This window comes from Colias croceus, chromosome 18, assembly GCF_905220415.1.
Source record: "Colias croceus chromosome 18, ilColCroc2.1".
NCBI lineage: Eukaryota > Metazoa > Arthropoda > Insecta > Lepidoptera > Pieridae > Colias > Colias croceus.
The window spans coordinates 5,587,234-5,731,412 of NC_059554.1; the positions used below are offsets into that span (position 1 = coordinate 5,587,234).

The 144,179-nt window shown below is 32.9% G+C and overlaps 1 protein-coding gene across 3 annotated transcripts; it reads left to right on the plus strand.

Annotated features, from left to right (window-relative positions):
• The first annotated feature begins 13,802 nt into the window (after nt 1-13,802).
• On the plus strand, nt 13,803-79,780 carry LOC123699460 (hemicentin-1-like). Of its 3 annotated transcripts, none has more exons than XM_045646398.1 (18): nt 13,803-14,023; nt 24,484-24,769; nt 31,036-31,177; nt 36,541-36,749; nt 43,727-43,837; nt 48,159-48,365; nt 49,468-49,613; nt 51,453-51,603; nt 55,858-55,988; nt 57,465-57,624; nt 61,968-62,129; nt 64,507-64,641; nt 67,909-68,091; nt 75,517-75,675; nt 77,613-77,861; nt 78,568-78,639; nt 78,714-78,790; nt 78,863-79,780. In XM_045646398.1, exons 2-18 carry the CDS (start codon nt 24,679-24,681, stop codon nt 79,169-79,171), a joined length of 2,694 nt encoding a protein of 897 aa, XP_045502354.1. In that variant the 5' UTR covers nt 13,803-14,023; nt 24,484-24,678; the 3' UTR covers nt 79,172-79,780. The 3 variants fall into 3 exon arrangements, with proteins under 3 accessions (XP_045502354.1, XP_045502355.1, XP_045502356.1); XM_045646399.1 differs by having other exon boundaries at nt 24,519-24,769; XM_045646400.1 differs by having other exon boundaries at nt 24,558-24,769.
• Nucleotides 79,781-144,179: the final 64,399 nt, after the last annotated feature.

Sequence of the window (144,179 nt, forward strand, 5' to 3'; positions counted from 1 at the left end):
AGGTACGCGAGAAGTCGATAGTTCAATGCACGTTCCATAATCTTACATAGTAAAGACGTGATTGAAATCGGACGGTAATTGCACGGATCAGCACGACATCCCTTCTTAGGCACTGGCTGTACGTTGGCAAGCTTCCAAGCCTTAGGCACAATTCCAGACGAAAGGGAAAGGCGAAATAGGCGCGTCAGAATAGGAGACAACTCGGGTGCACAGGTCTTCAAAACCACTGCAGGAATCCCGTCGGGCCCACTGGCTTTATTCACATCAAGATTTTGCATAATTTTTAATACTTCTTTGTTGGTAATACGAATTTTTGACATGTATGAGCCACGGTGGGGAATTATCGGTGGACTTAAATTGGTATCGTCGAGATGTGAATTATTAGCAAACAGTGAGGCCAGAACATCGGCCTTCTCTTTTGCTGTGTGAGCCAGGTTACCGTCGGGTTTCAAGAGTGGTGGAAGTGAAGACTGAGAGAAGTTAGACTCAATAGCTTTTGCTAGAGACCAAAAAGCTTTGCTACCGGGTGGATATTTTGCAAGCTTTTCACCTGTCCGTCGGATATGATCATATCGAGCTTTTTTCAAAACTTTTTTACATGACTTGGCCGCTCTATTGAAGGATCTCTTTTTTGCACCAACATCGGGTAATTTGCGAGTGCGAGCATCGACCCATGCTTTGAAGGCGTTCTGTTTAACATGATCAGCTTGCCTACATTCCTTGTTAAACCATGGTCTAGCTTTGTCAACCGCGAGAACGTCAGAGAATGGAATGTAATATTCCATTCCCTGACGGATAACGTCGGTAACATCATCTGCAACTTTCGATGGGTCGGTGGAAGAGAAACATACTTGCCGCCAGGGATATGATGCAAAAAAGTGACGCATCTCGTCCCAATCGGCTGACTTGTATCTCCATATTCTTTTTCTTCCTCTTATAGTGATGTCTGGAGGAGAATATGTCGACACTGACTTAACCAGACAGTGGTCGGATGATCCCAGTGGAGCGGAAACCGTAACCACATATCGGTCTGGTTCAGTTGTCATAAAAAGGTCAAGACAATTAGCTGTGTGGTCTTCAATATCCGGGACCCGAGTAGCTTCATTCACCAGCTGGTAAAGGTTGAAAGATGTGGCGAAGTTAAACGTCTCTTTTCCAGCATGGTCAGTCTTCTGGAATGGGTATAACCAGTCTGCATGACACGCATTAAAATCTCCCAAGAAGACAAGTTGGGCTGTAGGATATAGTTCCTGTGTGCGGTCTGCTGCTTCACTGAGGTAATTGAATAGACGAGTTGTCTCAGAATTTCCGCTATGCGATCGGTAAGCACATGCATACATAATTTTTTCACAGCCTGTATCGACGAGGGCCCATAGGACAGAGAAACTGGGTTCTTCAAGGTGACGGAGACGCAATAGGCAAATGTCATCGCGGACATAAACACATGTGCCTGCCTTGGGGTGAAAGTTGTATTCAAGAGCATAACCGGGGTACATGAGGTATGTCGCGTCAGCAGGACACTTGATCTGAGTCTCCGTGAGAAATAGTAAGTGAGGCTTTTCTGTCTCGAGATGGTGGTGGACAGCGGTGAGATTGGAGTGCAGACCTCGAATATTTGAGAGGTGCACTGTTAGAGAGAGGATGTGCAGCCGCTGAGGAAACTTACTACTTTTATGGACCTTTTTCATGTTTTTATTTGGAATGGACGAAGAATAGGCGGGGAGACAAATAGTAATTGGATTAGGCTTCACGAATAGTGCCTCCTAAGTAAGCAAAGATTTGTACACTTATGGGAGTCTAGATTGGAGACTGCGGGGACGCCCGAAACCCCCTGAATATCGCCAACGGGTCCTCTCGTCCGGTCGCCAACCGGCACGTTGGAGCCAACTCAGGATTATACACAGGCGGCGGGGCAGCCTTTCACGGGTGGCTAACCCGCTAATTGGGCCCCCTACAACCTGCGGTCGGCCAGCGGTTAACCGTTTCTTCGGATCCCGCTACCCTCCACATCTAGACACCCGGCGACGAAATACTATGCCACTGGATTCGACTCATAGACGTAAAGCAAATTATCCTATACATTTATCATCCCAATTGGTTTCACCAGACCTCACACCGGAACACGACAACGCTGCGAACATCATCGCTTGGCGGCATGGCGTCGTCAGGTGGGTGGTAACTAGCCACGACATAAAGTCTCCCACCAGAATAAGAATGCTCGTTTTGCACAACCCGGGGGGCACGTGTAGGGAATCAAGTGTTAACACCTACGGACGCGAGCATTAGCGCCCCCCAAAATACAAACAATATATAATAAACATTTATTAAAAATGGATTTTATAGAAAGGTTGGTGATAAATACGTTATATTTAATGGCATTAAATGTTTACCGGCTCGTATAACAATGTTTAAACTCAAAAAGCCTTGAAAACGTACCCAAAACGAAACCCAATATTCAAAGACATCAAAGTGAACGGCGTTCATTAAAATCGATACCAATTAAATTAGCTGTCACATTTCTAGTGAGGGCCAAATAACTAACTAGGTTATCGGACCAAATCCAAAGCTAATTTGTCAAAATCTCGTGGCAGTTAACGATACCCGTCGGGGTACAAATAACAAGATCGCTGTAAAATTCAACAGAGTGTAACGGTTCCGGAAGTCCTCATCGTCGGCCTGACTCAAAGACACTTTGATAACATTTGCCTTGGCCGACCCACAAACGCAATTTAAATAAATCAAATTTGACGCTATGTCTACAGTTAAAATGCCCATTGGAGCAAATATTTTGCATAATGACTAGGAGCTTCTCCGCCTTCAAATTTCTATTAGGTTGCTACGGCAACTGTTTCACTTCGCATCTCGGTTGAGGCAAATATTATAAATCATTTTCGAATTATACTAATGGAATGGTAGCATTTATACAATATGGAAACAATGTAAAGAAGAAAGAAAGATATAAATGGTTATTAAAAAGAAAAAAAATATATTATTACATTATTATACATTCAAATTTTATTGTCAAATTATAACTGTTAACAAAAAAAAATAACAGACAGGAAAAAAACATTTTTACCGCTTGTTTATATCTCGCCCATGTAATTTTATTTTCATTGTTATATTGTCCCCCTCAGTATATCTACAATTCCACGCAGTAAAAATAACGCGTCATCATGAACGATGATATGTATTTTCATTTTTTATTTTCAATAACGCGTCAACTTGTCAAAGATTTGTTGTAGCGAGTGTGTCGTTTGTAGCTTTTCATTGCCTCGAGGGCGAAGGGTGTAAGGGGACGAAAAGCTTGGGGTTATTTTCTAAATAGAACTTTAGGCATTATGGAAAAATGTATTTAAAAATCAATAATCAAAATATTTGATGGTTTTGGATGTGGTGATTGAAATTTAAATGTGATTTGAAATATGTTGTCTAAACGAATATTATAATGAATAACGAATTATCTCAAAAACTTGAATGATTAAAAATACATATAATACCATTCGAATGGTACATCTTTTCTGAGCCTGTAATTTACTAAGCGGCTGGTAAGCAATAAAATATATTATAGCCCACTAAGAAGGTGTAATACTTCACACATAAATTTGACCAATCTTAATTTACCTTTCCTCTGGCTCAGATCCAGAATTCCGATAATGTACGGCACTCCTTATCACATAGTTATAAGTAGGTATGTATGTTAGTGAAGACACCAAAAAGATACACCTTATGGAATTGATATAAAAACATTTAATAACAGGCTTTTAGATAAGAAACCTATATGAACAACTGCTGTATATAATTTAATTGTGAATGTTTTAAAAATGTTTTAATTGTATAATACAGTCAACATCAATCGTAAAATAAACGTAAAACAATCCGTGAATAGTATTTTCTTGTATTTGATTTTATGCGAGTTTATTAACCGTGTTTTGCGTGAATAATTGATTATAATAAAAAAAGTCTTATACTATCTAAAAACAAGACTGCATCACGTAAAATATTATTTTGTCAAACGTGTTTGCGCGATCCAGCAAAGTTAAAAGTGCACCTGCGAGTAGGGTAACCATGTATAAGCTTTTTGTTCGAAACTCAATACAAAACTACCCATAGAGCTATGAAGCAGTAGACGAAAAATGCTTTGTTTCATTGGCTTTATGAAAGTGAATCTATAGGAATGATATTTCGGTATCCTATGACAGTTGAAGTTTTGCTGACAAGCGTATTTATATTTCTAGTGCACGATTTTTATCACCAAATAACATACAATATTAATACCATGTTGTACCAAAAAACAATAGAGTGACGAAGGACTGACAATAATTAGTGTAACTTATATTTTACATAATGTATGATACATGATATCTGCAGTATACGTCTATATTATATAATATATAAATCTATCGACGTTTCCCCGAAACGAACTCAATCACAACAAGAAAAAAATTCACAAATTTTTGCAGTCACAAAATCGGTGATTTTTATTTTTTAGTACCATGTTTTTTGATTAAAAAAGCAATAGAAGGAAATCATCGACAAAGAAAAATTGGTCAACGTGTATTTTTTTATTCCTAATATTTTCTCTTTGATGGTTGTAATTGCAAAGCGGTATTTCCTGCAGCGCTAGCCACAGTCACGTTTGTAAAACCAATAAAACTGGTTGTAAAACTGTATATTGTTACTCAGTAATAAAAATATAAAATACCGTGATTTATTCCTGAAAATATAAGTGGTTTTGCACGTGTATGATTGATTGGGCAGAATTTAACTTTGTAATTTATTTCGTGTTATATAGCTTAGTTTAACTTTTACTGTAGCTTTCTACAAATAATTTTAAAACATTGATAAAATTATAGTTGAGTCTAAAATAGGAAGATAAATATTCATTCACCTCTGATCTTGATAGATCTCTTGACATATATGAAGGCTAATATACAAAATTACAAAGAAATAAACGAAGAAGCCCTACAGTTTACCTATTTTTATAATTTTACTATAAACAAATTCTCTGAATATAACATCGTGAAATCTCTAAAAATAAAACATCACACTGAAGCGCCCCAAATAATAGCTTCAATCGAAAGCAAAACCGTCATTTGCGAAATAGCTTCAAAGCGGAGTCATAAAATCGATCGTACAGGTGTTAAAAGTATTGACAACGCCAACCAACTTTACGGCGCGTAGGAAATACGGTAGCGAGAAAAAACACAAGTCTCTGATTGAATTGTACAGCTGTTGGTCGTCCTTGACGAAATTATTTCTATTGGAGCATTTTGTTCGGCGACAAAGTTAAATTGGATTTCTTATGGTGGAAGTGTCTTATGAAAGTGTCGGCGGGGCGGTGGCTTTATTCAGCCGCTCTGTTTTATATTATGACAATAGGCATTTTTACCACCGAACTCTGAGATTACAAGTTCCGTTTATTAACTTGTGTTATCTAAATTTTGCGTCTTTGTACCGTTTCTTTTATCTTAGACATTGTATTTTTAAGAATGTCCCGAATTACTACTGTCTACCGTGTGACCTTTGTTGTGACTGCATTGCCTTTTAGAACTTTTGTAGAGCATCATGTATTTCGATGTATTTATTACCGCAATGAATTTAATGAGTCTGTAAAAACGAAATACCTTAAGTTTAATAGCGGTACATTATTTAAAAAATATAATAAATCTTGGTCGCTTCTAAGTTTAAAACTTCTCACCGAATACAATTCCAGAAACAGACCGAAACAATTTTCTGAACAATTCCGTTTACACCCATGAATAAATGAAGAAATAATTAAAACTTTCACGGGCGTTTATTTAATTTCCTAAAACGTGAAACAATTATAAAGTTGCAGCATATGTAGAGTTGAAATGAAACGTAATGTTCGATAAATTGTTTCGCTCAAAGTTTCAACAAAGCGGCTCAATTTTCTGTTACTATTAGGTCTTCGTAAATACATCACGCGTAAAGTCATTTGTGAAATTCCCTTTCTGAAATTGTAATTAAATTACGAGAGAACCTGATACACTTAACTACACCTTCTACCCTTTATCTAAACTTAGAGTTATTTTGTACAATCTGAAGTATTTGGAAGAAAGTCAGCTATCCCGAATTAATGCCGAGACATGCTGCCAGCTTTATCGGATTATTTGGACGTTGATGAAGTTAAAACTTAGCAATTACGAAGTATTATTTCACTCCGTTGTTTAGTCCCGGAGAGAACAACCAGATATTCATTTCAAAATTTTTGATACAAATTAAATTGTTCCTGTTTTATATTATTGTACTAAGTTGTACAATTGTAAATACAACATCAAGTAATGAAAAACTAGAAATGATTAAATATTAGAATGAATATCATTTTTCTCTCTCTAAAATTAAATCATTATCTAAGATAAAAACAAAAATGGTATGTTCATTATTTATGGACCACCAACAAAATTTCAAAGTTTCTATATAAGCGTGTGATGTGCTCTCTGCAAAGTCATAAAAACGAGCCCTATCACTTTAAAACTTGCGATGAAAAATGTTTAAAGGAGATGGTACAACTAAATAGAAAAGTTCAACTAAAATATCTTCGAAGGATGTTGTTGTATACTTTTAAAGAAGTAAATACAGATAATAATCAATGTTTTTCGTATTTTCATACATTTTGTAAATAAACGTAATTTAACTCAAGTAAATAATATAGTTAAAGTGAGAAAGTTTGTTGTGTTGTGTATATATTTGAGTAATCTCTTGAACTTTACAACGGGTTCAAATCTGTTATTGTATTGTCGTGATAGTGGTTAGAGCTTTGCTTAAACTCGACAATATAATATTATTTCTATTGCGAGTATCTCTCTATGAATACTAATTTCAAACTTTAAGTTTAGAAGTAACATTGAAATCGTAAGTACTAGTGAAAAATGATAGAAAGAGTTTACGTTATACTTTACATTATACACAATTTAATTTTTATAAATGCTATACTTTTTTGGGGACAACATAAAAATTATGCATAGATGCCTTGATACTTTAAACTCTTTAAATCAATTTTTAATCATTAAACTTGATAATATAATGAAATATACGTACAAACATTTGTAAGACGTAATTGTGTATTTATATTTGTTAACGCTATAAATTAATTAAACTGTTTTATTTATGAATACAAACATATAGTTACGATTCTAGGGCTTCCTATCTAGGCCAAACCTGTATTATGAAAGTGAATCTATTCCCGGTGTCCTATTAACAGTAACAAAAGTATTTAATACTTTAATTAATTTACTCTGTGCGTATAATCCTTTCTAATATTACGAATGTGAAAATATATTTGTTTACTTCTCTTCCACATATTTTTTTAATAATAATGTTATCCTACAATGATAACAATAACGATGCAGATTATAAGCCCTCAAATTAAGTACAACAACATTTTGTGCGTCACTTTATATTTAATGTTTTTCATAAATAAAAACCCTCTACAAGTCATTCACCTCTCTATTTACAACTCTATAGTGCGTCCCAGATTGCACCTCGCACGATGAAGAGGCGGTTAATATGATACAGTTGATTTAGCTGAATCAAAGGCGTCTTGTCCAGTGTGCACGAGGGCCCTCCACTCCGGTACCAGCGCGATAAAGCACGACCCTCGCTCGCATACACTCAATAGTTGCACTCGAAGTGTCGTTAAATTTCATGTATATTTACGGCCGTTTATTCACGTATGGAAAGAATTAGCTTGTTCTTTTACTGATGTTGTCGTTTTTAAACTTAAAAAAATATATATTTATTAATAACAAGCTGTGCCCCGCGTTGAACTGTATTAGTCTTGGGGTGATGATATTATTTACAGTACATAGGCCAAAGTCTTCCTCGATAAATGAAATAATTTAATAAATCGAGCCCGTGGTTCCTGTTAATTAGCGCGTACAAGCAAGCAAACAAACTCTTCAGCTTTAATATTTGTATAAATTTTATGTGTTTGTGTGTTGTAGAGTCACAATTTTTCCATGCAAAATTCCATAACGAAGATCCCCTGACAAGGTCTTCAATATAATTCCGTTGTTTGTCATATAACGCTGTGTTGTTTGCTGATTTTATTTTTCATGTTCCCCATAAAATTATTGAATAATTTATTATCTATTATTCTTATGCAAAATAATATATAGTATTCACTTACGTTAAATACTGTTGCATTGTTTGGTATGCTTGTATAAATTGAAATAATATTATCTAACTTAAAATCTATTGTCCGGAATGCTTAGGTTATGTTATTAAAATTAATTATTCAAAAATAATTATAACTCAAGCATCAGATTAAATTACTTAGCCAAAATCTCACAAAGGATGAAACATGAGTCCTAGTAGATGAGGCCTCTGAAACAGTGGCTCTATTGCGGTAAACATTAATGCTTATTTTAGCAACTCCGACAGAATTACTTTATACAATACTAACATAAATTAAACATTGTGTACTGTATTATTGTGGCTTGCTTCATGTTTCATGTCTGTTAAGTTTATTACGTTTAAAACTGTTTGATACTATATGATTTTAATTAAAATTGAAAGTTGATTAATAATAAGTTAAAACGATTGTTTTTGTTTTAGCTGATAGCAGTAGCTGGGTTTATAAACAACTCTGTTTTATCAAAAGAGATTTGCTCATGAGAGCAAACTTACCTTACGCGTTTTAAAATTTGAACATTTCCTTAAAAGTTAAAAGTTATTTTTTTATTATAATTAATAATCTGTGCTATTTCATATCTATAGAAGTTCTTTAGTAGTCGAAATTCTACTTTCTGGTTATAACCCTCACCTTCATTCTAGTGCACGTACCTACTGCAAAAAATACATTCTCGAATTCCAAATTGCAAGACTAGAAAAATAATATAAATACGTCAAATTTATATTTAACGATGATTAACTTCATTATTATTTTTTTATAAAAAACTTACGACTACGCATGGAATAGACAAAAATATTAGTCATTTCCCTATTGTCAATAGGTTGTCTACGTGCACAAAAAGCAAGTGAATACTTTCAGAACAAATGCAAAACCCTGTGGCAAAACCTAAAAGCAACTACATGCACATCTGAAAGCTATAAGCGAATTAAAGAGCGTTTTTTACAAAACTGTATCGCGCAGTTTTTCTGATTGAGAGCGCTAGGGTTAATTCTAAAAGAAAACGGATAGCGGTAAAAATAGGTTGAGAGCGACATTCGAACAATTTAAATTCAAGAATGTCCTTTGTATTGATTCGCTGCACATTTCGCTCCGAACTTTTTTATCAGACGTTTAGTAAATTACCTCTATTTTTCTTGTAAAATAGAGAGAGATATGTTTTTTAAATTTTGTACCCAGTCTTTTGAAAGATTTTATCCAATTTTATATTTTTCTTTCCATGTTGATTCTAGAATATAAATAAGGTCTTTAAAATAAAATAATTAAAGATGAACAAGACATATAAACTGGCTTTATAGTTTAAACCACAAAACAGCTTTAATATTGTAAAAGCTACAACATGAACATAAATCAAAGTCTGAGCAAAAACAGATCATACGAAGGGCTGAACATTATCTCCTGTTGGATAAACAGAAACGCGTCCCTGGGGAAAAATCGGGCCCCGTAGTTCTAACTCGAGGGAACGATATTTCACCCAGTGGTAGCACGTGGGAAAAATTAGGCGTAGCCATAAACGATGTAAACACGCTACGCTGCGTAGCGCTGTGCTACGAGCTCTGTATGTTGATTTTTGAAACACTGCGTTAGTGATTTCATTGATTCAATAATGTGTTAAGCATTTTTAATAATATGTGATGTGATTTCGAATGAGTATATGAAATTAAATACTTTTAACGCGACACTATGCTGTATATTTCGATGTTTTAGGTAAAGCTAACGTGGTCACAGGTAGAGTATTTTCAAATACTATTCAATAATAATGCTTTAATTATTGTTTAGTATTATTTTCACTATACTTTTAGAGATGATAATCACATCGTAATTTTTTCTATTACTTATCACAAAAGCTCTATCATAAAAGGTTGGGATAAAATTATGTAGAAACTAGGCGTACAATAGTCCGTACAATAGAGATGCAACTGCAAACGAAACAAGGCTGTCAGTCAGATTGATATTCCCATTTAACAATATCTGCCCCTTTGACGTAGTGCTTGTTGTTGTATAGAGAACGATGATCTTGGTTCAATCCCAGGTGAATATAAAGTATATAAGCTTCTAGAGAGAACACAAGTGATAACTGCGTTAAAAACAACCGACTTCAAACTTGCACTTGCAACATTTACAAATACAGACAAAAATGCTCATAAAATAAAAACTATTGGACCTATCCGAATAAAATTTTTATAAGACCAATTCGACACTATCCCGCGTCGAAAAAAAAAGAATCATGTAAATCGGTTCTGAAACCTCGGAGCAATCGGAGTTAATACATAAAAAAAAACATACCGGCCGAATTGATAACCTCCTCCTTTTTTTGAAGTCGGTTAAAAAGATATTTTGTAATCACGTGTGAAATACTCCAGAACCCAACCAACCCAATGTTTTATTTATTAAATATAAATTTGTTACATAAATAAAAGACTATTTTTAACACACATTACACATAGTTAGTAGTGTAATAAAAATATTTCTAATAAACAAAAAGCAATCATAAATTCGATAAAATTAAGTGGAAATGACGCAACATTCAGCTACCACGTTACACTTTCATATTACGTAACCTACAAACATAAACAAACGTTTTTCCTTAATATTAATTAACATTTAAAAACTGTCCATCTGACATTGAGATAGGTCTATGATTTGAGTACTGCTGAAGGACGTTAACTGGCTCGCCCGGGCGTGCCTTATCTCTTCAAGCTACGCAAAGCTGTTTCTCTGCCTAATATTATATCTCATAATTTATTACTGTTACAAATTCGTTAAACTCACTTTTCATGATATCTGCTTGTAACCGGCATTAATCTTCGCGAATAATTGTCATTGTTTATGCGAAAGACAAAGAGAATAGAGCTAATTTTTAACTTAAAACTTCTTTTGTTGGTTACTATAATATAACAATTTAAGCATATTGGCGTATTGATTTAATTATATCATGGTTTACTATATTTGCAGCACGTACCTTTGTGATTTATTTTATACATTTATCTGTGAATTAAAGTTATCTATTGTTGAAGTTTTGAATTAAATAATAAATAGTATACTCAATAAATCGTAATGAAATCCTATCGGATGATTGATTTTGTAAATTAAATGTTCATTTTGTATTTCTTTGAAATATTCTCTATCCGACCGAAACCGTTTCTTAAAACAAAAAGTGGTAAAAAATAAAAAAAATTGAAGATCGACTTTATCCTACTAATTTTTTAAATGCGAAAGTTTGTATGGATGTTTGTTACTTTTTCACGTAAAAACTACTGAACCGATTACAATGAAATTTAGCACACATATAGAGGGTAACTTGGATTAACACAAAGGATAGTTTTTATCCCGGAAATCCCACGGGAACGGGAGCTATGCGGGTTTCCTTTGCAAACGCGGGCGAAGCCGCGGGCGGAAATCTAGTTCAAAATAATATTATCTATCAAAGACTAGACTTCGCCAATAGATATTCATAAGCTTAGTCAGTATTGAAACAATGAGCATGCAAATTATAACCTAAACCAACACGGCCATTCCACACCGTTTGCGAAGCTTAATAACATTTCAAAAATCATTTTCTGGATGTTTTCGTGCTCATAGTTTAAATTATAAAACTGTGTACCATGACTTGCTAGTGTTGGCTTAACGCCGTGTTGTTTATGTTGTATAACCCTTCGCAAACAAACAAATTTAATTACTCGCTAAACCCCTTGCCAAGATAATGTATGTATTGGCTGTTTGACTGGCACGTTCCTATCTTACGATCAAAAGCTCACTAAACAAACTATTTTGCATGTATAACCTGCTCTGTGCTGGTAAAGAAATTACTCGTTTTATTTCACTCGAATTCTAGCGAATTAAATTCAGTGTTAGCAGAGAATACATAATAATGATACATAATAATTGACTAATATTAAGAAAAAATAATTTATATTATTTGTAAAGAAACGAAATTACTTAAAGTAAAAATTGTTCTAAATTCTACGTATACTACTCACTAATTATTATTAATATATTAGTAACAATTTGATACATCCGTGTAGTTTCAATAATTGGAATTGGAATATTGAAATTTGTGGTTTGAAAATATAGCTCTATAGAATATGGATTATGACATGATTTAAACTCTATCATATCAAATTTCTTGGCAATTAAATAACAATAATTTGAGAGAAAAAATAGTAACGACTAACAATAATTATTGTTTGTTTGAATATTCCGAAAGCATGTTTTATAAAAAAAGTGTTTAACAAATACCAATCACTACGGTATATTTTTTTTTTTTTGAATATGCATTCTTATATGAAATCCTATAAAGGTAATGCAAGTAAACCCGAAAGTAAAAAACAGAAGTAAAAGAAGACGAACATTGCAGTGTGGCACGATCACGTGGTAGTGTAACTTCTGAAATATCTACAAGTTTTGTGAGACTGTGCTCATAGAAGATGTAATGAATAACAAAGTGCTACTTTGTTGTGCTTTTGGTGAGGATTAAAGCTTTTACCTTTGTTGTATGGTATTTCTAGAAATCCTAAACTATCTAGGTTTTTATTGGGTTTAGATTTATCTATTACTAGCTGCGCTCTGCGGTATCACCCGCGTGGCACCGCTCCTGTTGGTCTTAGCGTGATGATATAATTATAGCCTTCCTCGATGAATGGGCTATCTAACCAGGAAATAATTTTTCAAATCGGACCAGTAGTTCCTGAGATTAGCGCGTTCAAACAAACAAATTCTTCAGCTTTATAATATTAGTATAAATTACATTAATTTTTATTTCTTATATTATTTTAGAAGTGACGAACTGACGAGAATGACGAAATCTTACTATTTTCAAAATTTCATAACCATCGATCTAGGTAATTTTAGAACTTCATTAACTAGACACTACATACAACTGACAGTCAAACTACAATAATACGCATAGCATTGCACTATGAACTTAAGTCAAAAACAGTTCTATTTCCGACAAACTGTTTTGTTGGAATATGAAATGAGTTGAATGCTAGAGCGTGTTAAACGAACTGTACATTATTGTTTTCTGTTCGTTTTTTCTCTGAATAAATCTGTACTGTTTACCTCAGTGAATCTTACGTCTCCGACAGACGACGGTCTAAGCTATGATTTGAAAGGAATTTACATAGAAGAAACCAAAATTGTACGCAAAAATAACATAAAAATATATTGTTTGATCTGCATGTTTTAGAAAATTCAAACCATAATTAATTATGCTGTAAAATTAATAACCACATAATGAAGCAACTGTCTGATATACATAAGTATGAAAAATGTGTTAAGGATGTCTTAAATCGTACTAAAAACACAACTTTATAAATAAATAGTATCACAATAAAATACATAACAAGCAATAATTTATTTCCCGTATTGAAACCAATTCATTTCCATATGCTTTCTTACTTTTATTACTTTACTACCTATTTACTGTATTATATTTCTTTCAGGCTGTGTCGATTTCCTTTCAATATATTAAGTAAAGCTTTTCAATAAGAAATGTTCTTATTCGTGAAATATGAAATTCTTTCCTTACAATCGAATCGAGATGAGTGAAACTCGAAAGTAGCCGATGAATGCCGAGAGCGGGCGAAATCCTCACCTTTGGAAAACGTCGTCCAATGCCGTTTCAGTATTGCTTCGCGGGTCGGCGCGGATACATGCGGGAGCTTGTCAAAGCTTTCAGCACGCGAGTCTCGTCTCATTTAAAATAAAATTAGCAAGCACATTACAATAATTACCTGTGAATTGTGACATGTTATTAATAAAGCTCTGTACTGACCTGTTGATTAGATATGAGTTGAAAACAAAATGAAACGTACATTGCTGAAGTTTGTTTGATTTTTGTTTGTAAATCGTAATTGTGGAAACTATTTTGTAAGTAAATATTAGTGTGCTGCCAACTGAATGTTTAATTTTTAAAATATGGGTTGGTTTCTATAGCAGTAATTAATAAAAATTTATACAGATACAGTTTTATGTGTACGCGTGTTATAAAAATAATATTGACTACCTAAATTAAACTAAAATACATTAAAATATAAATGAAGCAATATATGAGCAATAATTATAGCTTCATCTAATATATTCAGTAGGACAAACACTAAGACAATATTGTGTATCGCCCGCATACAGTACAAACCGTAACATATAACCATCTGATAATTCTACGTTATATAAATTTGCATATTATTTAAATTTGCTATTCTTTCCGTATAAAACTGACCCAGTTACAGTTTATAATACCGGCGCAATTTTGTGACTTAGATCGTCATATTTTTAATATTTTTATTCATATAAGTAATAACACCTACTTGCTCCGCAGGTTTGATCGTAGGAGCTTTCTTTTTTCAATACGATAATTATATTCACTTAAATTACTACTGTATAAATATTCAGAACTCCTATAGAGTTAGGATAAGCCAGAAATTGTTACTCCTAACGTTAAATTTATTCAAATATAGTACCGTTTTATTGTCTAAATATTATTGACTCTGTCGCTTTATACCTATGCTGAAATAAGTGGTACATACGAGCAAACTGTATGAATAAGGTCTTAAATCCACTATAAAGCTATTTTAATTGAAGGACTCGACATAATGAGAGGAAAGGTTTCTCACATTCGCAATATACGCTACTTTTATTTTAATACAATTTGCACGCATTTATTAACTTTTCAAAAAAATTTCAAGAAAATTATATGAAAGGTCAAATGATAAGTTTAATTTAAGTTCTCGGAAAGCCAAGAATAAAAGCTTTATTCCTATCTTCAGCTTTATAATATTATCTTCAATGTCCCAAATAAAAGTAGAGTCTGCTGCGTCTTATATTTCTGGACTAAATTATCCATTTTATATTATGTCTCATTATGTCGAGTCCTTCAATTAAAATAGCTTTATAGTGGATTTAAGACCTTATTCATACAGTTTGCTCGTATGTACCACTTATTTCAGCATAGGTATAAAGCGACAGAGTCAATAATATTTAGACAATAAAACGATACTATATTTGAATAAATTTAACGTTAGGAGTAACAATTTCTGGCTTATCCTAACTCTGTAGGAGTTCTGAATTATTATTAAGCATCAATGCAATGACCTATTATACTAGTAGACGCGGCATACGCCAACATCATTGCACTAAAAAACAGCGTAATTAATATTTAATACATACCTACTTACTAACGCATTATCACCAATACAGTTGTTCTCTCTTTCACTCTCACGCACGAGACATAATACATGTCTCACTCATGTACTTCGTAATAACAACTGCCGATTAAAATACAAAAAGAACGTCCAGCCACGACGCTGAATGGTGCGTGACTAAGTGAAACTCGGGCACTTACCTGAGTTTTTTCTTGCCAAAATAGAGAGCGGGTAACGTATCTAGCTCTTTTATATATCATAGCATCAATGTACCTACAATAAGTTACAGTTTTTAGATACGGTATTTTAATACGCGAATGATGAAAATATATAAATCGAGGGATATATCTTTGATTTACATTTTATAATTTACTAGCTTACCGCCCGCGGCTTCGCCCGCTTTCTCTAAAACGATTTGATATTTAAACTATCCTATCTCTCAAGTTGGATCGAACTGGACATGGTGTGCGAATTTTATTATAATCGGTTAAGTGGTTTAGGAGTCCATTGAAGACAAACATTGTGACACGATATTTATATATATTAAAAAGATATGAAAGTCACATAAATGTTAAACTTAATATAAGTATGTTAAATCTTTAAAAAAATATTTGCGTGATATTACTTATACCCATATAATATCTCAAACTTGTTTAATTGTATAAATAGTTGTTTTTAAATCTTATAAATGTTGCCCACAGCCCGCAAGGTCAATGTTCCCATGGATGTGACATGTTGATGGATGTGATACAGATGTTAAACGCGGTAAAAAGTACAATAAGTCACTCTCTTGCCCCCTAAATATCATCAGACACAAAACTTATATCATGCAATTGCTCCATTGCAACGTGAATTATAGACAAACATACACACTTTCGTATTTAAAGTACGAACATACAAGTATGGATGTAGGTACACATTCAAATTAATTTTAATTAAATATCAATAACATTATTTTGTGAATTTTCATCATACGTTTTAATAATATTGTTTGTTACCGCTGACAACGTGTCAATCATAGAAAAAAAGAGCGTGTGTGCCGAGCACTCGACGTGTCAGAAGTGAAACTTCTTTGGCAAGATTCAAAGATACAAAAAACATTGCCTTAATCCTGCCTGCCTTACGCCTGACGTGACTCTATGACGCGACCGTGAAATATTACGCCCAACGTACCTAAAGAAGTTTAACTTCAAAAATATAAAGATTAAAAGGCGTAAAAACAAATATAAGTTTTGACCAAACGATAATATTATATTTTATTATGAAACAAAATACCTACATACACGAACAATTCGCATGTGTCCTCAATCATGTCACGCAGAAACAATTGTTGTTTGCATAAACTAATAAAATAACTAATTATATTACTTGTCGATACGCTAGCACGCATGTGAATCAAACGTAGTTTTTCGTATGTTATAATTTTAAGTAGGTATATTGAGCTATCAGCTAGTAAAGGTTCCCATTAATCTATCGTTTTGTAGTTCAACATCAGTATAATATGCCTGGCGAGGATCTAAATACACCAAGCCAGATCGTTCATTGCAGATGTCATATTTTACTGACACTTGCAAAAGATCCCTCGAGCCGTCTTTACAAACTCCACGAAGACTATGAATGATAGAGACCACAGATAAGGAAGGCATTTGCGTGGGTTTAGTTTTACCATTTCCATGCGTTGTTCAAGACGAAACGTACAAACGAATCCAAACTGACATCATTTATTCAAACCATTTTGATCCTTATGTCGATACAAATTAATTAATGGCCTGGCCATTTTTAACAAAAATTCTTACTCCAGAAACACGTGCTTATTATTTTTACCTATCTCGTTCAATTTTTCCATTATACACCCGATACTTGTACACGTGGACAAGGTTTTCCTCAAGACTAAAGTCAAATAAAATGTACTGTGATAAAAATAGCCAATACATTCCACAAAGCTATCGTTTTTAGAAGTAGAACGTTCGAAATAGGCTCAAATGTTTCATAGATTATTTACCCCCGAGATACAAACTAAACAAATTTGCCTTTTTCTAATAGTAGTCGGTACGAATAATTTATTACGAATGAAATTACTATGATGTCCGCCTCGGCAAAAAGCGTAGGTTTTGTTTTTAGTTCTTATAATTATACTGTTCATTCATTTGATACATTTTTCTATCGTGTAGGTCTTCTGTTTGTTTCACAATAAAAGTATAAAAATATCATGATTGTTTGCCAGTAAACGTATTATAGACTATTCACTATAGTTATAGCTTTATATATTTTAGTAATGAATTTAATATCTACACTAATATTTTAAAGAGGAAAACTTTGTTTGTTTGTTAGTTTGATTGTTTGATTGTAAAAAATAGGCTCATAAACTACTGGACCGATTTTAAAAATTCTTTCACCATTCGAAAGCTACATTATCCACGAGTAACATAGGCTAGGTTTTATCCCGGAAATCCCACGGGAACGGGAACTATGCGGGTTTTTCTTTGAAAACGCGGGCGAAGCCGCAGGCAGAAAGCTAGTCTATAATAAAAAAATCAAAACCTACATGTAATCACAGTGTGATTTGTAGATTCAAAGAAAATTTATTTGTGAAAGGCATGAAGAGAATCGACTTCAATCACTCATGGTTATACTAATGCCTTATACTCGTATATATACGTATATACAGAAGTATAGCCAACACACAAATGTAGCTAACATTTTCTCACAACAATCGCTCTTTGTTAGAAAATCAAATCGAACCGAAAGTAATGGACGCACGATAAACAATTACATGTCTCGGTGAGAGCTCTAAAGTGCACGCTAGTGTTCGTTTCAGAAAGCCTTCGTTAAGAGAATTTCTTTCTATTCCAATTTTCCGATACACTCTTCGTGACTTAAACGTCGACGTGTTAACTTTGCCTACAAACTTTGCGTAAAAACGAAAGAAAGTCCTCCGTAATTCAACGGCCTCGGCTCGGATAAAAAAGACGCAACGCTGAAATAATCGCCTCGAATAAAGGAATTATAAGATTAAATAGCTGCGTAATTAGAAGCTTATTTTCCGGCTATAAAGACGAATCTTTACGGACTCATAATCCTTTTAATTACGAAGAATGTAATTAATTCTTAACTAAACCGATAATTCAAATTTTATTAAAGCACAATCGTCACAGCAGTTTTAATAAGCCAAGACTTAAAACAAAATCCGGGAAGTTTTTCCTAAAATGAAATTAGTCGAAAAAGCTGGCGCCATTAAAATTACATTAGCATAAATAAGAGGAATGCTAATCTAAGGGAAATAAATCTTGGTGGAGAATAAAAATAATCCTCGCTGGCCTCTCAATGATTTGGTGACAGATTTACTCTACGACCTGTGCCCTGCCTGCTACTAAAAAAAAAGATAATAAATGTTCTTAACTTACGTATGGCTAAAAAATCAAGTCAATAGAATTTTTATATTGAAATGAAAAATGTATTATTGATATTATAGGCTCCAAAATAAACAATTCATCACTGAAACAAAAAAACTACTATAATTTTTATAAAACAAAATATGTTTATTTTGATAAGCACGTTAGGTTCACATTTATGTGATTTATTAAAATTTTTTGGCGTATCCATTGAACGAATGAGTTTTTGCCATCTTTATTAAACCCTAGGTGTTATATTAATAATACCTGGCATTGCGAAAGTTTTGTAAAGTTAAACTAGATTTTCTTTTTCATAATTGTAAACAGCAATGGCTCGGAGTGTGCATATCGTTTGGAATCGTTCCCAACAGTTATTTAAAAGTTTAACACTCTTTTATTCTAATTAGCCCTCTGGGATAAAACTTATACGAAACGATGGACTAACGCAAGGGACATTCGAGTTCTAAGGGTTGTGCAATTCTAATAATTTCGGACCGTTTTAATGTATGCAAATACTTATGTAGAATTAATTAGGCCATAAATCGAGCGCAAAATTATTCATCCCAAGTTTCAAGTATTATTGTCCCTCGATGTTCTGTTTGTGTAAATACAAATTTGATACGAGTACCTACAGAATGTTTTTAACTAAAGTTTAAATTGAATTCGTGGAAATAACACCTAATTACATTAGCCGGCTACTGTTTATGCATCAAATAAATATCTATGACTACATATTTTCATTATGAATAAAACTAACGAACGGTTAGCTAAAAATACTGAAAACTTGACCTTGAATATATAAGCAGCGAGAATAGTTAGAACTAAGGTTGCGAAAAATAATTTGTGGCTTAAATTCAGCCTCTTTCGGGCAATTTTCCCGCCTGAACGCCCTAACACAATGTTAGTATACTTGAAAAATGCCAACCATACCATATTTGAAAGAATTCCAACCATTTACAAAAGACGCTGCGACTGGAGTTAAACGTTAAACGAGCTGAAAAAATGTCTATAAGAAGACGTTCACGAGTAACCTCCGTTCAACCGTTGAAGTTGATTTAGAAAATATTCTTCCGCGCTTAATTTTCTGGAAATACTCAATTTACTTTTTAAATATTACAGTCGTGAAGATAAATGGTGATTTTCTAAATGAGCTTTATGTGCTGGTATTAAAGAACGTTACGAAGATAATAATTTTGATAAAAAAATTTTTTTTATATTTGTATGTATAAAAATGAATCTTTACAAAGATAAAGCAAGACGATGGTATTTTATAAATGTTGTACATAATAGTTAAGGTAATAACACTCACTTTTCGACCGTAAATATCTTAAGTATGTATTTCTAAATTAATTATAATTTATATACAATAAACAGTTAACTATATAATACGTTTATATAAGTAATATCTAACCAATAGTCTATTATTATGAATTGAAAATTAGTTAAATAAATTGTTATCCAATATAATAGTTTCAATACTGATAAATGTAAATAAACATCGTTAAAAGGCATTCACCTCGATCAGAAAAGTACACGCACAAAAAAAAAACTATTGAACAAGCCCCCCGAGATTCAATTTCCGAAATAAACCGTATAATACAAGTTTTCTGATGACACACAATACATCCATATTCGCCGCGTCAGCAATTGTCTTCCCCTACCGACACGTATTACGTCGATTTCAATTCAGCCCTAAAATATTCCACGTGCAGAAAAATAGTGGAATCGGCTTCCTCCTAAATCGATGGAATGAAGCGAAAGGACCCTGGGAAATATGGCGTAATATCACAACAGATGTCTACGACGGTTATGTCAACTGGCCATCCATTCACAAAGCTAATAAAAGATTCAGGATCGTCGTTCACCCAAAAGAGGGTCCTTCCAAGGCATTGCCATCCTAAACGTGTATGAGAATTTTGAGGTCGTCAAATCCTCGGCCGACATTATCGGGCTACATTTTATTAAGTGAATATGAATAATTTATATTATTTACACTAATTTTTATAAAATTCTGCATGTAAATATGAAACATGTAAGACAGTTTAAACTATCCTATTTCGTGTAATTTAACTGAACCAATAAATAAAACTCATCAAATCAATTTCTCTCGCAAGAGAAATCCAAATTTTATAAAAATGCATTCTATTGTCGACACCAGTGAAAGAGGTAAATATTTAGCATAATATAAAAATCTTCTTTTAATACCACAAATATACTGTACAGCTTAGCAACTAAATAATTTATCCTCCATCAAAATAGAAATTCTAAGAAATATTAGAGTGAAAGTTACTGAATAACATATTACATCAAATAGCGATTGCCAATTCCGGATTGGAAAGGTTCGGCCTATAATGTACGTGAGGCGGTCAAAAACAAACTTGTGCAATAAATAAACCCATCCAATAAGAAAAAAAGGAACGCTCGCGTTGTATATTCAATAAAAGATAAGATAAACAAAGACTTATGACCTACAAACTGGATTTATTGCTAATGCGGAGTGTATGACCTATAATATCATCGTTCAATAAAACGCAACGTTTATCACAAGATCTATCGTATTATATATAACGTTTAGATACTTTTATTTTTATATCTATATCTATAGTTGTTGTCATCTGCTGGGAATATATCGTCCATTACAAAATATGAAGAGACTTTCAAACGTTTACTGAATAAACATTACATTAAAAAGTGATAACTTATTGTATTTAGGTACCTATAGGTATATTTTTAATACGATATTTATTTAATATATGCTTAATGTATATATGTATGTGTGTATGTATGTTTTTATTTATAATAATTTTTATGTACTTATGTATGTGTATGTTAATGTAGGTATATTGTTTTTTTTTTTTTTTGAATTTGTTTTTTAATTACCAATCTAATACAGCTTTACCACCACCCTCTGTCATGATTTTGGTTTTTTATCTTGTGTTTGGTTGCCTGGAAGAGATGGCTACTAAAGCCATAAGGCCGCCATTTGTGCATGTCTCTCTTCTGTATATGTATGTCTTTTCCTGTTTGTAATGGTGTACAATAAAGCGTTTTCATTCATTCATTCATTCATTCATTCATTCATTCATTCATTCATTCATGAAGTGTAGTGTACAAATTCTTGCATATTTTTCGATTATGAAAAAAACTCTAATAATAATCTATCGTTATTTAAATTAATTACTTACTACATCTTTATAGAGATAATCAAGTTACTCCAAGCAAATCTATTACCTGTTTAAAATTTATTGGAAAAATGAATTGAAACTGTAATAAGTTTCATATAATTCAGTCACGTATCCGATTTAAATTTACCGTCCAATCTAGCTAAGGAGCCTCGAACTAGCCCTCCACCCTTTCCATTTGACCGAATGTTATACAACATAATCGAAAAATACATTTTTCGTTACTGTTTCTAACCTCCCGCCAACTTTCTCCCGGGATAAGGGTCAGTCGTTTGTGTGGAGATTAAAAGACATTATTTAGGTACTCATGTATGCTAAACGTAACCGTGCGTCAAAGTTTTATATATTTTTGACAGGGGTATAATAATATATTATATTGTTCACAGAGTTGTATATCGTAATTTGATATGGAAATGTTATAAAGTGGCTAATACATAATGTAACAGTAAATTACTTATAACAGCCAGCTGCAACCTCGTTATGAGGCATCAATATTGTTTCGTGCATAGAAAACAAAACTTATTCTTTTTTTATTATTCTTCATTTAAAACATTAAGTATGCAGCAAGCACACTACAGTAATCCAAAATTAATAATGCGCATGCAAATCTTCGCTAATTGTCGTATTTCCGAAGACACTCGAATCATTGAATCGTAAGAGCCCTAAACAACGAACTTGCATTTTACACCTTGTTCAAAAGAAATATAAGTCAATTCACGATCATACACAATCAAAAACAAATCGGGCGGTAGGTGACGGTAGCCTGTCAGTCAAAAAACTCAAAAATCCGTCAGTTGTCTTTAAATATTGGTGGTGACTGCACGTGTTCTCTCTGTGTGGAATTATATAGAGCTGTTATTACGTACCCTTCTTGGTTTTGTTTTTAAAGGTGAATTGAATTAATCGATGAAATGATTTACACAGGTGAAGGCAGTAGGGAAAGTGAAAATGAAGAAGAGTTCCGATGTATCTAAAATGTCAGAAATAAAGATAATCCCTGATTTTGATTGTTTTTAATTTTTTTGTAATTGTCATAATATTGAAGAATGATCAATATGTAAATACTTTTGAACTGAGATTTTAATGATAAGATTTACATATATATGGTTTAAATATAAATCTGTGTTTGAAAACCATACTTTATACAATATAAATTTTGTGTTATTTTAACCTTCTTTTCTTCCATCATTACACCAGCTTCAGTAAGACACTTTAAAAGTACTATAAAATTTTCCAAGTAAATCAATCCAATAAAGATAATATATTCGCAATCGCAATAATTATACTCGCTATTTACTTACAAGGAATTATCGAAACAAAATCGTTACTTACCTACAAATACATATTAATCTCTTTTAGCACAAACCATATAATATGACTAAATTATGCATGAAGAAAATGCATTTAACCGCTCTATATAGATATCATCTTCATCTATTATGACAGTTGCCGAACAGTGACGAAGATTTCTATGCGCATTATTACTTTTGGATTACTGTATTTCCATTTGACGTCGTCCGTAAAATTATCATTATAAAAAATAGTGTTGTTAAAATTAATAATTAATATAAATTATAGGAATCGCCTTTGTGATGGGAATTTAAATATTAATAAAAATATATTTATTATAAAAGCTGACTCAAGTAATGACAGTCCCTTTCAAGTCAATCTGTCTGAACGGGTAACCTTATTTAATCTGTGACGCATGTTAAAATGTATTACAAACTGAAATAAATAAATTTTAATAAAATATAATGTTTCCATTATTCAGACACAATATTCGCTAACAGACTATTATAATTATTTTTTGATGTATTATTTGAATATTTTTTATCGTTTATTTTTATGCTAGTACAAAATAAAGAAAGAAAAAGATATCATTCCATTTTCAAAATTAGAAGCCGATTTGTCGCGCATTTTGTTGCTGCGTAGTTTTTAAATGTGGTTTTTATACATTTAAATTGAAATAATATTAGTACGTAGGAGACACCGCCTACATCACGTTCCGCTCAACATAGGTCAAATGGCGTCTTTGCACTCAGTCGCTTTAGCGCGATGGTCGCGTTCATGTCTTGTTTGTTATAAAGCAAAAAACCATGAAACTCATAAAATATCCGTTCGAGTGTGTTACGATATAGCACTAATAATTCAATTAATTCGGCAAAGTGCAAAGGAATAACTTTTCATCGGTAATTAACTAGATAATCATTTTTCGAGCAACATTTTTGGCGGGCGCAATTTTGCGTCATTTGTCATAGACTAAAAATGACTAAAATTGGGTATGAACTTATATCACTATGTAATATGAAAGATGTTTTGATAGTTAATATAACATGACGTAAATTTTTATAGCGGAAAATAATATTTTTACACATTTAGAAAAGATTGTAGTGTGGATATTATTTGACAAAAGGTTAAGTCATGAAAGATGAAAATCTATTACCTTCGTAGAGTCTGGCCAGCCCAAGCAACCCAGTGTTTTTGTAGCGGCCACACTATCTTGTGGGTATGTCATCATGGCGTTTATGCGTACAAAGAGAATACGAATACTTGTCTGTTCTTTACAAGATTAATTATATATTTTTTTGTTACATTGATTGTTTTTAATTGATAAGTAATAGGCAGAATATTTATAAAGTGTCGCCTTTAGAGGTGAGCCAATGACATCGCTTAATCTATGACTCACTAGCCGCTAAAACTCTATGTGATGCAATAATAAACATGCCAAGGAACAGTGTTATCGTGACGAGAATGAAACAGTACCCGTTTATAAAGCAATTCAAGTGTGTGTGAGTGTCCATAATGTAACAATGTGTACGGTTAAGTGGATACGGTTGTTTGTGATGCTGGCTGCTTGCTGGGCTCAGGAGGGGGAGTGGAGCGAAGATGCAGAGGATCTTGGTATGTACATTCTATATAATATATAATATATATTTTTTCTGTTTTTTATAATACTTTCGCCTACATTAATGTGTTGCATGTAGATTGTAAGTACATATTATAAATATAGTAATGTATTATGTACGAATGACCCCTTTATAGGGTTATCACAGATTTAACCTAGCATAGGGGTCATTGTTTAAACTCTGTATGTAAAAAAAATGTATGTACCTGCAAATAAGATCTGTATACACCTTGTGCTTTTGTTTTTTGAGTCAAATAAACTTTTTGAAGTGTAACTTCTATATCGGGGTTGGAAAAAAAATTTCGTTACTCGTGACATTTTTCCGTTACGCGCCAATTTTTTCTTATCCCTAATTTTAGCTACTATTATGTATTCTGGGTCCCTACCACGCGTGATTCGACGTATTTCTGTAAAGTTGTATATGTATAGTAAATTATTTTTTGAAAAATAGGGTTATAAAGAAGTTTCACTTCTTACGTGTGTACACGCACACATTTTTTTTTTATAATTTATTCTATAGGCTCAGCAGTTGTGTACATACTTTTACCTGTGCTTTTACGCATAAATAATATTTCATTTTCGTATTAATAGTATTAATGATTCTAATAAATGTGCTTTCTTGTCGACGTTGTACTGTGTGCGCTGTGATAGGTATAGACCTTTTTTAAAGGTTTTAAATTTGGTTAGAGCAAAGAAATAAAAATATATAGGCACGTGACGTTCTACTAAAATATCTTGTCAAGGCAATGCAAAAGTGTGTATCTTCGTTTTTTTTTTTGAAGTTATACTTCTTTTGGCGCGATGGAGAAAAATGATGAGAGTGAATTTTTACGATGCGCGCGCACACCAAACTTAAATTTAACAGCATGAAGTTAGTTCTAGGTGGTATGAAAATTGATAACTATGCTCAAGTTGTAAATTCTAGTATTTTTTCCATACGCCAAAGAAGTATAACTTCTAACGCGTGTACATAAGTACACACACTCTTTTTTTTATAACCTCTATATTATATAGTAACTTAAGTAAATCACATTTCTAACATAGACTAAGAAGAGCATCGGCATCGTTTCCAAATACCGTGTTATGTATTCAAAATAAACTTACGTACGTATTAACTATACTATAAAGTTACTGAACAAACACTAAAAAGTAGAAAAGCCAAAACTACAGACTGGAAAACCCCGTGGGAACCTTATTGCATAACTCAGCCCCTGAAGTTAAGCGGTTGTCAGGCATTTGTCTTAATTATTCTTAACTAGCGCCTCGTGACTCAGCTTCCTCTTTTCATTGTTTCAGTTATTTTCTTCGCCTTTTGCAAACTATTGTTTATTAACCCCATTATTAACCACAATTCATTAGAAGTTTCTATTTCTTTCGTTTAAAAATGAATTTATCTTTAGACGCTTACTTTCAATTTTGTTGTGTTTTTCTTAAAATCTGCAGATAATTTTGTTTTATTTATTCCTTCATAATGTTCGTGTGTTGCAATTGAGCTTTTATCTATCCTCCTTTCTTATGTAGGTAAAAGTATAAGAAGTTTTCAAGCAACAAAATTAATGAAGCTTTTGGAATCAAGGCTGTTAAAGATATAAATGATGGCGACAATGAGAATAATTATTATTATAATATACGTATATATGACTATGAACTAATTAGCAAACTTGCAACTTAGAACAACCTGCAAAGTGAACTAGCTCCGTTATTATATTACTCCGAGAAAGTTATCTCCATAGTAAGCTACTATGAAATTTTAGTTAAATTATAACATTTATTCCTAACTTAGGTCAGGGTAATGCTCTCGCTTGAATAGACGCTGACTGCAATAAAAATTGTAAAACCATTATTATGAAATTGTAAAAAAAGGATCTCTTCGTTTTTTCAATGAAATTGGATTTTAAATTACTGCTACATATTATATTCATCTAATATGTTGAAATATTTGATCAGCTTCCAATACCTTTGAGTGTATTTGACGTGCACAAAACTAATTCTTGACTAATAATTCCAAAACATACGCGAATGCTATCCATGCGCATGAAAAAATTAAATATTTCTATAATGCTTCAATCCATTCAAAACTTTAAAATTATACATCAATATAAGCTAAAAATACTTTTAACATTACTGTAATTACCTAACACAAATATATGCACAGAAATCCAAATAACTTTTATTGCTTTTATCCTACATTCCGGCACTGAATCGCCGACGCGATCAAATTAAACAAAATCGAACAAACTCAAGTGGGAATCGCGATCAACCCATTAAACGCGATTGCTTGTCGAAAATTAAAATGGGGATACATTTCCGTTTGTTCCATGCCTGTTATCCCATGCTTCTCTCTGATTTTTATTGTTAAACCCACCGGGAGTTCAGCTTATCCGCAACCAATTGCTCACTTTGACGAATTTTAACGTAACTTATACTACAGAGCATTGCTGAAATGCATTTTAAATTTGCACTCGTTAATATAAAATAACACAATCCCGTTAGTTGCCAGACTTCAACTTTCGAAGAATAGTTGTAAAAGTAAGCATTTTCCGAGTCAATTAATTATTTTAAAATCCCAACAGAACGTCTATTAAATGAACATATTATCGAGTTTGCTCATAAACAATATTGTTATAACTTATAACTCCAACAAACATTCGTCTGCACAAAAGTTGTATAAGGAGTAGAAACTTTTAACCACTTAGTTAGCGGCGTCTTGAAATCGCCTTCATACAAAAGAACAACTCACTGAAGTTTGATTTCTCGTTTCGCTGTCTGCAAAGAACAAAATGAACGATCCAATTAAAAGGTACTCATGCATAGGAAGCTCTATTCTACTTCAATTTTATTGGAACGATTAATTTTATTGCGAAAATTTCTGGACAGCGGAACGAATGGGAACCGAGACTCGACCGTAGCTTCACCGACCTTTTGTGGTTCGGCGATGGATGGGTTTGTTCAGTAAAAATCTAATCAAAGAGCAGACAGCCGAAAAAGTATTCGTTCGATTATTCCGATCGTGATGAATGAATTCAAATTTTAATGTAATTTGAAACCGTTAATGATCGAGCCAATTCAAAGCAGGTAATAATTAATATGGAATGAAGCGGCGAAATATCTTAATAGCATCGTATCGACTAATATCGGCTACCTGCTTCGTTGGCTCCCTTTTATTATTTGAGCGAATACGGAATAAGCATTCGATGTATTATTTCCCTTCGCGTAATTAAAGATGTCTCGATATAGATATACTTATGACTTATCGGAAAACTTCCTGACGCTAAGTGATTAATGATTTTTATTAGGAGTTGGAAGGTACATGGGAATACTCGGAATGCGAACCGCTGTAACTATTATCGTAAAAGTTTACATATTTATATGTTTGCGTAAAGTTTTCATTCAGACCTTACTTGTATAAGTGTATTTGTGAAAGTGATATCACACCTTTTATTTTTACTAACTACTACTGTTTATAATTACGATTTAATTTTTTTATTTAATAATTTTACTCAACCCTAAAAAAAATTAAACCATTTCTATCAAGCATTTGGTTTTTCTTTTAAGAAGACACAGCAGCAATAAATAGTTAAAAATAATCTACAAATTCCTTAACCTGGCACCAACCTGCAATGTATTACTAAAATATGCAAGGCATTATAACAATTTGCTATGTGCGACATCTAAGCATAGCGTAACAATGAAGTTTGCTCAATGACTAGCAGCACGTGTTGGACGGATAGGTCGTGCCTGAAGCCCGCAACGTGTCCCCACAATAATTTTATTAATATTACCCCGGAAGCCTGTCACGCTCTAGACCGCTCGTATATCACCAGACTCGGGAAAAAATATGATATATTGAGAGAACGAGAGACGTAAGAGCTTTTCTTAGCCGCTCTCACTGTGTTTAGTGTCTTTTTAGTGTGAAAACCTTTTGCTTATAACACTACATACTTGTGAAAACAATACATCAACGTAATAGTCTGTCGGATGGGTTATTTACTTAGTTTATTGTTTGATTCTCGAGATGTAACAATTGTATTACGTCCCACACCGACAACGATTATTATTGTAGACCCATCTTCCCTAAATAACAAAGTAGGTATACCTCTGTCTCAGTCTCTACCAAACAAATTATTACCATACCTAAACAATACTTAGGGTAACATTAAATTGTTGAATTAATAAAAATAAATAAAAATAAATTAATATTATAGGTCTTCTAATATTAAAGAATATTCTCCTATAATAAAGAATATTATACGTCTATTAGATACGTCTATACTCTATATAATACTTTAATTAATCTTGTATTTTAATCACTTATATACGATCGTACAATATATTCTTGCAAAACACACTCTTCACACACAAAACCATAATAACATTAAGGTTGCATGTCTCCACAGTGGCACTCGCAGTTTCGTTCGCCGCTATTATGAGTGGCACAATTCTTTAGTGCCCTCAAACACGACATAATCTCAGCGTTATGGCTGTACATTATGCCCGAACCCTTAATTTAATATAATTTATATTTCCTATACATTATGTTAAACATAACCCAAAACTTTAGTTTCGCCTGAACAGCTTCCTTAGTTGAGTTTGTATTTACAAGCCATTTTCTTTAATAATCAATAACATCGCGCCTCTATAAGTTTTATTGTGTATAATGAACTTAATTTTAAACTGCTACCATTTTCAATAAATCGTCTACTAAAATAATATTAATCCGTGAATTTAAAGTAATTCAATTTGAAAACATAAACTAAAAACAATAAACTGAAACTTTATTTTATTTGCAGTTGCATGCAACAACAAATTGCTACCAGTTTGATTGATACATCACCTAGCAAGTTTCAGTAAAATAAGCTACAACTCGTGTAACATTATTTTTAGTAGTTATTGTATTTATCGAAGTGTTATTCCCACGCGTGCTTGTAGAATAAAATAACTATTCTTTAGCGTTTCAACAAGACTCTTCGGCCTCCGAAACAAGTTTGCACGAGGCAGAAGGCCAGTAACTTAATTTACCACAAGTAAATTATTGTTCACAATGGAACGAAGAGCACATTTCAAACATCTAACTTTGAGGACCTTTTCACTTTTTAATGTCAGGCACAAAATATAAAAGATACGTTATTTATTTTACAAAGTGAGTTCACAAAAAATGAGGTACTTTCTTGTTAGTGGGTAAAAAATTGTGATACAAAGGATTGTCATTATTTCATTTTGTTTAAAAAATTTTCTCAACCCGTAAAAATATAATTTACAAATTATAATAACAACGGACAAGTGTATGTTCATATTGAACTTTACTGAAAAAGGTACAATAATTATTTAAATTTATGATATTATTTCACGTCGATTCAGTACGTATTTTTTTACGCAGCCAATGATATTATTATTTTTTTTCTATACAATAAATAAAATCTGATTTTTCATTTTAGCCTTCGTCGTTTAGTATTTTTTACTTCAGCATTTCATTTCGCCTCGTACAGCCTAGTATAAAAATAGCAAAAACTTTGATATAATTCGGCCATAATAGTAATCTATCTTTATTTGGGGTATTCTTCACGGGAAGTAAATTGAAAAGTCCAACTAAGTATGAATGATGTTGCATATTACTTTGGCTGAACACGTTGACAATCTCCCGTAAAGAAAAGAGGATTATTTGATGCGGTGCGAAAGCGACATTTTAATATTACTCCTATTTATATTCATGTCCTCTTATCGCGAGAGGGGAAAATCAAGAGTCATAACCGTGTTGGCAACGAAACAGTGATATTCACTTAGTAATTCTTGCTATTTCCGATAAATGTTTCTGATATGAGAATGTAACGGTTGTTAGCAAATTTCTGCTTCTGCTTTTAATGCCAACGTGATATTATTTCATGTATGATATTTAGACATTTTCTCGTATGTGTTATGAAACTTTAAACAATATAGGTACCTATCTGATTTTCAAAAATTGGAGTTTTGCGCTCAAATTGTTAATGCGTTTTCACAGAATTAAAATGCTCATTAATTACCTAAACAACATAGTTCATTTCATAAATTAACATTAAATAATCTTGTAAAATATTTTCCTGATCTACCTAATACGTAGGCTGTATTATTTTCTATATGTGTTGTATTGTATTGATTTGCTATTCGAAGTATCATATAGATGGTAGAATGAACTTGGAAATTTCTTTTAACAAATCGTTACTTATTTATCATTACATCGTTTTATTTACATTACATCATATCTAAAGGATAATGAATATTGTTGCAGTATCAACAGTGGACGTGGACGCAGTGCTGGGGCGGACCGCGTCGCTGCCGTGTGACGTCACGCCGGACGCCAACGAGGACCGAGTGTATATGGTGCTGTGGTTTCGGGCCGGCAAGAGCACTGGGGGGAAACCTATTTATAGGTAAGGATTTATATAAAGATAAAGATGTTTGAAATTTTAAACACGACAATATAACATAATATACTGATCATATGGACATTTTTTATCTTTTTTAAAAACTGGATGATTCTTTGATGCCTTGACTTTTTTTTTTGCTTTCCATTCAAAATCATGTTTCGTTGAGAGAGCAAAACTCATGGATACTACTTTTTATTTTAATACCACGAAACGTAAATTTAACGCTTTGATATACGACTACATGGGAAATTTAAACTTTATACCTACACCGCGCCGTTCTCAATTAAAACGGTGCCCAAAATGGTGAACTAACAATATTTCCACAAATCAAAAATAATATCAATCAATACGTCGTTGTTGTTTGTATAAAAATACATTCGTTGGACGCTTGAACCTTTTTTATCGCGAAAGTTTGAAAATTGGCTTTTGCCCCATTTGTTCACGTACGAGCATACATAGATAATCAATTTCAAACGAACTTTGATTAGGATGAAATAAAATCTGCAATTTTTATTTTCCAGCTGTTAGCTTAAAATTCTTTATATAGCGTTTGTTTTTTTTTTTTCATTCAATTTTAGATATATAATTGACATTTCACACCCTTGCAATCTTAAACTATAGAGGTACATTGGATGTGCATTATGCATTAATATACATATAATAATATATATTATCCTCCTCCTCCAGAAAACAATTCCTGATTGAAATATCTTAGTGAATCTGCAACATAGGTACTTGGAATACTTACTACCAAAAAAAAAACAAAAAGCTCTGATCGAACATTGTATATTCCAGTAATCAATGCTTGCTTCATTATTATTAAAAAATCCTGCGAGTAACACGGTACGACATTCTCTTTGGTAGACGGAAAACGGGTCAAGATAAACATGCACGCTAAAGCACGCCAGGAATTAATTTTGCTTCGTTTTCTTTTCGTATGTCATTGATTTTTGATCCTGGAACGTCCTCGCGTTTAATGAGTCTTCATTATGCGAGTTTGTGCTTTGATTGCAGTGTTTGTATCTTTTGTACGGGTCAGCTAAATCTTGATTCAGCAATTGAAACAAGTATAAAAAAGTCGATAAGGATGTTTCATTCATTGCAAATCTGTTAAATATTAAAAAAAATATATAAAATCATTGTAAAAATAACTTTCAAAAGTAAAAATTTAATTTGATGTCTACTAAAACTATCTTATCTACTAAAATGAAGTCATAAAGCCCTAGTAAACGTTATTTTTACCAGTAGCAAAACAACCTTCTCATTTTAATGACTCTCTTGTAGAATTTATTATTAAGTTACAACTACAAAATATCTGCAGTGTAATAATAATTGTGAAAACAACGAGATATAAATCAGATTCTTCATAAATACTTGAATACCTCAAATAAAATCATACGACGAGAAAATCTTCTTCGTGTGCTTACATAAATGAATTCGACAATTCCTGCCAATTTTTCCACTCGATATAAAAACAAACTATTTCTTCCCAGTGTAGTTTATCGTTCTTGATTCTCTTTCGCTTGAAACTTACCATACTTTAATTAAATAATTGTTCTCGACCAAGAACAAAATCGTCACAGACGTATGACAAATATGGGTCCCGTGTGACCACCTCTGCGACAGAGTTTATAATTTCATTTCTACAGCAGTTGTTTTATTCTTCGGGTTTTAAGTTTTTCCATTGCATATTTCAGAACGTTGCACTTACCACAATTTTCCAACACTAAAACTTACCACTGCAGTCATAATTTTGTTAAAATATGTCACATAAATCTCATTTAAAGAAGAAGTACGGACCTCTTAATGTATATGTAGAATCTCTTTATGGGCAAATAGAATGAAATTTTAAAAGTATGCCGTTATTTATTGCCCAGGCGTTTTATATGAGAACAATTTTTATACTTCGTTTAATATTTTGGTGTACTTAAAAATGTACTGGTCTAACTATAAATTTCTTTTAGCTTTAAAAATTCTCAAGAAAAGAGCGATTAAAAAGTAAAAAGGCAGATCTTTGGATTAAAATAGATATTCTTTGAAACATTTATCGTCCGTTCAGATTTTAAGCCCTTCTTAGCCATTTTGCACCGAGAAATTTAATTGCCTCGTTCTAATTACAGCGAAGTGAGCTAAGTGTAATATTTGCAGACACAACACTGAAAAATGTTGCAGTATTACGTATACAGGTATACAAAGTTAGATGGTTAGTTAATGTGCGGTATCGTACAATACGTATACGGTGATGAGGTATTGAGATTATAATCAAGGACGGACTAATCATATGCGTCGCTGTTACGTGAATAATTTATTGGAACCGTATTTCTACGGCAAATTGCCCAACGTTAGCTCATCCGCATTAATACTACATTGAATTTTGAATTAGAATATTGAACGAAATGACCACAAATCTTGAATATCGATCAGTCTCTTTCACTTTTATTTTTGTTAATGCATAATTCTGCTAAGTGATTTTTTATTTCATATTTCTATAAATCGTTTTGACCTCCTTGGTACAGCGGTTGGCGCGCATAACACCGAGGGGTCCTGAGTTCGATTACCGGTGTAGACGAAGAAAAAGAAAATGTCTCGGTCTAGCAGGACACAGAAGGCTGATCATCTATTTGTCCCTAAAGAAAATCGATCAGTGAAACAGATGTATAATGCATCTGCCCCTTACCCTATTAGGCGGCATGGGACTTCACACACTTTTTATAAAAACGTCTCTTTGAATCAATTATTATCATCATACTATTATCATTGTATAACTTGTCCATAAGAAGTTTAGAATGAATACGATGCAAATGTTTTAATTTAAATATATCGTGCGCCCGGTATCTCGTCTTTAATACTGCATAATCTAGTGTTTTGAATATTCAAAGATAGTTTTATGGAAAAATCTACTGCATATTCATTAAGTTATATCATTTATTATTAAATAACAAAAAAATCAAGATTTTACTTTATTATTATTAGTCGTTTAATTTAACATATTCTGGATATCATTAGTGCTATTAAATTATCGCATAATGCTCTCCTTACGTTTAGCAGCAAATATTGTTCACGGTACATGCGTATTGCGTGTACTCCATTAACTGCACCGACTATTAATTATAATTACACAAACTATAACATCTCGCAGACAATGTTATATGTATATTATAGTACAGGATATCAAAACAGTTATACTATTTACTGGTCAATTACACCTAAGCCCAGTGATTCAATGTTCGTCGTAGGTATGTATAATATATATTGTATAATAATGCAATACGTACGCTAGAGTTTGCGAAATACGAGAATTTCACCAAAGTTCGGTACACTCGAGGATTTTAATACGACCTACTTACGCGGAGCCTACCTGAACAGAGCAAAAATTTAATTATCATGTTAACATTTTAATTAGTAACGTAATTGCTGTATCGTGCTGCGATACTCCTTCAGCTGTTGCAAATTTGGAGTGTTGTTTGTTGGAAATTTTAAAATTTGTCTGAACTGGGACAGGATTAACTATGGATAGAGTTATTTTATAGAATACAATGACGGAAAATTATTAACAATGACTTAAATATTCATGTTAAATTCACCAACTACAATTTAAAATTTTAAAATAAATGCGCTGTCTTTTCTTTCTGTTCTAAATAAGTTGGGTCATTTGAATCTTATGTATTATTTTAAGTTGTATATTTATTTTAATTATGTTTCGCTGATGTTATGTATTCAGTAATTATTATTAATAAAAAATAAAAATGGGATTCGTCATATTTAAAATTTACAAATATGAAATACGTGCATTTTTTTAATGACACATCTTTTTCATGAGGTTATAAAAGGTGTAATAATAAAAAGCCAATATTGCCAGCACACGTTTATAAGTAATCAATTCATATAAAAATAGATTAGTTAGATCAATGTTTATTTATAAAAATCATAAGGTTATATCAACTCGCTGTGCTTTCAAATCACGAAAATCATAAAGTAGATGCCGATAACGTCAGTATATATACCTCTACTACGAAATTGTGGTCGTAAATCGTTCGTCATATTTTTATGACATACTTGTGAATCTAGAAAATTATTTTTAATGTAAATCATAGTTTAATTATACTTTATATTATAATTAAAATTATTGCGAATATTTATTTACCAAACCATTACAGAAGCTATTCCAGCAACATGTTGTTTGTTTTTAGTAGTGTTTTATATGATTTAAGGCACTCAATCTGAGAACAAATAAAAACCTTGACAATTTATATCCCAAAAAATATTTTATTGTGCGCTTAAGTTTATTGAGATTGTGAAAAATTTTCGAAAGTAGGTACCCAAGAGCTAGACTGAACAGAATAAAACTGACTAAACTCGTGACACTCAAGGAACATCCACAGAGAACCATTTACTTAGTTGCTTTCAAACGCAGATCCTAGCAATGTTTCCAATTAAACAAGTATTGAGAATGAGTGAACTTCATACAATAGTAGTCTATCCCATTTGGGCCATTAATCACGGCACGTCGTTTGCCCTGTTATTAGGGTAACTGCCGACACGACGCCTTTTAAATATCTACGCCCTAACCAATAAACCTCTGTTATTGACATCAATAGCTGTTACTATTTTGTGAACAAATGCGTAGTTAAGGGTCCTTACTTATTTATGTTACTCTTTTAATTTAAATTATTATTCAACAATTAAAATAAACCTTATTTATTCTTTAAAATGACACCATCTCGCATCAAACAAAAAAAGAATAACGTAAATCGGTTCAGAAACCTCGGAGTAATCAGTGTACATACATAAAAAAAAACATACCGGCCGAATTGATAACCTCCTCCTTTTTTTGAAGTCGGTTAAAAATGCTCTGTAACTATCATATCAAATCGCATGTAAGCCAAAAATAGTATCGTAAATTTCTATCAGAAAGCCATACGGTATTTTCCCTGAAATGCTACCCTACATTAGTCGCTAGTAAGGTGTTCGTTGCGCTAACAACTAAGCCGTCCTTAGGGAGTCGTGTACGGCTAACCAGAACATAATGTGGTCTATGCTTTAATCCATGGAATAAAGTTACTGAACAACGTTACGGTCTTCACGGATAAAACCACATTCAAGAGCAACGTTAGTGTAGATAATAAAGCATGTTATGTAAACTATGCTCTTAATTAATTGAATGTTTTAACTGCCGTAATATGCAACAACCGCTATACTATAATTTCTACATTAGAACGACCACATTCGGATTCTCTGCTGCTTTTCACTATTTGGTAAATTAAATCCAAGCTTTTGCGTGTAATTCTATAGTTACTAGTTATTCACTTAAATAGTTGCAATCTAAATTAATTAAATTATACATTATTTTGTTCAATTTGTTGCAGTTTCGACGTCCGCGGGCGTTCATTCAACAAGGCGCTGCAATGGTCGGATCCCAATGTTTTCGGTCCGCGCGCCTACTTCGCGACCGTGGCCCGACCCGCCGCCCTCACGCTCGACACTGTACAACTCGACGACGAAGGCGTGTACCGCTGCCGCGTGGACTTCAAAAACTCACCCACAAGGAACTTTCAGATACGACTTTCCGTTATAGGTAAGTTTTATTGGTCGTATACGCACGCACCAGTGATAACCGACGCGCGTGCACCTTATCGCATGCTTTTATTTCCTTTTGGATATTATTAGGTAACTCCTACTATCGCATAAAATGTTACACATAATTATTTTATAGATCGACTAGAAAATTGCCTCTTATTAAACTATGTCATAAAAGATTTACAGCACTATCCAGTTTGAATAAAAGTAAAACTACAAAATTTTAAAATTATTCAGGTAATACATTTCTCCCACACGACAATATATAAATGTTGCGATATCTAATACAGAATTTGAATGAATAATAATTCAAGTGTCCGTTTATTTTCTATAAATATCTTACAAACAAATTAATCGAACGTGTCGACTGACGGCTCGAAATAACAATGGGAACTGCAGCAGATGTCCGTATTTCTCCAAAAACTTTAACAGAGCGTTTGCTTCAGAATATATAAGGAACCTTATCTAAAAAGGCAGCCTTTCAGACGCTTGCGAGCGAGCGATGCAAAACAAAGCTTTGTTAAGGCTGCTTTGAATTTCGGTAAGGAAAATGAGAGGTTACACACGACCGCTCCCGTCAAAGACGCTCAAAATGGTGTTATTACAATAATGTCTTGCCATTTTAGAAGTTAATTCTATATCTCCTTTATTCTCTAGACTCTAGATATCAGTATATTCATTCCTTCTATTTATAACATAGTATGAAACTCGCATTTATTTAAAGTTTAAACTAGTCAACAATTAATGTTAATAAAATAAAATAAAATGTAAGTTTTAGATAATATCTTCATATATACCGTTGCCATCCCTTGGATTATAGTCTGCGTTACAAAAAATGGGGCATCTTACGTTATGACTGAACTGAAACTATTAACCACCTCAAAGAATTCTTACGTAATTTATACTAGCTCTGTTTCTGTACTAGAAAGCAAAACTAATTTTATAGCACATTTAACTCACGAAACGTACAATTCCTTCAGACACATTTATTGTTTGCTACAAACTGAATTGACTCACAAAGTATTTTTATTTACACTCACCCAGGGCTGCCACGGCCGACGAGGGCTAAAAATTTATTATGTCGGCCCTATCTGCATATTGTATATCGCGGGATTTTAAATTGTAAATTAACTTCGTCTGGAATTCGGTGGGGAAAATTAAATGCATGTCTAAATCGAACCTGCAATCAAGAGCCAACGGTGGAAAATTTCCCTTGTGTAAATAAAATATGAAGCAATAAATTATTATTTGAAAACGTTATTAATAACAGATAAAGATGACTTAATAAAAGGGAAACTATATAAAAACTGACTAAAGAGAACAGGAAACCAAAGAGGAAACAACTTTAGTTAAATCCCTGCATACATTTAGTGCTTGCTAGTTGATTGTCTGCGTTTCATGACCTAATTCAAATATACAGGCACATATGACTCTGTCAGATTCGATCGGCGAGTTAATTTTTCTAGGTCACAAGTCTGTACAGCGCTCATTTGTAAATACGTGAGCTTCAATATATTTGCTGCAGCCCAATAGACGCTATTTGTGCCGTGTTAAAGCTAATGTATTGATGTAAATGAATAGATTACAAAGCATTTTTAACAATAAATAGAACTAACAAAATCGAGGACTTGTCGTTTTTGAGTGGTAGAAATAAAAAGCAGTATTTTTTTTATGATAGGTAATTATTTTTGGTTCTAAATAAGATACATAGGAATATTTTGCTGAAAAGGAAATGACAGAAAGGTATTAGGTAAATATTCCTTCTCAATCTCATTAATTAAACCAATTTCTATTTTTGGTACAGTGTGTCAACGAAAAATGTTTTCATTCATTTGTGAAATATAAAACGAATAACCAATGACCTATTATACTAGTAGCCGCGAAAACATCATTGCACTAAAAAACAGCGTAATTAATACATACCTACTTACTAACGCATTATCACCAATACAGTTGTTCTCTCTTTCACTCTCACGCACGAGACATAATACATGTCTCACTCATGTACTTCGTAATAACAACTGCCGATTAAAATATAAAAAGAACGTCCAGCCACGAACGCTGAATGGTGCGTGACTAAGTGAAACTCGGGCACTTAGCTGAGTTTTTTCTTGCCAAAATAGAGAGCGGGTAACGTATCTAGCTCTTTTATATATCATAGCGAATAACCACTTATTTATAAGCGAATATTTTCACAATAAAAGAGGACTAACTCCTTAATAAAAGGAAGTAAAAGCCTTATACATCAAACTGTTTAAACACTCGGGTTCGAGTAAACTGATATTTTACCGAGTTTGTCAACATATTTTTATGGACGGTGACCCGAGTAATGTGCTGGCTTTCATGAAACTAGATATATTATCAATACATTCTGAACATTTGAAATATAATATTATGTTTTTAATTTACAGCGAAAATTATACAACGTTGATATTATGTGTACGTCCGAGGTGTTCATTATTAAAAAATAATTTCACGGTAACTTTAGAAGGTTTAAAAGGTTTATATTTTGCGATTAATTTTTACGAATACCTATTATAATTATTAAAATATATCTTTGAAAATTGTGAAAATCCGTACGTGCCGGTAACAGGCATGCAAAATTATACAAGGCGTTATTTCTGCAATTAAAATTAAATCCATTTTATCTTATGTTTAAAATTTAAATGAAAAATATATGTCACTTTGTCCATTAATGTGTATATCCGTGGTATGAAGTCTTAAACTTCATACCACGGATCTCTATTGAAACATATCAAAGTTTCGACTTGGATGTGATTATGTAACAAACTTGCAAACTTGTTTTATAGTTAACGGCTTATCTGTGAACTTTGCTTTCATACAATCTGACTTTTGTAGTCAAAGTACATAATTCTATCTAACATATTGTTACTTGTAAACTTTCAACAATCCTATCAAACCATTACAGAGTGAAACTTATTAGAGACCTTTAACATATGACATATAAATTAAATATTAAGATATTTAGAATTAATAAAATGTAACTTTTGCTTCACATTTTCATACTGTTATTATATTTTGATATTATAAATCTGAATCGCTTTTCGCTGAAACGATATAGTACGCTATTTCCTATGAAAAATTTCACCATATAGGTCTCATCGATAGGTCATTTCCTAGTCCACGAACGTTTGGAAAATGGCCAATTTTCTTTGCAACTAACTGTATTATGCTAATAACTTAGAGCCTTATTATAGCTCTCTTTACTTGCGAATATTAACGTTGTTGGTCGACCAAATATTGCTATTTTACAGAGAAGATACTTACATGATGATAAATTGAACCGTAAATGGTTTACCGCACACAAACATAGAGCATTAAGTACTCGAAAAATCTATAATAGGGAAAATATATCCAATATTCTTATTAAAAATATACCTACTGAAAACATACTGTGCCTTCAAAAAATCTCAGCAATACATGTAATTACGATTTCTGTGTAAATGTCAGATTTTTATATAGACCGAGAGGTAATCACATCCTTGAGTGTAAATACAGACCTACATTATAATATTAAAAACCAGAACGCAATAAAAGAGGTTGCGATAAAAGCCGTCGATAAGGCCTTCATACAACCCTTCCCGAGTGCTTTTCAAATTCTAAAAACTTTCTTAAATGGATACGAATATGCCGTGAATATAAAAAGCAGCCTGTTTAAGTCGCGACGTGCGGAGAAAACGTTCTCTTGAATTAATAAGTACAACACGAAATTTGAATTTAATGAAACAACTTCGTGGAGCAGCTGACAGAATATCGATCCTATAAGAAATGAAACGATGTGGGCTTCTTATGAATTAGCTACAAGTTTAAGATTATGTTTACCGGGGAAGTAATTTGTAGGAATAAATTTTTGATGCGATCTTCAAATTTGTGCAAAAGTTGTATTTGGCTTTCCTACCTCATTTGCTTTTAAATTGTATGAGTTTTGCCAACGACGAAATTCTGTTCTCTGATCTATCCAATAATATCGAAATTAAAGATAAACAAACATTTACAAATTACAAATTTATCCTCTAGTTGTAACATTACGACATTTATAATACAGTATGACATCCTTTATATAGTACTACTACTCATAATAAAAAAAAACTAAATTTCAGTTAATGCCCGATGATATGTAGATACTTATTTTCATGAATTTATAAGCGATGTCCTTATATTACAAAGGCAAAGTATGTGCAAGAAGACTATTTTCATGGAAATAGATCACATTTCAATTTCCTTAAATTGAATGGATAAGTTCACGATATGCGGAAATGCGGATATTCAAATATTCCCTTAAACCTTACACATAACATAAATAGACCTACATCGATCCTATTTCTTTATTGAATATCGTAAAAGTACCTTCGAGGGGGCGAATTTACGCGATATCAGAAGTCGGTGTCGAAAACTCGTAAACTTGTCATACATAAACGCGATCTTGCAATAAAGTACAGTAATTTGTATACAAATAGAAGTGTTCGACCGGCCAGCGTTGGACTAGTTTTACAAGCACTAGCGTGTAACAGCTAATGCATAATTCAGACGCCATAATTTCTGCTGTAGTCTCAAATATAGTCTATAACTATCACATCTAACATAGTGCATTATAAAAGTAAACAACATAACTTTTATAGACTTGAGACATAGGGACCATTAACGTCGGTGTCGATAACATGCAAAACAAAAACTCAATCCCGAGCAGGAACCATTTAATTTTATGACACATAATTACTATTAGAAGGGACTTTCTAGAATGCTAATAAAAATTTCCTGGACAGTTTATGGACGCATTACTTTAAATATGCGAGCATGTATGCAATTATACTTAATCTCACATTTAAAGAATTAAACCGGTCGTAATAGCCTGCTAATTCTAAATTGAAGTCTATAAAAGTTGACAATAAAGCGAAGTAATTAACTGCCATGAATCAAAATGTAAATTGGTTACGACAAAACAAACGTCATATCGGTTCAGAACACAGTGTTTAATTGAGGCTGCCAACTATGAAATTCCCTTTAAATTGGATGTTGTTTCGCCGGCCACTGATTCCGCTATCGAGGAGCAAGTTGGGGGGTCGCCTTTGTAATGACTACTAACTAGCCTTGTGGATGTCGGGATCCCATTCGCTATTTTGTGGCTTTAAGGTCGCAAATAGTAGAAAGGTTTACGCGTAAACCGAATTTTGTGGCCGGCCTTTTCTGTTACGTGCCTTTCAATTGTATTGTTTTAGGTTGAATGTAATTGGGTTTAGGCAATCATTTTTATTAGTATAGATTGTATTAAGCCATACAACACCGCCGTGGATAAAGTTATTTCCATAAATAATCGTATCTAAATTAAATTCAGATTCCATTAAGACGCAGGTAGGTACTTACAAATTTTATTTGAATATATAATCCCATATTCCAACAATGATACAAACATACAGTTGTTTTGTCATTCACCGTCCAAAATTATACCACAATAAAAGTTCGTCCAAAAATAGCGTACACAAATAAAATGATCATTAAATGATGCGAAGTAAAACGTAACTCATATAAAATGATACGATATAAATTTGAAGATGCGTATAAAGTATATGGCACACAACCGTTCCGCGGCAATAAGAGGCCGTCGTAAACATCCCTTGCTATCGCGACGTGTCTTCCGTTTCCACTTTGCACTCGCTGTTTGTTCGGGCTGTGTTGTGTTAACCTTAAAGGATTATTGTTCACAGTAAAAGCATCGATCTAATTATCGTCTATGCTAATATTTGGTGCGGACGATCTAGATTAAGCGTGATCTGGTTTTATATTTACTCTCCTTGAGCACAATACATAGTCACGACTAATGTTTTTATTTTGATGAAATTTCGCACACGAACATGACCTTACATTTATACTTAACTAGAAAGAATATAATAATTATTACAATGGTATTTTTTGCAAAAAATTCCAAAAAAGCGACGGATCAAGCGGTCAAACAGTAATAACAATAAATTTGCGGCTATACAAAAGACTAATGAGTTACTAGTTAGAGTAATTACGGCTATTTGAAAATAGAATCTAACACGCGAACTAAGTAATTTCATATCTTTAAATCTGTGGAATTTTAAACACTTGTGGTTAAACGATGGTTTAATTGTTTCTGTGGACGCTTATGAGTTAATGACTGTTTTTATTTCTTCAACTATTATTTTTCCTATAAAAATAATTAAAACACAAATTACATATATGACGTAACAATTATAGTTGTGAATAAATACCTCAATTAAAAATTTAATATTAGTATTTTGTATAATATTTCCATATAGATAGGTATTAAAGATAGTTACCTACAATCTTGGGTTTTTAACTATTTATTTAACTGATTTTATAATTCAAATTCAAATTCATCTCGTAACGTCGCTGGTATATCTTTATAATATGTATGTAGGTATATCTTTCTAGTACGACACAACTGGGTTCTGGTGATATTTCATAATAACAAAAAAACGTTGTTGTTGTTGTACTTGCTGTCATTTGTATGAAATTCAGCAATGTTGGACGAATGGAGAAACTTCGGATCGCATACAAATTGTAGAATATTCGTTAAAATACAACAAATCTTGTTACTTCTAAGTTATTGGCTTAAGAAAACCCGAAAATAAATAGAATTTAAGTTATCATATGATAATAATCAATATCTAGTACCTATATAGTTGTTTCTATCACAGATAATAAATTTAGATATTTTTATTCTTATACTATCTAGTTACAAGACTACATCCCATATAATTGGTTTAAAAATAGATAGCATTATGTTCAGGAAAACTATGTATTAATTTTAAACCCTCACAATTTTCATATAAGCCCAATGTGAATTATAAAACTGAAACGTATCCCAACTCAAATGCACACTGCACTTAATTTACGTACATATTGCTTGCTCCGTCTTGATACCGTGGTCTATTATTTTAGTCGTAGTGTGTAAATAACAATTTGTTTCAGTACCACCGCATCAGCTGATACTGTACGATAAGTCGGGTCGTGACGTGTCCGGTGTCGTGGGGCCGTTGGAGGAGGGGAATGAACTGGTCCTTGTGTGTGAGGTTAGAGGAGGTGAGTTTTGTACCAAATAATTAATTTATTACTATAATTTTTTAATCGGGCAATACTATCGGTCAATGTGACATTGCATTGGCGCGAATTTCATTGAAATCGATGTAAATAAAAGGTTTTAGTCGTAGATTTACCAAAAATATTTACCTAAATGTTGTAATGAAGAAAACTCTGTTTGTAAGTCATTAATTATAATTTAAATTAAAGCGCTATGAGCCGGAGCGCTCTTTGAAACAAAGATATCTTCATAGAAAATATTAAAACGACCTTGCATTCTTTAAATTTATGAACGTTCATTTTGTGTCCTTATTAACATTTATTTACTTGGGCACGCTAATGTTACCGTCTTCGTCGCCGCTACAATAACAATTTTAAGACAGAATACAAAACAATTTTTACCTCTATTCCGTGTATCCTGTTTAGACGAACAATGAACATATCAAAACAACTTTGTCTCGTATGATAAATTGTCGCCATGAAAATATTCCCAACACTACATCCCCCACGTTATTACCGCATCAGTGTCATTATAATATAGGGCAGAATCTCAAGAAATAAACACAAGTTTCCTCCCAAGTGGGAGATGAGAAATTAAACCGATTACTTTGATATATCGCGCTTAAACTTACCGATAAGTCACTCGGCGAGATCGCATCCGAATGGCAGCCGTGTAAAGTTATCTATCGCCTAGAGAGGGTACTTTGGAAACGGCCTGTAATATTTTTACGTATTAGAAGTAATGCTTTGGTTTCGACGCTTTAAAATTAATTTGAGAGATTTACAATATAATTCGTGAAAATACAATTGAGTTTGATTTTGTATTTTAACAATGTAATAATTTAATTGTACATTATATTTACTTTACTATGAGACCTAATCATTGACATAGGTACGTATACCTATGTCATTAATTAGGTATACTAAATTATTACCCTTTATGACTAAACTAAACTAACTTTACATTAACGATCTGCTTATATCGGCTGCACTTGTTAGTTGTTTCTATAGAGCACCGGCATCTAGTACATTACTGAATATTAATTAAATTACTCCCTTATCCGAGCACAAAATATTTGTTTGAAGTGAACCTTCATTTATAAAAAAACGTAATACACCACATTATCTCGTAATTATGATTTTAACTAAGGTGTAATATAATTTAAAAGCATACCTTCACGTCGGTTAATTTCTTATATTTTTATAAGTTTGATAAGGGATCTGCACTCAACAGAATGCAACACGAAATCACCGTTTCAAATTGTATGCATTTTTATCGAGTTTCATCACATTACGCTAAGTTGAAAATCTTCTTGTATAAACAGTGGCTAATCCCCCGGGCGCTCAGGGTTCCCACTCGGAATTATGCATAGCCTTCGAGATTAGAGGGTTGTCATCTCAAGCCACTTAGCGGTCAAATTTGTCGGTCATTACAAACATGAAGTTAATTGCTCGAAGACATTTTCAACTGCTGACATAACTTTTATAATTAGCATGCGACAGAAGTAGTGTTTTCGTAATTATATTTAATTGCTTTATGAAAAACTTTATAACAAGTCAACAACTTTATAATGCAGTATTTATTGAAAATAGGTATACAAAGTTGACCTTTGACCTCTGTAACACGTGCCCCGTCTGATATTCAGGCGTGAACTCAGTTTTAACAAACTATAGCTATACATAGGCGCCTATTAAATACCTCGAAGGCAAGTTTGTAAAATGAAGACAGTTCAAGTAACGGGTGACGTAGAATGATCAATACTGAGTGAAGCGACGTGGACCGCGGTGCGATAACGTAATTACAGGGAAAGCCGCGCCCGTATCGTCGAACGGTTCTCCTAGCGTACACCCTTCCACTTAACTCGTATTACGTAACCTGACCTACCAAGAAATTGGATATAGTTAACATGCATTACCTGCTACCTGGTGTCTGTTCTTTTGGTAGGATTATCATCTTTTGATTCTGAGGCCTTATAAATGAATATAACGTACGTATTTATTAAACGCAAGTAAAGTCCGTTTTAATTATATTTTCAAGGATTTTACAAGGCCGATGTTAAAAGGTCAGTCTTATATAATTATAGACTGGACTGGAATAAATAAATAAAAGTTTATTGAAAATAAATTTCCAATATAATACTAAAGAACAGAAGGAATGTATGTAATTGAGGTTTATGGCAAAACACACATTTAAAACAATTCTAAACACACATATTTTATTCGGAACCTGCTGAACCGTATTCAATTCGGGAAACGGGTAACTTCTATCTTGTTCGGCTATTTTTGCCCAGACTCAATTTATTTGTAAACCTCCGCGGTCGCAGTCCGGAATGATTGCAAATTATACTACGGATAAGGTAAATGCAGCAATTTCAACGTGCCACGCTTCAATGGGGGATGTAAATGTTGTATTGAGACATTTGAATACATAACTCTTTTATGTTTATTCAAAACATTTATTATTTTGCATAAATTGATGATACGGTGAAGTATTTGTGGAGTTTCTTCTAATTTATAAAAGCGTAAATCGTACGCAGACTTTTCCTACGAGTATTTTATTTGTTCAGCCGGCATTAAAGATCTAGGTACCTATACGTGTGTAATCTTACAATCTTACTACTTTTAACAAAAGTAAAAGTATTCAGAGATGAAATCATCAATGTATTATCACAATTCACGCAAAGACTAATGTAAATTCTGCATGCGTTTTAGGTTATGAACACATATTATTATAGTTTGAAATAGCATAACCTTATTTTAAACCCACCCATGAAAATATTATGCTGACTGGTCTGAATTTGTTTCATTCACTGCTTACGTTACTTTAGCTGCAACCTTCACTCAAACATAGCGTCTATGGGCGCCCATTCACAATAAAATATTGCCTTGATACTAGGATTGTCTAATCAATATCCAACCTAACTACCCTCACTTAGTTAATAACCATACGCTCTACCTAATTTTTATCCAAGTCACCCCTTTACTTCTAATTCTATTAAAGGTATGTTCTATATAGGAAGGGGTGTCATTTATAAAGAAACTACTCAAGAGTTCATTAATTAATTTCGATAAAATTTGTAATGTAGTATATGCATTAGTAATGTAGTGGAAAAACAAATATTAGACTATTAAAAAAAATATACCAGCCAAATTGAGAACCTCCTCCTTTTTTTGAAGTCGGTTAAAAATGGTTCATGTATATCAATATTTCAGTCTTTATTTCGTTAAAACAACTCAATTTGAATAGAAATAATGTATCCGGCATAGAAGTAGAAACTATTAATCCGCACCGCATACGATACACACATAGGAAATATTTAATTAAAAATTATTTTACAGTTTTAATTCAACCTCAGAACAAGATTAATCGCGAACACGTTACGTTATACGCTATTTAACTGCACATTTCCTGGTTTCGCGATAAAATCTTCAACCCTTTCACAGTTACAGTAACTGTTAATTGTTGATCATATCTTACAAACAAGGCTTTGAATTTAAAAACGTAAAGTACAACATAAATATTCAAGAGCGAGTGTTGAAAGTGTCTAAAGATAAAATTCGTGGGGTTTAAAATAGTTTATACTGAAAATAAAGTAATAAAATGGTTTTGCATACGAATTTGATAAAGATATTTTTGTAATGTTTATTCTTCACTAAAATCAAATATACTGATTTACTTGAATATTGCAGTAGATAGATTATTATTATATCTATTAGTAGGTACATTTAAAACGCGAGAAAACACAACTTATAGAGCTTCAAGCGAGAAATAAATCTTACAATGAATTTCTTTTAAAGCGAACTATTTCGGAGTAAAACCACAATATCTAATAGTCTCACTGATGTTGACCTCAACAAGATGTATTCAAAGGTCTCAACTAAGAGCTTATATCAAAATTCAAATTTAAAATGTTCTTTAGTTTTGTTAGTTTAAAATTTAAATGAATTTCATGAATATGAATCGGTTAACTTTAGTAAGTAGGTACATACGTACTAGGTTTTATCATCAAATCTAAAATTTTCAAATCCTTATTTTGAAATGTTATATATGTGATATATATATGTAATTACATATGATTATAATGGCGAAAGAGTGTTTTACATTGGTATAGCATACTATATAGACTATACAGTATAAAGCGACATTATTATCTACTAAACTAAATGATATAGAGATTTTTTATGCTCTGGTATAATCTATGCCAATCCAGAGCGATTGGCTAGTATATTAATATTATAATCAACACCATTCAATGCATTAAAAATTCGCATACACTCAAAAAATAATACTAGATCCCCATTTTCTATAGTGTTCTGTTCGCAGGTCGACCGTCTCCCACGATCATCTGGCTCATCGATGGAGTACCAGCACCACAATACATCGGCGAGAAGACAGATTCACACGTGGTGGTGAATAAGCTAGAACTGCCCCATGTCAAGAGATCCCACTTGAATACTACGTTTAAGTGCAGAGCATCTAATACCAACCTCGTCAGCCCGCAGGAAAAGACAGTCAGATTAGAAATGAATTGTAAGTAATGTCTTTTTATGTTTAGTGGGATATAGTTTTTCTTAAAACTAGAAAATTTTAGTGTAAGCAGTATATATTCATTCTTATACATTCCAAAGTAGCCCAAAATACTGTAAAATTTTGCCAATTGTTATGTTAATACCTACTAACATTCTTAAATCGAAAATGGAAAGCGCAAAATACACGATTAGCAATTAACAATATTATTATAACTACGGCTTAAATACATTTATCTTAATAATAATTATGAATAAGTCCTTTAGTGAGTCCCTAAGGACCTTTGAATAAGTAGCAGTAATAATATAATATCATAATTACTTCTTATAAATTATTCAGAATTACGTTTGTTACGAAAATGTGTTAAATTTGTATGTCAAAATTTACCATTAATTTAGAGTGATATATAAAGCTTTAAAAGATGAATGAAAGAAAGAAATAAGGTTAAATTCCATAAGAATCTTACATAATACTAATTGAAGAAGTAACTATAAGTGCCAATTTCCAATAAGAAAGAATATTTTTACGGAACAATGATAACAATTGTTATCACAAAAATATACATTTGTATGACGCTTGACACATTCAAAAGCTCCACGTCGAAAAGTATTACTCAAAAGACAATAATGACAATAACGGAACAATTGCTGAAAAGACACAAAGCGTAATAATACACGATGTTAATCCGCTCAACATTTCCAAAGAACTTAAATAATGATGGAATGATGAAAATGAAATGCTGCACGTTTTGTTTGGTTATTGTTCTAAAGTGAATATGTAGACTATAATTTTATGTTTCTGAAAATGCAGTTTTTAATAAATAACTATTTAATTATTAATTTATCTAATGCTACTAGTGGATAAATTCGTATTGTTCAGTTAACATAACATTTTCTAACAAATCTTATGTTTCTTACGCACACTACGTAGACAATACATACGTGACTAGAACAACGTATTTTTGAAACATCTGCGATCTTGACTATCCCACCAAGGGCAGAATCCGAAACTTGCAGCATAACCAGCCATTTACAAACAAATATGTCATTCGTACATAGCACAGGCGCGATATTCGCAAAGATACGAGCGGGCACATTTGTTACAGTGCGGCCGACGTCGGTGCAGATAGTGAAGAAGCCGGCGACGCTATCGTCGGAACGCTACGTGAGCTTATCGTGTGTGGCGGAGGGCAGCCGCCCGCCGGCTCAGCTCACTTGGTTCAAGGACAATCGGAAATTCACTAGGGGAAAGGTATGTGCTGGTTTGTGGTTTGGAGGGTTTCATGAGGACAAACTGATTAATCGCGTATCTCGACTAACAAAATATGAAAAGGCAGAGGAAATATTTCGCATACTTACTTACCTTTACATATTTGTATATGTCGCCGTAAGATGGTAAAAACTGTCATCCGAAAGATTTTCATGCAATTTCACGCATTATTTATCAATAGACTACAACGCGAATATATTTTGATTATGTATTATGCCAATAATTTACTTTTCCCAAACAGCTGTGAGGTGCAGGTTGTGAATTGACGTAGCCTGGCGAAGCGCAATTTCTGTGTAGTATTGGAATAAAACGAACCCAACCTAAACAATCCTATTGAGACATTATAATCTACCACTGTAATTATAATTTTACGATGAGATATACACAAAGTTATTACCTACGTCATAATACCCAATCAATCCGGCAATTAAAAAAAAACTTAAATTTGTTTCAGCTAAATTTTGTTTAAAAATATGATGAAATAAACATAACATTTGAAAAGGATTAATAGCAATATGAAATAGAAACGGTATATTGTAAAACATTGTATTATGCTCCCATTGTTGAGAGTCTCGTTATAAATGGAAGAGTTTAAAAGGTTACGTTTGTTTTTATGTTATATGATTGATAGGTCAATTTGCGTCGGTAACGGTAAAATTATTACAGTTTTGTCTTTATTTCAAACACAATTGAATTTGGGTATGATATGATTTCATTTTCTTAATATCAAACGTTATTCGACATTTTTTAAATTGTATCTATTCATTCCATTTTATATTTTCTCAGTGTTCTTTTATGCTCCCAGTTTATAAAAGATAGAAAATGGTATAAAAATGGGTACATTTTCATCTACAGACTTATTAAGAGGTACGCCAAAGGAGCTTCCACAGAAGCTTATACATCAGGACCTCTTCGCGAAATATTGAAGGAAACTAGCTTTATTAAAAATTTCAAAGAGACCAATTAAGTTTGAGATCCTACTTGTCTGCCTGTGACTGAAAGGCTCGCGAAATATCTCTGGCATCGTGACGCAATTATTAAAATATTTACTTTTCAATGTGTTTTTGGGAAAAATAATTTTAAATTTATATTTTCTCACGATCTATAATTTGATGTTTTTACCATTTTTACTGTGTTAATTAAAATATAACATCTATTTGCTCTATATTGTACTTTTATGTATTTGCACATTTTGGCGAACTATATTCATTTCCTGACAAATAATATAAACTATAAATAAACCAGAAATATATTATCATCTCTACGTGTGTAGGTAATGAACAAATTCAATAATTACCTAACCGAACGAAATTATTATCACTAAACTTATTTTTAATATCGGTTCAATCTTTACGGATATTGCTCTGTAGCGAAGCTTCGCAACTTCGCAACCACAATATACATACTACGACTATAGTTAATATACCTATCATTCAAATGATTATAAATCTTTATTTACTGTATTATATTATTATATCATATTGCAGCTAGTCGAATCATATCGTATAGATTATCGTATCGTATCGTGTCATAGCGTAAATTCATAGCGTATCAACACTACATAGTATTTAAAACAGTCGCTTTCTTTATCCCTATGTCCCTTTGTATGCTTAAATCTTTAAAACCACTCAACGGATTTTGTCGCGGTTTTTTTTTTAATAGATAGAGTGATTTAATATGGGATTTAATTAGGTTTGAGACAAAGTGGGCGAAGCCGCGGGTGATGAACTAGTTATTTATAATTCTTTATTTACGATAAACATGTTACATTTTTGCTTACACTAAGTATGATTATTATATTGTTTTGTATCTTTACCATAGATAACAGAAGGCTCAAACGACACGTGGGTGAGCAGCACGCTGCAGTTCGCGGCGCAGCCGGAGGACGACGGCGCGCTGGTCAAGTGCCAGGCGGACAACAGCGCGCTGCCCGGACAGAGCATAGACGACTCCTTCAAGCTGGATGTCGTGTGTGAGTATATTATAGGATGTAGTAAAAAAAACACAAAAGTAGTGCACAAGTTCTTACGACCTTACTCCGCAGCCAAAGTGGAAAAAAAAGAATGAAGATAGAAGATGAAATTACGCTTCATTTATTTTATTAAATACAGGGTGTCCAGTATGTGTTATACTATGCTCAATAGAAGATACAGTTCTTCATACGCTTCCTCAAATTCTAGACAATTTTTTTCCTATTAGATGAATTCTTATAACTATGTGTACGCCCTTAACTCGCAAACCGCCCACCACATGCACGCGCGCGTGCAATATAATATCCCGGCTGCGCGAAAATGTAAATATGATAGAGTTTAAGAAAATATGTAAGAACTAAAAAAACACATCGTTTTTTTGTTTTAGTATTATTAACGTAATAACATTGTTTGCTGAACTTAAAGATTCATTAAGCATAATATTACTATATCGGCGGGACACTCTGTATAATTAAGATTTAAAATTTTTAGCTCTATCTACCTCTTGGATTTGACCACATATTTATTCTTTTCCACCACCATATTCAGATATAATAGACAGCAGGTAATCATCTTTTAGTGAAAACACTTCAGACCAAACAGAGGCTATAGAAATTCTATTTATGCGTACCTATTTTCTTATTATATTAATAACTCGCAAAGTAACCTATTATATACAAAGGATTAAATGTCTCCCCTTAATTTTAATGAAAATGTTTACAAGACACGGGCGATGCTTTCATCGTATTTATGTAAATTAAAAACATGAATGGGTATATAAAGATGGAAAACGTCTACTTACAACTATGTTAAAATTATTTATTGCACGTGTAGTCTAGAGAACAGACAAATAATGGTTTCTTATAACGTCATATTGAATACAATCCCAAATTTCAAAATAATTGACAAGGAAAGTAAAATTAAATCACCGAGGCTAAATCCTCCTCACGATAATTTGCTAAATTGTTTAAAACCCGTATAAAAACAAAAATCGTATTATAAAAGCATTTACATTTACCTTAATTCCGTGCAACGCAAGCAAACGAGCTTAACACAATTTGCTCCAATACCCGCCTATTTGCTGAGACAATGAGACAATTTACTTCACTTCTTAATTCACGGAAACATTTCCTAAACAAATATTGCTGCAAAATAAGTAATAAAGGAGCTCAACTCAACCAGTTCTCACATCTCTGACATCGTTTAGCTTAATTATCATTGCTACTTAGAAGAACACCTTCGCAAAATGCCTCGTTCTCTTAGCATACATGCTCTTCGTTTTGTTTATGCAAACTTAATACTGAGGAACATTATGAGCTTGTGTACAAAATATCTTCTCATTTAAATTTGTTTATTATTCTTTAGAGACATATAAAACCACTTGATGTATTGTTTTGGGTTTATTTACGAATTGAAACAAAAAAGTCCAACGAAAAATGCATCACCTTGCCCTAGTTAAAAATCGATTGTTGGAAGTGTTATAAAATGCATCCGCCCTATCCTACTGGCAACACGAAATTCCACTCACTCGTAGTTTAATATCTAAATCTATTATTTAATTACATTTAGAAGTAATATCATAGTATGGTAATATTATCTGACAACAAAAATTATATTTATCTTGTACAACTTTGTAAATATCCCGTTTCATAAGTCTTTCACTACTCACAATTTAATTGAAAAGTTATTAAAACGTAAGGATCGAAACGCAAACGTAGGATTTCTTTAGATTTAAAAATACTTGAAGTGAAGTCGATAAAGCCGTGAAATTAATGATTGCTCTTTTACTGCTTTCTATTAGGTCGTTTTCGATTTCCGAAGTCTGCTTCATGCAATTAGAAGTTTCCAAGATGAACTTTTTCTTACAACGTTAAGTTTCTAACTCTTATTTATTATGCGACAACTTTTATATAAGTACGCGCGACATTTACTAATATGATAGTTTGCTCTCAATAGGCTTTGTACGATCGATTCAAATCAGTTTGAAACGCGGTGCCAAAATTAAAGGTTTTATTTAGTCTCGTCAATTAATTACTACTACGCAAAGTTAGAATGGATTCCAATTACGCCACTTGGAACTTATTTGTCGATTGTTCCAATTTAATTTACAATGAATTGCTGCAAACACACGTAAGATTGGATTAGAATTGTTCTATCAAATAATATGAAATTAGATTCACGCCCAAAATTATTATAACTATTATGTATAAATTGAAGCATTAATTGACCGATTCATTCACACAAAACCTTTATTTACTTTGCATAATATTATTACAAGTATTTTATCGAATTGCGTAACTGCTGTAAAAGATCAATCATAAACAAAACAACTTTAATAAAACAGATCTTAGTACTTGTAATGTCTTCGAAAGTAATTAAACAGTGTCCCTCACGCATCACATCCAAACAGATTGTAAACATTTTCAAAGAGTGACTTCGCTGGGTGTTATTAAAGGCTTGTGCGGAGTGTGGAGAACTGTAAAGCGTAATTAAAACCTTGTTAGTTTTGGCTAGTCCTCAACGTCAACAGTTAACAGCCGGGGACTGGCCAAAAACTAATTCAGAGTAGTGTAGTCCGCATCCGTTTAGAAGTCGAAACACTTTCACAGCCATTACGTTATGTTTCACAGAGCTCGTACTAGCTTCTAGAAAATACGTAAATGTGAGCTGAGAACGTTGAATTAGAATGGAAAATTGTACCCATTCCTGCTACAACTTCATGCCTATTCGCGTTTCAAATGAACTTTATTGTATTTTCTATTGTTTTCAACTTGTAACTGTTATTGTTGTACAATTGAAACGCAAGCTTATTTTACCTACTGTTTTCATTATATGCCGGAAAGAAAAAGAGACTCCTACTATACGGAATGTTCTGTTAGTGATTTTATATTTATTTGAAACATTCTGTGTTGAAGGTAATATTTTTGAGAAGGAAATTTTAATAACACAATTTTTGTGCCCTCAAATGTGACGATTAAACAGTTCGACTTAATTCTCTAACGGGCCAGTCGTCAAAATAACTGACTCTATTATGTAACGACAAAGGAAATTAATTTTCAAATATAAATAAATTCTATTTACTTCTGCTTGGCGAACCGTAACGCATTTAGAGCGGGGAGAATTTCGCTGCTCCCGGCGCGAATCGTTTTGGCAACAATTTAAATGGAGGAATCGTAAATGTTTATTTGTAGGACGTTTCTCGCGGTGCGGGGCGACGTCGTTATAGGTCTTTAATGGCCAATAAAGTGTCAGCGCCCGTTTCCCGCAGATAACCGTTCACCTGAACGCGGCCAGACGCTTCGATGCAATCTGGAACGAGCTACGCGATCATTGCCATTCCTAATGTTACTTCCACTAATTCTACGCTATGATTGGCTATTTAATAGTTCTTGGAAATGCATTTTCAGAGTTTTGCTGAAACCTCTTATTAGCAGGCTCAGAGAGTTAATGTGGTTTTTTAACTTTATAAACTACTCTTCTTTATTAACTATAAACATAATATACTCGATATGTCTCGTACATTTACCTCCTGATCCACCATTTTACGTCAGTATTTTCCCGTCTTTTAATTTAACTATTTGCGAAAAACAAAGCCACTTGTTATTCTAATAGAACTTTACTGTACAAGCTAAGTACTATATTTAAAAAAAATAATGATTCAATTTTAAATTTAAAGTGACTAGACCACACCACAACTTACTACTCTATATTACTTAATCGAGTAATATTTAATTATTTATAAGAAGCTGAGATATAATTACAAGTTCCTTCAATATCAAGGATCTGTTAGAAGACAGCTACTAGAAATGTTTCTGCGTCGGCTTTTATTAACAATTCTACGAAAACCCCAGCAAATTAATCTTAAATAATTTAATGTAATAGAATTTCGTCCTAAACCGAAGTTCTTCAAAAAGGGGAGACATCGCCTTTGAGCTTTAATCGTTTTAAGAGAATCTTGAATGCTTTTAACTTTGACGTTCTTATATGTAGTTCAAGATCGATTAAATTGTCAAAACTTTGTATCACAAAATAATTATTTAGCTGTGCTTCACGGGCCTTTTTATCTTTTTAATGGCTCCGTAAGGATTACGTTTTAAGAAACGCTCACCAATTACCATTGTATAATCTAGGTCTCTGATCTAAAATTATTGTCAAATGGTCAATTAGAAAAATAAATAAATAAAATGATTACCTATGTAAATCAAAAATTTCAAAATTGAAGAATAATTTTACAATAAATAAGAATCTTGTTTTAGATCCGCCCGTAGTATCACTATCACTGGGAAGCACCCTCAACCCTAATGAAATCAAAGAAGGCGATGACGTGTACTTCGAATGCTCAGTTCGCGCCAACCCCAAGGAGCATCGCATCTCCTGGTATCATAATGTAAGTATTAGCCATAATAATAAGCTGTAATAGTACCGATAACGGTACCGATTGCAGTTCCATTTGCTTTACTATGAAAAATAAAAGAATAGCACAGATACTTCACCAGAAATCTTTTACATTAGATAAATTTATAATCCAAAGCATCCGTTATAGTCATGTTTTTCTAAAAAAGTTGATTCTGTGGAATTCTTTCTGACCGTGTGAAATAAATATGTAGGGTAGGTGAATGTGCTGCAGCCATGTTAGAACAATCGGGTTATAGCCCACTCGAATCTTATTTGGCATAATTTTAACATTCCATTTCTTGATTTGGTCCATAACATATGCGAATCTCACATAAATATTTCTATATCAAATAATAATCAGACACTACATATTAATTGCTCGTAATTAATTGAATTATGAAACTAATTTTCATCCTAATGAATTTATACATAAATACGTCTGGCTGTAACGAGGTTGTACAAACAAATGCTTTCATTACATTTCGGGTACGTTTTGATGATTACATTCACACTTGGCTGAACTGTATAGTAATCAGGACGCGCTTTCGTGACCTTTATCGCTTCACACGAAACTCCCAGAACACGAACATTGTCGATTTAAAACAATATTCTATTGAATAACAATAACGAGATATCTAAATAGCATTGTCACGGAGCGATTCAGTTCTGTCGAGGAAAGGGGATGAATAAATCATGAACAATTCCAACTAAACGCGTAATTGTTCACGGTGTCAGCTGATTGTTTTACTCACTTATTATATTAAAAATGAACAATGTATCTTATTAAACCTTGTTACAATTACATTCTACTCGGTAAACAAATTACAACAACGTATTAGATCATCATTTGTGTATAATTGTTTTATCATACTAATAAGCCATATTATAGAAAAATGATATTCGTGTTTGTTATGATATTAACACATATACTCAATATATTTTATAAAGCTGTGACAGTTTATAATATATATGAGAAGTACGACTGAAGTAATATTATTCGTTTAGCGGTAACGTAACTTTCTATGTTTACCACCTAATATAAGCCCTAATCGATTCGATTCCTCATTTCTTATACCTTAGTAGTAAAGTAAAACAACCGATTACCATTTTTCCATTAAAATATAATCTAGGTATACTTAAATTATTTGTTTTTCTATATTGTTTACATGAATATAATTAATAGTTGTTAGTAAACTGTATGTTAGCGAGGAGCGAAGCGACGAGCGTCATAATTATGTTGACTGTGAATAGATGGCCCTCCATAGAGCGAACATCCTTCGCGAGAACATCGATCGCAAATTTTGTCAACTGACTCGCTTGTCAGAAACGTGTTCTGACACTAAGTATGAACTTATAACTTGGCTATAACTAAGTCAATTTAGCTCTTAATTTTATTCTTAATCTAATTAGGGAAAAACTTGTGCTAACTTAAAAACATGTTTTAACTGAAACACGTGTATCAACACAGGACAAACCAGTAGTACACAACGTGGTGCTCGGCGTGATAGTGAGCACGAAGTCGCTCGTGCTGCAGAAGTTGACGCGCGAGCACAGCGGCGAGTACTCGTGCCGCGCGACCAACGCGCTCGGCGAGACCGCCAGCCGCGCCACGCACCTCAGCATACAGTGTGAGTGCGCCTTTATATAGATTTCTGAATCGATGTTTTATAGGCGGATCTGCAATGAGCGCGTAGCCAAGCGAAGCAAAAGAAGCAACTCGACCAGTGTGGTCGTGGCTCGAAAATGTCCGTGCTGACATTTTTCTCAATCGAGCCATGTCTACGTTTATGGATTTGATACGTGTAGCAATTGCTCCGCGAGGCTGCTCGCTCTGTGCGGACTCGCCTTTTATTTTTTGTGTGTCGCCGTAAAATTGTAAAAACCCTTAAATTTAATATATGTCGTGAAATTATATATTACAGTTTCCCAATACGATAGTGGTTTTACATTTAATTGGTTACATTGATTATTAATATTTAACATAAAAATAAAGACATTATCACTTTTTATAGCATATAACAAATAAAGCTACTTGTGCTAATTGTACTCCGTATCATCTAATTACACTGGTCTGCAAAAAAATTTTTTTTCGCGCTCCTTATTTTTGCACAAGATTATTATAGAAGTGATACTTCTGAACAGAAATGAAGTTTTAAAAAATTTGTATCACGTCTAGATTTTTTGTGGTTTAATTTGAAAGAAACCCATTTTTTGTTCTAAGAATACACCGTTAATTTAATAATTAGGTTTAAATATTACAAATAATGTCAAGAAAACTATTAAAAACTATAAGATAATATAATTACACATTATTTACATTGTTTCAATTAGTAATTTTCTTTTCTTTTAATATTTTATAAGGAGTTTCGCGACGAATCGATCAAGTAAAATCAACAAGCTTTGCTGCCAACTTATTGTCTATATTTTCAGTTAGCTTTTCCGTATCTCCTCTCAAACTTCTGGTGAAATGTTTCATAGTGGTCACCAGATACTCTTTTTACAGCTTTAGTCTGCTTAATTTAATAATTTAAGTCTTATCTAAGCTCCCACATTTGCAGTCCCTAGAGACCACACTAAAGACTCGCGCTTTCGATGTTGCATCGTTGAAAAATCCATAACACGTGATTCAATTTTGCTTTATGGTTGAAATTATGTACAAATTTTCATCAATATATCAGTACAATATAAAAAAATTACCAAATTATTAGGATAAAATCATCAACCGTCACCTTAAAACTTTACTTTGAACTGAGCGCAGCGGAGTAATGATGAGAACTACGGAATCCCATAAATTTCCCTACAAATTAGTGTAAAAATAATGTCTTCTGTAGATATCGTTATAGTTTTAAAAATTCAAGTCGTTTTTGTGACGAAAAATATCATAAAGACCGAATAAAATAGCATTATTGCAAGAAAGACTAACAAACAATACAGAATTTTGAGGTATTTAAAAACGACAATAAAAAAAAAATTTGACGTGATACAAAAAAACTGAAAGCAGATCTAGATTCAGCATGTTAAGATCTACATGTTTATCATATTTTTATTCAAAGGAGGATTTCTTTGCAGACCAGTGTTATTTATTACTATTTAAAGCATGTTATTCAATAGATTAAAATATACCTATCGAAATGAAACCGTGACCGGACATTGTAAATGACGTAAAGTAAATTATTGGGTCAATACTGTGAGAGTTTGTTTTCACTTCGATGGATTATAATCTCTCGTAGTCAAATCGTCGTCGATCTACCGAAAAATAATGCGTTAATTACATTGTACGTTATTAGTAAATAAGTATTTAATTAAACACAAGCAAGAATAAAACATTGATTCTAATTTACAACTTTAGAATTAATTGGATGATATTTCACATTCATGCGACAGACAATTGAATCGTAAATAGGCCACTGGACAAAACGGCTTTCCGTTCCATAAAAATAGTCGAATAAAAACAAAACACCTCAATAAGTAAATTGTTGCGATTGTTTTTCCAATTTGAATCGGCCTTTTGTTTTCCATTATCAAGAAATACTAATTTCATTTCATCGGGAGGGACGTTAATCGCGGAATATCAATCATTCTTTCAGAGATAGCGGGGTAGATTTGTTACAGCCAACGGGGTAAGACGAATATTTATTGAAGGACGCATTGTTTGCTCCATAGATACACATTAACCCCTATTATATGCCATATCACTACATAATATAAAACAAAGTCGCTTTCTCTGTTCCTATGTCTGCTTAAATCTTAAAAACTACGCAACGGATTCAAGAGGAAGGTTTTAGTATATAATTTAGGTTTTTAGACAAAGCGAGCGAAGCTGCGGGCGAAAAGCTAGTAAATGATAAATCAATGCTCACTAATGACATACTGCTGTTGATTAAACAAAGCAATATAAAATTTAACATAATGACATGTTTAGTTTATTTCTGAGATATTTCCAGTAGATAAGAGTTGACCCACAATACCAGCACGTATTAAATTCATTAATGTTACACTCGGCCATCTTTTATGACCGGTTATTATTATTAATACTTTATATTATACATATACTTGATGTTTTACCACCACATTAAAAAGTTATTTGTTGTTCAAAATACTAAATACTTCAGTTGTTTCAATATTCTATGAAATTAAATCCCTATTAGACAAAACTTATTTAGATATAGCCTCTGTGGATTTATAATCGATCAAACCAAAGTACTGTAATGACTGCGTTGGGATTCGTTTATTCACAATGATCATTAATTCGTTAATAATATAACAAAGTTTTGGTAAACAAGTGAAGGTAAAAGTTCTGAATCGTAAATCATTATCGAAGCATCAATCACAACAGTAACAAATTATTGATTGGAGGGAAGTTCGTTTTAATGCTGAAAGTTACGTTGTTTCGTAGATAATGATGTAACGATAATGGATAAGCAGCGTTCAGTAATTATGATATTGACTCGTAACAATGTGATCAAAACATTTCCTCGTTTGAGTACCTACCTATATTTTTTTTATTATTATCTACCTTATATTTTGTACGACAAAGTTAATATTTTTTTTTATAATGAAAACGTTTATTTTTAAATTCCAATTCTTCATTCCTTATTCAGAACAAGTTCAGAACAAATTTAATTAATTTCATCTGATTTTATCGTTACAACATTTTTCCAATATGACAGCTTGAAAAGACACCTTTTTATCTGTGTCTTTTTATATAGAAAAAATAAATTAAAAACTTAATATTAAATGTCTGCACAATTTGAAAAATGATGTTTGTCCAATAATTCAGCTAAGAAAATAAAAGTAAAACAATTACATTATTCATTCGAGCGTAAAATCGCAAGATTCCATTAACTTCGAATAATAGAGCCTTATTTTCAAGAGATTTTTTCCATTGATACTAAAATTGATAAGTTTAACAATGAAAATAATCTAGATAAGTAGGAATAATTGTTACAAGTTTTGTGAGGGCTACCCGCGTCGTTTGAATGGTAAGCATTATCATTTATAACAATTAAAAGTTAAAAATAAAATGTTGTTGGGTATGAATTGAGTACATTTTTATATGGCACCTCAGTGACCATAGCGTTTATATTCTAAGCGTTTAAGACTACCAGCTCAAACAAAAATCCGTGGAAATCCAATAAGCATGCAACATACAACAACGAGCATTCTGAATTAAAATTAATAATTAAATATAGCATAGCAAAGCTTTTGTAGAGCGTAAAAAATCTTTACTAATTACTAATATTATAAAGAGGAAAGGTTTGTAATTATGTATGTATGGTTTTCACGCATAAACTACTGGACCGATTTTGATGAAATTTGGCACAGACAATCTTTAGAGTCTGAGAAAGAACATAGGCTACCTTTTATTGCGAAATATGTACCACGGGCGAAGCCGGGGCGGACCGCTAGTATAATATAATAGGGGGTAGGACGGAAATTCAGAAATACATTATCTAGCTCCTATCATCATAAAACTTTCGACAAATGGATGAAGGATAATAATTTATCAAAATTTAAAAAAAAGCTTAAGATAAGTGAAACTTAAAAAGTGTCTGTCAAACGTCAGATTCGTTCATAGACAGCCCAATTACTGAACGAAATTTTAAGGCGATGTTGTACCTCTCGCTTCTGCTGTTATCTTAATGCATTAAGGCGAAAACACTTAAAACGTGATTAAAACGAAAATAACATAAAGCAGGATAGTGACAGATGAAACCTTATGAAAAGTTTCTCATTTATATTGAAGTGTATCTTCTTTAGGCGCGTGGAGAGTAAAATTTCGAGGTCGCATCATGGCAATACCGTAAAGTCCCATGACATGACGACATGACTACCCCATAGTAAGGCGACGATTTTGGTATCTTTGAATCTTGCTAAAGAAGTTTCACTGCTGACACTCGGCACACACGCTTTTTATCACTTTTTCTCTATTACAAAACTATATACATGTATGTGTATGTGTGTGTAACAGATGCCCCAGTATGCACGCACACATCACCACAAGTGCTTGGCGCTCAGTTGGACGAGACGCTCCGCGTGCGCTGCTCGGTGACGGCCAACCCGCCTGACGTCACGTTCTTCTGGCAGTTCAATAATAGCGGGGAGAGTTTGGATGTCTCACCTTCTAAATATAGTAAGTGTGAATCGTTGTCATAAATATAGGTGAGTATAATGTTATGTTTCTGAAATGTTTTTATTAACAACTAGGTACTTGGCTAAAACATACTTTAAAAGTATTCATTTTTAATGAAATAACGGTTAAAGGGAAATTTTCGCTTCAACGTAATTTTCTACAATCAATATTCTCTGAACATTTTCTATTACCGGCCGCTAACTATACTATCCTTGTAGTTCAGCATCCTTTGTTCGTTAGCGTTTTCAAAGAACAATATGTTACTGTCATACTAACAAGCTTCATAATTGCTTAAAGCAAACAAAATAGCATGAGCTAGACCCAAGTCTGAAACACAAAAGACAAAGTACGAAGCAAAACAGCAAACAAGAACAAAATCAAGACATCCCGCCGGAGAAAATCTAATTGTGCCGAAGACGGAACACGTGACGCGTGCTCAGAACTTAAATTAGGGACAAAGATTTCAAATTAATATCTCGCTTCCTTTGTACTGTTGCAGTTATAACTCTTGGATTTTTCTTTAAGCGACTAGCGTCTATAATAGAGCACTATAAGAATAAATATACCCCGTTTTATCACTTTTTTACTCTGGCGTTTATTTACAACAGTACAATTTCATAATGCTCGCCTTAAACTTCTATAGATGAAAAAAGTATTGTGCATTTTTAAGTTTCATTTAGATTTTTTTTACACAAGATAGACACTGTTAAACTTTAAAATTAAATCTATAATTGTTACAAAATCCTCCCAATAGTATTAAATTTACATTTATGCAATATACCCGTATTTAAATTTACATTTGTATTCAAAATGCCTCTTCCCTTACGAATATCTTCAGAACTAGAAATGTATTTTCCATCACAAAATATTATTTTGTTAGACTGAAACCAAAGCAACTCGAACGTAACTCTCTCAGGACATAATATCATAAATTGTATTGTTGTATTAAATATATCTATTTTCTTTCAAGCGAATGTTTTGAAGATACAATTTTATTTTATAACATTAGGTATATTTAAGAAATCTAAAATGTTTTCTGTATCAATTTGTACTTTATTTATTATTTATGAAATGCTTTTCTTTAGAATTAGTTAGTTTTCTTTATTGAAAAGTTATCGTAAAAACTTTAAACGGCTGTTGTTTTTTTAATGTTTTTGCTTCGTTTAAACACATCCACGATAAACGTGCACTCGCATCAAATAACGTTGTACAAAATAAACGGATATGAAAAATCAATACCCGGCAGTTCCCGTCAGTGATGAAACTACAAACCACAGATCGACAAGTTAACCAGCTCCTCTTGTCATGATGCCAATTTATGTACCATGTGCTCGCTTGTATGAAAACTATACACCTTCCTAAAACGACTTATTGATTTTTTCTTTTAGTAGAGTTTTAAAAATGATACGTATATTTTGCGATGAAATTAATTAAAGATTTAGACTTTAGAGTATTTCATAGCATTTGAATTCCATCTTGTAAAATGTTACCTATTTATTCCCTTTGTTCAAGTTTCTACCAATAGTTCCGGTATGCGTGAAATTTTAATCAAATTAATTGAAGACAATTTCGATTCATAATTCGAATGCCATCCTGTAAAACGTTATTTGCTAATCTCTGTAGAAAGACTGACAAAGATGCGTACATATTACCAATTTATTATTAACTCATATAACGAGGAAGGCATCATTTCGCCGAGGACACACGCACACAGACACGACGACTCCCCTTCCAAAATCATACTCGATCAAATAGAAAAATGTTCTTGTACAACATAAAAAAACGTATTTTTCTGACGATTGTTTTCCTCTCATTTGAATAATTGAGAACTTGATGAATTATTTTTATAAATGACAATTGATTGAACACGATTTTTAATGATTACGAATTCGGGGGAACGGATAGCACACCATAGGGCTGTGATCGAGATTAGCTGACCAATTATAGGAGAGAAGCAATACGGGTAAAACTGCGGGCCTACCTACTAGGGAAGCGCGTACAATCTTAGACCTCATCTTAGCTATACATCAGGCGAGATTGTGGTGCCCGCGGAAGAATTCCAACCAAAACCTGCGGCCCTAACATTAAAGCCCCGGGGGCTTTGGGTGTCTATGCAACATTTCCCCACGTAAAAAAGGCGAGACTGGGGTCAAGCGCTTCCACATTTACAACAAAAAAAAAATACGTGTGGCACTCGGGGACTGCCGCAGTAAAACTATTGCATAGCATGCCTTCAAGCCACACCTCCGTGCCTGTCGGAGTGGGGAGCGTGAGGTTTTTCGTTACGCAATTTCTGGATTTGGTCCCCGCGCTCAAGGCCCGCGATAGAAGCTATGCAATAGCTTAAAAAACACAGCCTGTTTCATGTTGTTAATAGGCACAGCGAACGGCAGCACGAGCGAGCTGAGCTACAAGCCGCAGAGCGAGCGCGAGTATGGCGCGCTGAGCTGCCGCGGCGCCAACTCCGTCGGGCGACAGCTCGAGCCTTGCGTCTTCCAGATTGTGCCGGCTTGTGAGTTTGCGTAGTTATTTATTTGTTTCTTTATTTCAGGCAATATACCTCCTGACTGTAAGTATAAGTATATTACTTACAGTCAGAAGGTCTTAATTAACTTATATCCTCTAGAGTCTATATAGATAATAATTGTCATTGACTTATTAGTTATATTATATTGAACAAAATGATTGATTATAGTATATGCACACATATCTATCTATAGACACATCACAAAATCACATATAGGTACACTTCGCGACTTGGATTTTTTTTATAAAGATTTTTTTGCGTATTGTAACATTGTTCTACTTTATTGTGCTTATTTGTGAATTCTGTTTATGAACTTCTTAAATAATAAAGAGTTTATAATATTGTTATTTTTTTTCAATTACTTATTCATTTTTTTTTTAAACAACTTAACGTCTAATATTAATTCTTCGACTACAGAAGTACTTATTAATTATTTGGTTTGTTTTTTATTTATCGTTATACAGACAATAAATGTTAGCATTAAAACGAAGAACTACGCACAAAGTTCAGAAAGCTCGGAGCACAAACTTCATATAGTGTTTAGTTTTACCCTCCTGTTCCTACCAGCATACCATCTTGTGCCAAGTTATTTAACTTTGTGAATCTAGCTAACTTGGTACTTCATAAGGGATAATATAAAAAATATCCTTGAAACCAGTTGGTCTATGTTTTTCTTTTAATGTTCTTTTAAATAGTTGTAGCCTTATTTAAATCATATTTCATTCACATATTTTAGCAACAACATTGAATGTCATACATTTCAATAACAGAAAAATATATTCACACGTCACTTTTTAATCAAAATGATGAAATAAAAATCCAATAACAGCCATAATAAAAATACGAGCACACGTTTGCATTGAACGTTCTAAAGCCGAGAATGCTACACGTTTTATAATTTCAGTTTGCAGCTTTTAGTCCAACCTACATAAATGTGCAAAATCTCATATCTCTTATTTGCGGATCCATATGGCTGGATACGACAAATATAAGCGTAAAAGATATTTTCGCCACATTCCGGTTTCACCCCCGAGAGCGGCTGTAGCGGCTGTCTCATTATACGTCTTAAATTCAGTGACAATGTGAATTTCTTCGTTCTCTCTTATCGCCGCTTCCATTTATATTATTAGACATAATCTCAGCACGTCTCCAAATTATAGCATTAATATATACGTACGGTTTCTAGTATGGTTATTTAACAGCCGGTTTGAGGCTGCTAAAATATATCTTGCTCTTTAAAACTAATTTAGAAAAGGTTTTAGTAAGTATGGACATTTTAGTAAAAGCAAATCATATAATAATGTAAATACATTTATTTTAAGAATATAACATATCATAATATCTCTACATTTTTTAATATTTCACTTTTGAACTTTAGTACCTAACTACTCTTTTTTTAGCTCATCAAACCTTTAATTATAAATGAATCTAAGTAAGATATATGCCTTCCTACCAACAATCACAAGTTAAACTCGAAATACAGCATGTTAAAATAGTACAATTAGCATTTATACAGGAACCTCTATCAATTCTATATCCATATCCGCATGCATGATAGTTCAGAAATTAATTAAAGTATCCATTGTTTTATAATTCTGTAACAATACACTGAGCAGAAAACATAAGACAAACGCTGTCCTAGATAGCATTTATTGAGCATGAAAGTGCACATAAATTGTCTAGAACAGCCATATGCCATTGAAAATATATCTATGACGCAGCTGCAGGGGGAAATATAAGTTAGGTGCAACGAAATACCGTCCTCGGCCGCAACGTTTAATATCCTCAGAATTATAACACATAACACGTTAAACTGTCGACCCTACCGCTATAAGTCAAGTCGAAATTAGTGAATTTAGCTCTGCACTTAATTTTCATTTCAACGCATGTAACATGAATTAATATCGCCCGAGCCTTTCGGGATTACTATGATTAAATTATTTGACGCGAAAAATGTTCTTAATAAGATATTACGTTGTTAAGCTGAAACCTTACCCCACCTTGCTTTCTGACATAAATTGTATATTTCACAAGAACACCGAATAATTTGAGTATTCCTTTTTACCCTCTCTTTGCAGAAATTTTGGCGAATAAATACATACTTTACTGACAAACACGTCTACGTAGTAACGTTTAATTGACACTTGTAACATAATTAACTTAATTTTATATTAGTTATTATATTTAAAAAAAATATAGCTCTTATATTATCCCGAATGGAATTTACAACGGCACTGCACCTTAGCTACGAGCTATGCTGCTACAACTGTCCATTTTTAATGAGGCTTTTCTTACTATATTTATTGAAAAATTGCTTTTATTTGTAACAAAAATTGTATAAAATGATCTGAAGTAAATTTCAAAATAAAGCTTATCTCAATGTAATTAAGACTACTTTTAAAACGATACATTGAGTATTTTGAATAAATACTAGAGTAAAAACTAAAAATATATGAAGATAAAATGAAGTGTGTATATTTGATAAATCTTGGATAAATCCGATGTCTGTACTAATTATTCAAAATACTAGGCATGATGACATACAGATTTATTCACATGCGCCCATGTATTCATTTACAAGTCATTATATTACACCGATCATGCTTATATCAGAAACATACGAACGTGGCCCAATTAATGTAGAAAAGAACTATGAAAATCCTTTCAAGGACACTTGACTTGTCTCACTTGTTTGCGTTTCACTCAATAGTTAGGAGAAATGGGAACTAGTTTCATCTAACGATTTTTGTTACACAAATCACTGACATTTTACAGCTGCAGTCTGCTTGTGACAACCCTTGTTGTAAATTACTCCAACATAAATAATAATAAATATTTTAAATAAGTTTGATGAATATCCAATTAGCTATTGTGAATAGCTAATTTTTATGAAAATTAGTACAGTCTGGATGTATAAATAATAGCAGTCTAGATTAGCACATTTATTTGATTTCCAAAGAAGTGAAATTTGCCAATAATTTAGTAGTACGCATTGGAACGTTTTGTCCCTTCCACGTGTCGCGATGATACATATCCTTGTTTTCGTCACAAATCACAATGCAGATTTGTCGAATGTAGGTATGTTCCATCACGATACGTCCAGTGCAGTGTTGAAAAGCTAGAATTGTAGGGACTATTCTAATATTCATAAGTCGGGTTGTTTATCTGTTTTAATTTCCAAATAGTTTATTTATAGTCGGATTCACATATTCTAGGTATGTTCTTTTATATAGCATTATTAACACTCCTTAGCACGACCAGCGCCTCCCAGGAACTGTTCGCTCCAAGCCGGTTCGAACGCCACGGAGGGCGCGGCGGTGCTGTACGTGCGCTGCGTTGCGGGATACGATGGAGGTCTACCTCAGACCTTCGTGTTGGAAGCACTGGACCCTAACACGAACAACAACAGATATAATAGCACTGTTAATGATACAGGTATGTTTTAAAGTATAATGCATCGTCAAATGTGTTGCTTAGCGTAAAACTTGGGAATGACATGACCAAGTCACCTATTTTACGGCTCGACCAATTTTTATAACGGCTTTCTTAACGAACAAGGAATGTTCTTATACAAAGAAATGAGAAATATTGTTTAAAAAGCTAAAAAAAAACACACTAAATCTCATAAAATTGTTGTATTGTCACTGATCCTTTATCCTTTCCTTGATAGTTAATAAAGGTGCAATAGAGCAGAATATCGCCTGCATTTTGTATTTAATAAAAATAAGTGGAACTAGTAAAACGAGTGTTATTCAATTTTGAAATCAGCTAGATGTTCAAAGTAGGTAGATAGGTTAACAAAGTATTAAAATGGAATGGAACATTTTTGACCTTAATATCAACTATTTAATAGGATCAAGTAAATAATATTATAACTAGAAATTGATAACAACGAATGAATTTAAATTGATGTTATATAAATGTTATGTTTATGAGTATTTTACTGATATTCCTGAACGTATCTCATACATTTTATGAATAGAACAATAAAGATATTTACAATGTTCAATTTTGCTGAAAAATGTCTCGTCTTTTTGTTCTTAATTCTCCGAAATCAGTTTCAATTTATGATAGAACTTAGTAACAATAAATAAAATTCCAGTTATTTTATTGCCATTGAAGATGTTATACACAAAAATAAAAATTACATAGGTAGTATGGTTTCAACTTTCTGGGAAGCGCTTTTAGCTAACAAGATTGCTTGCTTGAGAATTATAAAATTCTCAAGCAAGCAAGAATTGTGTAGTAGGACTTAACAATTTATTCTAAAAAAAAACAGATCGTTAAATATAATTAAATAAATTTAAAATACATTTATTACGTGTAACTGCCAATTACATAATTTGTGTCGATAACATTCTATTTATATGAATTGAAAATAACTTTTCAATTCATTTAATTCTCTTTTATTAATTGTTATGTAAATAATTTACCAAAAATAGAGTATCATTTAACAAATCTCTAGGGTACTATACCAGATATTTTAAAACGTGAGTTAATGTATTCCAGAAATGGACATGACGAAATAACTATTTTAAACGGTTTCTCATAAGTGTCTTCTACTACGTGACCATCTAAAAATGTGATATATTCCACTCTTAATAATGTCTAGATTTCTATTGATATACGACGAAATGGGCAATATCGACTTCGGCTTAGCCCAGTTATTACCTAGGTACTACCTATTTACAGTAACACAAAATTCTCTCATAGTATCCGCATTACGTTTGTTCACTCGAGATCATCACGTGCGCAGTGCATTTGTATGCAGCCGCGCGCGCTCCCTCGGGATCTGTTACCGTGTCTTAATTAATGACGTCTTGCCTTCACTTTACCTTTTGTAAGAGTACATCCTGCTCCTGTAGGAATACTGGAAGAACAATATTTTGAGATTGACTAGCTAGGCGCTCTGGGTTCCGCTTCCAGTGGAATAGAAATGGAACCTGAGAACGGATATAGGTAGCTTGAAATCAGGAATGATGGAGGCTGGCTTAGTTTCTTGTTTTGGGCGTATTCATTCACATGCATAACTGTGTCTTAGTGTAATTAAATGTATTAACATATCTATGAAATATTTGATAAAGACATAGGTAGATATTTAAACAAAGAAGGAATAAAACTTTTCAAACAATTTTTTTCGGGCGGTAGGCGTAAAAAAGTACACACGCAATTAATTTACTCTATGCTATTTAATTGGTATTTATTTTTAAAAGTATAATAAATAATGCTATAAACCACCTACGTACTTACCGGACCATTTTCCTACAAAATTAACACTCAATCTCATAGTATAAACCAACAAATCACTTTTTTTTACTTTGTCATTCATAACCTCTCTGGACTTCACTTTTTGCAATCTGTACAATGAATGAAAACACAGATTTATTGGCAATTAAAGAATCCATGGCACAGATGTCGGAGATGTTTAACAAAAGAATGCTGGAATTCCAAGAGGATCTCAAGAAAACATCCACCACCACTTCTTTGGCCAGTCCCCCGACTAGGTTGGCATCCGATTTTACAGCGTTCCGCTCCTTTGTTATAACATCCCTGCAATGTCTACAGACTCAGGTTGACTGCCTTTATAAGTTATATGACAATCAGGAGATGAGAAGTAGAAGGAAGATTTTATTGCTGCATGGTGTTCCGGAGCACAAAGATGAAAATGTGACTTCTGAAACTTTGAATATATTATCCACCCACTTAAAATTGCCTAATTTGTCAAGCAATGGAGTGAGTCGCTGCCATAGGTTGGGCAGCCCCAAGGAGAACAAACCACGACCAATTCTTTGTAAACTCCGTAACTTGTCCGACAAGGAGCTCATTTGGTCATCCAAAATAAGTCTCAAGGGTACGGGAATCACTCTCTCGGAGTTTCTCACCAAAAGCAGACATGAGGTCTTTATGGCTGCTCGGGAACATTTTGGTGTCACTAAATGCTGGACAAGAAATGGCCACATATTTGTCATCGGATCCGGGGGTGTTCGCCATCGCGTGGAGAGTATCGCTGATTTTAAGCCTATATCTGCATCACAAGACAAACCCAATCCAGGTACCTCTGCTTCATCCCATATTTCCACCAAAGATAGTAAGATAGTGGTTCGTTCAAAAAGGCTTGTTAAAGGCACCAAATAACAATAGTACCAAATAATATAATATAGGTACATAGTTCAAATGATCATCCTTTTCAATATTTCCGTTTCTTCAATTATGTATTATTATTAGTTATTACCGTTTGTATCAATTATTGTCTTTATATGTTAGTTTCACCATTTTATACTACTATATAACTATATAACGTCTATCTACCTTCTGCTATATTTAATTATGTTTTACTACCTTCTTTCTAACTGCGTTTACCTTTGTTTGTTTATAATTTGTATTCTGTTATAAAGTTGTCAACTGTCAAGTGTCAAGTATTGTCAATGTACGTCTGTCAAATGTCAAATTCTTATTCTACGATAATGTTGCCATTTGTAAATTAGCTCTTGGAATTGTCATTTACTTTTATGTTTCGTTTTTTTTTGTTGTTTTTTTTATTACTTTTTTGGCTTGTATACTAGTTTAATTTATAGATAAATTCCGGAGAGTACGAGGTGTAAAGTATAAGTAAGTTTATTTTTATTTATTAGCTGATATTAGTTAACTATTCTGTTTTTTTTTATATATATTTTTTTAATAATATTTTTATTATATAAGTAGTATATTATTATTATTAATCTCTATATATTTATAATGTTAAATATCAGTTCTGAACATTCCGAGTATCATGATTGCAGTCAAACAACGTCACCGGATTTTTTAAGCAGCGATGAGAATAGTTTTCATAGTGCTTCCTCTCCCCTCGCCCTTGCTCTCCCTACTCTGTTTAATAATCTCCAGAAAAATTTTAATGTCGTTCACATTAATGCACAGAGCATTCCGGCTCACTTTCCTGATATGCTTGCATCATTCGTATCCAATAATATCCATGCTATCCTGGTTTCCGAATCTTGGCTCAAGCCTTCCCTTCCTTCAGCCAATTATTCCCTTCCTGGTTTCCATCTTATCCGAAATGATCGTATTGGCAGAGGTGGTGGTGGAGTAGCAATATATCTTCGGACTCATATCCCCTTCAAAATGATCCAATCTTCCTCCCAACCCCCTCCAAGCAATACTACCGAACATCTCCTTATAGAAGTCAAACTTCCTCATTCCAAAATTCTCCTCGGCGTCTTCTATAGTCCTTCTTTGACCAATAACTATTTCCCTTCCTTTGACCTTCTCCTTGATGACCTTACTCCTGAGTATAATCATCTTATTCTCATGGGCGACTTTAATACATGCTTACTTAAGAATGACCACCGAAGTAAGAAGTTATACTCTCTCCTTAATTCACATAATCTCCATTTACTGCCGCTTAATCCTACACATTTTTCTCCTGGCTGCTCCCCCTCCCTTCTTGACCTCATTATTGTCTCCTCCCCCCTTTCCGTATCCAAACATGGCCAGTGCTCTGCTGATGAATTTTCCTATCACGACCTCATCTTCTTATCCTATAAACTCCGTCCTCCTAAGCTCAAACCTTCAACTATCCTGCTGCGTAATTTTGCCGGTATGGATCACGACCAACTTCGACTGGATGCTTCTGAGTGTGATTGGCAAACAGTTTTTGATGCAGATACAGTGGATCTCAAAGTGAACTTATTCAACGATATTATGCTCGCACTGTATGATAAACATGCTCCTTTAAGACCTGTTAGGAAAAAGCACACACCTGCTCCCTGGCTGTCTCCAGAAATAAAATCCCTTCTTAGTAAAAAACATCGTGCTAAGACCAAACTGAAGATGGCCAAATCCACAGAGATGCAGGACAAATATAAAACTATACGTAATCGTTGCAACGTATTGTGTAGGGATGCACAAAGACGTCATATTCACAAGTCGGTCGAGAACGGCGACCCTGTTAAAATATGGAAATTTTTAAAATCTCTAGGAGTTGGTAAATCTTCCCATACTTTCCCTTCATGTAACATCAATCTGGATAATTTAAATTCTCACTTTGCTTCTTCATCTTCACTTAACGCCACTGTAAAAATAAACTCTACTCTTAATAATCTTTCTACCGCTTCTACTCCTGTTTTTCCTCCGTTTGTTTTTAAACAAAGTTCTGTTGATGAAGTTAAGAGGGCTATCCTGTCCATATCGTCGAATGCCATCGGTACTGATCTTATCAGTCGTAATATGATCATTCCTATCCTTGATATCATTATTCCCGTCATTACCCATATCCTAAATTTTTCAATCATCTCCGGAACTTTTCCTAGCTCCTGGAAGGATGCTCACATCATTCCCCTCCCCAAAAAATCTAATCCATCAAACTTATCTGATTTTCGTCCTATTTCCATCCTACCATTTTTGTCCAAAGTACTCGAGCGCCTTATCCATTCCCAGCTTAGCACTTTCCTTAACATTAATAATATCCTTAGTCCTCATCAGTCTGGTTTCCGTCCTGGTCATAGTACGACCACTGCACTTGTTAAAGTTACAGATGACATTCGTTACGGTATGGATAACAAGCAACTCACAGTTTTAGCACTTCTTGATTTTAGCAATGCCTTCAACATGGTAAATCATGATATTCTGCTGAGTTTGCTTCGTCTTATTAACTTTTCATCGACAGTTCTTGATTGGTTTTCTAGTTACCTGGGCGATCGGCGGCAGCGTGTTTTGATGGATGAAAATCAGTCAACTTGGTGCGCAGTTGCCGCCGGTGTGCCTCAGGGTGGCGTCTTGTCACCTCTTCTCTTTGCTATTTTCATAAATAATCTTACTTCTCAATTAACTTCTCCCTACCATATGTTTGCTGACGACTTACAAATTTATACCCATTCGACGCTCGATGAACTACCAAATGCTGTTCATTCTATTAATAATGAACTGGCTAAAATTGTCATTTGGTGCGATCAATTCGGCCTTAAGATCAACCCCGCAAAAAGCCAGGTTATTGTAGTTGGTAGTCCTTACCAAATATCTGAGGTTGACTGGGGTATATTGCCTGCTGTACATATTAACGGTGTTATAATACCTTTTAGTAAGCATGTTAAAAACTTAGGTATTCACTTAGATCAAACTTTATCTTGGTCCCACCAGATTCAAGAACTTGGTCGGAAATTTTACGCCGCGTCTAGTTCTCTACGACGTCTGCGTAACTTCTTACCCATACCGACAAAAATTATGCTAGCACAGTCCCTACTCCTTCCCATTATTGATTACGCTGATGCATGCTTTCCTGACTTAACGGTTGAGCAACTAGACAAACTTGAGCGACTTCAGAACTTCGGTATTCGGTTCGTATTTGGTCTCCGTAAATACGACCACGTCTCCTCTTTCCGCAAGAAACTCAAGTGGCTCCCAATTCGTCTTCGCCGGAATGTGCATTATTTGCTTCTCCTGTATCGTATCCTTTTTGACCCCAAGACCCCCTCCTATCTCAAAATGAAATTTAACTTCCTGCATTGTGAAAGCTATTCTCTTCGTTCGGTCGATAGGCTTGTTCTGTCTACTCCTTTTCATCGAACACATTTCTTTGGTAATTCCTTTACAGTCACTGCCATAAACCTCTGGAATGAACTGCCGATAAACATCAGACAAGCTCAATCCCTAACTTGTTTTAAAAATCTCGTCCGAAATCATTACTCAAATCTGGCTTTTGACTCGGTATAGCATATTTAGCTCATTATAATATGTATTATTATATGTATGTATATTATTTCTCTAATGACTCCTTGTTCTTTGTCTTTTATTATTTTATATGTATTATTGTATATGTATTTATAATATGTATGTACATATATATATATATTTTACATATGATATGTTTATTTTTTTTTATGTATGTTTTTATTTTATAGTATTTAGTTTATAATCTTTATTAAATAATATTTTTATTATCTTTGTATAACATTATTATTTATTTATCTTTGCGTATACTTTCTACCAACCTACCTCCTATTTCTAGTTTATTATTTATCCTTCTATCAGTTGGTTGCCTGGAAGAGATCACTCTTGAGTGATAAGGCCGCCTTCTGTGCTGTTTTTCTTTTAGAATAAGTTTTGTTTGTATTGTATGTATTTTGGCAGCACAATAAAGAGTATAAATAAATAATAATAATAAATAAAATCGACCAATTCAAAAATTCTGATCCTGGGTTTTTACATTCAACTGACGTAGCATTCATTATAACAATTAAAATTTAATAAAAAAAAGAAATTTCAATAAATTACAAGGCGTTAATATTGAAAATGTACACTTCACGCATTTTAACTGAAATAAGTGTTAAGCACTTTAACGAGTACCGCTTCACACAGCTTTACCGATAACGGAATTTTATATTAATTAATTATTTTCAACTGTATTAAAAATACAATTAATTTTGATAGTGTAAGAATAATATTACGATTTCAAAAAAAATACATGCAAGAACTTTTAGAAATTAAAGATTTTAAACGCGATTTATTCTATATATTATTATATCGACATTTCGCACGTGACCACGCTCAGTTTAAAATCCGTTAAAATCTTTACTGTCTTACCACAAAAAACTTTAGACAGGGCTTAAATTTAAGCGCGGGTTCTCTTTAATCTGGTTTTGTCTTATTTCACATAGACAACTATTAAAGTGACAGATCCCTGGTTTAAAGTTAGACTGTGTTTAAATTGTTTTGTGATAAGACCATTAATTTCTAAATGAATGAATACTTACGTAAAATAAAACAAGAAAATACTATGCAAGAACTTATGAAATAGATAAAAAATATGGTTAAATTTAAAAGCGTAATCCTTTAATACACAGTACGTTGGTGTAATTTGCCTTTCAGATGGTCTAGTGACGTTCAAATTAGATCTCGGGCAGCTGTCACCGGGCGACGTAGAGGGCGCCACGTTTAATCTACTCATTTATGCAAAAAACCTCAAAGGCGACTCGGAGAAAACCCTGCTGGAAAACATTGCGTTCAATGACGCTGCGAGGAGGACTGGTGAGATTGTTTTATTTACCTATTCACAATGTTGTTTTGTTCTGTTACTTTAATTGTATTCATATTTCTATTAATTGGATCAGTCAATGATTCAAAAGCTTATTTACACTTTGTTCGGTAATTTATAATCGTTATAAATCGGAAATCGATATAAATTATTAACGTTATAACACTTTTCTGATTTATAACGTTTGTCACACGATCATTTAATTAAAATATGAACAATTTTTTTCGTTTAGGTAATTATTAGCCTAAGCCAAACTTAAATCAAGATTATTAATTAAAGTTTTTAAAAACAATAAGTAAACTTTCAATTCGTATCATAGAACCCGGAAATCAGATCGTTAAATAAATATTGTGTTAGGTACTGCCATCTCACAAGTGCTTTCTACTCATAAACTAATGAAAGTTATAATTATTTTATAGATATAATTAACGAATAAATACAAAGTCGTTAACAAGCGATCGCGGAATTGCGAAGCTCAAAGCTTTTCAGCTAAAAATATTGAGGTTTTGTGGTTGTAACAAATTAATTGTCAGTTATTCATTAAGTGGTCTGTTGTTGAACTCGCGCCGGGAATATTACGATTGTTATTCAAAACGCTGGTGTCACAGTTTTTATTATAACCTAAAAATTGGATTAAGTGCTCTATTGCTCTATAACATTAGTTTTTATTTCACAGCGTGGGTTTCAAATTAGAATGTTTATGTTGAGAGTTAAACAATTTTAGATTTAAAGGACTGTATTTTAATGTTTTAGGCGAGTAATGAATAAAAGTTATTTTTCATGTAAAAATGTTCAGGTACCCGAACAAAAAAAACTTCTGAAAGGTAACATAGCAACGAATAAGTTTCATATAAAAAATGCGTATATGAAATATTTGTTGAAAGTGATATTTCAGTCCAGTAACATATTCGTAAGCTAACAAAAGCCTGGTCTCTGTTGTCGACTCTTAAACAACAGTTACATTTTTTATTAACCTGAAAAATTCGAATAGAAATGCCGCTCTATTTTTACCGTTGCAAACGTTTACGAAAAATCGGAAAATGCGCCCGTTACAAAGCTATATTGAAGTGAATTTTTATTGTATGTTCTTTTACCAGTACTCCAAACTACTCCAGTCTTGTCTATCAATACGTTCGTATGCTAACTGCCTAAAGCAATCAAGTACGTCATACTGGACCGCTAACGTATCCAACTAATATGCTTGTCCTGTATCTCTGTATTTTGTGCCGTACAACGAACTTTTGCGGTAAAATACAGTAGGAATATACCAAGTTCCCAGATAATCTAAACCGCAGCTTTTGCGAACAACCTCGGGCTAGACGTGTTTTTCATTTATGGTAGTAATATTGTATTTATGCGTTTATTCAAATACAGATGGATAAATGTTGGTATTCAGAAGAAATGTAAGCAATCAATTTCATTTGAAATGGATTAGCATGGATCACTTTATTAAAAAATAGGAATATTCTATATTATAGAACATAATCGATCACGACAATTTTTATCTTTGATAGATCGAGCCAATGTTTCGTATTAATTTTTCTTCCCTCCGTAGAATATTACTTTCTGTATGACCTGTTTGGATAATTTATTAAAGTTATCTACTGATTAATTTTGTTCATGGACATGTACCTACATGTCCATGAACAAAATTATCAGCCATCCATAATCAGCCTTATATTATGTCCTGCTAGAGTCTAGACCAAAACATTCCCACTAAGAATTGAACCCCTCCATTAATCGACCACTATATTAAATACGACGAAATTTTTATAGTACGCGTGACGATTGCAGAAATCATAATTATGTTGACCCTCATAAACTCCTTTTCATTTCATTTCCTTCTATAATTTTATATCGTATCCATTAAGACTGTTACAACTATTGCAGTATAAACATAATATGTTACACAATTATTTCCTTCAACCAGACGGCAAGAACACGATGGGGGGAGCTACACTAGGCATTCTAGTAGCAGCCGGTCTAGGCGCACTGCTAGCGCTAGGTGGAGTACTGCTAGCCGCGTTACTCGCGCGCCGTCGCCGCGCCCGCGCACCGCACAAGCACCCGCCGGGAGACATGTTGGAACTTAGTGATGGTGGGAGGCGATACGTTGTTGCGTATACCATCAAACCCTCTGAGTCCAAGGAGCCGCAGCCTGATATACTGAACCCGCCAGGTAGTGATTAAGTGGTGATGGATGTAGTTTGATAAGCAGTACAGTAGTAATTGCTGAGCAGTATGTTTTTAGACAAAAAGTAATACTTTGTATTGTAATTTGTAAATTAGTGTCAATTCAAATTCAAATTCAAAATTCAAAAATTCTTTATTTGGAACATTTGGTACAATTGTTAATAAAACTTGTAACATAAAATGTAAATAACCGCAAATTTATTGAATTTAAGTAAAATATATGATTTAAGCAAAAAGTCGTACTCAGAGCCGAAAACCTTGCAAAGTGGCTCAATTTTAATAAAAATTTTAAATAACTCGGATATTTCAACATCTCAAGTTCATACTTAGAATAGCGGAATGGAAATTTGAAATTTGTTTTATAGTATGCCTAGATCGTTACTTAAGTATTTTCACCGCAACGTTCTCCGCAACATTCTCGCAGCAGTCCATTAAAGATACTAATAAAATTGCGTCAGTGAATTTATTAAACAAAAATTTGAGAGACTTGTTTTCGTCCGTCGAAAACGGGCTCTTTATTCGAAAAAATAAAACGAGAACGGCGAAAAACAAGCAAGAAGAGGCAAAATAGCGAGCCCCAGTTTATATTACGGTCCCGTTCCTCCTTTTTGATCGCCTCCTGCATTATCGCGCTCATTTAGCTGACTTCGCAAAAAGACTTGGAAATACACGCTTTCTTAACATTGATTCAGATGGCGAAACTCAGAACGTCGCTCAGGCGAACGCGGATTCCGAAGAATGGTCTACGGTGCGGGAAGTTAAAGGTACGATAACTTGAACTGTTTTACAAAATAAAATTAATATAATATTTTAATTAATTTATATATAAATATTGTAGGTGACTGGTCTAAATCTGGAGCAGTTTTCTCCGCTGAAGATTTAGCACTTTTGGACTCGGCGGGACGACCGCAGCAAGTAAGTTGACTATCGTAGATATTAGAAATTAGTGTGGATATTTAAAATTACAATTATTGCGTTTCTTTATAGCTCACGCCCGGCAGTGACATGACGCCCATCAGCAGACAAGAAGACGCAATAAATCAAAATATATCACAACCTCTATTAGCTAATAACTTCCGACCGAACCTAAGTCCAACGCTAGGAAGCCCCAACTTCGTGTGTCCAAACGGCAACGTTGGCTCGCCATTTGGAAGTCAAACTTTAGCATTAAGTGGGCCGACTCTAAGTTCTGGAAGCCTCGCCACCTCCACTTTACATAGGAAAGGGAAGACCAACGTGAGGAGAAGAGAACACGTTTTAGCTGAAAACTTGCCGGGCCCCGAGAGCTGTGTGTAAAAACTTATAGAATAAGCGCTTAAAACTTTTGGCCTAACTTCTTTTCCTAGCTGACTCCGAACGACTCTCATAAATTGTCCATATTTTATGACTCAGCCGAGTAATAAAATAAATATTAGTTTGATTGATTCATGGAATCCTCGAAACTTTTACTATCAAAACTTAAAGTCGAGCGAGGAACATCAATATTGTTTTGTTTTATGGATGATTCAAGCGAAGTTACCGTTTATTTAGAATTGTAGAAATCTTAGAGGAATTATTATCTTCACAAACAATTGACTTAAGATTCTCTCGTTTTGATTGAATCTACAAATTAGGCAAATTTATTAAACGATTATATCACATTATGTACATTGTTTAAAGTATATAATTTGTAAAATATACTATATTACTATATTATTACCTAGTATGTATTTCGTAACAATAACTGCCATGAAGAATTTCGGCCAAAATTATTAATTTATTAACGAGTCTTAGACAATACAAATTTTCCTATAGAAAGAATTAGAATTGTAAAAAATAATTTAAGAAAAAATTAAGCTCGTGTTTCATTATACTTTTTTCATGTGCTGTTTACTGTTATAATAATCTTTTTGTGTTATAAAATCTTATTTAATGTAAACAAGATGTTATATTATATCAGTCAAAGAGCAGGTAACTAATAATATTTTACAATTTTGCTCAAAAAATGTCTTACCATTATTTATTAAATCTAAACGCATACCAAGAAATTAAAGTGATATCATCAATTACTGCATTACATCAGATTAAAAGTGTTTTGTAAAATAAAATATAAGTCTATCCTTTAAAAAAAATGTATTTTATCTTTGCCTTTATGATGAAATCTTCAAAATTTTCAAAACACATTTTATATTAGGCAGTTGTATTCTTGAAAGCTAGCGTAATTATTAGAGAGATTTGTAAAAACTGTACATTTTGTAAATACTTCAATGTAATGTCTTAATTAATGTTAAGTTTTCCTTACATAAATTGTAGCTATAATGGCTTGTAGAATTTATATTTATTTTAAATAAATCGGTTGTGTGTGTAAATACGAATAAGTGTAAGTGTATAAAAAATGTAAAGTTGTAGCGATGGGAGCTTCTGTTGTTTCTTTGTGAAATGTAAATATTTACCTAAATTAGGTAGTGCCATTTTATAAGATAAATGCCTAAATGTTTTTATTTGTGTTGATTCTATATAGAGTTTAATGTCCTGGATTAAGTCGAACCATATTTGTTGTAGTCGTCAGTAACGATTTTATGCGGTCCTAACTATCTGATGGTAATTTTATATTCGGTAAATAAATAAACCTTTTTACAAAACAGATTATCTTTCATTTTCATTCTATTGTATTCCTTTCTTTAAGAAAACACATCTTTTATGACCAAGTTTTCTAAATTACATTTAAAATTCAAGTCATTGAAACATAACCCGACTTATTTCTAAGCCAAATTTACCCGAATTAAGTTATCATACCAAGCGACGCCACTCCAGAAAAATATTTTGTTATCCAGACAACAATAAAGTCATATTTTTCCAGGTCCTTTATAATCTGTGGCCATACACAACGCTTTGATATTGTTTTATCAGGTGGCTTTGAATATCATATTTCAAAAACACCAATCTCCATACACCAGTTACAAAAAGATAAAGTGACATATTATTTCAATATCTTTATTACGTACCTACTATAAATTTAATGTCGTCTAGACTGCATTTCGATAATGTTACTTTATGCCAATATCTAAAGTTTTTATCTCAATAAAATATATCACCCAATAGTTAACAAAATACACATTGAAGGAATATGGTTTCAACTTTATGCTATAAAAAATTATCTTTTACATTTTTGTAAAGTCAAACCAACTAATAATTTACTTCCAATTATTTGAATATTTCTCTCAAAAAACAAAACTGTAAGTATAAACTTATAATCGCTAATACAAATTTCCGATATCCAATCTCAGGAATAAATTGGAAAAATCTACGATTTATCCGAATTGTAAGTCGCAACCGTTCACCGCGGGTCTCAAATATTGACAAGGCTCAAACAAATAGACTGTCGAACTTAAATTGTCTACGTTAGACGATACAGGGCTAATTATATACGGGACGATGAATAATTCAACGAGCCAGCAATTTTGGCTACATCACTTAAATATTCTATTCCGTGTCAATATTATTGGGAGTGTGAAAGAAGATAAAAATGAATGAATTACGAGCGTTCATAAAACGAGTCCTGAAACGACAGATGTAATCTCTATAATGATAATTAAATTATAATAACTTACGTTCTCGGTTCTGGGTTTGCGCTCATAAAGGAAGCACGATATTCTAATCATTTAATGAAACATTTTCAGCGTAATATAACATTATGAGATAAAGTTACACAGTGCTTCATAGATTAAATATAAGAAAGACGTCTATAAAAACATGTTTGATAAAATTTGTGTTGTATTTTATTCTTTAGGTTGAAACGATAAAATATTTTAGTCACCACTTATAAAAAATACGCTATGTCTTTGAATGTAAATTGAATGTTTATTGGAAACATTTCAAATATAATTTACCCAAATACATTTCAGTTGATAATTGTTTTCACGAGGATATAGAAGGGTAAGTTTGGTAAAGCCAGTGTGGTCGAGTATAGCTGAGACAAAGGCCCGGTGGGGGCTTTCATTGTGACCCACTCCAGCGACAAAGCCGAGTGCAGGTAAACTGCGACTCAGCTTCTGTAAACACGTGCATGTGACAATTGCCAGAATCATACTAGCTATGTATATTAAAGGCAAACTTGCACCATTGAGATGTTCCATAACTCTAATGTATTAAATACGTACAACGACTTCATTTCGAAGCGCTTTTGAATCGTCAAAATACAGAAAAATAATAATATACCACATAAACATATATTAAATCTACCTTTTATAAAGTTCGTACACAGTTTTCCCGGTGATAATAAAATCCAATAAAATTCGCAACAAATTGTTTTTATTCATTTTATTGTTGGTCCGTAGAGCTCTAACTTTACAGTTGAAAGGATTCGCAAAATAATACCTAACTACGCTAAACAATACAGTTCGGTTTATTGAATCCTTATCAAATAGTATTGTGTCCAAATAAAAAAATGAATTTGTTCCGGATGCATGAATAACATGAATGAATTATTCTCGCATTTGTTTATAAGCTGATCTAACAAAGATACATAGCTAACAATAAACAGACTCCTTTGAACATTATCAAGCATTTCCCTCAATATCTGTAATCTGTTAACCCCACTCTGAATATTTAACAAGCGTTTCAGGGACCATTTAATCTCTACGCTCGACGCATGGAAATCACGCCACTACTACAACCCCACGACGATAATTTGTTTATTTCTCACTAATTCAATATAACATTTAGCAGGTACGTTTTATTTTGAAAGTATGTTTATGTTGCAATTATTTCTTCACTTCGACTTGAGACTAAATAAGTTACTTTGTGTTTGCAACATTAACAATAACATTTATTTGATTTAAATGCTTTCATAAATTTCCTGTCTACTTGCATTTATAAATCTCATCATAGTTTAGTTATTGTGTCGATACACGATAGTTCTACGTGGTTCTACATTCAGCAAATTGATTTAATTTGAATTAATACTTTTAAATTGTTTTTCATGAACGAGCAAAATTCTATAGCTATCCTGATTCAAACATGTCATAAAATTAAGACTAAACGCAGCATTAGAGTCGCGTGTGGATTGTATGATCTAATATGATCTTTTCACCGCTCTAAATTGCATCGAAATACCTGATATTTGGTTTTATAATAAGTCTCTAGTTTAACATAAGCACCGTAATAATAAAAAATCAATTGCTATTGTTTCCGTCAACTCAATGTGGAGCTATTAAAACCGTGAGTGTATTTCGATTAGGAGCATACAAAAATGGTTAACAAAAGCACTCTCACTCATTGCTTGTATCCAGATAAACTGCAAAGCGAATTGCTACGAACACTTGTTTGATTTGAAGGCCACATTGCTAGGCTCTTTCACTTATACATCGAGTATTTCGTACCTCAGCCATGGAATCGATTCGGGATTGCAACGTACGGTTATTTGTTTTTCTTTGCAAAGATTATACTTATAGCTTTTTCTGATGGTTAGAGTCTGTAAATAGGTATGGCATTAACTACATTATTTAAAACACGAACACAATTATTGAAAAATCATGGCCTCTGTTCAATATGAAAATCCGTCGATCATTTATTCGGTAATTAGTACGTTACTAGTCAAATAATTAATTAGTACGTAGTAATTCCCTCCTATAGAGTTTACAAGGCTTTGGTATTTACCTAAATTAAACAAATATAAAACAGAGTTTCATAACATTTGCAACTTCTACAGTACTAGCAACCCTTCCCCTTACGAGAAAGACGGCACAATGTTTTATTAATATTTTCGAAGGAATGTCGACGAATGTCTCTCTATCCAACAATAACGTAATTTTCTGAACGCAATCATAATTTTGCCCTACCGTGTCATAGAATTCCGTCCTTGTCCTAGATTCCTTCTAAAGCTCAACCCGTTATAACGCAGGGTTAGAAGTATTTACAGATGGTTTAAAACTATTATTACACATAGTTTTTTTATATATAAAGCAATGATATGAAGTGGAATTTTTGTTATATGAACGCGCTAATCTAGGGACTACTGAACCTTTTTCAAAAATTCGTTTTTGGATATGTACCTACGTCATCCCTGCGTGTTTGAGCCTGTTTTTGCCTATGCATATGTACCACGGGCGAAGTCGCGGCGTTACACTAGACGTTCACATTAACTTAACATTCCTATATCCATTATAATTCAATTGCTCAAATCTATCGAGATTATTGAATTGAATTATATTAATTGGCGTAATTATAGATAATAAGCTCGCGTGAACCATCTTAATCAAATCGGTTTCATTAGATTTAGAATTACTAAGCATAGTGTAATTTAGAATTATATAATGCTCATATTTGCTAGTCGTGATAATAAAACTATGTCAAGACCCAAATCTAAAAGTATATAAAGTAATCTATCTTTAAAGTGTAGCAAAAATGCATATATTATGGGATTGTAGATTATATGTATATTTTTATATCGTCGGCTTACTGCAAAAACGTGATAAATGCAATTTTTTGCGAAATCGAGTTAAAGACACAGATAAATGTAATTTTTCATGCTCTATCTACTAGTAAAACCGAATAAATGCAATACCCAATGGCTGCCGAGATAACGAGATTGAAAAAGTGATAAATAACTAGTTTTCTAAAAAAGTATACCAGTACAACATATTAAATAACCTTATAACTTAGATCTGTTTCAATTTATACAGTCAAACAACAATAAATACGTTTATTGCTTTTTACATTTTATAATTGAAGAAGTGGAATACTAAAAATTATTCGGAGAAAATATCATAAACGCATTTATTCCATTTAACTAGTTAAATATTAAAATTTTTCGCTTACTTCTACTTACAACAAAAACGAAATAAATGTCATTTATGCTTTTTTACGTGTAACGAATGAGAGAGTAACTCCGCAGTTGTCACATTGCGCGCGGAATGATATTGGGGTGTACAACGATTTAGACAAGAGAGGTAAACATGAACCTCCCAATAAGACTAAAGAAGTTGATTTGAACATTGTGAAAAATCACACAGAGTCCTTCCCTGTCATGGAGCTACACTATATTAGGCAATCTTCGAAGCGTCTTTATCTTGATTATGGTTGATGCTTCATTATCGATCACAAAAATGCATCAACTTTATAAACAAAAGTGCACTGAAAATAACATGATTCCGGTTTCGGAAATAACGTACAGAAGAATCTTTTGTAACCAATACAATTTCAGTTTTTTTGTTCCAAAAAAGGATCAATGTCTAACATGCTCTAATTTCAATAAAGCTAATGATGAAGAAAAAGTAATGTTGAGGGGGGAATATGATGATCACATAGAAAGGAAAGAGTCTTGTAACCTGGAAAAGGCAAAGGATAAAGAAAGAGCAGAAAGAGATAGATATAAAGAGCAGAGAGAGTTTCGCTGTATAACTTTCGAGCTTTTAATAATAAATTGTGACTATTAGTCACAATCAATTATTATTAAAATTGATTATAAATTAAAAATAGTTTCATTTCATTAAACTTATTTCATTTAGCACTTACCTTATTTTATAAATCTCTTTTGTATCAAGTTTAGAGTATCAAGTAAGTGACATACCCTAAATTTCTACAGGTAAAATAAGTTAAATGTATTACAAATATCATTATTTTGGACAATTTAATCTATAAACTTATTTCCTGTAAAGTGATTGATGTCAAATACAATACACTGTTATTGAAAACTAAAGTGAGCTTCTGATAACAAATAATTCAGAAAATACAACATGTTTCTTAAATACAGGTAAAACATGTTAAATGCTGCACCCTTTCTATCTAAGTTAAATTTTAAAAGGTTTCTTATCAATACAAATACTATGTAAGAGTAAATATTAATATAAGGGTAGTTAGTGCAACATTTTGCATTAAATTTTTTTGAAATAATGAGTGGTAAGTAGAACAAATTAAAACCTAAACTTTAAAAAGCCATTTACTCGAAATGTCAAAAACTACATTTATTATTTCTGTGCCTCCAGTGAATAAGGGAGTAAGACGAGTTATTCCCTTTGGTTTTTATTGCACCATTGGATTCAGCTCGTCAAAATACACAACATATCAAAAGGACATATCTCTAGCTGCATCCTAACCCATTTTTTCGAATGACCCAAACGGTATAAGTAGGGTGTGATTAACGGTATAAGTTACCTTATCCATCATTTTAGGCAATCGCAAAGGAACTATTCGTCTCGAGTCAAAATAACCTACGAACACAAGGACGTATGTGTAGTTATACTTTTTGAATAAAGACATAATTCATTTTGTTCCATCCGTGCTAACACTATTTTAGTATATAAACGCATTTGTGTCATTTTTCTAACATGAGCATAAAGGAACAACTCTTAGTGTCATTGGTTCAAGTGACGATATGAGACAGTTTCGCATTAATGCCGTGTTGTAATTGGTCTATTTGAATACTGCACGGAAACAACAGACACTATTTCTTTTTGCGTAATAATATTTTTCAATCGTTTTTTCAATAAATATGCAACAATAAATCTTTATATTTAAAAAAAAAAGGTATTTATCAATCAACTTGGAATACTAATAATATTTCTATGGAAATTAACTATTTTTTGCAATAGATAAAAATACAGTTTTAATTAACACATTAAGTGCATTTAATGATATTATACTCTTTGTTTATATAAATAGAGAACGATAATTGAATTATCTAAAAAAGCCAACAAAAATGTTAAACTTATATTTTCTTCTTTTAATTGGGTAAGTTTTCTAAAAAATAACTAGTTTTTAATCTTTTTTTTTTTAATTTAATCTAACCAATAATACTAATAGACGCATAGAAAAAAAAATTATAACCAGTCTTGAAGAGTCTCTTCAAGTCGTATTTGCATCCAAGGCACCTTCAAATCTGTGCTTAATTTTTTCATAAAATCTCTGCGGCTCATTCTTTTTTCTTTATTTATCTATATTATTTTGATATTATAAGATATAGAAATTGTTAAAATTTCATATCATGCCGTAAAATATCGCCACAGACCACCTATAACTTTCCCTGTAAGGTAACTGAACATACAGGAATATGGTTTTCGAGCTTCTCTTAACTCTTTATAGTGCTTGTATCCTCAATGTATAACAAATATTCGTTTATAACCACCAGACAACATCTCAGCCACCCAATCCTCTTTCTTGGAGTCCAAATCCAGCGGAGGACAACAGTCATTTACTAAAATTGAAGGTTTTTCGTCCTAGTGTTAAAGTTTTCTGGATCCTATTTTATACTCAATATATAGTATATAATACTATATCATGTAAAACGTGACTTGGAAAAAAAAATATTCACATAAATCACAAAATAATTTTTTTTAAACAATCGTAAAAGTTACGAAAAGCCCAATTATACGTCAAAATGACGTACAACATCCTCTTAACTACAAAATGGCGGAATTTACCGGGAAGAGCCAACTATGTACTGCTAGGTCTCGACGGCTAATGAGTTGTTTCTGGATTTCGAAGTGATTCGATGGTAAATATAGAAAAGACAAAGATATTTCGCCGCGGTGTACATCAAATTTACGTAGATTGGACTTCTAGGGTTAAATGCATAAACACCTAAATGTTGTTTTGTTTTTATTATATCTAATAACGTTAAAAAATCCGTTGATTTCACTCGTTTTTCAAGCTACATGCATAGTTGTTCCACTAAAAGGCTTCAATTGAGTCATAAAGTACACAAATTTCAAGCATGATAAGTCGCATTATTTCTATAAAACCAAAACTGGCAATAATATAAGTCGTGTTATGCGACTATGAACATAGTGCTTTAGGGCATAAGTCGTTATATTGCAAAGAGCAAAAAAAAATTATGTGAATACATTGAGTTATTCCATGAAGTACTCGTTCATAAGGCCACAACTACAAAAAAACACGAAAAAAGTATATTTATGGGGTTGTTACAATATCTGTTTATATGTAAAACTAAAGTCTAACATCATATCTTACCCATACAAGCTTAAAAATTTGAAGTTATAAAGATTTAGTGTTGATATATAGTTTTTTGTCTCTCCTGAAAAGTGCTGTTTTTGAGTTATTCCCTTATTCACTGGAGGCACAGATTTTTTACCAGTAAGCAGACGATATCATGTATATTTTTTTATGAAATGGTTTCTTTGGATCTTATTCGTATACCTATAGGTTAAATCTATTGCTTATTTATAAAAGCTTTAAATATTGACAGAAAATTTGATTTTTTTATTTATTTATTTTTATTTATAACACTTCATTGTACAAAACAGTATAGGAAATGTGGTACAAATTAATGAAGTACAAAAATTTTGCACAATTTATTACATAAATGTTACTTAACCCAGCATAAATAAAACATGGCAGTTAAAAAATTGCATAAACTCTTTATTCCAACGCTGGGCCGTTTTTATTTTATTACTCATAGCAACAGAAAATCTCGTATAAAAAGTGCATTTCTACATCATTACATATTCTTTGAAATAGGTACGCATCCAATTATTTATTTCTATAAAACGAATTCTATGATTTTCCATGATTTTTCGTCCTACGAAAATGAATGATAAAAATGCGTATTTCCCAAAACAAGGATGGAATTAAAGCAAAACATGTGTCTGGAATTCAGTAGCGGGGTCATCATTCCACAATATGATGACATCCCCATAATAGAGTGGGGTAGATAACCAATATAATAAGTAACAACGCAGGGGCGACACGCCCGGAAAATTGCTATTTGAACATGACGCCGATTAACTTTATCATAATATTGCCGGAAAAGTTAACATTTATTGTGTTTATTATGTGTTATTTGGTTATGAGACTATCGCTATAAATAGAGTTGGGTGATTTTTTTTTTAAATATAAGTAAGTAAGTGAAATACAAATTCATACGAATTCGAATAAAAATAACAATGGTAGTTACTGTAACTTGTATCGTAAACACAGATATAATTATTAGATATAGTCAATTACAAATACATTGTAAGCTGTGAAGTTTTCATAAATAAATAAAAAAAATAAAATAAATAAAATCTTTATTTGAATTCATACATAAATACATAAATAAATCATTAAGTATTTTTAATTCATAGAGAAAATATGAAGCACTTGAAAACCTAATAAAACCTGTAAAAGATACCTCTTCAGCAATAAAAACCACTATTGTACAAACGATCCAATTTCACGGTATAAATTTAAACAACGACTTCAAAAATAAAGTAATTTTATGTTTATTCCACACTGCTTGAAAGAACCACAACAAAAATCAACATTGCAAGTAAAAAACGTATAAAAGTTGTATCCCTACTTAGAGTAAAGGAGAGCCTAGCCACTAGGACTAGTATTAAGCTGTGTTCACAATTTCAGCTTTATACAAGAATGGTGAAGACGGCAAAGCGGCTTAATTTATTTTAAAATAAACACATAAGAAATAAGTTGTATTTTATTATTCATGGACTACTTTAAACATTTAGGAACCGGGTTCAATTCCAATCACTGGATACAAATGAAAAGCCAATGTCACAGGGTGAGTATATCGAACTAGTAACCTCGTCCTAAAATAAATCTAAATATACCTACGCAAAATTTAAATTAAATGCCTTCAAAGATTCATCGAAGGTAAGCGTTACGAACCATTTTACATATTATAAGTTTTTATCTGATATCAATAGAAAATTGAATGGTGAAATAAAAAGCGGCTTATGAGCGCTTGTTTTCATCTGAAAAAGTATCCGCTTTCAAATGTAGGTACTTTGAAGTGTAATAAAAAGCGCCTTAGTAACATATTCGAGTGTAGGATATATGATAAAAATGTTCTGTTCATATTTGGTCTTATATGTTCTTGGTAATCTTTATATTATTTTACATCTATCTTCAAATAAACCGCATAATGTGATAAGGAATTAGACTTTTGGGGTAGGTAATTATCAAATCAAATTTCATATACGATATGAACAATATTTAGTGTTGTACATAAAATATTATTTCCCATAGACTATCAGTTTACATAACTAAGCAGCTTATAATTTTATTTATCACTAAACGTTATTACAAGACCGTCCGCGTCGCCTATAACAAAACGCAGCAGTGAACGCAGCCTTAATGCCTTAATGCCGTTGATAGTCCGTCCAAGAGACATTGCCCTTTGTCTGAAAGCTTCCCTCAAACGAAATTGAATCTTATCAGTTTGATTAAAAGGAATAATACAGAACACATAATATTATTAGTTCATAATTGAGATAGAAAATGGCCGGATAATCAAAACTCCATTTTGAAATTTGCCGTTCAGTTATAGGTACGCTTTTATTATATCATCGTACAGTTGTTATTAAAACCTTCTCAGTTACAAAATAATCAGTTAAAGTAACTAATTAATTAAAAGAGAGTTTCTTTAATATTTTAAAAAGAGACCCAAATAGTCTTAATAGTAGTTACTTGAGGATAGCGCTTAGTTTAAAATAATCGTTGAAATTGTCATTTAAGACAATTTTATAAGAAATTATTGTTTTAAATGTTCCTAAAGTTGTCGCCGTGTTCAGAAAGCCATTTGCTACGCTCATCCTATAAATGGGTCGCACACTAGGTGGATGGCACAGAATCGGTCTAATCTTTAGTTATAGCCTCTTAAGGAATTTACTTTTCTACTTACATAGCTTCAGGTGAAATCGAAAGTTTATGCGAATATTATCGTAACTTTTTGTTATACGCTTTTAATATTTTTTTTAGTTACAAATAAATATAATTTACATTGCTATTATTTATGTAAAACCAGTTTTTCCATGTATAGAGGTAGAGCTATTGCTCTACTATTTTACAACAAAGGCCTACGAATAAAGAAATATTCTATTCTATTAGTAGAATAAATTTTATATAACCAAAAATTACTCAACAAAATTAGACGAACTTTATCCGCTAGTCGATCCAATTCCAACGTTAAAATATTGAAATTCAAAAGTATTCCTAAGTTTAAGTGACGGAAGCAAGTATGAAACTGGCAAGGAAAGCACAGGGGAAATTATTAGCATATTCAACGCATTTCCGCGGCACACCGAAGGTAGGCTTCGTTGGAAATTATTTGTCATATTAACGTCACTCCAAACGGAGTTTCCACCAAATGTTATATTAAATCATACCCTAAGGCTTTCTTAAATAGTAATTTGACATTCATACTGTGTACAGTTCGATTCAAAATACTAGGCAGAATAGCTGTTACTACATCTCTTCAAAACCCGCCAGTTGTTCTAAAAAAGGATCCGTTGATAAAATATCTTATTCAGTATCTACATTATTTAACGCAAACGCAAATAAATTCAGACAAAATTACGGCAGCCGTTATTATCAAAATTAGATAATATAAACGTTAAAAAAGAAATTACACGGCAATATAATCAACAAGTTATTAGGTCATTATTTTTATTTAATGGGATTGGAGGAAAGCTGACCATTACGGCGGGGAGCATCAAATCGGTTTTACTTAAGCAAGACTATTACTAGGTAATTTATCGACGTTTTTAGGGCCGGCCGTGTAGTGGTGCGCCTATTCATCTCGTTTTATCGACCATCCGTCTGTCGTTTCGGAGGACGAGCGCTAACAAACCGTTTCGTAGTGAAAAGTGGTTGTCAGCAAACGAGGAGCGTAACAAGGTAACATTTTTTCCTACTTTAATTAAAATCGCGGTCGCCACACCAAACAAAAACCACGAAGCCAACGAATCAATTTCGCGTCAGGAAATTACTTTGTAAAGTTGAAAAGGGTTGCGCGATTCGGTACCAAATTGAAATTCTTTTGTACAACGCGCCTTTACATGTCCGAAATGTTACCTGACTCTGAATCATACCGCAACATTTTTCAATAAAACTTTATGCCGGCTTGCATTCGTAGACGCAAAGTAACAATCTAATTACACTTCGCTTTTTTACCTTAACTAACTTGCTTAAACCTAACTGTAATATGATTTAAGGCATAGAGCTAATCTGTTTTACCAGGAATACTTCAAAAACTTAAGCACCGAAATAAGCAACCATTCTGAATCACTAAATTACGAGAATATAGCTTTAAAAATAATTTCATAACTTTCATATTTAAATACCATAGCAAAATGTAAAAAGTTTTGAATCGTCGAAGTTCATTAACAAAATAAGCAATCTGACTAAAAGCATGGACCCATCGAGGTAAAAAGCAATTAGAAAGTTATGGAGTGTTCTTGACGATTATTTACGTATTATAGAGTCGGATCCTCCGGCGGCTCGCTCGGAAATTTCTCTGCCAAGTACACGCCTATTTTGTAGACACTATCGTTGAACTTTAGGCTGCGCCGCACTGGCGTTTGTCCAACATTGAGACATTAAATTAACAAACAATAACATGCGAATTAAAGTAACATATCATCAGCTCATTAGGCAGCCATTTCTAACGAGTTACGTTATAGCACGTACTCAAACAAACACATTCTCTGCGTGTATTTATTTAGTTAGCATTATGAGAAACCGCGTTTATTGTAACGTTTAGTTTGTGATCTGATATTTAAACGTAACATATTATTTTTTAGAGTACTGAAAGTTTTAATCATCATAATAATATGATATAACTAATATACTAATACACTTTAAATGTAGATAACGGTTTAAAGTAAGCCTATGAAATGTTGTTATATAGCTCACATATTACGATAAAATCAAAAAATTCAGTTGATTTAATTTTATTTTTGATCCTCAGGCTGCCTCAATCAATGACTACTGTCAACAATTATTTTAAACAAAACTTAAAATAAAATATTTCCTTATACCACTAGAAGCGCAAGTCTTATTTCATTTTTACGGCTTCATTACATGCTATTGTATAACCTAGACTATAAACTTACACCGACGTTTAAACTTCGTTTTATTCGAGCGCATTCAAAAAGATGAGCCAATATAAAAACAACGCAGTGTAAATAAACTATTTACTGCGGCTATTAAAAGCGTAACACCGTGAAGCACAGATAAAAAAGAAATATGAACCACTTGTAGTATCTGTGATGTCGTAATAACCACTAAACATCTCTTGGCACAATATAGCAGAGTCAATAATTGGAAAATATTGTCGGGCCTTTACGAGAACCCTCCCAGCAGGGAACAAACGCTGCCAATATACGAATTCTAATCCCCACCAGGCCAACACATCCTGTTGTAATATCAACTTGTGTTTACGAGCGTGTTTATTATTCAGCATATTTGACGAGCCTTGTAATCAGTTTCATTATTTGACGCTGTATTAATATTGGAGAAAGGTTGTTTTTGTATAAAATGTAACATTTTTAATAATATTTTTTATAATGTTAAGTAATTAAGTTATAAACCAATTACTTGTACTTCTAAATGCTACTAGGTTCTCTTCCTACTTGAATGATTTACATTTTTTGTAAATTGGATTATTTTTAACAATTAACACATGCATTAAACATAAAAATATATCCTATAATATTTTTATGCTTCTCGCTCTGTATACCAAAAGTCCGAACATTGTAAGTTAGTTAAAATAAAACTGTAAAGAAGATAATAATTCAGTATTAAGTCTTCGCTACTCGAAACCGAATCATGCGATACTTTGCCAAGTTCCCGCCGCACGGCCTTAGCGAAATCAAATTTTCATCAGCGCTTTAATAAGTCGTAAACAATAAAGATGTTTCTAGCAACATTAAGTCTCATCAGCACTTAGGTTAAAAGCTTGTACTTGGTAAACAGCGCTTGACAAGCAATCGCTAAGTAAAGCCTGGAACACACTGTCGTTTGCCTTAATTTGTGTAATACCCGGGCTGACTTCATCACTCTAGTTGGAACTTTACAAGTATAAACGTTTGATACAACTTTAAGCCGATTACACACTTAGCGGGAATCGCACTTGAGCTTTTCGAGTTATTTTATCATTCTGCTTACCTTATTTTTATGACATAAAAATAAAACTACAGATATCATGAATGTTTCGATTTGAAATCGACGTGAAAAAAAAAACCTCATTAAGAGGGATATAATTTTAAGCATTTTCTGTAATCATAATAAAACGCTAACGAGCCAAATTGGTATCTTTTAACATTTTGCGATATCTGATAGATGCGATACATGGAACTACTCAATGAGCTGTCCAACTCAAAAGCTTCTTAATTGATGGTTATTAAAGGACTCCAACTTTTTGGGCAATAAATATACTTTTAATGCTCAAATTATGAATACACAACTTTCATACAATGTAGCCTGATTCCAATTTATCCTGTACAAAGTGTAGCTGACGAGCTCCCGGAAAATTTAATTCCATCGACATTTTATTTTGTTCCTTAATCACATTTGTAAGGTATTCAAAACAGTCGTAAAGATACTTTAACTCGAGCTTCTGGCGATAAAACTCAATCTCACACGCACATATCATCATGTCAGATGTCATATACGGCCTTCATTTTGAACTTTTGAGATGACATTACGCGTTTTAGTGTCTCGCGAAATCGCACATTTGAATTACTTTTGCTTTTATTAGCGTAAACAGAGTTATGGCAATCTCTAGAATGAGCACTTAAAATTATATTGATAAATTTTTTATGTCGTGCGCATTTCATATTCGAGTTGGTTGAACTGCTTATTTAAACTGATTTATTTTCCAAATCCATTTATAGCGAGATTTCACTGGATATTTACAGAAGATATTGGATTTATTTTCAGTATTATTTTTCTTAACTACTTTTCTTTGACATCTTTCCAAGGACTGCTTGATTCAAATCAAGATATTTTCTTAGAATATACTTAAGGATAATTTTTCTATTAATAAAGTACTTATTATCTGAAACGTGTTTTATTTACATAACGTCGTCCAACATCCAACTCAAATTATACCCTAATCCTTGAAAACCTAACATTTTGAGACGTCTTAACGCCTTGCACATACAAACCACACGGCTCTAGTGGGCACAATTTAAATCTTTAACACAATGTTATCTGCTGCAAACCGCAGAAGTCGCTAACAAGCTTCCTGCGAGTTGGACTCGCCCGAAACTCTCCACTTTACAAGGGCTGCATTAATTCCTGAAACAAATAATGATATTGTTCATTTTAAAATATAATGACAGAATACGTTTAAAAGGGCTGTGTCTCTTTCGTAATAGATTATTAATTAATTTTTCGAAATAGAAATAGACAATAAGCCACTAATTAGCCACTTCATATAATTAGTAGCTAATTATTATAGGCACAGACTACCTTGATAGAGGTTATTTACGATGGAAGAATTCCATTATTTGACTTGTTTTACAAAACACACATATCTAAATTTCAGTAAAATTAGATGTATTAAGAAAAAGAGTGTCTGTATAATATACTCGTATTGAACATATAATAAAAAAATCACTTCAGAATTCACAATGATGCAATTGGAAAATATAAACACACACAATGGTTGCCATGATTTAAAGGTGCTCTTATGTAATTTCTGTAAAAGGCTTGATTTAAAAACAAATTAATTTTATATCATAAACAAATCGTCTAGAAAATGAAAAAACATTCGCCATAAAACGATTGGGCTTAATCACCCTGCTTATTCTTATTCACGCTCATTAAATTCATCCGATACCCAAATCGCTGTTTCCTCGTACAGTAAAACGATATCATCAAAGGAAACTAATGAAATAATTTGATATTGTCAAATGCGCAGCCCTACAAATACAGATGAGGAGGCCACTCGAAGAGGGTACAAGACAATGAGGTCCAAGTATTGCAGTAGCGAGAGTCCTTCACCCCGTCCCGGGCCAACGGCTTTCTTATCCCGTAAATAACATTTCCAAGCCACTACTACAACAAAAAGGTTAGCTCTCGTAAAACTCTTTCTTTGAATAGAAATGTTGTTAATTTACGCTATTTCTTATTGTGACGCTGAGATTGTGACGTTCGAATTAAAGTTTAATTTATCCAAGTTAATGTTTCTTTAAAAAACACCAGCTCTTTTCACAATCATATCAAACGCTAAGAACTAAATGAGGAAATTTCAATGGTATATTATTTGTACATTGCGTATCTACTTTCTAACATTCCAATTACCTTTCCCACTTCTTTTAATCGAGTTTTCCTTATCCGGGCTGAAGACAGTCGCTAAGTTTGTTGTGGTCGTGCCTTTTCAAGATACAAGTTATCTTCGCAGTTTTCGAAACAAAGCTTCGTTGACTGTCTATTGTGCGATATATAATCAAACTTAAATTGTGCCCGGTTTATCAATTGAATTCGGTCTCACAAAGCGGTTTAGTTTTTAAGTCTCTACAATACGGTATTTTGTATAGCAACCTCAAATGAACGTGCTTCCGTAACTACGGTGCCTTGTGATTACACTATACAGTAATTTAGCCACAAATAAATATCAAAATAATATTTATTTCTCCTCGAGCTGCAAACCGCATAAACACACTTCATAATGTGAAATATACGACACGGATAACAAATCGCCCGAGTCCCCACAAATGTACGAATATCCCTTTTGATACATTTTTTAAATGCTGATCCCTGAGCCCAGTGACCTTTATGTTCGATAGAGCACACAATGTGTGTAATGGAGGCCATTAGGAACATCAGTGCGTTCACCCGTGACGCTACACTTGTCCCAATACTTTCCTTTTACATGCTCTGCTTAGCGCGTGTTACAATTTTTACTCCCAAAAGCTTAGGTCATAAAAGGTTCGCTGTGCTACAGCGCGAGTCAAGTAATTTAAACGTAAAGAAACGTTAACAAGAGGTTATTATTTTATACTCGAACATACAGTCTCATTACAACATGCGGGTGATGTCTATTGTGTTGTAGTTATAGAAAAAGTCTTTGAGGTGTTTTTATTTTGTTTTCGTTACTGGTAAAATTGTTTATTAAATTGGTCTAGGAATTGTCATACCAAGTTATTATCTTCTCTAATTAGTAGCAAAATTCAAAAAAAATCGAAATTTACTTAAGATAGACCTTAATCGTATGTTATATTCATAAACGCACACATAGCACATTTCGCTCATTAATGAAGCAATAAAAAGTAAATATAGAGACATTTACAGTACATAATAAACTAGAAATAACTAGCAATCGCCCAATAAACCGCTCAAATTACCAATCTTACATCACGAGCCATTTCTTAAATTACGCCTGAAACAGCACGAACTCCGAATGTCGCCAAATTTCTTCTTGTTATTTTCAGATTGTGAATCACAATTCCGGGACCAAATGTGGGCTTGTATTTACCAACCCGCAGGTAAACTCCGCTTGCAGTTAAAAAGGAATTCGGGGGAATTTTATCGCTCGTTAGAGACCTTAAACGGTGAGCGCGTCCGGACCGGGGAAAGGGCAAACCGCGATGTACATTCGCTATTCGCCTATTGATAGATAATGTTAATAGCAACTGAAAAGCCTGTTACGCATTCCATCGCTTTGAATCTGTGGTTATTAATGTAATATGAACATCAAAATTTTATCAAACAATTATTAAGCTGTCCCTGTTATTTCTATAAAACAGCAGAGAAATAAGACGATAATTGTGTACAAAACTGTGCGGATTTAAATTAATTAAGCAGTCAATTAAAATTAATTAATCTCTTAATTGACTCCAATTTATTTTCAACATTCACATCATGTCAACGTTCGCGACTAAAATGCTTATAAATACTGTAATCGATTATCTATTTGAGGGATTTATACAACTTCCTCTAAATATACGAAACGTCGGATGCGGTATTAACAATTTCACTAAATAGTATTTTTCAAAGTCGCTTTCTTTGTCCCTGTGTCCCTATGTATGCTTATCTTTAAAGCTACGCAACCGATTTTGATGCGGTTTTTTATATACCTATAGAGTGATTCAAGAGGAAGGTTTTAGTATATTTATCAGGTTTTAGACAAAGCGGGCGAAGCCGCGGACGGAAAGCTAGTATAATATATGCAAGTACTTGTAATCCGATATTATGATGTCCAACGTCTCATTAGGTTCGGAATACTTTATAAATTCCCATTAGCAAAGTGAATAAAGTGATTCAGTAACGTCGTGCTATCGTTACTGTCTTGATAATCGAAGTTGGGAACCGAGTTCAATGATAAGTGGTGATGGATCGGTTGCGATACACGCGATACTAATATTACTTGCTCCTCATTGTTATATGAAACTTAATAGTTTCACAATATACTTAGTTTGAAAATCGTGTGTAATCAGAGGAAAGGTTTGATCCATTGTATGTATGCGTACGAAAATAGCTATGCGGCTTCCCCAAGGTACAGCAGACGTGTGGAGTTCATTGATTGATTTTTCTTTCCATTAACCATTTGTGTCTACCAAGCATATATTTCTTTTATTTCATTTCCAGAATTTAATAGATAATATAAAAAACATACCAGCCGAATTGATAACCTCCTCCTTTTTTTTTAAGTTGTTTAAAAAGTTTATATGAGTATTTACTAAAGATAAAGTATGCGGTTATGAATGGACACAAATGCTACTATCGCTGAAAGCTAAACAGTGTGATTTACTGTGTTATATTATTGTAATTAAAGTAACATAAATTGAAGGTAGTTTACAGACCATTTTAGAATATTTAGAACAGTAAAATTGAACAATTCGTTTCAAACATCCTTAAAGGGACTAAAAGAAAACAATTCATTTTGACAATTCATCAAATAAAAAAATAATAAAAGGACGCATAATAATAGAACCTCAGAACTGTATTTAGATGAAATTGATCAGGCATTCAATACCTAAAATATAATGGACATTTCAACAAAGGTAAGCCAAAACTGAATATTCATTGCATTCCCTAAAAAAATACGTTTGTCTACTGAAAAAACACTTCACCTATTGTTTTTGTATAAAAATTATATCCTTATAATTCTTGCTGTTTCTCGAAAGTTAATAAAGGGTTAGATATTATTGCATAAATAAGAGAGTTTTAAGACGAGCTATGTTCGATTAAGAAACCTTAGATACTGAATGATTATCTATACATATAATAAATCTGTAGAAGGGTCAATTCTGTACATTGAAAATATTGAAAAAATAAATAGCAGGGGGTGTTACTGGATCGATACCAAACCCAAATATGTGATTAAAAAAATTTTTGTCTGTCTGTCTGTCTGTCTGTCTGTCTGTCTGTCTGTCTGTCTGTCTGTCTGTATGTGAAGGCATCACGTGAAAACTAGCGGTTCGATTTCGATGAAACTTGGTATAATTATACCTTATTATCCTGGGCGTAAAATAGGATACTTTTTATCCTGAAAAAATACGTAGAAAAAAATTAATCTTAATTTTTCAGTTTTATCCATAGACGTTGTTCCGTAGAACCGCGAACACACGTTGCGTATTATTATAGGCCTAGACGTATTTGGGAATTGGGTCCAATAGATATTTATAAGATTTTATTGTCAGAGGTACCTATTCAAAATGGAGAAATAAACCATCTACGCGAAGACCGACATCCGCGCGGACGGAGTCGCGGGCGGAAGCTAGTAGAGAATAAAACTTTTTCTTCTTTCTATGAACTATTTATAATTTAACATCATCTATACTTATAATAAAATCGTAGGAAAGTCAAAACTGTACATTGGTGATCTACAATAGCTGGAACCGAAGCCAAAAATATAGTTTACAGAATTTTTGTCTTTAAACTCAAAAGCTTCTGCATGGATTTCCTTCAAATTTGGTACAGCTTGAGACCTGAAGAAAGACATGTAAATTCCACGGGATCGGGAACTACGCGGGTTTTTCTTTTACTTCGCGGGTGAAGCCGCCTGGTAGAAAGCTAGTAACAGATATAATGGATAAGTATTTAAACATAGCTATTTAAAGATAAATTAAAATACACAGACCAAATTTATCATGTATACCTGCAACATAAATACGTTTTAACAATTTGATATACGTATGTTCGTACATACAAACACAAAATCTTTATTTCATAAACCTCTGCAATTTAAATGATTCTTCAAACATAACCTAGCAACAGTGATATTGAGCAATAACGAGGATTTGATTACTCCCAGCTTCATATCACACACCCCTACATAATAATATATATGTCGCAGCCATGTGGATGAATCTGCTATTTGATTGAATGACTACCTAGGTCGTTCATTGAATGGCGACATTTTATTGAATGACTAAAGGACAACTCGTCAAGTTGTTTAATGTAACGTTCAAGGAATTGACTGAACGTCATTTAGCATAGTCGTTGTTTAGATATTAGGGTGTGGGTTAGTTAGGTTCGTTGTATTATATCTGCATAGAAATCGAAGCCCCGCGGTGCGTCAATTAATGAACGAGCTAGTCATTCAATCAAATAGCAGATTCAACCAGAGGACGGCGACATATACATACATAGAGCTCTGAGCTATAAACATACAGAGCGCGCGTTGAAACGGTAACATTGAAACTGTAACGTGTATTCGACTCAATAATCGTAATTTCCTTTGATCCCACTGAATAGCATCGACAGAATTTTTCAACGTGATAAAATTTTACAAGGTTTACGTCCTTATTCAATAAACAAACTATAGAATATAGTAACGTCGATATAAATATATTTAATACAGAATAATTTATAAAGGGAGTATGTGTATGTACCTGTCCATACAGGTGTACATAAATTTACATGCCCTGACCCATGGGCATGTAAATTTATGATTTAATCAATAAGCGTACTAATGATACTGATATATAATCTTTTATACGAAAGCTATGAACTTTCTTCATAGGGTCGTCATATCCCGCTCAAACCAATCAGAGCAAAGTACAATCGATAATCAAATCATACAACGATATTTTATGTCGCCCCTACTACATATTATTATCATCATTAAACAATACCATCATGATGAGTATTACATCAATTTTGAATTACGTTAAATTATAAAAAGTACTATCTTAAGTTCAATAAAACAAACACGACGAAGTCTGTCTTATCTATTGTAATAAACAAGATGATGTGTTTTAATTTAATCGCCTATATATTTCATGTGCTATAAACGCTTCGTCATAATCAGCCTTATATTTATTTTAGAGCTCACTTTTAAACTTGTTTACAGCGCTCTATTACCATGAAGTTTTAATGAATGCGAGCACCGCGCTTGTAATGACAAAAAATAACACCTGCTTTCGTATACAAATTATATTTCTATGTTAATTCTCAATCCGTGCTAATTATTCTGTTTGTTAAGATTGAATTTTGATGATTAATTATAATTTTAATGATTTGATTACATAGAATTCAGATGGTTAATAAGCAGAGGATTTGGTATTGGATGGAAATATTATGGAAGTGTATAAAGCATTTTGGTTAGGGAGCCAGGTGCAAATTTGGTTAATTATTTCCTCTCAAGAGATAATTCGTCAGACGCATCAGAGTATAGTATTATAAAGCCTCGTGAACGTCAGCTGGCGCTCGGTTGGGGGGGTGAGCGGTTGTAGCCTCCCACGCACGTAGGAAAAAAAAATACATTCATTCATTTCCTCTCAGCTAAAAATTTGTCAAATTGTAGCTAACCCAATATCTCAACGAAAAAAAATAATCAGCTGGTTAAAACATGGTGTATTATACGTCAGATGGTGTCTCGAACATGAAAAAAATAAAATTATTTTCCGTGATTTCCTCTCAAACAAAAATTTACCTGATGATAGCTTATAAGTAACTGTGGATATATATATAGGTCAGCTGGCTGTATCTTGGTGGAAAAACCGTCAGCTGATACTTTGAAAGTTATTACATAGGAGTTAGACAGAAGCATCTATTGCCAATTTATATGCATCAACTGACTAGGTTTTCTTCAACATATTAACAACGATATTAACAATCAGCTCAAAAATTTTCATCTGAGATGAAATGACGTATCTTTAATTATTATCGTTATTTTTAAAAATTCAAGCAACACACGCTAGCATATTATAGACAGTAATAAGGTACTTGGAGGTGGTTAGTTGTGCGCATGATCGGGGTACTACGTACATTCAGCCACATCGGTAAACATGTTTTTACAAATATTATAAACTGCATTTAAAAATAACTATCATATCATCCAATTCACATAACTACCTAAAAGTGTAACAAATATGAAATAACCCACTAAAAACATTATTTGACTATAATTATTAAGAAAATAATAGTAAAATATATAATTAATAAAGTTATTACTTATCTTTTACGGGGACTTATGTTGATGGAATTCCACGTATCTCGATGATTTTGTTAATGTCTCATTATATTCGAGACACCAGCTGACGTATAATACACCATGCTGTAACCAGCTGATTATTATTTTTCGTTGAGATATTGGGTTAGCTACAATTAGACAAATTTTTAGCTGAGAGGTAATGAATGAATATACTTTTTTTTCTTACGTGCGTGGGAGGCTACAACCGCTCACCCCCCCAACCGAGCTCCAGCTGACGTTCACGAGGCTTCATAATACTATACTTTGATGCATTTTACTAATTACCGCTTGAGAGGAACTTGGTCATAAAATCTGCTTCTGGCTCCCGGACCATTTGGTACCCCGTAGTTAGAGTTACGAGATGTGCTACGAATATAAACTCGTAGCACATCTCGTAACCTGAGTATATTAATAAATTTTATATTTGTCAGTGTAATTAGTTTCCCTTTATACTACAAAATGTAGTATGTAGGTTTAAAAAAATGTTTATAAAAAACAGGTCTACACAGCATTACAATAACTAAAATATTTGGAAATTTGAATCGATAATGAAGAAAGAATTTAGTGTCAAAACAAGATATATTAGAAAACGATATGCTTGTACACCTAATCCTAAACAATTATCTCATCATTAATTAATTGTCTCGTATTAATTACTGATATTATAGATACATTACGCGGATTCAATACAGGGTCTATATCACTCATAATATATCACCAATTAAAGCTTATTATCCCTCCAGTGTATTGATGTTAGAATCATTGTTTCAAATATTTCGTGTTAGTTTTTATAATGATGTCGTAGTGATAATTTATTTATTTATTTTTACTTTATTTCGGGACAATTTTCGCACACGGCACGATCTGATCCCATACTAAGCTTTTCGCTTGTGTTATGGAAACCATATGGCTGATAAACATACATTATATATAAAATTTTAAATAAATACTTATTTAGATAATTAACACCCAGACACGGAGCAAACATCTTTGTTCATCACACAAATATTTGCCCCGGGTGGGAATCGAACCCACGACCTCAGAGTCTGGTCTGGTCTTTAATTCAATGGGTTATACTTATAACATATTCTAGAAATAAAGTAAACATCTGAAATCTTGAACTGTGTTACAGTGTAAGCTGCATAAAATAGGACATATTCTTTTGTTATTCTTCAAAAACAACAAATAGCCTACATAAGTACTTAACAGTAAGCAATAACGGAGAAGAACAAAACAGTAAATATTTTTTCACGTAATGCCATATGGCTGTGACATCTAAAATAATGTATGTATTATTTGCTGTTGCCTTTCGTAAACCTTGCACATTTATCGATATAACAAAATACCGCTCCGTATATCGCTTATAACTTCGATTGTACCCACATCAGTCGTGATTAATTCGTGCCCAAACATTTTGTACATTAATTTGGATGAACGATACAGACCGCAAGTGTTGAGCGATGCGTGAAAGCACTCAGAGCTTATTAGCGGGTTCGGACCCCTTCGCCATGAAATCAATTAGTTTTAGACTAATCGCGCGAGAGGGTCACTACATCACAGCTCACGGGATGAATAATTTGATAACCGCCTTAATGACCTCTGGAGCCTGCGGTCTCTGACGGCTAACGGCTTTCTCGATCGAAAGATTACCGAAAAAGACCACGTTTGAAGTAAGTAATTTTGTGTTGCCATATTTTATGTCATCAGTTTAAATCGTGAACATTGCTCTTTATCTTTCATAAAATTATAGTTTTTAAATTTCATTTGATTTATGGATAAAATTCTAACTCTCTCATAAATAGATATTATATAAATTAAATTAAGCTCATGGAAGTTTATGCCTATCAATTAATTAGTACAAATTTTATGTATCAAAATTAAATAAATGATAATATTTACTGTAGCATTAATTGGACAACCGCGAATCCGATAATAACTAACATATTTCCCGCAAAATTGACACAACGCAGAAATTAAAATTTAATTATCCAATTTATACGTAATTTGCTTCAACCCACAGCTATATCTCTGTAAAGGGGATATTGTAAAATATAATGTTTAAAGCCCCTAACGGACCAATTTTATAAAATAAATTAATATGTATGAATTTTAATGAGTATTCTTCATACGCATTGATATTTGCTTTTCGAGCGCATGGGTAAATACTATACACTTTTTTAATACTTTCATAGAGTAGCAAGGTTCATAGAGCAACCCAATTTTTTTAAGCTATTGCATAGTTTCTATCGCGGGCCTTGAGCGCGGGGACCGAATCCAGAAATTCCGTAACGAAAAACCTCACGCTCCCCACTCAGACGGGCGGAGGTGTGGCTTGAAGGCATGTTATGCAATAGCTTTACCGCGGCAGTCCCCGAGTGCCACACGCCTTTTTTTATATTTACTCTCTACTACACATTAGTGTTAATTTCCATACAAAATATTGTATGGAAAGTGCTTTCTATTTCGAATAAAACATTCTATAGAAATTCTATTCATATATTCTTTGAATATCTAACTTGTTATATGTTAAACATTATAATTTCAAATTATATAATTCTAAACTATAAAACTAAATGCATTATTTTAAAACGGTGAACTACATATTTTACAGCAATATAAATCAGCAAAAAATAGATTAAAATTAGCATAAAACTCGTTCAAAAATATAACTAAAAAGACTAATTAAAGCAACTAGAAACACATTAAAAAGATATATAATTAAATATAAATCCTAATAACTAAATTCAATATTTCAAATCACATGAAATCTTTTCCAATGTAATTCCAAGCTTTACGTTAAACAAAAGTTAGATTACCGAGCGCTTGATGTAAATTCGAGCGTGTTTTACAGCTGGAAGTTTTCAAGAGGTGTTACTTTATACGATTTCTGCCAAAGGTCAAAGGGAATTGAGCTCTTTTAGGTTTGGCTCTGTGTCTGTGATCCAAACCACTGCAAGTACTTGCATAAGGCATCTCCTATTAGCGGTTTACTGTATACGATCGATAGTAAATAATACTGAAACTGTATTTACACATGATAATATTATATACAGGGTGTCCCACCGTTGGTATACTAACCTCAAAGGAGGTTATTATAGTTTTGCATACGCTGAGTGCCTAAAAAATATTATAAAATTCCAGACGCATTTTTTTTTCAAATAGATGAATTCTTAAAACTCTATGTGTACTCCCATAACAAGCAACCCGCAAAACTTTGCCACCAGCATATGAGCTATCGTTTAAGATTATGTCTTTATAGACACAATGCTCACATTAGCGGAGCGGTTTAAGCCGGTTGGGTGAAGCTATACCCGGCGCGGCCTAAGATGATCCGTATGACACTGACAGTTATTCTCAAGAGACAAACTTGTAATGGCGTCACCATTAAATTAGAAACGTATTGGAGGCGTCTAAAAATGGCATTTATTAATTTTTACGTAGCTTTATGCTATTACAACGATATTCCGTTGGAATTATAACAATTCTTATCATTTACGAGAAATTATATCAATCTGACTTTACGTTTACGTCCTTCAAAACTTACATCGTTGGCATTTATCGACTAGTGCGGAAAGTATCGATAAACAAGTTTCGATAATGGAAAGTCACATTTCGAGTTCACATTTTTTCCATGCTTAAGCATGAATGAAGCAATTATGGAACAGAAGATCGCAGCATAATTAATTAATTAATTACCGTTCGCGTTAATTTACTTACCTATGATAATATAAGTTTTTTAGAAAAATTAAATGGGGGATTCCATTTTCATGATAAAATAATATACACTGTGTTAAACGGGTTAAAAATTACGAGAAAATGATAAGGTGCATTTTTATGTTTTGGAAAACTTTCGTTTTACTTACCGTTTCGTTTACTTAATAGACGTTAAAAATTCATTTTATAATATTTGTAAAAACATGTTTACCGACGTGGCTGAATGCAAACCACGCCTTTGCCTATAAAATAGTAAAGTATCGACACGATCCATCATACGAGCAATCACTAAGACGAACTGTCATAGGGATCATCTTAGGCCGCGCCGGGTATAGAGAAGAAAACATGAATTTTAAGGAAAAATTTAGAAAAACATTTTTGACGTTATTTTGTTGTTTAAGTATTTTTTACGTAATCAGTGTATACAAAACTACAAGTCCCTTCGCGCTTTGTATACGTATAGTGGGACACCCTGTATAGGTATGATATGTAAAATAAAAACTCTACATTCGTGGTATAATTTTTTCATTATCTTAGTCGTGTCCAGGCTTTTGATTTCTTCCTTAGACAATACGATTATGAATATACTTTCACATTGATTAGTTTTATTTCATTTTAATTTGATATTAATACGTATATGACAATTTTTTTTATTTAATTTAAATATACTTTTCATAAGTGCCATTAAATTAATTACCATAACGTTTCTATGATGTTTTATCAAAATTTTTTAGACAAAAATATTATGAGCTTATTAAACATTCATATTTATTTTTAAATATTATTATTTCCCGATGAAATTGCATATAAATAAACGTGATCAAATAAATCGAATCCATTCGAAGCATTCATTTCCATTAATAGTAGATTTTATAAGTGGAACAAGTGGAGATGAAATGAAATAAATATACAGGATTTAAATGCTAATAACATTCACTTACTGAACATTTTACATTTGTTAAAATTGCTTACATTGAAAATTAATAACATTTATTAGCTTTTCCTGCAAATATTGCTAACTATTATCACTTAGGGGTATGAAAAATAGATGTTGTCCGATTCTCAGACCAAGGTACCCAATATGGACACAAAATTTCATGAGAATCGGTCAAGCCGTTTCGGAGTAGTTTAAATTCAAACTACGCGCCACGACATTTTGTTTAAATTAGAAGACAAAAAGTAAAATTCTAAGTAACGTTAATTTAAAAAGAATTTAATTTCAGTGTATTCATAATTCGTTTGGTTCCGTACCGTACAAGTTTTAATTGTCTTACGATTTCATAAGACGAAAGCAGGAGAACTTCGCGTCATGAATTTCGGCCCTCCTGGAACTAACTTCATTTAATTACTATTTAAATGAATTTCAATTTCCGTATAATTTGGATTTATGTTTATTACGAAAACAGCGCCGTTAATAATATTACTGGGATTAACTTTGTAATGAATACCATGCGTAAGTATGTAACTATCTAACTTTGTAAATTGTGTAATAAATTCCTATCCGGCACTAGTTAATATGATAATTTTCATCTATTTTTTATTCAGACCTTAATAGGCTGTAAAAATAAAGAGTACAATAACATTATTCGGCCTTATTTCAACTGAAAATCAAACAAAGTGCCAGTGAGTAACACAAGAGTATCATTATAAACTGACCACGAAATGGGAAAGCATTTCAAATATCACGTGTAAAAATCGTTGAGTTCGTTACTTGCCTGTCACGGACACACTACGAACTAGTTCAGCATAGGAGTTAGTTGAATAAGCCACTGGTCGCCAATTGACGTGGTCTTAAGTCGTTAAGTCGAGTCACAGGTAATAAGTTTCAAACTTCAAACACTTCATTTATCAGTGACTAAAGGGGCTGAAGTGTATAATATTGTATGGTAGCTTATGTGGAATTATAGTTGGAATTATATATCACTATAAACAAGGAATAAAACCCAAATGTTAATCGATAATGGAAGATATTTTAAAACAGATATATAAAAGATCATTTTAATATAGAATATTGTAATGAAACAACCGGACATAAATTAGTAGATAACCTCATGGAAATTTACATTGATTATTCGAAGATACTTATTTAATCTAGATCCCATATGCAATGCAATAATTTCACCCAACTTTTTTACTTTTTGCTTACGTACGATTGCATTACATTTGATATGTACGCCACATTTAATTAAAATTCATATATAAAATTGAAAGTATAGCAACTATGTTGCAAAATTAGAGAGCACCTTCTTCCCACTTCCGCCCAAATGCGTTCATTGACGTTAATAAGGCTCCGCTAATAATACATGCTCACGAGCGCTCAGCAAACTCTTAAATGCTCAATTCACATGAGAGCTGTCGACATGTTACCTTTTTCCCTTTTGTAGCCAATTAGAGATAATTTTTACACGTGCTTTTACGTTAGAACTTATTTTAATACATAAATTGTAATTTACTCATATCAAAGTGCACGTAGGCACGTACACGCAAGATTTTAGTTATAGTATGTAATATGTTATAAAACGAATAAACATATCATGTTTTCGTCCCACGTATGTGTGTTTACTAAAGAAAATTTCTTCCAAATATTTCCAGACTACGAAGATCCGCCTTACGAAAACACAAATCGCTCGAAGCGCTATAAAAAATATTACTAGAAATTACATCATCTTTGCTTGTTTGTATTGATAAAGTAATATTTATCCCCAATTTCTATGTGTACACTGAAGAACATCGGGACAATATTTTCATTCTATCTGCTTCATAAACAATACGAAATTATCCCGAAATAAAACTTATAACGGCACGTGGTCGTGATGGAAATTATTTTAAATACACGTACGTGATAATCTATACAAGGCCGAGTTAATTACAAATAACTTTAATTTGCAAAACAATTCGAGTGACAATTATAACACTTAACCATGCAATATTGAAGCAATCACTTTTTAAATTAACGACGCAATTAACCCAATTACAGATAATTACGGGCCAACCGCATGCGTATTTGAGCAAAGATAATTATGTTCTCAGTGTGCCATACCGCCTATGCCACGAGGAGAGCCAAGTAATATGTTTCCGGCAAATTCTACGTTCACCTGCTCGCTGTGCATTATACGACTATTAACATAGGCTCGATTAATCAAAGCAACTATCTTGGTGCACTCGCTCGCATCCATACTTATCTGTTCACACGCACACAGACGTGGCCATGCTTGTTTATGTACGCCCCTATAAAGAAGTGTGTTCTTCGTACACCCTAATAGGCAATAACTCATTAATACCGTCCTAAAACGTAACAATTTCCTGTGAAAGAGATTGTGTAGAGACATTACTGAGGCAGTTAACTGCTACGAGCTATCATTGAAATGGGAAACCATTACGCATTTATGTTTAATGATTATTTAAAGCTCCTCATAATTTTGCGCAATTCGTAATTCTTCCACTCGAATGTCTGGTCGTTAGGGATTCTTGCTGCGGTGTGGATAATTGTTTTATATTTTTTCTCCCTCCTGTATTCTCACGGTCCGTGTATTGTAACCGCAAAGCACGTAAAACTGAGACTCACGGACAAAAAGTTTAATTAACGTTAGCAAAGAGTTATATCGTTTGTTAAAAATAGTCTTTGCCACACTCCGTTCCATATCTTCACGAATGTTATCTGGGAAACGAGAATATTTCTAAACGTATTTCCCAGATGCAAACAATTAAGAGGGAGGTTGTATTCTTTATTCTTTATCCGAACATCTTTGTTCGCTGTTGTGTGGAGAATTAAATAGCAGCTTGTTAGCGATAATGTTGCAATTCATCAGTGACTGGTTTAAATCCGCTGCGCAGCGAACATTGTGCAGCAATTCTTTATGTGTCGACAAAGCCATACATAGTACCTATGCTTTACTTAGTTGCGTATTGTTTATTCTCTAAATAATAGATGTTCGCTGACTCTTGTTAGATGTGCGAAATGTTCTAGTTATTTTATGCACGTTTTGCTGGAATGCCGATTTGTTATGGTATGCCTTTAGCTTTAATATTAGCATAGAGATCAACGTTCCCGCGCCAATGTATCTCCGACCACACATCAAAACCTCGAGTGCTCGTTTCCCCGCTTAGCTTAGTGGTCATTTACAAATATCGTTGCATGCAGCGATGTGAGACTCTCATATTTGTCTTGCCCCTGTAATAAATATAGGGTGATTAACATTCTCATTTGCGTGTTGTTCGTTTGCAATTCCATAATTAAAATGAAAACTTTAACATTTTCCAATAGAATTAAAATTTCATCAATATATCAAACGCTTATCGGTGCGTTGTTATGAAATACAAATTGAGTTTTTGAAAATACAAATATTTTTTTTCCGTATTTATTTTCAACAGAATGTTTTCAGCTAAAAATAGAACCTGTTATTGATGAAACTGTGTATCAATTTATAATGCTATTAAAACGCAAACCCAGCTACGCGGCCCGCTAATCGGTGTTCATATCCATCTATGTTATAATACCTTAATACCTGCAAAAACATGTTTACGTCACAAAATGTAACTTCACTAGCCGAGGGCGATGCACCGCCGTCTATATATCATCGGGACCCCTCCCCCCGTGTAACCCTCCTCTCTCCTTATTCACACCCACCTCTCCACAAACATAATATATTTCCACGTTTCGGAGCTTGCAGCATCTAAAGAACGTAGAAAGAGTCAATGTGCAAGAAACTTATCTAGCTTAAAGTGTTTTATTGTGATTGATTTAATATGGCAAAATGAAATAAGGAGGAAAAGATATTGAAAATAATAACGTTAAAACCTAATTAATTTGCAGTAAATATCCATGTGTAGCTTATTAGCTCTGTTATTAAGTACAGAGGAGATGAACATTAATCCATTTAACCAAAAATCATTAAAATTCGTTCACGATCGTGAATTATAAGTGGTGTTACTAGGACAACGTTTTCTTGTGTATATTTATACATAGACTTTCCATTCATTATTTTGTGCAAACAATCAAGGGTTTAATAGTCAGATTAAGTCAGATTTTAATCTGACTATGAAACGGTGAACCGATATTCAGTATTTTGTCGTAGCCTCGTAGCACACCTACGCGCCTCCACGTGTATACATGTCATATTATTTTTAGCATTTAATTACAAGTAGATGCACGACCCAGATCAAATTTTGTTCTTAATTTTTAAACATTATTATAAAATATGTAATTCAAACTGAAACAAAAATTGGTTACTAAAATATGTTGCATTACATACACGAGATTCCACTTCTGAATTCTCAATCATCTTCCATCATTATAATCATATAACACTTACATGAACTTTTATAGTATCTTTATTATTTTTAATAACGAATAATTAAAAATAGCACTGCAACAATAAAACCAAACCAAACGTGTGTTCGTAACATCAGCTTATTTATTTATCTAGCGTACTAAACTCATCGCGGGAAATCTCGCTAGACGGCACAGATAATATTATACTAGACGGTAACAATAATAATCAATTCCACACATAGCTTTATTACGATGCCGAGCAAATACAGTAAGTGTGGGTATTATGCAAAGCCGATGCCGCACGTCTGGCCGATGCATGGAGCCATTCGGGAACATACTTTTGTTTTCATGAATTCAGCTCTGTATTTATTCCGCTATCTAAAATAACAAATTGGTTTGAATTCAGGTCTATTTTCTCCTCTAACCTCGTTCGGTGGGCCTGTATTTTGTAAATTTATAAGCATTATAATATTTATAAGCATTGTAACAAATTAAAATAATAATTTTAAATAATCTGCACTTACCGAATTTCAAGCTTGTATTTATGGACTTATTGATTTCTCTATGCTTTTATTAATTATTTTAATAAAATAAACAATATAAATCGGATAAGATCAATAATATAATATAATAATAATTCATTCATTTATTCCAGTAACCAGGACTCATTTTGTTAGTAACAATTAATAACTTAAAACTTACTAAATCAATGCATAAAATATTGTTATATCTTTGTAAATTCACAATTATGCCACTACCGCAACAATATCATACAAATTACACTGAAGAAATTATTAGCGTTAACATATTAGCAAGAATGAAGAAATCATTGCTTATCTTATACCTACTTCTTATGCATTTATAATAACGTTAATTATGTCTCTACATTCACCTTCGCATTTCCAATACTACGTATTTATTTAGTTATTAATTCGCACAATGTGACGAAATCATTATAGTCCGTATCTAAAACGCTAGCTGTCTGTCGCATTCACGCGATACCGCGGGATTTACTAGCTCGGAGGCTTTGTGCGGCGAAATAAAATGGCCCGTGGAGAAATCCGCATAGTATTAGGCGAACGTTAGATTTATGTCGTGTATTCAATTTGTGTGAAAGCTATCGACGCGAGGGACGGTGTGTTCGTTATGTTAAATGCAGTCCTTTGTATTAAATAAAAACATGAGTTCGTTTATACTTACATCGACACTTTTGTCGTATTGTATCGATATTAATTGTACAACAATATTATATACGAAAAGCCGTGTATCGAAATATTATTCCCCTATTTGAATTTTGAATGTTATCGCTACAGAAATATCGTTTTAACAGATATTCACGAACAAAACTCCTTCTCGCAACCGCTTTGCAATAACAGTATTATATCGCCTGAACAACTTTAAAGGATAAACTCACGCCGGAATCTACATAACTTACTTGTAAAAAGAGCAATATATTTGCACGAATAGTGACACTAAAATCATTAGCGCGTAAGAGGTCGGGGCTTGGGAGAAAACAGAGACAAAAGGGGAAAGTACGGCTTCGCTCTGACGATGTATTAAAGCACAATGAGTGTTATATTGAACATTAGTGCCGAGTAACGACGGGCGAGTCTCAGTAACTCCCTATACTGCCTCACAAAGTCTGTTTTCTTCGAGATATCGCCCTTTCGGGTCGCTGAACGACTTATTAATTTTGTATGATATCATCATAAAGGGAAAATATGGAGTTCTTATGCTACTTATTGATATTAATGATATCTTTATATAAATATTGTAATATTGTTTCTCTTATTTGGTAGAAAATAAAACGAGTATTATTACAATAACCTCAACCTTGGAAAGGGTAACGTAAACAAATGAAGGCACTGAGCAATGAGGGGAAGCTTTGTCGTCTAGCCTACGGCCACGTTGCGCAAAATAAACAGCGTGATATTGTTCACCTTATTTCTTACTAGCTTCCGCCCGCGACTCCGTCCGCGCGGATGTCGGTCTTTGCGTGGATGGTTTATTTCTCCATTTTGAGTAACTCGGACAATGACATCTTATAAATATCTATTGGACCCAAATACGGCTAGGCCTATAATAATACGCAACGTGTGTTCGCGGTACCTACTACAGAACAACGTCTATGGATAACTGAAAAATTGAGATTATTTTTTTTTCTACGTATTTTTCCAGGATAAAAAGTATCCTATTTTACGCCCAGGATAATAAGGTATAATTATACCAAGTTTCATCGAAATCGAACCGGTAGTTTTCACGTGATGTCTTCACATACAGACAGACAGACAGACAGACAGACAGACAGACAGACAGACAAAAATTTTTTTAATCACATATTTGGGTTTGGTATCGATCCAGTAACACCCCCTGCTAGTTATTTTTTCAATATTTTCAATGTACAGAATTGACCCTTCTACAGATTTATTATATGTATAGATTTGTATTTACTTTAATAAATCCCATCACATTTGTAAATCCACTGAAAATGACCCTTTTACTGCTCGTGCCTATATATGACCAAAAATCACATCGCGGTGAGCTACTTCAATAAATTTCTATACCACTTTAATAAACCGAACTACCACATGAAATGCACATAAAAGCATCATCTATAAAAGTTAAAGTAAAAACATAAAATTCCAAACAGAAAAGACGCGCTATTCCGTGATCAAGAGGGCGTCATTCCCGCATCTTTTCCACATCATTTGCTCCGGTTACTCGCATCACACTCACGGATAACAAAACCCGCGTATATATGTCACTGGTGGACCGTTAATGCTCTCGCATCATTGGAGACTCACCAATTTACGCGAACAACGCGTTTTCTTATCGAAGACGCCTAATTCGACGTTTTCGCGGTGCGTTAAGCTTAATCTTTAATAATTTTCGACGTCGCGTCTGCTCAGCGCCTTTCGTCCTAATGTTAATTAAGTCAATGAAATTACTTTATCACATTCTCTGGCTTCCGAAATGGAATTACGTCACGCCGGTATTGTTCAAGATGCTTCTAACTCGACAATTTGTCGCGAACTTACGTAACTTACGTTAATTATTTCATTTCGCTTACGTAACATACGCAGCTATGAAATAATTTACGTGTGCAAAAATATGAATGGAAAAGATAAGACACATAAAAATAATGTGGATTAAAACGCAGCAATCGTTACACGCTGCATCATTTCCGCGTCATTTGACGTCTCAGCGTTTACACACGACGCCCGAGTGGAGTCAGCGGGCGTTTGTCACTAGGTCGTTAGCGCCACGAGTTATTGGAAAGAAAATTGTGCTGACTTTGTCGCCCGCCGCTTTTATCTCAGGTTAAAAACTGGCTCGTTATGAATCGTCGTGACGTCGAGACTTGTTAGCGCGCATTGTGTGCATTTTGCACGCTGCCTCACGAACTATGAACCATTTTGATACAAGATAAAATACTCAAGCACTTATCGGCACTTTTTTACGATTCGCTTTAATAGTAAGAAGTTTTGAGTAAGAGTGCAAATAAGTCATGCTTAGTTTAATATATAAAAATTACTTTTATTTTATTAAATAGGTTTATACTTGAGCAGGAATGAGTAAATAATATTTTATTAGCCAAGGTAGATGTTTAATTAAATCTTTCACAAAGCATACACGTTTATACTTAAATCTTGTTAATAAAGCAAAGAAAAGAGAAGCCAAAGTGTCGCAATAACTCTACGCCTGCACCCGGTTTGTTTGGTTTAAGTTTAAATGCGCTCTTGATATAATCTGAGGACAAAGGCAGTTCGTCTTACTACGCCGCAATGGGTGCACGGCTATTAATTATTTGCCTCTGACTCCTTTCTGACAAAAGGAGCTTGCGAGTGTAAGATGCTCGTGAGATGATATCGCGTCACTGGGATCTTACCTATTATTAATTTACGTATAATTTATATTTCAGGATCTCTGTAGCGGATCTCTGTATCGGATTTTGGAATAATACTTACTTAACAAATCTGAGTCCTCATACAATGTATTACCGTTTTATAGAAATTTTATAATATGTAATTTTTATTAACTTTATATTTATTATTCAAGAAGGTATATAAAAATTTTAAGCATGAATAAATAGCTCTCATGATTAAGGAGAGCAGGGTAGAGCCAAACTTTAATTAGGTATGTCTTTTTACAAAATATTATTTTTACTTGAGAATATTTTAGAGAATGTTTTATTAATAATCATGAACTGTATGCTGGATTATAATCGTAGGTACTCTCGTATTAGCTTTTTTCTATAAAAGACAAAAAAAAATAAGCGACATGTACATAGCAAAGTATGTTGTATAGTAAAAGGTTTCGTGCATAAAAATAGTAATTTAAACTTTTCCATTCAGTCTACGAATGGGTAGTGTATACTTTTTAGCTATATTTGGATATTCAGTATGTAATTATGTATTTATGTTTTTCTATAAAATTTTATTATTATCATTAATTTCGGTCAGACCGATTATATATTCAAAAATCACTAAGATTTTTCATCCATCGTAGCTGTACTTTCACTAACAACGTACAAACCTGTCTCACTATTCGCTGAAGCAATTTAAACGAGCTTATATTTCAAACAAGAGTCATTAGTACTAAACTCATATAAGACCAACTAAATGTACTGAACATTAAAGTTTGATTGACTTTTCATGGTAGTGGGCAACTTGAGGGCCCATTAAGTTTATTGTAGAGCTGTGTGTACACAAGATACTCAGACCACTCTTGATAACAGTCATTTGAAATAAAACTAAGTCTATATATTTGGTCGTTACATCACTAATTACAAGCTCCCTTGACAATACGTAGAATTTGTGTTATCCCAGAAGAATGTCTCGTAACTTGTTATCTATATAGGTATTAGGTATATTAGTATCCGATGGCTCGTCTTATTGTTAGTATTTTTGTATGTTCCCTCCGTGTACCACCATACTACGTATATCGTTCTTATTGTTTTTCCAAATGGATTTAGAACATATAACAATAAATTCACGTGAGCTTAAATAATAATGAGAGTCGATAAAAAGGAAACTTCGAATTTTGAATATGATTTTCGTCGATATCCAATCGAATTTTTATCTTATCATATCACATCATCACACCTACAATGCCATAATAAAATCTTAATATATATAAATCTCGTGTCACAATGTTTGTCCTCAATGGACTCCTAAACCACTTAACCGATTATAATAAAATTCGCACACCATGTGCAGTTCGATCCAACTTGAGAGATAGGATAGTTTAAATCTCAAATCGTTTTAGAGAAAGCGGGCGAAGCCGCGGGCGGTAAGCTAGTAATGTTATAAAATACAAAAAACACTTATTCTCCTTACAGTTTACAATTTGCAAAACATCCTCCATGAAATAGAACATAACTAAAATGTAAACATACATTATCGCTCCACTTTAATTTTACTCCGAAGATATTTTAAAACTTGGCAAAATCCCGTCGAATTTGCAAATATTGCTGCGAATATCGTCAGCGGAGTTACTTTCCGCGCCTCCTATCTGGCATAATCCTTAATAGAGTTCTCCAACTTCATAACACTTTGCCTACAAACTGAAACTATTAATTATATTTTCTTTCGCAGAACAAAAAGTCGCAATGCAATACTAAACTCCATGTTGATAAAATTAAAATTTATTTCAATGTTAAGAATTCAATTTTAAACTTTACCTTCGTACGAAAGATAAACACTATATTTTTATCGCTTTTTCATATAAGTATAGGGATATAGTTAGTAGTGATTGACACATAGAGATAAATTCAATGTTTGATTCTTTATTTCCATTTGTATACTATGAAAAGGTTTTGTTATTCTTTACTTTACTCTTTATTGGCCATATTTGGCTTCACCAATGAAAATATGTCGTACATTGAAAAGGATTTTAGATTTTATTATGTACCTATTCTTTAACAAAAATTATTTGAACACTGATTCACAAATAAATGAAATTTTCAGTAATTTTCAATTGTTGTTACAGAATTATTAGACATGTTTTTCTCCTTATTAATGTTTCGTCAATCATTGTTAATATTAGGTACTTGTAAAACAAAACAAGATATTACTGAAACAAAAATACATAATAATATTATAACCATGAAATTGCGTCGACGAAATACGCCGGGAACACAATTAGTAATTTTAGTATATCGTTATTTTTAACGTGAAATCGATATTTCTGTTCGTCTGGTTTTGACAGATTATATTGTACTTATTTTCATCATCATTATATCTTGCCTGTATTATCTTGATATTATCCAATCACTACATAGTATAAAACAGAGTCGCTTTCTCTGTCCCTATGTCCCTTTGTATGCTTAAATCTTTAAAACTACGCAACGGATTTTGATGCGGTTTTTTTAATAGATAGAGTGATTTAAATGGAAGGTTTTAGTATATAATTTATTAGGTTTTAGCCCAAGCGGGCGAAGCCGCGGGCGATAAGCTAGTTAGTATAATAATTTAGCGGAAATAAAACAGATATAAAGATAATAAATGCATCAAAAATGTATTTTTAACCACATTTAAGCGTATCGACTTTTAGAGTGTTTGTATTTAACATATCCATTTGAATATAATAACTCCAAAAGAACAATCTATAAATATAAAGCTTTAAAACTTTCTACAGTATGAACTTAAGTTAAAGCCAGATCGTGAAAAAATCTTGTTCTAAAGTACTCCGTCTTAATCCCACGAATGACTAATTAATTACTCTTTCTTCCTCCGATCGTTTTTATGCACTGGAAACTTACCTATTAACTCTATATTTGTGTTAATGAGGAAAAAAAGTACCTAATTCTTATAAATTCACATCAGAAATATAGGGGTCTGTGGTAGGTAACTATCTATTGTCTAGTTTAGTTATAACAACATAATAATATACTTCTATAAACTATTTCAGGGATAATAGCCGCCTGAAATAAACATAGGTATCTAATCTATTCTAATATTATAAAGCTGAACAGTTTGTTTGTTCGTTTGTTTGTTTGTTTGAACGCGCTAATCTCGGGAACTACTGGTCCGATTTGAAAAATTATTTCGGTGTTGGATAGCCCATTTATCGAGGAAGGTTATAGGCTATATATCATCACGCTACGATCAACAGGGGTGAAGCCACGGGGGTGAAACCGCGCGGAGCAGCTATATTCAATATTACACGTGCTTGTTTCAAGTATTTCAACACTTTAAACAAGCACGTGTAATACAAGTATTAACCTAAATTCTAAACGATAAAATATTAAACAAATTAAATAGACAGTAATCGTTCTTATATAGAAACAATATGAGTGCATTATTAAACTGCTGAAATAAGTCCAGCAAATATACGAAAGAAGATTGCTATTTTTATAAGCGAGGGGGAAAGTATTTCATGTAATCTTCACTAATGTTATAAAGAGATATTGTGTCGATAAATTGAAAAACTACTAGAACGTTTAAAAAAATTACCACTTCGAAACTACATGCTTATACCGAGAGATGTATATGCTTGTAGAGTGCACCGTACCATGTTTAGGTACTACATTTAATTATGTTTTTATATGACTACGAGAAAAACCGGAACAGAATTGGCCAGTTGTAGGCAAAATACATATCGTCATGTCAAAGCTAAATCACTTGCGATCGTTAGCATCACATCTATTTTAATCGTCAGAGATATGAATTTTTAAAGCTTTCCAGGAATATTCAATTTATGAACTATGAAACTAAAATGTTTAGACACAGCCCGCCCACCAGGCAGGTGGAAATCTATTAAAAACCGTTCGGCTTTGAACGAAGTACAGTGGCGAAACCGCTCCGTGACACATTTTTAAATCTAAGCACATTTCCCGATTTTCACGTTTTAGCATGAACTGAATAAATAAATAGAACCATTGACGCAATTGCTATACGAAAGCTTTTTTCACTTTTTAACACAACACTTTTTGTTCGCATTGATGTCACTAAATTGATTATTATCGATTGAGCTGCGTTTGGTTTAATTAGAATAGTTTGGGATGTTTGTAAGATACCAAAAATACTATTTACAATTTATAGCGTACAATAAATTGTCAATTATCTTACGAGAAAGTTTTATTTCCAGATGACAAAAATGGTCGATAATAACGCCTCCCACGAAGTGATGAAATTCTGCTGCCACAAAGGTTCATTAATTTGCAGTTAAAAAGTCATTAATCGAATGGATGAATAAAGGTGATGAAACAAAGGCAGATTGTGGATCCCTTCATGGAAAGACAGTAAGAACGAACTGCTAATGAACATTCAAAGTTTAAGCCGGCGCTAAAGTTGAACCTACTGTTAAATTCTGTATAAAGATACGATTATAATGTTTGCTTTACAAGTCAAAGAACAGAGCTCTGTAAAGATCCTTTGAATTAAAACAACGTTAAACAGATGTATCTCAGTTTTCGGCATTGTTAATATTACACCCAGTGAGTTGGAATATTTTTAAATTCGGTGAAAATTTTAATCAAATTTTTAAGCTAATCCTGGTACTAACATAATAAACATAAAATGTATGTACCTGCAAATTAGATCTGTATATTCCTTGTGTTGGTATTTCTGAGTTAAATTAACTTTATTTTATTTTATTTAAAACAAAAGACTATGTTTATAGTGCTTATAGGCTTATAGTGCCCGCTCTTATATATTTCCTTCCTTCATACATATTGGTTTAGGTACTATTCCGGTCTATTTCTCTGTTTTTGGGCCCCGCTTCAGCTAATTTTAAGCTTCTAGGGCGCGTATAAACTCACTGTTTACGCCTGTCGCCTGCAAATCAAATTACCGCCCGAACCGTCCAACTGGGTTCGAACGCTAATTGTACATTCAAATAATAATTATGGGGGACAGTATTTACCGTAGCAATGCGAAAACATGCCAGCGACACACAATTTTGTATTTCAAATGTATATTCCGACGAAAGATTCGTTAAATTGATTTTATTTCGTTTCGATGTAATTTCATTTGGACGCAATTGCGTTAGAGTTATCTAATTTTATTCGATTTGAATATTTCATGTCACTTTTTGCTTTTAATGAACACACTAATAAAGGTACGTTTTACAAGGTAACATCGTTAGTGTTTGTAGGAGATTCCTACAAAAAATGAAATTTAAGATATGAGCTGGCACAGCGAAGCGCTAATTGGAATCCTGTCCACGCATCTAATTTTTCAAGCTATTTCTGGAGTCGTTAACAGATTGAAAAAGGAAAAGGTCGTGATGGTATATTTTTAACTTTTAGGTTTAAGCTTATTATGAGCGATAAAATTATCTTAATCTTCTTATATAAATTAAACAGGATTTAAAATTAATGTGCCTAAAGACTACACTTTTTAAGAACCTAAATATAACAATGATTACAAATATTGAAGAATTTTCTGATAACATTGATGTTGCTACAAACGGCTTATTTTGTCTTACTGAACTCATTTAAAATATTTTTAAAACCAATATTCTTTTAAGCATGACAAGAAACTCTTGAATTTAATTTATAACTAATAATTTGAAATAGGTAACAAACTGAAGCACACAACTTAAAACACATCAAATTCCCAAAGAAAAATCTAATACCTATATTATATTTTAGATACATGTTCTAAATTTCATATTCATATCACCGATATAACGTTATTCGCACTATCAGTACAAACCCGTAACCAAAACGCCAATATACTAATCAGTCTGGCTAAGTATGAGGAAGCCGCTGACATAAAAGCAGAATGTCGTGTTAGCTATCAAATGTAGCAAAGATTATCCAGCACTGTGTGACTGTAATTACTCCTCTCGCCGAGGCAGATTAACGTCCCTAGCTAGTTAACTAAGAGGGTAATACGTTGACAAAATAAACGGAAATTTGCAACGATTCGTCACCTCAATCTTGGAGCTTAATGAACCCAATTGATGATCCCCGTATATAAAATACGCAATCCTGAAACTGGATGTACGTTTATTTTATTATCATGAGTTTCTCGGAACAAGAATTACATAGTTTTATTATGTGGCACTGAAAAGCTTTTATCTATATACAGATATAGACTACATATTTTATGTAACTAATGGATAAATCGAAGTTCTGTCCTAATTTTTTTCATTATCTCTCACAAGTCACAGATTAAATGAAAACTTTACGATATTGATTCTTACAGCTGGACCTACATAATTATAATACAACATCAAATGTTTAACCCACAAAAAGAACTCCTACAATGTTCCAATGAATAGCAATGCCAACCCATATTGAACATTAAATAATTTCAACGAATAATGCAAGCTGCAAAATCATCGGTGTCTTAAAGCTGGCTAATTTTCACAAACCTGACAAATTGCCTATTGTTTCATAAAATTTAGGGACAATGCTTCGTTTTGTGGATTTATTTTATAGTCTAAAAAACGAGCCAACTTAAATTTCATCCATTTTTAGTTAATAAAAAAGTGGTGGGCGAAACGCTTGATAATTATGAATCTGCTTCAAATTTTAATGAATTTTTATTTAAATTAAAAATTAAAAAATACATCATTTATATTTTAGTACAAAACATTGTCTTAAATGTAGAATTAAAATAACAATAAGACATAAGATTTATTATCGCAAGAAAGGTCTCAGAAGTTTGAACTTTAGCTATCAGCCGCAGGCCATATCTCAAAAGCCTTTAACTAGAACTAATGACATTTACCTTGCTCTTTAAACAAATTACACGAATTACTTTTATTCAAGGCTAAGCATTGAAACCGACAATTCTCTTAATATTTTTAAGTGCCTCAAAAAACATTATTTCGCGTTTTATTGAAATGATATACTTTCAGAATATAAAAAAAGACGTGTGGCACTCGGGGACTGCCGCGGTAAAGCTATTGCATAACATGCCTTCAAGCCACACCCGTCGGAGTGGGGAGCGTGAGGTTTTTTCGTTACGGAATTTCTCGATTGGGTCCCCGCGCTCAAGGCCCGCGATAGAAGCTATGCAATAGTTTAATAATCTAAATCTATGTAGGTACCTAGTTTTCTTGCAATATTTTTTTTCGTTAGTTTCCCTATACGCTGCTTTCTCACATAACAAAACCTCAAGACGCTAGAAATACAAGTCATCTAAACAATGTGGCTCAAAACTCAATTTGAGGGTTCGGGAAATGAGTGATGGTCTCCAAAGGAAGCGGAACCCTCGCCTCCTGAGAGACGCTATTATTTGCCTAATGCCTTTTGTGGGCGCAATTAACAGCAGGATAGTTAATGCGACGAACTAGTGTAGGCGACATCCTCACGTGCTAATGCTTTATGATTTGGCTCTATGCTCTAATAAATTTAAACTTAAAATATAATATATATGCCTAACGTGTGGCTGATAAAGTAAATGTAACAATGAATGAGATTCAAACGAATTTAATGAATAAAATACACACTTTTACCTTTTTCAATAATGATTAAAGCGTAGACAACTTAGTACATTGATACATTCAATCTAACACAGATTTATAGTAAATTTGTTTGTTTCGTCCCATAAATCCTTAGTAACCTTGGACCTAACCTGATCTTGATCTGTGTCGCGTGGGCGGTGCCATTCAATACAGAGATCGGCTTTTCTAGCTTGCAATAGAGGTTTTATTTATTCTTCTATGGAACATAAGCAAAACTACAATCGTTGACTTGACTCTTTTCATACTAAAATAGAACTTGTATTATCTGTACCATATTTCATTTTGTTACGACTACAGTATCTACAATAATTTTTGCACTTTCGCTTTACCAGCTTTCAATTTAGGTATGCACGGTCTTTTCTTAAAAATACATTGAATTTTAAGTAATCGTCTTTTTACATATAAGAATGTATTTAATAGTTTACACGTACAATAGGAGTACTTCGTGTACAAGTAAGGAATTAATAATCTGATTACATATCGACACCCACGCGTTTTCGGTTTTCATTGTGATTAAAAATATTTGTTAAATAATATTGAATTAGTTAGAGCCCAGGTTTGATATTATAATAAAATAAGCATGTTTATTTAGGACATCATTGTTTAGGATCAGTGAGTTTTGGACCCGTTTTCCTTTTAGTTCAAACGTTGTCGTAAAACCTTATAGCAAATCTAATTTTAGGGATCATAACAATATAAATAGGATATTAAATACCTTCGACAGTTCTGCATAAGAAACCTTACTATTTGTTTAATAAAAGTATATTTATAGTAATAATGTAAGTATTTTAAATAGGTATTTTGTTTTAAGCGGAATCAACCCGTTTAAAATCTTATTAACTTTATAAATTCGTATCTAAAAACATCAAAGATCTCTACTACAATCATCCTACAATAATGTTCACTAAAGACTAATCCAATTCACTTAGTTTATATTATACTCAGTTAATAGTTGTATTAAGAAAATTACATCCGAGCTATCTTATGTGGACATGAAAGTGTACTTACATCTTAATGAGAACTGTCAAATCGGTTCAGTCGGCTGGCTACTTTATTAACCTAAATCACGTACATGCCGAAATTGGAATACGTGATGTTTATTTCGTTTCGATTAAGCCTTTATTAGTGCAAATAAGCGGCGCTATAACGTTAGAGTCTACACATGTCCTAATATAATAAAATGTTATTTTGTTACTACAGGAATCTAAGTAAAAAATGTATTAGTATTTTTAATGTCTTTAAAGGTCAATTGAGCATTAGTATATGATATCTTTGGTGAGCTATAATTATCTAGTCATAACTATACTTATTTATAACTACGTTTCCAACATCTAATGATTGACTTATTATTTATCTTTATTATACCAAAAATAGCTCTATTCATTAATTCGTTCATGCTCTCATTAGCAAAGTATACTAGATTTCCTGTATAGCTTTCTATTTTAGTATTTCTGTTTTAAAAAACCTCGTCTCGTTGTTAATTACATTCAAGCAGGGTACACTTCCAGTGCTCAATTACACGTTCAATTCAAATTAAGCGGTCATTATACCTACATGTAGGTACCTACGTATTTAGATTAAGGGTTTAGAGATTAGATTTATCCTTGTAATGACGTCAAACCTGTTGAGTGTCGTTTGTCACTTCATTATTACTGATAAGGATAGAAGTGCAACAAGGGAGCAAAGCACACTGGAAATGTAAATTCGGCAAAATAAATCGACGACAGCGATACCTATCGCCAAACTCGCACAAGAATTGAGGAAAAAGATCCATTTAAATGCAGATTGTCTCCAGTAATACTTCCATTTGTTTTTGTCTCGGAAAGCCACCTCTGAGATACGATTGCGACCCGTGAAAGGTTTTGTGGCCTGCGCGGAGGCTGAACTACACGCCGCAGCCTTTATTCGCTTACGTGTAATAAATCCTGAATTTCATTTTGCTTTAACTCGATTTTAAGTATTAGTTGTACAATGAGTTGTGAATATTTTATATACTGAGTTATACATTTGCAGACTACCTATTTGTTTATTGATGATTAAAGCTTAATGAATATAAATTTTATAACTAATGATTTTATTATTTTATAGAATCGACGTAGAACAATATTTAAATAATAATCCATAATTAATATTATAAATGCGAAAGTAACTCTGCCTGTCTGTCTGTTACTCAATCACACCTAAACTACTGAAGCAATTTTCATGAAATTTGGTATGGAGATATTTTGATACCCGAGAAAGGACATAGGCTACTTTTTATCCCGGGAAAATGACGCAATCCCGGAAATCCCACGGGAACAGGAACTATGCGGGGTTTTCTTTGACTGCGCGGGCGAAGCTGCGGACGGAAACCTAGTTATTTTATATATCTATTGATAGATTATATCCTCATACTTACCACAAAACGGTTAATTTATATGTATGTACGACCATAAAATATAGTACCCTCTAATCATGTGGGAATACATCGCTGATGGATTGTTACCACCAAATAAACAGTAGTCAAAATGTACAATGACAATATAAAAGTCTGCCTTTATTAGTGTATTCCCAAATACCTACTAACTGATTACAGCGTCAGTTTTTTCAATTTTAAATACAAAATGTCACAATGGACGGTTCTTTAAATATCAGCTATTTATTCTGCGAAAACGAGTCATTTTATCAATGAAAAGGTAAACCGATACAGCTATTTTGCCTCGATTACTTACAAAACATAATAACACAATTTCCTTATTTTAAAATAAAATCCCTTATTTTCTTAACATTGTAAAAGGACGAACATAATTTCAGGAAATTGTTTGTATAGACAGACTCATCTGTTACTGAGCCAATAATATTGAGAGGAAATTGTTAAACTTCATACATAAGGAAGGAGTTTCCGCCTTCATAACAGGGAGCTGGAAACTTTTACAGGTGATAAAATATATAAATATCATACAAATATGAAAAGGTAAGAACGCTATTTCTCGTTGTTTTAGTGCAAATATACTCATAATTCAGTCGCATCTATAACAAAAGATCAATGAGATTAAGAATTGTGAAGAATACCTTAAAATACATTTCACCGCGAACATTACGGCAGCGCTTAGTAACACAAACTCTTAAAACCTCCATCAGGAGAGAAACACGGAGCAGGCACACGGGCGCATTTTATAAAGTTAACGATAACACGATTAAGGAAGTAGTCTTAGAAAGTTCCACAACTTTCCGGGAACGGGCAGCGCTTGATTGAATAGTGTATACTTAAATATACTTCGAGTTATTATGAGAGTAAATTATTGGCGGGTCAGTTTGGGATCGAATCACAAACACTTTTTGTTGATCAGACATTCAATGGTGTCTGAGAGGTCAGTATCGGGGGCGCGTTAAATTGCTCGTGTCGTTTAAGGTTTGTATACTTCATACTCTCAATCCTAACAATACTAAGCAGAATTTATTTATTAGGGCATGTACTATGTACTATGTACACATATTTTCAGATCTACGGTAAATTAAAACGACAGACAAGAAGCAGAATAGGCATTGTCCTGAAACTGAAGACAAGACATTATAATATTCACTTTCAGGACGATAAAATACAAATACAAGGCTATCAATACGCATTATAAGGACCGTATGCACCTTATAATTACTTCAATTACCGTTCAACAAGATCAGTATTATAACAAAGCAATTATCTCAGCGAGCGCCTTGTCTGTAGCATTGTAGTGATAAATCAAGATAGCATCGTGTATGCTCAGTACATAACAGATATACATATATAATTGCTGTACTATCCTCACAAAGCACAACTTCAATTAATTACCCCTTATCCAAATGTTATGGTATCGGAAACTGCGCTAGCTCTATCCAAACCGATGTGGTTAACCGAGTTAGGATTATGAAATTATGAAAATTTAGTCATTCTCTAAATATGGTACATTATTATTATAAAGATTTTAACTTTCGTCTATTCAACGTATCTTATCATTAAGTATCTAATCAATCGGCTAGGTCATAAGAGATATTATTCAATGCATATCGGAGAACATTTTTCTATAAGATTTTCGTCCATATTTCGTCAATCATGTTAATAAAATTTTTAATTTCTATTCTCATTTAACCTAACACAAAAATATTGAAAAGGACGGTCACGACGGAATATAATTTCAGCAAATAATTAGATGACAGTATAAATCTGTGACATCTACACTAATATTATAAAGAGAAAAACTATGTTTGTTTGTTTGTTTGATTGATTGTAATGAATAGGCTCATAAACTACTGGACCGATTTTAAAAATTCTTTCACCATTCGAAAGCTACATTATCCACGAGTAATATAGGCTAGGTTTTATCCAGGAAATCCCGCGGGAACGGGAACTATGCGGGTTTTTCTTTGAAAACGCGGGCGAAGCCGCAGGCGGAAAGCTAGTTTATTATAAAAACAATACTTTCACTATTTAGTGCGCATAAGCCAGCATTTTCTATTGAAACTAAAACTTGTACAAGTAAAACCTACGTTGACATATGAATGTATATTGTATAGGCAACCTTCGAAATCTCGAATAACTGAACACATAATACATATCTGGATAACAAAATTAATTATACATATCTTCACACTTAATTGCTGGGTATGAAATGAATATACAATATACATGCAAGTTAAATTATAGAGAAATCGGTTGCGGTCGGCCATCGAACAGGTTAACCTTTAAATAATATTCTACAAACGAAGTTGTTAAATTGTACATCGATGATTGAAAATATCGGCACGGCCGTACTGCGGATGTTATAAACGTGCAAACACCACGTAATCAATCGTATTATTTGACAGTTACGTATTCTGTAGGGCATGTGTGTGAACCTGTCATTATTTATGGAAATTAACGCGTCGTTATAATCCATACTAATATTATAAATGCGAAAGTAACTCTGTCTGTCTGTCTGTCTGTTACTCAATCTCGCCTTAACTACTGAACCAATTTGCATGAAATTTGGTATAGAGATATTTTGATACCCGAGAAAGGACATAGGATAGGTTTTATCTCGGAGATCCTACGGGAACGGGTTTTTCTTAGTGAACGCGGGCGAAGCCGCGGGCGAAAAGCTAGTATTTTATACATTTACGATTATTGTTGTATGTGAGTATAATAAGTATTATAAAATGTGTACAGTAATTTAACAGCTTCAATATAAAAATGTAGAGTTTCAAAATACTACAGTGAAAAAAATAATTTTCTTACATAAACGTAGTACAATTACGTAACATAGGGCATGTTGATATGATCAACGTCGGTGATCAACATTTCACTAATCGGTGAAGGAAATTTTTGATGATAGCGACATGTTCTTAAAATAATAAGTGTGATACCATATTGTGACATCTATCAACCCGCCAGCGCAGCGCGGTGGATTATAACTTAAGCCTCCATAGGAGGCCTGTGTCCCTGCAGTGGAACAAAAAATAGAATAGCGTATGGTACTGTGCATGCAACAAAACAGCATTTACACATGAATTTTTGGGTTTAAATACCTTTAACTCCTTTAACCTTTAATTCTACACGGCATACATTTTACAATAATTTGGAAAAAATTGGTTTGTACGAAAAATACAAATCATAATATCAAATAACAATAATATTTTTCATTTCAATAATATGAATAGATATTAAAACTCTACCAAACCAAAAGTCTTTGACATAAGATACATCCATACTAATATTATAAATGCGAAAGTAACTCTGTCTGTCTGTCTGTTACTCAATCACGCCTAAACTACTGAACCAATTTTCATGAAATTTGTTATTTATCAAAATGGAGATATTTTGATACCCGAGAAAGGACATAGGCTACCTTTTATTGCGAAATATGTACCACGGGCGAAGCCGGGGCGGACCACTAGTACAAGATAAATGTCAACGTTTAAAACAACTCGTTCGCGTTTCTATGACTGGTTCTAATAATGTAAATTTTTCAGAATTTATGAACTCTCGCCTTATGAGATTTACCGTGACCTGCCAGATGTTCCCGCACCACTTAGAGGATCTTATTGAATGAAAACTTTTCTCTCGCTATATCCCATAAAAACTTTCCAAGAATAAATTAAAGTATAAATTACGGGCGTAATGTGTTCCTCATAATTCAATTCAAATAAGTGCCTTTATGAATTACGAAACAGATTGTTTCCAGTTTTTCGTCAATCTAATTACAATTTATTTCATATCCGATACATATAGAATAGCATTATGTGACAAAATTAATTTCCCTTACGCCTACATGATTTTAATCGTGTTCCATATTTAATATCCTACTCCATATTAGTTTCTAAGTGAAACTTAATGACTACCCCGTTACGTTGTTATTAAGATTGAACTAAGTATTAAATTTTCATTCTGTTCAGGATGTTGAGTTTGAGTCGATTTAATTACGATCACGTGGTATTGAAATTTGCCAATAGATGTAACATAAATCAATATTATGTGATATTACTAAACATGAAATGATATAAATTATAGTTATAGTGATATTTGTTTTGTTTTTCCTATACATTACACAATACACATATAAAATACTAGCTGTGCTCCACGGTTTCACTCGCATTGCTCAACTTCTGTTAGTCTCATCGTGATATATTATTACCTATAGCCTTCCTCGATAAATGGGCTATCTAACACGGAAATAATTTTTCAAATCGGACCAGTAGTTCCTGAGATTAGCGCGTTCAGACAAACAAACATCTTTTAAATATAATTCAGCTTTATAATATCAGTAGATATAGATATGGCATTGTGAATTAACTTTCAATTAACATTAACGAATACTATAATGAAAATGATTCAACAAAGGAAACCACATACAAATGTTGATTCTGTAGTTTTAACTATACAAAAGTGATTTACCGTTGGACGTTGTAATAGATCATGACATATTCGGAGATTTGACTGCTGGGTTTGACATCTCCGGTTCGAAACCGATTGTTACAGGGAATTTTGACAAACTATTATTTATACTAGTCTCCAGATAGAACGGGGCATATGTCTGTGTATGCTTTTTCTACAGAATTTGTTAACGTTGTTACTAAGGGTTCTAATGACTGATGAAGGGTTTGTTTTTGTTTCTTGCCTATATCATACCTACTTAGATTCAACGCTTAGACAGTTGACATGATTGTTAGCTTACAATTCTCTATAAGTGATTATATGTATTTCAATTGTTTTGAGAAATAATGTAGGTATGTACCTAAGGTATGTACCCGTAATTTGATCACACTCATTTCTATTAGTATATTAGCAGCTATTCATATTAACAGAGAAAGCTTGGACAATACTTACAATTACTACTATCTAGTTAAATAGGTACGTATGAAGGTTTGAAGTGTCGCCTACAACGTAATCATATTTCAACAGCAATATTCAACATGGCATAAAGCGGGAAATCAAATAAACTCAGGTAGCTTACATTGCGAAGAAAATAATATGTTTCAAAGAAACACATGAAATGCATTAGTGGAGATTAACGTCTGAAAATAATAACGATTTTATGACACGGATTACTTCTCAATACGAAATAAGCTTTCAGTGCATAAGTTGTTATATTTATTTATTAGATATATAATGCATAAATAATACGATTGTTTTAGCACATCCTTTTAAATAGTTATATACGTAATAATTATATATATATCTTTTCCATAATTTATCATTAACAATAACAAATATACGTACTTATTGTCTTACGTACTAATATTTTATTAAATTAGTTAGATGAGAGAAGTACTTTCATATAACTAATTTCATTCCGTACGGTTGGGTGTCTGGAAGAAATCGCTATTTAGCGATAAGACCTTCGTTATTTATTTATAATTAGATTTAGTTTCATATATTAGGTATAGAGCAATTAAATATAAATAAATAAATTATTATAAGAATATTTGATGTTGAAATAATTTTACCGCGGCGGTGGCAGCTTGCAACCAGAATAATGTAATATTGCATATGTCAACACGTCACGCGCGTTTTGTCACCGACTCCAGTGTCGGTTTGTGTATCTAGCTACCTATATATGAAGGGACGTCTTGTTCTGAATATTATTTACTGGGGAACCTTATTTATACGGAAATATAAAGGATTAAATATGGAAATTTTTCTATTTGCATTATAGCTGGGTGAAACATAAGTATTTTCTTCCTCTTGCCCTTAACTTCCATTCTTCCACTGTTTTTCCTTGACCACCAGGTTGTCTGGAAGAGATCGCTGTCTTAGCGATAAGACCGCCTGTTGTGTCTCGTTCTTTTGTATATTTGCTTTTGTAATTTTTATGTCCTGGTGCACAATAAAGTATTTTTGTTTGTATTTACAAGAAGACTTTAAGACGAAAAAGGCAGTTTAAAATTCATCAAAATACGAACAACTACTTTGAAATGGATTTCCGATTTCAATCGACCATCTAACTCCACTTCCCACAAAACCCTTACTGATTTCGTGTCAAAGTCAATTCTATTGAATTAAAAAGTTTGTTTGACAGCAACTAAATCTAAAGGAGCAAGATAATATATTTTGTTATACGTATTTAGGAACCGTGATAAGCTTAACGCTTCATAATGAGGTCCCAAGACGCTATCTTCTTCCCCATATCTCATGTCACCTTACTGTTTCTTGTAAATATATAACACTTGGATAAATAATTTTCATAGTATAGGTAAATAATACACTTTATTTAAGGGAAATTAATTCAAATATTTATTTACTCTGGAAAACATAAACACCATTTACTTGTTTTAAATTTTGTCTTTAAGTAAATCATAAAATGACGTTCGGAAAGTTCAGTAAAAATGAAGAATTCCTTGCTCAATTAATATTTGAGTAAGAAGAAGAAGCTATTCCGATCACGGTAGGATCTCTGTATCTATTATTCATCAGCCAAAGTTATTGAATTTCAGAATTTACAAGTTCACTTTGATATTCGGTTACAATAAGATTCTTGAACAGAGAACTCCTAAAAAGAATAATTAGGGCAGTAGACATAACATAATTATTGAAAGTGACAACTTACCTTTACTGAACCTCTCTTATTTAAGATTTATTATTAAGTAGAATGTCCTTAACATTGTATATTACAGGTTAATTGCTTCGTAAAGTTTGTCTACATTCGTAGACTACCACAAACAAGAGAGTCCCAACTAAACGCGTCATTAATTAGTACCAAAGGAAAAAACTTTTATTAATGCTTCTTCTTTACGTAAATTATCGTAAAAACATCCTAAATGTGTCATTAAATAAAATGGAACATAACAAGACAAGTACTGTACTTTCATATCTTTAAAATGCGAACTCGTATAAATTTGGCACTGCCGGCGATTTATTTTGCGCTTAAGGTGAAATGAGACCCAAAACAGACGTTTTGAGCTCACGAAGAATTCATTTTTTTCTTCAAAAACTACCAATTTGATTTTTTTTATTTATGGATTTATTTAATTGAAGAGTTTGTCTAGTGACGTGCGGGAACCGAAACACGATTGAAAAAATTTGCCTCGATAGAAAAACGTTGTGAAGTTTCCTAAAAATTAAACGGTCAATCAATTTCATTTGGACAATGGTAAAGTAATATCAATGAAACTTTATCCACATCCATTTCCATTCAATTCTTGAGAGACGTGCGGGATTAGATTTTACATTTAATACATCAGTAATTTAAAAAAAATATATTTATAAATTATGAGCACAAAATTGCGCGTAGGCCGGTCGCTTCCGCCGTTCCGCCTCCTGTTAGTCGACGCTAACGCGTCTTAGAGAGCAGTCCTGTACAACTTTTTCGCGCGGTGCCGTTGTCTACTCGCATACGTGATTTAGTGTTAGTGATACTAAAGTTTTTCATAAACATGGTGAATTTTGGCGGCCAAAACATTGATGGTGAGAACATTAGGAAGAAAATGTTGCGAAAGCAGATAAAAAAACTACAGTAAAGTTCATTGAACCTCCGTTAGTTCCGTATGTTTCCGTCATCTATTCAGTTGTGTGGCATGGCGAGGGGATTTTCGTGAAGCGTCCCGCGCGCTCTTATGCTCCACCCAGGGGGCGTAGCCCAAAAGGTGCACAAACACGATTGTATTTCGTCTTAAGTGTTACTCTGGTAGGTCGTAAACAGTGCTCATCAAACTGGTAGGATTATTGGCAACATGCGCCGTTATACACTGAACTTTCTTTTATAGCAGCGAAATTAAATGACGTTGAAGAGCGCAGGCTGCTAACGATACAACTATAAAATATATCGTCTATTCGTTTGAGCACTTTCGAGGCACATTATACGCGAAAGACATGTAGATGCATTTATCGTAGATCCGAATAACCATAATAAACATAATCTTAAAGATGACATTATTTGATTGCTGCAAATAAATATGCATTTACAACACACTCTAAATTGATCGTAAGTTGAGCAGACTGCAATAAATATACTACCGACTGGCGACTACGTAGCGATTATTATCGCAATGTCTTGATGTGGGTAGCGTTCACCCATGACTTTAATAGTGGATTATTGCACTGTAAACTTTTCATTGTTCACCCCTTCATCATCTACCCTTCGGAAAGTTTAAATCAATCTAAATTTCCATCAAATAATGTAATTCTATCACACATTAAGGCAATATTAGTCTCCATTCACATCAGTTCCCTCACATCATACGATTACTCATAAGTGGCACTAATGCATTCTGAAATATAATCGCGAATACGTTAAAAATGCAAATATAGACAAATATCATTTGTATTCCCCGATAGATCCATTTGGTAGGGGCGATAGGAAAATATCTGCATGATGGATTGCGCCGTCAGGCTGTCTCGGTTACATTTGACGAAACCTGATACACAAAACGAAATGCATTAACATACACGCTGAATCATCGCAACACTAACGTATAGGAAACACAACGTGGGATCAAATTTTGCCGCTCTAAAAGCTTTAGGTAAATACGTACTCTGTATTTATAAGCGATGCGCTGGTTTCGCCGCGGTGCGAGGTTGGACGCCTCGACGACGATTATTTCCCTAGTTCTAGAGGTGACAGTGCACAAATTATATTCTCACTTAATATTTATGTTCTTTTTGGGAAAAGGCACTGCGTAAAGAAGAGATAGGGAAATGAAACTATTTACGGCTTACTTCTATTTTGTTGCTGTAAATAACAAATATTATGTGAACTGTAAAATTAAATTAATTCAGAATTAAACCTAGATTAAAACGCAGATATCGTCATAGGCGACAGTTAGTTTTAAATTTGAAGTAGTTCATAAAATTCATATTTAAACAACAGTACAGTTTTAAACTCTTAGCGCAAAACAAACTTTAAACACATCGTTCTAACTTTTAAGTATAGCTTTGCTACGCAGCTTGGGAATTATCGCTATATATTTTCAGGAAAATTGTAAGACGTACAAACTGCAAAATCTTATTAAATGCACTATGCGGGATACTGTGTGATATTAGATTTTCGTTGCACAATGTGCTTTTTGAAACAATAGATTGTTCGCTCATTTGGTCATTAACTTTTCAATGACTACAGAAAAACGTACCACCTATAAAATTGACATCACGTACTGGGGCGGCCATCTTGACTAAAACTAGTAATTAAGGCCTAGACTGCAGACACATTATGGACTAACGCAGAGAACGAGACTAATCCTATAGGTAATGGAGGTGCCGTGGATTAAGATCACTAATTTATTGTGAAATCGCGTCTGCTGCCGACTTCGCTTATTGCTATTTATAATATCGTGATAATAAAAATAATTACTAAAATTACCGAATCCTTTACTTTCTTTGTTATACCGAACATCGATAATTTCACCCACCTAACCATCAGTAGATTTAAATTATAATTGTTCATAACTTAGTAACGAAGTTTTCATAAAGACAATTTACTCAACGATAAATAATTAATTCAGAAGCTTTAAACTCCATCGTACAAAGGCATATTCACGCTAAATCGCGATATTGTTCTTATTGTCTAAAGTAATGTCAAAATAATGTCAGAGACGGCTAATTGCCGTCAGCGACAGGTGCACACGTTTGTTGAATACGAAATTATACGCTAAGAGCTGACGCATAACCTCAACTCATAATTTTATTTGGTTTATTGACTAAGATCACAATTAAATATGTCGTGTAGACATGAGTTTCTTCGAATTAGTAATGCATGTGTAAGACTTTTTCATTATTTTAACCCTATACTGACAGGCTAATTTGGCTATACTTCAACAATTTTATTGTAGTAAACTAATCTTTATGTCTAAGCTATTCTGGTAGCGAATAATCAAATAATTTTAGAGGAAATTTAGATCAATCGCCATTATTATTAATCAAAATCAAATATTAAAGTATATTCAGCACTGATTAAAATACCGCAAATAGAAAATAGAGGATAGCAATTAGTCTGATTCAATGATATCAGAATTAAATGAAGTATTATTTTATGTATACACATTTGCCATAATTAAACAGAATTTTGAAATATTTGAATAATATATTAGCCTCTCCTAATGAATGTGAAAATTGACAAAAAATGTCATACGCCGTTTCCCCACATTGAATAATATACCTAAGGTATGTTCTTGCATGTCATAGGCCGGTTGCGGAACTTCACCGACCATCAGTACGTACGTCAGTCGCGCTTGTCATAATATGTATGGAAATACGCTTGCGTATGGTCGGTCTAGCTATGAATGGTTTTATGAATTTCCATACATATGACAAGCGCGACTGACGTAGGTACGCACTGATGGTCTTGGTCGGTGAAGCTCTGCAATCGGCCTTACTACTCTGACCGATTTTCTGTTTTGTAACATTTATAAACATTTATAGTTCTCTTCTTGAACTATTAATATACAACCGAGATTTATAAATTAGTTTCCACCGTCACATTCACAAATTATCAGTTTCAGAGAGAAAATAGTTTAAACATAATTAATACAACACAGCTCTTGGTCTATTAAGTCTCATTACATGCATATATGCTTCCAATTCAAGATTCATTAGTTGATATTTCAGCAAACCCCCGTCTGTCTTCATTGCCTTTGTGCTTTTATGCCGTGTCATCAATTATGCATTCGTGTCATGATTAAAATGTATTATACAATAATTAACTGTATTGATAACGAATTGTCTATCATTGTGAGTTTCCATTTTCGAACAAAGCTGAACAAAGAATGGTAATAATGCAAATACAAATTTTCAACCTTGCCAATTAACTATTATATAAGTGTTTAATTCTAAACAATTGTGTGATTCTTTTATATTATAACTAGCTTTCCGCCCGCGGCTTCGCCCGCGTTTTTAAAGAAAAACCCGCACAGTTCCCGTTTCCGAGGGATTTCCGGGATAAAATCTATCCTATCTATATATATATAATCGGTTAAGTGGTTTAGGACTCCATTGAGGACAAACATTGTGACACGAGATTTATATATATATATATTAAGATAATAATGAAAAATATTTTGTAAATTGCATAGTAAGTGTTGTATTTTAAATAAGGAATTGTTAAGATACCTTGGAGTTGGTGAAGTTCTTCAGTTAAAATATATATTGAGTGAAAGTAAAGGAAAAATGCATCAAGGGAAAAAGCTCCTTATGAATTTTTTTTTATTGAGTTCCTTTTACAACAACCCGTATTGTGTAGAGGATTACAGATTATATCATAATATGCTGTATTTTGGTTCTAAATTCACAACGATCGCCACACCCGCGTGTCACAAATACTGTTAAAATATATCTTAAAAAATGACTTCACACCGCTTTATTCTTCATCTGCAAGACGCTTGCCCCAATTTTTGTAGAATCGTAAACCCACAAGATTTAGTGGACGGCCGGAGTTTTAACGACGACCCCTGTCCCACCCTCCCCACAAAAATTTAGTTTTACGACAATCGCAAGTGAGCCATTAAACAATTTTCTTTGGGCGATGGAAACAATGTATACCTTTGGCACTTTATTGCTTTTTTATGATAGTGGTAATAAGTAAAGTTTTATCAATGGATTCGATCGTTAGGAAGTTTTTGTTCGACAAGATTTTGTTTTTAATGTTTCAGTTATTGTGGCATTTAAATTTCAATATAATAATGCTATAAATCTAAAAGCAATTACGAAATACTCAACGGAAGTATAGGTTTGAAAGCGCCGGTATTGAGTGATCGTAGACGAAGACAATATCTATGGAAGTTCCCGTGACAAAACGGCACGAAATAGAAGCCTTTCGTCTGTAACAATACGCTTTGTGTCACTCCAATCTCAAAAGGATATTCGAATGTATTGAACTTAGAGAATTCCAACGTCGCCCCATTTAAATCTCATTCGCACCAATCTAATTCAACGCAATCCTGTAATACTGGTAAACACATAATTATAGTTGTGGGTAAATCGGTAATTATGTTTTCAATTGTTTTATTATTAAGTATTTCATAATTTTAGCTGAATTCTGTGAATAGGTTTTGATAAATTATTATATTGGACAAGGTAACCTTGTACTTCAATTATATCAATGACATGTTATATCATAATATATAATGTCTATGTATATCATAGTCTATGGACGGAACGACAATTTTCAATATAAAACATTTATTCAGCATAAATTAACGCTAGTTCAAATATAAGATAAAATCTATATATATTACAACATACTTAAACTCTACATACCTAATACTAATTAAAAATATATACTTTAATAACAAAGATATATGTACTATAAAAACGTTCATAATTTACCTGTACCCTATTGCTTCCTCTCTACATGTACAGCCAAAAATGACGCAATTGTCATAAATGTCAAACATATCTCAGCTCATAAAGCCTTAGAGCTCGTCCTGTTACCAAGTGTCTAAATGTTTACAAACAGTTCTACAACAGAAGCATACCCGACGGCTTTGTATAATTAAGATAACTTACACACTCGCATTAACTCAAATGATTACAGTCTATATAAATATAAATACAATGTCACATTTGTAAAAATGTACTTGACTTCATGAAATACTGTCAACCTGCTTTTGCCAAACTTCTTAAGAAGAAAAGGTATTTAAAAAATCAATACATTTAAATATCAACAACAGCTGTCTTTCCACTTCTAATTACAAACTCTAATTTAATACAAGAATATACTTTAATTGAATGAGCGGTTAATTTTAATCCATACTAATTTTATAAATGCGAAAGTAACTCTGTCTGTCTGTCTGTTACTCAATCGCGCCTTAACTACTGAACCAAATTGCATGAAATTTGGTATAGAGATATTTTGATACCCGAAAAAGGACATAGGCTACTTTTTATTCCGGGAAAATGACGCAATCCCGGAAATCCCACGGGAACGGGAATTATGCGGGTTTTTCATTCAAAACGCGGGTGAAGCCGCGGGCGTAAAGCTAGTTTTATATACTCTTCATTCAAATTTATTGAAGCGTAATCACAGAATACATAATAGTAGCTAAACGCTACAGAACGGACACTCTCCGCCTCCCGCCAAAATTAAACACTTACCTCACCCCGCACGATCAGACATGTTATGGTACCCATTTCCCCGCAAGGACGATACCAACGACGTCTTTAGACGAAACGCAACGAAGATTGACAACATTAATCAAATTGACTTAAAGCAATTTTATTATTTTGGATTTGTGATTATCGTTTTTCGTAGAAAATGGTTAGATATTGTGCTGTTTACGGATGTATTTCATCAGAAAAACGCGAATTTTTTTTTACGCTAGTCACAAATGTGCCAACCATAAAGAGTTTACACACACATTTGCAGTCTCTACAGTGTGACTGTCAAAACTATAATTTTGTATGGAGTGTCCGGGGTGTGGCGTAATCGTGATTTAAATGTGTTCAATCATTAAATTCTTATGTCTTATATTAATATTAACTCACCTGTTATAAAACAATAATGTTTCACAGAAAATTAACCTTCGGAAGGGCTTTAATTTGGGTACACATCGTACCTTAATTATATTATTTTAACCACTTTCAGTGATAACGTAGAATTTATTACAAAGTTCTTTGTATAATGTCCATTTGAAAGTTGCTCTCAGTTTAATGAAACTTCGCAATATAATTTCATAATTACTTAGTTTGCGGCTGATGTTTGCTCCGGTTTTATATTTCTATCTGCTTGCTAAGTATTTCTTTGATGCTACTAACAATGGGTCATTCAAATATTATTTTCTTGCGGACCGTCTTAGAAAAGCCAAGACTACCTATTAAAATAAAAACCTTCGTTATGGAAACTTCTTAGATCTTTGATTTTTACGCTTCAAAATTCTTCGAGACTTTTATAAAGAAAACTAAGAATTAATAACTTATCTGGAACTAATCTATAGGTATTTTAACTTAATAGCACTGTATTTTAATACGTAACTTTATTATTATCCACAACATGACAACAATTGAACAAATGGCTCTTGAATTTATAAATATTTTACAAAGCACGATAAAAATGGCCCACGAGACATTTTCTTTTGAGCCTCGTAGAAAGATAAAATTGTAAATTACGGGAAAACTCCACCTGCATAATGTTTCCGTCAATCATACAGGTGCGTGAAATTGAATCTCTTGAGCGCAAATCACACTAGCTTATATTTCCATACACGATGGTGTTACTAAGCTCGAAATGTGTAAAAATTCACCGTATTTATATTACTATAGAGTCTATTCCACGTTGTACGCATTTTTTTGTAAATGATAAACGGACCAAGCTTCTCTTGTAATATGTTTTTATTCTTTTTACGTATACAATACACAATCAAATTTTTGAGTTAAGAATTTCAATGTGGCGGAAGAAATCTTCTGATGATACATGTGTAAGATTGCACCTTTATAATAATCGTGATATCCATTGGACTTAATTGGCATTAATTACATAAAATATATCATTATTTGAAATGAATTGTTACAGATGGGTAGGTACTATAAAGCCAATCGTATACCACAATGTTTCAATTACTATTAACATCCTGATTTTACTACCACACAAATCACGAGTATTAATTTTATCATTATCAATTTACAAGACATTTATCCGAATAAAAGCATAATAAGGGTACTCTAAAACCACAACAAAAAACTACTATAAATTCAGAAATGTCCCCTTTATCGCGTCAGTCTTTTGTAAATTACAAAAACGAAACATTTCTAAAACTAAAAATGTTTTATAGCATATATAAAGCGTAGTTGGATGAATTGTTTCAAGGAGAAAGTTGAATCTTATCGCAACAGGTTGAATAAGAGAGGATATTGTCAATTTTCCATGGCTTTGTAAAGTTCGTGGCAACAATCGGGACGGATACGAGGCTTCGTCAATCGGATTGTGAATTTATGGCGGCAAAATAGCTCAGGTGACGAGAGGAAAAAGAGATTCCTCGAAGAATACGACGCCTTTACGATATTATTAGAGCTTCAATTTAATTGGGATAACATTTGCAATGTATAACACGACTGCATAAAAAAATATAAACTAAAAGCTTTATTAATGATTAAAATACATTCATATATTATTCCTTGAATGATTCTTTTTATTTTAATGGAGAGCGTTGGAAGACTTTAGACATATGGAAAGTAACATTAAATGCTATTCGATATTCTCATAAAAAGGCTTTTAAATAAATAAATATAAAATCTTCAATTCAAAACTGCTCCTTTCACGTGAACGTAGTGTTGTTAAAAACGTACCTGTTCAATCAATCTCAAGCATAACAAGTCAATAACTGCGTTAAAAACAACCGACTTCAAACTTGCACTTGCAACATTTACAAATACAGACAAAAATGCTCATAAAATAAAAACTACTAGGCCTATCCGAATAAAATTTTTATGGGACCAATTCGACACCATCCCGCATCGAACAAAAAAAGAATCACGTAAATCGGTTCAGAAACCTCGGAGTAATCGGTGTACATACATAAAAAAAAAAAAACATACCGGCCGAATTGATAACCTCCTCCTTTTTTTTTGAAGTCGGTTAATAAAATGCATGTTTATTATGCTTCAGCTAAACAAAATATATAATCTTTCATCTTTATAATTAGTAGGAAGAAGTTCCTAACTTCCTAGTAGACATATTGATTATTTATACCTATTTACAAAATTGGGACAGGTAACAGTAACAGTCCTTACATTTAAGTAAGCATATAAACATAATTTTTATAGATAAGTAATGAGGCTATCGCTATTGATAGAGCAATATTGGCAATTGTGTTTACGTCATCAGCAGATTCTGCCACTTGTCGGATTGCATAATAACTGCCTTTATGTAAAGCTTATTGCTTCTGGCTGGTAATTACAAAGACTTATTTGAGTCGAATTTATTGTTTAAATATGTTTTTATCTACTTGTATCGAGTATATTATTGTATCTTTGATAAAAATATTTTTTTTATTATATACATAGCTTGCTAGCTACTCACAAATAAGAAAAACCCGGTACCAGTTCTCTCCCTCACAACTAATAAAATGTGAGTGAGGGTATCATAACTGTATTTTTAAATTATGTAGTTTTACTTGTACAAATGATTATATTTAAACAACTTCACTTACACACAGGTAAATGAATAACCGTATCATCCAAACAACCAATGTAAACTGCAGCACTCCTAACATTTTGTAAAAGAAAACAAAATGTCCGTCAAGAGATCAATAATTTATACGTAAGTGCCGATCTCATGTGGCTCGTGCTATGCAAATGTACAATGAAAAGCGATTACATGTAAACCCACTCTGTAGCCTATGTCATCTTTGGTAAGCACCTACTTGATTAATTATTGATGCGATACAAATATCGGCATAATGCATAGAACTTGTTTTAATTTGTGAACTCACTTTATATTTAACTTATTGACTCTAACCTTGTTTAATTAAAGAAATACTTGAACCAAATCTGCAGTTCCAAAATAACATAATTATTTTAATTATTACCATATTATGATATTGTGAATGGAATTCTAAACAATTCGTAAGCTCAGTCATATACAGTACGTATTGTGCAGTGCAAAATAATATTTAACATTCACTAAAATACAATTCCAGGAATCTCATCTGTAACTCGTATCATAAATGAATACCTGAAATTAAACAAAACTTATTTATGACACAACCCGTAAACGTGTTCCTCAAAGTGTGTTTACTATTTGTTTCTAGCAACGTTTTAATTAAAAACGTTTGTAGAGAGCGCTGCGAGGGAATATATTATACAAAACTTCATGACATTGGCTTTTTTTTTGTTTAAAACCAGTTGAAAATGGAGTGCGGTTTCATTGTACAGGGCCATTTGCATGGTATTCATTAGTCTGGTTGGGGCGGCGCTGCGGCCACCCGCCCACGGCTAGCGACATTTTCCCGGATTCGAGGACGTTTTACACTTTTAATTAGAAATATTACCGTCTTAAGCAACATTTGTTTTGCTTTAACTCGTTTAAGAACATGCATAATGCTTTATAAGAAATTGTTGGTTCTTTCTGTGTTTCATTAGCAAGAACTGTGAATCTATTTTGTTGAAAAATGCTCATGAAACAAAGGATATATTATCTATCCAAACAGCTATAAAACTAATTTGTTTTAATTTTTAAATCAAATAACGGTACATTACACACAATGATACAATACACAGAAATGGAATATACAGAAACTAATCGATAACATAGCTATGTCAACGAACATTTTTATAAATGTATGAAATATACTATACAATATTACTTTCAAGGAATTCAGGAAGTGGGGAATACTTCTGGGAATTATGCTGAGTATGTCAATATTAACTGGAACTTCTTCTGGGAAATATTGACGATTTATTCTAATAATATTTATTGTTCGTTTTTAAATACATTATTTTACCGCTTATTTTCCAGCAATTTATCTCAGTCAATAATTAATTACTCCCACAAAAACCCAACCGTATATCTACAGAGAACTAAACGAGAATTATTCATCCCGTATCGACCCAAACTAATTTAAACCGTTCAAAGTAAACAACATTAATATTCTGTAAAAGCTCGAACAAATGTAAGGCGAAGATGTTATTAACCGGGCGAGTTAAACTTAGTTACGAGACAGCAAAATGCAATAGGTAGGGAATGCGAAAGAAGCCAGGGCCGTGGTTGCATTGCAAATGACCCTCTGGTGTATCTCGTGAAATGTCATCGCGGGAACTCGCGGACACGACAGCGCCGTGAATATTTACATCTGCTAAACTGTATTCACCTCTTGATTAACTCGGAACTTTTATGAGATTTCTTCGGACTTTTAAATGCATATTTCAAGTTTTAAGCCCCACGTGTCGTGTAAAGTGGAAGTTAAAGTATACAGTATTTAACTAACTTTTTCTCTTGAGTTGTAAGAATTGATCAATTTTGTCTGAGAAATATTAGACTTTCGGGTTAGACACAAAAAAACAATGTATTAACTTTTATCAAGAGTTCAATTTAACATATTAACAAGGTATAATACAAAATAGACCAAGCAAATGTTTTTGACATATCTAGTTACAACGACCACAGGTTTCACCGCAGGCCTTTTAAATGAAACCCAGCAAAACCGATTGATTGGACTTATCGATTTAATGCGTCTTTGATTGTCACCCGAATCATCTGCATTACAAAGGTGACACCTTTTAATTATACGACTATTTTACACCAAGCTTGGCATATTAATGAGATGGAATTGGGGCAATTTCGCCATGATCAGAATTCATTTTTCCTTTGATTTTGAAAAGTAACTTTGAAAGATATTAAAAGTTAAAAAAAACTTTACCTACTTGCTACTATCGATATACTGTACAAATATCAGTCAACATCAGTTTTCTATTTTTAAATGCCATGTTTATAATTATGATATCAAAAGAAGTAAAAAAAAATCAAATGTTAAATTCTTATTTAAGCAAATGTATCTTTAAAACCGAAGCGAGTAACAAGATGTACGTATAAATATTTTTTGTACGAAGGCAATTTCGATACTGAATGTAACTGTAGATGTGGAGAACTTTAAAAGATTAGAAAGTTGAGCCTCGCATGCGGCCGCGGCGGTTGCTCTGACTCTCTGTGGACGCATTACCGAGCTACCTACTCAGCTTTTACCGTATAATAAATACTTTGGCTAGAACAGAATATTTTACCGAGGTAGTATCGTTATGTATTTGCCGAAATTCTTGAAAGTGTAGCAGCATTTTTTTTTTCTAACATGTGAATGTAATGTAACTACACCTGAATAAGTGAATAATTTTTTTGAAATTAATCTGTGAGTTGACATATTTGTATACTAAGGTACTAATAATACCTGAACTTGCACTTATTTGAACGCATTATTGCCTTTCAAAATGAATTTCAAAATTCACAACATATCGTTTGCACCAAGAAGCTTAGTATTAGAGGATATAAGCTTCTTGGTTTGCACCATAGGTGAACTGTCAAATTCCATAACACTTTGTAATTTGAAGCTTTAGTACTTAGGCATGTATGTATATAAGCTTTGTAATAATACTTTGGTATATATACCTATATATATGCTAGATTATCCTAAATATATTTCTTAAATCAACCATTTAATAATAAATTTAAAAAAATATAAGCTACACAGTGTTTAAATTCCTTCTAGGTTATCATATTCCGTGCTACGAAAAGCTCTACGATCAGAAATTGATGCTACGAGCCAACAACTGTGTAGTTCTGACTTTCCTCAGTCGATATTTAGTTGTTCTGCAATATAAATTAAAACACATTCATTCAACATGCTAC

Bases quoted from the DNA above. Each gene is read 5' to 3' on its own strand.
- LOC123699460 (XM_045646398.1), top strand. From the start codon at position 24,679: ATGTGTACGGTTAAGTGGATACGGTTGTTTGTGATGCTGGCTGCTTGC. The intron at 49,614-51,452 runs GTATGTGCTGGT...TCTTTACCATAG, and splicing joins GGAAATTCACTAGGGGAAAG to ATAACAGAAGGCTCAAACGA. The intron at 78,791-78,862 runs GTAAGTTGACTA...GTTTCTTTATAG, and splicing joins CGGCGGGACGACCGCAGCAA to CTCACGCCCGGCAGTGACAT.